This window comes from Lissotriton helveticus, chromosome 7 (assembly GCF_964261635.1).
Source record: "Lissotriton helveticus chromosome 7, aLisHel1.1, whole genome shotgun sequence".
Classification (NCBI taxonomy): Eukaryota; Metazoa; Chordata; class Amphibia; order Caudata; family Salamandridae; genus Lissotriton; species Lissotriton helveticus.
In genome coordinates this window covers 59,293,195-59,437,373 of record NC_136068.1, presented here as the reverse complement: position 1 = coordinate 59,437,373, position 144,179 = coordinate 59,293,195, and the positions used below count along the sequence as shown (strand labels likewise).

General features: G+C 43.6%; 1 protein-coding gene across 3 annotated transcripts; it reads right to left on the bottom strand.

Moving 5' to 3' along the window:
- Nucleotides 1–77,785: 77,785 nt before the first annotated feature.
- On the bottom strand, nucleotides 77,786–124,750 carry LOC144768030 (epidermal differentiation-specific protein-like). 3 transcript variants are annotated; one of them, XM_078651424.1, is made up of 2 exons: nucleotides 124,638–124,750; nucleotides 77,786–81,183 (listed from the first exon to the last, which is right to left on the bottom strand). In XM_078651424.1, the coding sequence occupies exons 1-2, from the start codon at nucleotides 124,659–124,661 to the stop codon at nucleotides 80,137–80,139; spliced, it is 1,071 nt and encodes a 356-aa protein (XP_078507550.1). In that variant the 5' UTR covers nucleotides 124,662–124,750; the 3' UTR covers nucleotides 77,786–80,136. The 3 variants fall into 3 exon arrangements, with proteins under 3 accessions (XP_078507550.1, XP_078507552.1, XP_078507551.1); XM_078651426.1 differs by lacking the exon at nucleotides 124,638–124,750 and adding an exon at nucleotides 118,161–118,218; XM_078651425.1 differs by lacking the exon at nucleotides 124,638–124,750 and adding an exon at nucleotides 117,582–117,664.
- Nucleotides 124,751–144,179: the final 19,429 nt, after the last annotated feature.

Below are 144,179 nucleotides of genomic sequence, written 5' to 3'. Positions count from 1 at the left end.
AGGCACAAAAAGAATGACCTTGCCAGAGAGAGATAGTGTGTACCCGGCCTCAGACTCTTAGCTCATGCTTGTGTGTCCCTCTTTGTCTCTTGCTGCCTTCTGTAGAATGTTACTGGGTGGATATGTCTTGTGCTCCTGCTGAAATGTATAATTGTTACTTCAGTGCTTGGGAAAGCCAGTCCCTTGGCATACATCTTAGGGTGCAGGTCTGAATGGACTCATCTGCAGAGTATAGCTAATAAAATGCCTATTGGTATTCTCTACTGTCTAACTGACTCTTCATTCTTTGGAAGGCTTGGCAGGAGGATGTAAGTAACCCGCATGTCCCTAGAGGGCCCCATAATTCAGTTGGCACCCAAACAGGGACCCTGTGAAGTGTTGCCCCCTCACCCATAATCTGTACGTGCGGCCGGGGTGGTGTCTGGTCAGTTGGGCGGATTAGGGCCCCACGTCCATGAGACCGAACTTGGTTCTCGCAGTTGCCGCACCATTCCGATCGGGAGGATCCTCAGCTAGTGGTCATCGGCTGGGGTCCTGAGAAGGTGAAACCTTGGAGCTGACCATTTGGTCCAAAAAGTCAACAGTGCAGAATAACTTGACTCAACCTAAGTGCACCAGGTGAGTGATTTGATTCTTGGAAAATGGCACCTTGCTTGAACAACACAAGCCTGTGGGTTGTGTCTGGTACAGTGTGTGGACTGTCTTGTCTTGGACTTTGTGGGTCGGCGGACCCTTAAGGGACACAGAACGCTTGTGAAAAGTCTACCGGGTCAACTGGTAATTGGATTTGCTCTTGAAAAGTTCTGGGGCTGAAGCCTGTCTTCTTGTATAGGTACAGTCTCTGGACTGTCTTAGTGCAGTTTTCAGACTGCCTTGCTTGAATGGCGCTAGCCGATGGGCTGTGTCTTGGTAGGTCTTTTGGGCTATCTTGATTTGAACTCGGTGGGTTTGCTGACCCTTTAAAAGACACAGAGAGTTTGTGAACAGTCTACCAGACCAACTGGAAATTTGGCCCATTCTTGAAAGGGTTTGGTACTGTTTGCAAACAATCTGCCAGGTCAACTGGTAATTTGGTCTACTCTTGAAAAAGGCCTAGGGCTAGAGCCTTTCTTCCTGAACTCGGTGCAGTCTCCGGGCTGTCTACTTGTCTTGATGCAGTCTTTGGACTGTTTTGTTCTGATGCAATCTCCAGACTGACTTGTGGTTTGGTTGTGGTGTTTGGGTGCTATGAGGTGTGGACTGATGGTGGTGGTGCTTGAGAAATGCTTGATTGTAAGAGTAGCGACTGTGCTTTTTGTGTGGAGGTAAGGATGCCGTGCCTCAGCATGCTGTGTTGTGAGAGTTTTTTTTTTCCTTTTGTTTGACACATTCTAAGGACCATCTTTGGGAAAAGTACTTGCAATTTCCTTTGACAGTCAAAATGATCATTGTAGCCCCTTCTTGAAAATGTCTGGAATTAGCTTAATTTGGTCTCTTGTTGTCATTGTGTTCTGCAGATGCCCACTGGAAGGATGACACTTTAAATTTTGAAGAATAAAAAAATTATAATACATACATAAATACTAGCAAAAATTTACATTTGTTTTGACATAAGAATAGTGCAACATGAGGAAAATGAAAGGAAGGGATGCGCATTTAAATTGAAAACCGTGTTGTGATGATTCACGGTAATGTATCTTTGTGCTCAACAGACACGTATTCTAAAGGTGCAGTAAGGAGAGGTGAAATGCACACTCGAAATTCCGTAATGCTGAATGTGCTCTGTCTCTCTATGAAAAAGGAGAGGTGGCAGGAGTTATGGAAAGGGAGAAGTGTGTTTGTATTTAGAGCTTTCCAGCTTCAGACACAAACTTGTAAGTGGGTGTGTTTCATTTGGATTTGCCTCCAATAGAACATGTATTTAATTTGGATAAAGTGTTTTAAGCTCTCCGGGCAGTGAGTATTTAGCTGAATAAATAGGATTTTCAAAGTTGAAAGAAATAGCTTGTGAATTCAGTGTGTGGCAGGCATGCCATGACCTTGTCATGCCCTTCTGTGCTATAAGGGGAGAAATTCCCAAGGAGGGGGCTCATCTAGCAGGGAGACTCAGAGCAAAGCAGCAGACAAGAGAAGGTGGGGGCCATGCCCAGCTCCTTGCACAGACAGGCAGGGATGCACAGAGCGGAGCTACTCTCCTGAAGGGCAGAGAGCCAGTAAAAAAATGTTAATTGGGTACCGCTTGAAAGAACAACACAGGAGCTAAAAGATTTGGTTCATGAATTTTGTGAATGTGTTTATTTAGAGTTTCCACAACACTGTGGGATAGAATGTCCTAGAGCCAGTGGCATGAGATTCTTTGTGGATTGGATTAATGTTTTCTAATCAGATTAGTGAGGACGTACAGTAAATATTGGTTTGTTTTCAAGGAAAGCTGATAGATGGTATTCTGAAGGATGAAGGGTACTATAGTGCTGGACAAGGAATGAAGTAGAAACTGTTTAAACAAAAAAAATAGAATGGTATGGAAATGGTATGCACAGAAAAGTTTTCAGAGTAAGTTGCTTGCAGGTAATGAAAGTGAGTTAAAGGGTGTTGTTTCACAAGCAGAACAGGTATGGATGTTGCTCAAATTAATTTAAAGCAGTTGTCCAGAGCAAAGGTGAATTATTTCTAAGAACTGTTGTGATTCTATCTATGACCCTAATTCGATATTCCTGATTCATGACCTTATGTGGTTATAATAAATAATATCCTTATAAAGGCATAAGAATCATATCCATATTTAGTCGTAGCCCATGCAGTCCAAATTAAGCAAGGCTACTTCTCCAGGCTCCTAGAGAGTACAACGAGTTCTCTAAACAAACCAAACCTCCAGCAACCTGGGAATTCCGCATGCTTTTGTTTTGATTTGTCCTAGAACTCCTGTGAGCACTGTAAGAACGGCCAGTTCTTAGTGACATCTTTATTGACGTCTTATGTCCAACCTTACGTCAAACCCGGCACCTTTCAGGTATAAATATACCAACGTTGCCTTAAGCAAACACACAGTGGTTTGGAGCAGAGCGGCTATCTACTTGCCCGAGAGCCAAGCTGATGCGAGAGCCCACGGACGCCGCCGCTCCCCTTTGACGCACTGAGAAAGACGCTGTCTTTTTCTCCAGCCGAGAAAATCCAGCTCCGGTGTTTTCAGCCGCCCTTACGGGTTGCTGGGATATCGAGTCCTGAGAGAGAGATACCAGACCTCCTGCTTTCTATTACCCAGGTATGGGGCTGACTAAACCCTTAAAGAGAATTCTTGATTCAGATTCTTGGCAAAACCAACTTAACTTAAACTGCTACTTACTTACTCCTTCCCACGTATTAGGCTTAGGTCAGGTACACCGGGGTAGGCGTATTTAGAAGCACCAGTTGAGTACGTTAGTCAATGTATATATGTATGTATATATTTTATCCATTTTAAAGTATCATATGGCTAAGAAACCATATCAATGCTTTAACAATATTATTTTATAATACTCCTTTTACTGTACGCACTTTACTTCATGTTAAGTATTGCAATTGTGGCAATTCATTTCTCTTGCATGAGAAAGAAGACTGCTCAATAAATAACACCTTTTATTGAAAACGCCCGTCTCTTTTATCTGCACTCTGGTGAAACTAAGTATGCACGATTGACTGAGTAAAATAGCTGTCTATTGTTTTCACACGACTCTAGAGATACACTCTTATTCTGAGGGAGCAAAGTTGTCCTGTTTATGGTTGTCAGAAGGTAATCCCTTCTTGTCTATCCAGGGAAGTTAAACTCCTCCTTGTTTATTCAAGAAAGTTTCTAGTGACCTCTGAGCTAGCTGGCAAAACTAATTAAGTCTAATATAGTCAGTAGAGACCTAGTCGACCTCAGTCCTAAGTCTACACTGCTGTTTATATTATACCAATGCGCAGAGCCTATTGGGAATATAGGAACTACACTACATGGCGCCCAACGTTTGGTAAGGCGATAATCTAACGCAAGACACTAGAGTAACTCAGTCGTGCTTTTTCACACAGAACCCTTTTTCCCGTAAATACTCCAAAAGACGTCTGGAATATGTAAAAGGTTAAAATCCGCCGGAACTTAGTAGGAAGAGATTCCTATGTATAGGTTTTGGTTTAGTCAACGTTGAAGGATACAGTGTTCCAAAATATTGTGCACCTAATCTTTGTTTCCTTGAAACTTGATCTGCAACAAAAAAACTTTCTGTCAGTAAAATGCCTGACGGAGATGAAGAAAGAGATGCTACAGCGTCTCAACTGTTGTTGGATGACACAACTATCCAACAGAATGACCCGAATCCTATATTCATTCCTGTCAACATAAGAAGAAATATAACTATTAAACTTATAGAAAATGGACTGACATCACGAGGTGGTACAGTCATATTCTTGGTAAAGGGCCCATGAATATCGGCAGACAGAGGTATTCTATTCATGGATACATTTTCCAGCAGCAAATGCTGTGACACACGACTTCCACTATTATAAAATAGAGGAACCTCCGGATGAATACACTCCTTTCGAGGAGGTTGAAATCCCATTAAATTACCAAGAGCACCTGCTCTGGTTTAAAGCCGCCCTAAAACATAAAAATCACATCACCAGGCTCAGTCCACTAGGTAGACCAGGAGCAACGTGGCCGGTTCTTGCCAGCTACACACCTCACCCAGACATTGATAAAATGCCAGACCAGGAACTTTTAGCACAGCTAAAAATACTAATTAAAATACATAGACAATTGGTCCAATATGTAATGCGGACTTCAACAGTCCAACCAGCAATTAACATTCCACAGCTGACCCCTCATCAGGGGAACAAAAACAAAATTACACCACAGAACATACAATCATGTCTTGGTAAAACACCCGCAAAACGGGAACAAATTCCATTCTGGTTAGCACAAAAAATCACTCAAATAGAGGCAGTATTTCCTGATACTACACTTACTGAGAAACACAGAATTCTGACTATCTGTCTTCCAATGGGGATCGCACCACATGTGGAGGACTGTGACACTTGGGGCACAGTCTTTGCTTCCATTTACACAAAAACACACGGTGTTCCGTCCATGACGGTAATACCAGATGTGTTAAGACAGATTCAAAATGAATACGGTCCAGAACCTGCATTAACTCTGGGTATGAAATTACTGAAAGACTTCAAGCAGGTCCCGGCTATATTATTAGCCAACATAAAAGGAGAAGCAGCATCTGTGGTGATCCGCCAGAAATTGAAAGAAACAGATATAGCAGAACATCCTTTTGAACTTGCCAGAATCATAGAAAAATCCTATGAAGAACTAGGAAGAGATAGTTTGGATGGGAAACCAGTAAAACCCCAACTAACTGAAAATCCTGAAAAAACATTTATTAAAAATAATCGAAATACTCCGAAAAAGAGTTGGAATGGTAATAAACAATCAACTCCCAAAGAAAAACGATTCCAGTCCAGAGGAAGGTCTCCTCAACGGAGAGAAAGATATCCGGACTGAGGAAACAAGTCTCCCCAGAGGGAGCCCTCTGAGAAAAGATACAACCTTAGAAATAGGGATAATCTGAAAAAACCTGATAGATATCAAGATATTGATACATGTTCCTCTCGATCTTTTCAGACTTCCTCACAGAAATCGGAAAGAAGAGGACGGTCAGAACACAGGGAAGAGCACGTCAAGTCCAAAGACAAAGAACCTGCTCATCAAAGTAAAAAATTACAATTTCCAAGAAAGAAGGTAGCCAGTATTAAAATAATTAAACATGCACCTCACAAATGAACAATCCTTTGTTTCCTGTCTCCAAGCCAGACAATTCATATCGTCCAGTTTTGGACTACAGACCCTTAAACTCCTGTTGCAAAACATTTGCAGTACAAAACTCACACAGTGCAGCACTAATGAATAACATTGTGCGCAATAAATACAAAACAACATTAGACATCTCTAATGGATTCTTTTGTCAAAACATTGCACCTGAGAGCAGGTATTTGACGGCGTTCTCAATCGTGGGGTCGCAAAAACACTTCTGTCGACTTCCACAGGGATTCAAGAATAGCCCAGGATTATTCTCAGCAAGAGTAACAGAGTTACTACAAATATATGATGATGAGGCATTATCTTATGTCGATGACATCTATCTCACAGATGACGACCTGGATACTCACTTGAAAAGAGTGAACACCATAATACTTGGGTTCGCAAATGAGGGTTACAAATTCAACTTTAAAAAGTCACGAATTGCCCATCTAACTGTTCTATTTTTAGGATATGAATTATCAAGTGAAGGCAAAAGCCTAGCAGACAACTTCTTAGAGAAGTGTGCTGTACTCCAAGCACCAAAAACGCTGAAGAACTTACAATCAATACTAGGTTTCCTGAATTTCGGAAGAACATACATTCTAAATTATGCGGAGAGGGTTAAACCTCTCTATGAATTAATAAAACCTGATTTTAAACCAATAAATTGGACTCAGACACACACAGAAATTTTAAAATCATTGCACACAGACATGTTAGCTAAAACAAAATTGCAAACACGCGAAAACATACGCAACCTTGTAATCCGAGTCATCCCAGGAAGATGCGGATTCACGTACCTGACCTCTAATGAGGGAGAAACGGTACCAATAGCGTACAAATCACACTTGTACACACAAGCTGAAATGAAATTTAGTTCTACTGAAAAAATTCCAATAGCGGTTCATACTGCTGTAGCAAAAGAAAGAGCCCAAGCCCAAGGCAGAAAAATGACTGTTTAACAGCAGAATCGGCCCTTGAGGCATTAACATGCCCACGCAATTTGACTGCCGTGGCATTAGATCCAAAATGGATACAATGGGAAAATTCTCTTGCTACAGAAGACGTGAAATACTATTTTGACCCGGAAATGAAAAAAATAGAAAATCTAGAATACGCAGAAGAATATCCTCTGCCAATCGAAATTCTGCCTGTCGAACAATACACTTGTGTAATCTACATGGACAGATTTGCACAACACTATGATGTAGAGAAAAAATCCTACAACGCAGCGTGCGCAATTGTTAAAGGTCGCAGGCGCAATGGTAAATTCAGACCATTAATTACCAAAACTGAATCACTCAGAAACTGCTCAACTCAGCGAGCTGAAGTAAGATCTTTAAAGATGGCGCTTGAAAATGCCGATCGCGAATTCCCCACACTAATAGTGTGCGATTCTCATTTCTGTGTCAAGTCTTACAGTAATGACATGCAGACCTGGATTTAAAACGATTACAAAGATGACACAGGTGCCACAATAAAGCATAAAAAGCTTTGGGAACAAGTAGTTCTTTTATAGAAAGAACTACGAAAGACTCACATGATACATAAATCTGAGTCATCAACGTGATGGCGTTCACGTTGCAGGGAATTCATTGGCTGACACAGCCACAGCGGAAGCAGGTCAACCCGCTTCCGTAGCCACAAAAAAGCATTCAGAAAAATACATAGACGGGGAAACAATGCTGGCGGTAAAAATGTCTTTGCAAGGCAACTGTGCAGCATTACCTGTGAACTATCCACTCAATTATACATACATAATTGATGCAAACTCCGTTCCTTTTGCTCAAATCCCTGGAGTGGGGGATAGAGTAATTCCAAACACGAACAGGAGAGTCGTTTTAATAGCAGATGCACACATGGGATTGGGTCTAAGGCACCGAGAGATCAAGGAATCTTTGAAAGAATTACAATCAGTGGCCGGGGATGAGCCTGCAACATTACAAATTTGCAATGGGCTGTCCAAACTGCAACAGAGATCGCAGTCGCGAACCGACCGGAGTAATGCCAGGACCCTTCTTTTAGAAAGCATAAGGCTTATCTATACCCAGAAATCCAGTAGGAGAAATGCGTCCCATTTATGTTTAAGACTAGATTCACTTAAAATGTAGACACCAGCGCTCGGCTGACGCCAGAACTGTTATAAAAGATTTGCGAGTCTTTATCGGCACATACACAATTGGCATGCTACATTCTGACCAGGGTCCTGCGTTTAGCTCTAGGGCTTACAAAGAGGCCATGGCCAGCATGGGCATTGCATTGCGGTACTCTTGTCCCTTCCATCCTGAGGGAAATGCGGTAGTGGAAAGAAAAAACCGGGACATAAAGCAATCTATAACGGCGAGGGTATTAGGTTCGGGTGCTGAGTGGGTCCAACATTTAACAAGTGTCCAACGTAGTCTTATTAAACTGCCAAGAAATTCTCTAAAAGGTCTCAGTCCGTACGAACTATTGTTCGGTACTCGAATGTATATTCAGGACCTTGATAGTCACACTTCAGTGGTAGAAGAAAAATGCTTTGATATCAAAGACCGTTTGGTGGACTTAAATGAAACAAGATGAAACCTGAGCAACTTAAAGTTAAAACAACAGCCAACAGCCACTGAAGAAAAACCACCTGTCCCAGCAAGGCCTGTCTGGATTCCAAAGATTGGGGATCTGGTCAGAGAGAAGATCGCGGTAAAGAAGGAATTTGGGCCTTCTTACAGAAAAGCAGTACCTGTCTTAGCTGTCAGCGGAACAAGATCAGTTGTACTACCGCTCCTTGCTGGTAAAAAAAAGAACCGAGTTGTATCCATCGACCTGGTAAAACCACAATCATGTGGCTAATAATAAGTAGTAGGCCCAGTGGACTCCCAAGAAATAGAAGAGTACCAAAATTTGCTACAATACAAGAGGTTCAAACTGAGAGACTAATCACATTTGATAAACCTGCAGTGAATAAAAAAGGACTATGCAACAATGCCATGGAACTTGTTCCTCTTGAAACCCAAATTGCAACAGTTCATCAAGAAACACCAGTCTACAACGATGTAGCCTCAGACTATGCTAGTGAAACAAAGAAAAATCCAAAAGCAAATGAAAATTCAGAAGCAATTCCAACAATTGACAGAACTGCATCTGGCTACTACATCAATTTCGATTACTTTTCTGAAGCTCCAAGTGAGCCTGAAGAAACGCTAGCCACAAAAACATTCAAAGAAAAAGTAACAGAACTCTTTCATCAACTCAAAGAAACTTATCTGATTTTTCCATGGATTGAATTTTGGATTGTGTTAGGTGTACTTTTCCTCCTGCTTTGGCTCATTATGGTTCTTTGTTTGGGAAAATTAATTGAAGGAAAATACAGTACAATGGACACAGCAAGTCAGAACATCAACTTGGTCCTAAAACCTCACAAGTCATCTCACATCGAGAAAAGAGAACTATCATCAGTGAACGTCACAGCCAATCCAATACCCGGCGGGGTAGCATGGGACAGAACTGATTTTGACATTTTTGGCCCGATTGAGCTCTTGAAATATCCACACCAGTTTAAAGTTTCATTAAGTGACTTTGTAAAACCAAGTACTTTCTCTGATGATTGGGACTTTGAAAATATAAATAATATGATGTCAGATTTAGTAATGTCACAAAATTTACAGAACACGATTACTTACAGGGTTCATCAAATTATGAAGAAATGTACTGTTATAATCACTTTGGCCATCACTATTTGCATAAATCTGCACAGCCTAGAAATGCTTTTAATTATAATCAATGGGAACATTGTGCAACACCGCCTAAAAGCAGCTCAAAAACATTTTATGAGAAATTCCCATACTTCTCAGGGTTTAACACAAGTGATGCAGAAACGTTTTATTTTAAAATGTTAAATAAGACAGGAATGAAAACAATGTTGACAAATACTAAATTGATCTATTCTGAAGCATTTTATGAAAAAATGACTACATTTGGTTTTGAATTCTGGAAAAATAACATTGAAACAAAAAACATCCGGGGTACAAAAGAATGGCAGGTCCAAGGTCTAGAAGCATTATTTAGAGCCTGCATGATCCCAGAACAATTAATATTCTTGAATGACACCATTCAACAGACTACCTGTTTTGGCCTAGACAAAATTAAGGACTTAAACAAACCGTCTATTCCAAAGCCCATACCGGATAGTAATAACACTACTGATATGGAGATAGACGTATCCCATATTTTACACCAAAACAGAACACATCCTGATTGGAAAAAATGGTTGATCTGGCCCACAGACACAAATAACTGTCAAGATAGATTCCTGAACAAAATACAGGGGTTCAAAATGACCAGGCCAGACCCAAGATACTCCCAGAGACAACATCCAGGGAAAGTTACAACATACAGTGTAGGGAAGCTATGCCTCGAATGGCTACAGAAATCCACACTGGCTGAAATTAAGCAACACTTGACTTTACTTAAAGACGGTGCTGACTTGCGTGATTTCATATTGGGACCACGCAAACAGCGTCAAAAACGTTTCATAGCGGCCGGTATATACGCTGCGTACAACGAAGCTTGGAAAGTAATGCAAATTGAAACAGCAGAAAAAATATGAGAAATTGATAGTATTAATTTGGAAAAATCACTTTCTGTTGTGGACAATGGGTTAACGAGTCTGTCCTCCAGAACATATTCACTGGACAGTATTGTATCATCTGCTATTGATATAATAGAGCAAGACTTACTAATGTTACAACATGGTCAGTCCCAATTACGTTCTATTGTACAACTTAGCTGGACGTTGCAAAATCTGCGTTCAGGCTACGTGCCATGGCCTTTACTCAATGTAACGTCATTATTTTCTATCTTTAACCTTACTGATAAACAAATCAGTTTCGCACAAAAAGGAGCAGACTATACAATTCTGAGCATTGAAAAACTTGAGAGATTACCATTGACAATGTCAGAGAGACCTGTCATTGAATGGATAATACACGGAATAATCACAATTCCGATAACAACTTTCCAATTTAAATACTGCCAACAATATATACCAGCAGGCCAGTATGAAAGGTTGGGTAAAGGGTACATCAAGTCAACATGGAATTTACCTTATGCACACACATGTTACATTGAAAAGAAAAAGAATGTATTTCTTAGTGGTAAAAATTGTAACAGATCACTAAGCGGTACACTTCTGTGTCAAGGTATTAACTTGCATTGAGCCTGCGAAGGGTCTCCGAATAACCTTTCATGTCACCTGCACGGCACTCCTGCAACACAGATAGAGCCATTCTTTAGACAACTTTCTAACGGGAGCTATATTCTAATAAATGACCACAGCTGTTGGGGCGTGGTGCCAGGGAAAGCCTATCTCGTCAGCGTTAGTTCCATGGTCACTTGCTGTATGCAAGTATTGTATCCAAACAGCACTCCAGATATGGAGGCGGCAATATGGCCTCGTTTGAATATCTCTTCTATTCGAATTGATACTTTAAGCAGAATGAAGTCTATTCTTTTACAGACAACTGTGCTTTTGACATCGTCCAAAGAAACGTATGATCTGCAAGTTGCAACGACAACGGCAGAGATACATACCCTTTTATCAACAAATTGCCCCGTGCATTTTGTAGAAATCTTAAGCCAAATCCTAAACATGTCAGATACCAGTGGCATCGCACATGTATTTAAGACAATTTTTTCGTGACTGTTAACACCCTTTGAAACAGTTCTGGGCATCTTCCCCAATTTTGTCCATTCTGTCTTTGGCCGCCTACCTCTACTTTTGGGACCCGTAGCAGGAATTTTATTTTTGATTCTTCTGCTCCGATATGGCAAGCCACGCCGCAGACAAGACTCCAGCAACGTTGGAGGAAACGATCCTAGCAATACACTACCGGGACCGCATAACTAAAGTCCTCGGATTAGCCCGGCTAAGAGATCTGAATATGACCTGGTTTCTTTCATTCAGACCTACCTGGCAAAATTGCATCTTACCTGTGCTTCGATGTATGCTATGCGGAGAAGAATGCGTGTTGGACATCTGTCTTACACTACCATCAGCAGTACCAATGGATAGAGATACCTTGCTAAGTCCTGTAACGGCTCATGCATCGTGTTGTCCCCAGCGGCTACCTATTCTGATGACGGCTTTTGTTGAGACTTCACCACTACGAGTATGTGGCAGTGGAGTATGAGATGAGAGCAGCATCACCCAGGTACAACCTTCAGTGAGCATTGCTGATCCTGACATCGAAGATAGCAATCATTCTCACGACTGCACTGTCGCAGCATTTTCAAACTTGGTCAAACTTTCACCTGATGCTGTAGACCAATTTTTTGCGAGTCTGTCTGCAATGATGTTCTCCCCTGAACATAAAGAATAACTTTTAAAGCAACGAGCACACAGCATTCCCTGAACTCTGAATTCGGCCTTCAGCTTTGATAAACAAAAGCTACTGAAAACATTTGGAACTATTTTTTCCCTTGAAAACGAAATTATATTTTTTTCCACTTCCAAAATATTTACCTTTTTCAGGCACATGTACTCTGCTTAAAGTAGAACTATTGTTAGAGAACAGAGCTTCTATTTTTAGGAACTCTAGAGACAATATTTAACCTCCGTCTCTAGCTCATGTACAGCAAATTTGTATTATTATGTGACGGAATGGTCTCGACCTTCTCTTCTGTATTAAGAGCCATTTCATGTGTAAATTTTCGCAATTCATTCAGCTGATATATATATGCATTTTTAACTGAATGATACCACTGCTTGAAAAGTGTACAGTACCAATACTCATTTTCGTGTATTTACCATATACCATTTCAAATGCGAATTATGTATTTTGGGGTGGGTTGGAAAACACATGCACCATTATATGTTTAATATTGCTTAGTTTTAAGTAATGAGGGACATTAGATCGTGGAGTGGGTGTTGTGATTCTATCTAGGACCCTAATTCGATATTCCTGATTTATGCCCTTATGTGGTTATAATAAATAATATCCTTATAAAGGCATAAGAATCATATCCATATTTAGTCGTAGCCCATGCAGTCCAAATTAAGCAAGGCTACTTCCCCAGGCTCCTAGAGAGTACAACGAGTTCTCTAAACAAACCACACCTCCAGCAACCTGGGAATTCCCCATGCTTTTGTTTTGATTTGTCCTAGAACTCCTGTGAGCACTGTAAGAACGGCCAGTTCTTAGTGACATCTTTATTGACGTCTTATGTCCAACCTTACGTCAAACCCGGCACCTTTCAGGTATAAATATACCAACGTTGCCTTAAGCAAACACACGGTGGTTTGGAGCAGAGCGGCTATCTACTTGCCCGAGAGCCCAGCTGATGCGAGAGCCCACAGACGCCGCCCCTCCCCTTTGACGCACTGAGAAAGACGCTGTCTTTTTCTGCAGCCGAGAAAATTGAGCTCCGGTGTTTTCAGCTGCCCTTGCGGGTTGCTGGGATATCGAGTCCTGAGAGAGAGATACCAGACCTCCTGCTTTCTATTACCCAGGTACAGAGCTGACTAAACCCTTAAAGAGAATTCTTGATTCAGATTCTTGGCAAAACCAACTTAACTTAAACTGCTACTTACTTACTCCTTCCCACGTATCAGGCTTAGGTCAGGTACACCGGGGTCGGCGTATTTAGAAGCACCAGTTGAGTACGTTAGTCAATGTATATATGTATGTATATATTTTATCCATTTTAAAGTATCATATGGCTAAGAAACCATATCAATGCTTTTACAGTATTATTTTATAATACTCCTTTTACTGTACACACTTTACTTCATGTTAAGTATTGCAATTGTGGCAATTCATTTCTCTTGCATGAGAAAGAAGACTGCTCAATAAATAACACCTTTATTTGAAAACGCCCGTCTCTCTTTTCTCTGCACTCTGGTGAAACTAAGTATGCACGATTGACTGAGTAAAATAACTGTCTATTGTTTTCACACGACTCTAGAGATACACTCTTATTCTGAGGGAGCAAAGTTGTCATGTTTATGGTTGTCAGAAGCTAATCCCTTCTTGTCTATCCAGGGAAGTTAAACTCCTCCTTGTTTATTCGAGAACGTTTCTAGTGACCTCTGAGCAAGCTGGCAAAACTAATTAAGTCTAATATAGTCAGTAGAGACCTAGTCGACCTCAGTCCTACGTCTACACTGCTGTTTATATTATTCCAATGCGCAGAGCCTATTGGGAATATAGGAACTACACTACAGAACAAAATGAGAACACATTTCAACAGGTAGCTGTATTTGAAAAGGAGAGTTTCAAACCCTAACAATTCTGTATTTGCCAAGTCCATTGTGAAAACAGTGGAAGGTCTAGACTTAGTTGTAGGAGTTTTAAACAGAGAAATTACACACTCAGTTTTAGAGAAGGTTGCAGCAGAGATAGGCCCATTTGAGAAAAGTTGCCAATTTGTTGTTTGTGATACAGGCCTAGCAGGAAAACAATTGTTTTGCAAATTAAACAGCACAGATTTCTCTAAACCCGATGATGTTAATTATCAGATTCCTGATTAAGATGTATGTTTTAAAATGGTTTTCAGAAAAGTAAATTTGCAAATGCTGCTTTCTGCTGTTTCTATCCCTGCAGTGACATTCAGGCTGTTCTGGTTGTTGCTGTCAGAGGAGACATGAGGGAATGAAGGTGTCATTTAGATTTTAGTGGACAGGATTTGTGTCTTAAAAAAGGAATATGATTGTTAATTTGCAGATTTGTTTTTATTGTATTTTTGCACTAGCGACTTGGTTGTAGATTTCACAAGCCTTGTTGTATATGATTCCGTATTTGGTTGAGAAAGTTGTTGGTGAGGAGAAGGCTGGTACATTATAATAGTCCCGCTATTTCAATTGTCTTCAAAATTTGTGACTGACCTGTGTGCAGGTCAAAGGAAAATAAAAATGTGGCCCTCTAGTTGTCTTCTGCTCTGGCTATTTTTATGCTTCCTCTGCTGCTCAATATTTTTCTGTTGCTTATCTAAAGTGCATTCTTTGGCAGTATTGCTTATAGAATAGATGATGTGTGTTTGTTTGTAATAACATTGGCTGGTAAGAGATATAGGCTCTTCTGCACCTTTTAGGACCATGCAGAAAGACAGGGCATCTATACAAAGTTTAAAAATACAAGGTAGTTACTTTCTCATCGTTTACACACAGTAAAGTTGCAGGGCAGTACAGTTGCATGGTATTAGACATGGCATCCTTGGCTTCGTTCCCCTGACCATTTTACCTCTACCTTCTATGTTTTGATGCTGTGCTGGTTTTCGTCTTTGCTAGCTTAGATGCTTTGGGTATTTTGCCACTGCAAATCAATGTCACAGTGCGAGTGCTTTCTGTGTAAATTGATATTGTGCTAGGTTCCCCTTGATTAGCATAGTGGTTTTACTAGTAGATCCCTAGTGAAGTACACTGATGGTGCCAGATCTGGTAAATAAATAGCTACTAGTAGGCTTGCAGCGTTGATTGTTGATTGTGCTATCCACATGGGTAGCCCAGAAAAGATCCCTCAGGCCTACCTATGGTAGGCCCAGGGTATACCCCTTGGCAGGCTGCAGTGTTTGTGCAATGCTGGTGCTGGTGTGTGTGACGTGTCCTGGTGGTGAAATGCTGCTGTTTTTCCTTTTTCACTATTTCAGGGCTCTCCTGCTAATAAGCAGGAATGGGGAATTTTTGTAACATTTAACGAGTATATCCTTAGTAGGGATAAGATAGAGAATAGGAATGAGCTCAAAATTTGATCATGTATCTTTAAGTAAGTATGGTTATCAAGTTCTATGTTTGAACACAGCACCTTTAGGATGCAGATTTTTCTTGTCCAACATTTCTGTGCATTTCTGTCTTTTTGTGGATTGATAGTCTTGTTGGTGTACTGTCCTTTTATGGTGTTTTTACTGTGTTACTGTGCGTATTGGTACAAATCCTTTATTCATGGCCTTTGGGATCAGTCTGTCTGCTCGTGCCCAGCTACAAAAGGCAAAAGAATTATCGACAAGAGGTCACCTGCTTATGTCACCTGCTGCTGAAAGGGGGATAGGAGATTAGCTCCTTGGGTAACTAACGTATTAAATGAGGTGCATGGGGTGCATGAGCCTTAACTCTGAATGCCTAACACTTGAAACTGCATTTTTCTTCTTTGGCTCCTGTGCCTGGTACATATATTGCCGTATGCTGTTTGTGTTGTAAGTACACAAGAGGGCTTATTGTGCGCTTTTTGTCTTTTGAGCTCGCCCGTCTAGGAATGGTCATGCTGGTGGCCATTTCCATAAGACAATCAGTTGGACTTGCTTTAGTCACTCATTTTACAGGATGCTGTGAACATGCCCTTGAAAAGACAGAGACACAGCACCTCACCTGGGCATGTCTAATTGGCTATAAAACAACACTATTCGCAAAATTGTTATGATTTGAAAAATGTGTCACCTTGAAGTCGGCCATGTTTCTGCCTCTTCCTACTGTAAATTGATGGAATAGGAATTGAAGTGGAGATGAAAGGACGGGTAGACTAGACCGATGTCCCCTTATCTGACCCTTAAGGGAAACTATATGTTGTGGCTTTCGTTTGAATGCTTAAGTGGCACCACCATCATTGTTCATGTTACCGCAACACTACATACAGTTGTAGAGACATCACAAGGACTTTATCATTTAGTCTGAGTAACTGGGTTGTAACAGATGATGTGGGATAGAATAATGCATTTGCAGAAAATGATTAAAATGAAATAAAAGAATGTTTGCAGTAGACTCTGCTGGGTGGGTACTGAAGTCAAGATGTCTAAGTTGAAAGTAAGGCATATTTTTAGGTTGAGACATTGCTCAGCCAGTGTACTTTATGGAGCATATGATACACAATACTAGGTAGGGTGCTTGCGCACCACACATTTTAGTGGTCAACAGTTTGAAGGCACGTAGCCCTACAGGAGCTTGTTTGGAATAACAAGTTTTCCTGGAGAATTCATGTACTTACATTATCATAATTTCTCAGTTATATATAATCAGCAATTTTGGTTCCAAATGCAATACTTATGTTGGCTCCCTTGGACAAATAATTCTAGAGGTGTCTGCAGACCTGCACAGCAGCGAAGTTCCACAAAGTAAAAGCTGTGTCATGATCTCTATGACTAATTGAACACACGCTTGCTAAGACAAGAAACACAAAGGAGCCCTTGCTTTGAAATTCCCTTTTTGCGGTTCTTCAGATGAATAATATAGGAACATACAGAATAGTAAATTAATTAAGGCTTACCCGCCTACCAGGTGTTGGGAGAGACAACAAACAATTGTATGACGTTTTATCCATGCCAGTTAATTAAAACTCTGCATTCTACCTCCTAATAGGTCCGAGACACCCTGCAGTCATAGAGAGAGGGGCACCGGACGTGCATGGCTGCTTGTTATGGAACATCCATTAATATGATTGGGGCAGAGCAAAGAAGTGCTGGACGAGGCAGTACTACCAAAAAACATCCACAGAGAGGGGGCTATCCAGAAGCCCCAGCCTGTTGGTCCGCATGTGCTTAAGTCCTAGCCCATTGAGCCCAGCCTGTGGACTCGCCTGTGTTTGAGTCTCTGCCCCCTGGTCACCTTGAGTCTGATCCAATTTCTCCGTGATCCCCCTTGTGCCCGGAGTATTGAAGCACCATTTATGCCCCAACGGAAGGACAGTGCACCAAAGGGAAAGTTGTATTAGTAGGGATGGACTTCATGGATGAAGAATAGGGTGCAGGTACCCTGCCTAAGGTACCAGCGATAGAGTAAGGAAAAAGATTGGTGCACTGGCCTGAACCCTGGACAGGATTAGTTGAGGGTGTCCTCCAAGAAGGGAGGGTGCTCTATCCTGAGTGAAGAGATTTTTTTCCCGGAAAGAGATAGATGAGTAGCTCCACCTCTGGTGCTCAAAAGCGCCTACTCCAGATGAACAATAGGAGTCTACCAGTGAGGGCTCTCTGAAAGACACTGGAAAGAAGAGTTTTACCCATCCTGTTTCCTGATCACCAATTCCATTGTGTTACATTTCTCTCCCAATCACCATGCATCCGCTTGGTCACCTAATTAAGGTGCAAGTTGCATCCCAAGTTATTATTGTGCTAATAATAGTGTTAGGAACATCCTACTCCCTGAATCAGAAGCATCCTGTGCACACGCAGGTCCATGCACCACCTGCTTCTCTTGAGAACATGTATTTGTTACTTTGGCTCCTCGCACAGGGGAACACAGGAGGACATACAATGATGATATAAGTGTCTAGATTGGTGTACCTTCGATTCTGTTCTCCAGTGCCAGATATGACATTTATTGATTCCTGTACTGCAAATGAATGTATAGTTGATATGACCGTTTGTTTTTGTATCCAGGAGCTGGGGAGATTAAGGTGGGTGAGAACATATGTCTTCAGTTACAAACCGAACATGACAATCGGCCCGTCTTGAATTCTGTATCATATTGTTCACTTTGCACGTGGATCACAAGTTCATACTTAGCATCTGAGGGGATGGTCTGCAAATGTTGTATTCCTTTTCTGTTTTTCCCAGTGTATTTGTTCTCCAATCTACCTATTGCACATTCCATCAGCTGCAATGTAAGAGTATGTTACATGGAAAACAGGCCCTTGTATGCACTGTTCCCCAGTCTGTTGTGTCTGCTGAGTAGGTACCTTGACTCCTAAGTAAAGGCTATTCATGCAATACAAATAATGAGACCATGCTTCAGAAAGAGATCAAAGGGTTGATGAGCGTTGATGTAGATACTTTTTTTAGGCCAACATGTTTCTTATAGTTTCCCTGCTTTATAACGAGCATTTGAACATTTCTGAGTATTTATATATTGATCATGTAAATAGAGATTTCCCATCCTGATTAGAATTGTAAAGATCCTTACTTGATGGCAAATAAAGCTCCTTAGCATATAATGCTAAAAGGAGATTCTGTTAGTCTGAAAATCCCCTAGCTATGTTATTCTTGCATTGTTCTATGTTAGGTTAGCATTATAAGGCTAAGTTAGTAGCCACTGCCACATTTGTAGGTAACCCACTGAGCTGTCCTAATAGAATTCAGGCTTAAGTTAGCGCCTGTGGCTCCATTTTGTATTTCACAATCCATATTAGACTGTGACTGAACTCGGTTTTATTATATGTACTGCTTGCTTCAGCAGAAAGCTGCTGGGGTGCATTTGCTCCTAAGGTTGGGCCTCGCTGTACTTGTGGATATATTGTTTATACTCCTGCATACCCTTCCCATGAGACGAGCCTACTCCCACTGGCTCAGCTGCAGGCACAAACAGAATGACCTTGCCAAAGAGAGTGTGTACCTGGCCTCAGACTCTGAGCTCATCCTGTAGTGTAGTTCCTATATTCCCAATAGGCTCTGCGCATTGGAATAATATATCCTATAGATGTGACGTAGGACTTATGTCTACTAGGTCGCTATCGAATATATTAGACTTAATTGTGCGTGCCAGCTAGCTCAGAGGTCACTAGAAACGTTCTCGAATTCACAAGAAGGGATTAGTTTATGACAACCGCATAAACATGACAACTTCGTGTCCCCAAGATAAAACATATCTTCAGAGTTGTGGAAACAATAGATAGATATTTTACTCAGTCATTCGTGCATGCTTCGTTTCACCAGAGGTGCAGAGACTGGCATTTTCAATAAAAGTATTTATTGAACAGTCTTCTTTCTCATGCAGAAGAAATGAACTGCTACAATCGTAAGACTGGCTGTAAAGTATAATGCCTACAGCAGAAGGAGTATGATAAAATAATACTGTAAAAGCATGGTATGGTTTCTAAGCCATAACATTTATTTTCAAAGTTTTATATAGCGTGAACAAGATCCTTACAGATATCAGAGCGCTTTACATAAATATGGGATATAAAGACAAAATAATACTTAACAAGGCGTTTTGTGCAAAGAAGAGCAGCAGGTTATCAATAGAGAACAGTGCAAGGTATCAAAGGTGCATAGGTGGTCAGGCCAGTCATTGTAATAAAAAGGAGAAATAATGAGTCTCAAGATTTCCTCAGCCTATATTGATATGAATTTAGCCAAGAGGATCGATTTATCTTCTTTTTTGAAGGATGCCGTAGATGAGATAAGTCTGGTTTCTGGAGGGAGGGCATTCCAGATCCTGGATGCCATCCCTGAGAAGGATCGTTTATATGATTTTTCTTGTGGAATCTTTGTAGTTTCAAAAGGAGAGTTTCTGTGCTTCTTGTGGCTCTTGAGCCACCCGAAATTGTCAATTTCTGAGCGAGGTAACTGGGCGAATTGTGGTGTAAAGCACGCAGTTTTCAGATGTATTCTGGCTTCGTATGGTAGCCAATTCAGGGATTTTAAGTTAGGAGAGATGTGTGAGCGTTTTTTTGATCCAGTGATGAGTCTCGCTGCAGCATTAATAGAGGCTCTTAGGGGTGCGGTTGTCGATAAGGGGAGGCCGCAGAGGGCGACACTTCCATAATCTACCCGAGGAATAACTAGGGCTTGGACTGCAGTCCTGAAGACATTGGCTGGGAGGAGGGTTGCAGCTTCCTCAAGGTATTGACTTGGAAATTAGCTCCCTTCGTTGCATTGCTGATATGATGTTGCATGTTGAGATTGCAGTCGAGAGTTATGCCTAAAGATTTTGCTGAATCCACAATGATAGGTTGAACGTTGAGTGCAGTGAGATGTTTAAGCCAATCCTGAGCGATGGGGACTTTGGCGGGAGGTGCTATTAGGAGGAATTCAATTTTTAGAGCATCAAGTTTGAGATGATTCTCGGCCAGCCATGTCTGTGTGTTCCTAAGCGTTGAGTTGAGTAATTTGATGTATTCAGGGGTTTGTAGTTTAAGGTAGAGTTGGGTATTGTCTGCATACATGTGAAATTGCACATTAGATGCTTGAAGCAGTGCGGTGAGTGGTTCCATGACTAGATTGAACAATGTTGGGGATAGGGCGGATCCTTGTGGGACACCTAGTGTTACTGGAACGGGTGTGGACATAGTGTTGTTAATCTTGAATTTCTGACTCCGGTTATGAAGAAAGGAGGTAAACCACTTGAGTACTGTCCCTGAAAGACCCATTCTGATATTCAACAGATCGAGTAAGTTCTCGTGTTTGACCGTGTCAAAGGCTGATGAGAGGTCGAGTAGGATGAGGAGGCAAGTACCATTCTGATCAAGAATTTGAAGCTCGTCATCAATTATGTGTGTCATAGCTGATTCCGTGCTGTGGCCTGCTCGGAATCCTGATTGGTGTGAGTTGAGGAGGTCAAAGTGCGTGATTTTGGTCCAGAGCGGGAGAAGCAATGGGATAAAATCCTTTACAGCATTTGCAGGGAGAGGGTCAGAGAGATGATTGGAGGGCTTCAGGGTACTGAGGATCTTGCCTATAGTTTCTTCCATGTAAGTATCAAAGGACGACCATGTAGCCTTGTTTTTATTTCAATGGGTGTTTTGCTGAGGGGGCCGGAGTATAGGCTTAGATCAGTGAGGAGATCATTCTTGATGTTATCTGTTTTTAGGTTAAAGAAAGTAGAGAATTCTTCACAGGACGGTAGAGTGCTAGTTGTGTTATGTAGTCGTTGAGGTTCTTCCTTGGATTGAGTTTTGATTAACTCAAATAGTTTTTGGGCCGTTTTTTTTGCTTGGTCTAGTTGGTCGCTAAAGAAACCTGCTTTCGAGCGTTTGATTTTTCTAAAGTAAGCGTTTCTCTTTTTCTTTAGTGTTTTAAGGTGCGTAGCCAAAAGGGCTGATCTCCAATTGCGTTCCCACCAGTCTCATAGCTCGTCTATCTTTGTTAAGCAGCCCGTCGTGCCATGGTTTTGAGTTTTTAGAGGATAGTCTCTTTAACTGAAGGGGGGCAACTTCGTTGACTATCGTGGTCATTGACTTGAGGTAGTGATCGGTTAGAACCTGAACATCGGAGGTGCCAGTAGGGGGTAGGAGAAGATTGTAACTGGGAGAAGGTAAAGAGTTGGGATTGAGTTTCTTCAAGTCTCTTTTCCAGACCTTGAGTTTGGTGGATTGAACCGGGCTGAGTTTCACGTTTTCACTGATAAAAATTGTGATAATGTGGTGGTAAGACCAGTCACAGGGTTGGATTGAGTCGAGTTGGGTGGCGTCACCTTTGGAGATCCAGGATAGAGCCTTTGTCGTGAGTAGGGCTGTTGCAGATTTGGGCAAGGTCTAGAGCGCTGAGGACGTTTTTGAGACTATTGACCACAGAGTTGTTGTGATCATTCCAATGATGGTTGAAATAACCAAGGAATATTTGTGTGTTTTGTTGACCAGAGTTCGTTGTGATCATGCCCATGAGGTGTTCAGTGAAGGTTAGGTTGCCTCCTGGTGGGTGGTAGATAATATGCAGAGAGCATACTGGATTGCCCTCACTGTTGACGTCGAGGCAGATGTGTTCACAGGAGGAGAATATAGGGGAGATGGCTCTAGTTACTGAGAGGTTGCTCCGGTGAATACATTTGATTCCACCTTCTGTCTTGCCAGTCCTATCCAATCTGATGATGTGGTAGTTAGGGGGTACTAGAATTTCAATGAGTGGGGAGGAATATTCTGTTAACCAGGTTTCGGTGAGTATAGTCAGTTCAAGGTCAAGTGCGATAATGAGGTCGGCTAAGTCAGATGCATGTCTAGGGGCAGATCTACAGTTTAGTAGTGTGCATTTGAGCCGCGGGGTGATGAGGGAGGAGGAGGGGTCCAGAGTGAGGGTGATTTTTTTTAGATTATTGGAGACGGTACCTCTATTATTTTGTGTGGGGGACCTGTGAGGGTTGGGGTGGATAGTAGGGATGGGAAGGTGTCTGGTGGCTATGTGGGTCATGGGAGCGGGATCATAAGAGTATAGGAGGGTGTAGTATGTTTATCTAGGGACCTGTATCGATACTCCTATTTCTGACGCTGGTCCGGTTATAAATCACTAATATCCCTACAACGGCACAGAAACCCGTTTCATAAATTTGTCATAGCGCATGCTGTCACATTAAGCAAGCACTATTCCTCCAGCCACCTAGAAAGCACACCGAGTTCTTAAACAAATCCAAGCCTCGAGCAACCTAGGAAATCCCCGCCTGCTATGTTTTGATTTAGTCCGAGAACTCCTGTAAAGCACTGCATGAACGATCAGTTCTTAGTGACATCTTTATTGACGTCTTATGTCCATCCTTGCGTCAAACCCAGCACCTCTCAGGTATAAATATACCAACGCTGCCCTAAGCAGAGACACGGTGGTGATGAACCTGGAGCAGTGACTACTTTCCGGAGAGCGCATCTGATGACAGAGCCAATGGACGCTGCCCCTCCCCTTTTGACGCGCTGAGGAAGACGCTGTCTTTTCTCTTGCCGAGAAATCCAGCTTCCAGCGTTTCCAGCCCACCTTCGCGGGTGACTGGGATACCGAGTCCTGAGAAAGAGATACCAGTCCTCCAGCCTTCTAAATCCCAGGTACTGAACTGACTAAACCCTAGTAGAGAATTCTTGGCAAAACAAACTTAACTTAAACTGCTACTTACTTACTCCCTCCCATGTATTAGGCTTAGGTCAGGTACACCGGGGTAGGCGTAGTTAGAAGCACCAGTTGAGTACGATTAGTCAATGTATATATGTATGTATATCTTTTATCTATTTTGAAGTATCATATGGCTAAGAAACCATATCAATGCTTTTACAGTATTATTTTATAATCCTGCTTTTACTATATGCATTCTACTTAACCCTAAGTATTGCAATTGTAGCGATTCATTTCTCTTGTATGAGAAAAGAGATTGATCAATAAATAACACCTTTTATTGAAAACGCCCGTCTCTTCTTTTCTCTACAATCTGGTGAAACTAAGTATGCACGTATTGACTGAGTAAAATAGCTGTCTTTTGTTTTCACACGACTCTAGAGATATACTCTTGATCAGGGAGAGCAAAGTTGTAATGTTCTATGGTTGTCAGAAACTAAATCCCTTCTTGTCTATCCAGGGAGGTTAAACTCCTCCTCGCCTATTCGAGAAAGTTTCTAGTGAAATCTGAGCTAAATGGCACCCAAAACTTAAGTCTAATATAGTCAGTAGAAGACCTAGTTAACCTCTGTCCTACGTCTATACTACTGAAGATATTATGCCAATGCGCAGAGCCTATTGGGAATATAGGAACTACACTACATGGCGCCCAACGGTTTGGTAAGGCGATAAATCTAACGCAAGACATTAGAGTAACTCAGTCGTGCTTTTTCACACAGACCCTTTCTCCCGTAAATACTCCAAAGACGCCTGGAGTGGGTAAAAGGTTAAAATCCGCGGAACTTAGTAGAAAGAGATTTCTATGTATAGTTTTTGGTTTATTCAACGTTGAAGGATACAGTGTTCCAAAATATTGTGCACCTAATCTTTGTTTCCTTGGAAACCTGATCTGCAACAAAAAAAAACTTCCTGTCAGTAAAATGTCAGACAACGAAGAAGAAAGGGAGGCAGCTAGAATAGCAGCTCAACTCCTAGCGGATGACACAAGTCTCCTGCGGACTGACCCGGACGCAATACTCATCCCGGTCAACATAAGAAAAACTATAACACTTAAACTTATAGAAAATGGACTAACACTAAGAGGTGGTGCAGTCATATTCGTAATTGAGGCACATGAATATCGGCAGACAGAGGTATTCTATTCATGGATAAACTTTCCAGCAGCAAACGCTGTCACAAAAGAATTCCACTATTATAAAATAGAGGAACCTCCGGATACGTACACTCCTTTCGAGGAGGTGGAAATCCCATTAAAATACCAAGAGCACCTGCTCTGGTTTAAAGGTGTCCTAAAACATAATGATCACATCACCAGGCTCGGTCCACTAGGAAGACCAGGAGCAACGTGGCCGGTTCTAGCCGGCTACACACCACATCCAGACTAAGCATGGGCGGATCTAGCGGATCTCGCGTACGCGAAATTGCGGATTTACGGATTCGCAATCCGCGAAGATCCGCGAACTCTAGCGGATTTGCAGATTTTCCCGTTTTTGGCGCGCGTTCAAGCCGATTTTGGGACAAGTTCGCAATTGCGAACTTACTTTTCGGCTCGCAACGGCCGCGACTATGTTGTTTCTACGTCTGGTTTATCATCACAGGTTCCTGGCACCCTCTGTTTCACCACTGCCACCCTCTGGGACACCCATGCCACCCTCTGGTACATCCTCACTGCCACCCATTAGGTTTATTTATCACTGTAGATTATGGTGGTTGAAAAAAGTAAGCACACCTGCCCTTCTTCAACTGCCATCAATTAATTTGTGGGTCATTAATGTGTCAGTAATTTTGAAACTTCCAGTCTGGCTGGCACCTGCTTCCTTCCTTATCTGTAATTTGCTTTTTGTTGCAGTAAAATTTTTTTTCACAGGACCTTTATGGTCTACTTGTAGCTATTCTATGAGCCTGCTGTTTGGGTCATAGCAGGGTCATAGAATAGTTGCAAACTCTGGAGGGGCCCCTCAGGAAGCACTACCTTGAATGTTACTAATGTTAAGTTTGAACTTTTGCACCTGCTCATTGCTTTCAGTTTAGCTAAAATCGTTTTTTCTGCAATTTCGTGCGTTTTTTGGGGCGCGAATCCGTGCGAGATCGATTTCGGAAGCCGCGAATACGTGCGAACACAAAATTGTTTTTTTTGCGACGTGTATGTTCGCGTGATCTTGCGCGTGTTCGCGAGGCGCTTCTAGCTATACGTTTGCCAAGTTACCCTATCGGTCGTACACGGGCGTGGCCATCTTGTTTGCGTGACGTAATTCCGTTTCCGGCCGCTATGTGTAATCTCGCAAAGTGTGCTGCTCGCTAGTACAATTTCGCGCGTGCTCGCGAGGAAAATCTCGCGCGAACTTACCCACGCGGTCGTGAACGGGCACGGCCATCTTGTTTCTCATTCATTGCTATGGTTCTGGGCATGCTTTCTCTATCCTCTCTCAATCTCTGCCATCCTTTGCTTGTTTGAAGTTTATTTGATCTAATTTTACTTATTATCTATCCCTCTATTTTTCTAGCTCTATATTTTTGTGTTTGTTTGCTGCTTTTAGTTACTTTTAAACTACTTTTTTAAACTCTTTTCTTTTCTTCTTCACTATTCTATTTCTTGTTTATCATTTAACTGTATTTCTGCCCAGACCATGGTAAAGGGAGCCGGGAAGCACCCTGAGAAGGGGAAGGGTCCCGCACCCCGTGCCCGGCTCCCGTGCGGGCGTTTGAGGGGGGAGCAAGTGGTGCCGCGGGAGATCTTCAGCGCGGAGGAAGTGGCGGCACTCATCTTCCACATCCAGCGCCGCCTCCCCAAGACGATCCTGGGAGGCGGCAAGATCGCGACTGGCTATGGCATCCGGGAGCGCCGCAAGCGGTGGGAGAAGGTGTGCCTGGCCATGTATAAGCTCTCTGGGGTCCGGCGCACATATAACCAGGCCACCCACCGCTGGACCGATGTCATGGACCGGGAACGGGACTTGCTGGACGCGCTCGGCGTAGAGGTCCCCGGGCTTGGTGAGTAGTAGTAGCTATTCATTTACTACTCTGTTTTATCCGGCTCTGTTATTTGCAAATCTTTGTTCTTTACCAAGAGCAATAATGCTGCCGATTACATTGAGGTAAATTATATTTCAAAATCTTCTATGCATTTCAGGTGCACTGCTCTCCTTCTCAGTAGCCTTGCTTGCTACTATGCTTCTTTGTTTTGTATGTTGTGTTCAGAAGCATTTCATTGGCCTGAGAAATTATGTATGAGTGTAGTGTAAAGATAAGAACTGCGTAATGCTAGACACTAAGGGTCATATTTTCAATTACCGGCGCATCCCTGCAAAGTAGCAGGGATGCGGCAGTAATTGTGTGCCATGCCACCACCACCCATTGGCCCAAAACGTCACAGAAGCCTTACGCATCTGTGCCGTAAAGGCAGCGCATTGCTGGAGTTGCGTGCCAACGATGGCGCAGCTCCAGCAATGCTCTGGGGTACCCTATCTCCCCAATGCTGCATCAAGCCGTACGTCGGCTTCAAGCGCGCAGGGTTTGAGTCATGCATCATTGTCCTAAAAGTGACTGACTGACATCTTGTAGATTTCCCTCAGCCACTTTTAGGATTCGTTCCTGCGCAGGTACGCCCTCCCTTGCGCCGGAACGCCCCCTGATGGCGCAGGGCTTTACAACGTGATGCATCGCCCATATGCCCATATGTGTTTTTTTTTAATATATACGCCGCACCAACACCATGGCGAGTCTTTTGTTCTGCCGCTGCGTCACAAAAGGCACGCAACAATGGAGGAAAATGAGCCGCAAGGGACTTCTAAATCAGCCCCAACAGACTGAAGTCCAGTCCTTCCTTTAGACACATGGCTATAAGAAGAAATAGTGGCGGTGGTGGGTGGATTGATAGTTTGAGTATTCACTGATCTGCAAGCAGGATGGACTTTGTCTGTCACTTCGCGTGCTGCGGACTGCTGCCTGCAGTGCCAGGCCTAGGCAAACCTCTTTAGTAGTCTGTTTATTGAGTTACATAGGAACTTTCTAAGTCAACGTTCCGTAAATCAGGCAATACGAATAACGTAGTATACCACATGAGATAGATCCCGTGGAATAGTGGTCTATCTATTTGCTATTTCTCCAAAATATTTTGTTATTGTTCTTTTGAAATGTTTGATTTGGTTGAAAAATCTCATCCATGTTTTCTGGTCTTTCTTTCTTTCATGTTGTACATCAGCTCCCCCCAAGGGCAAGAGGACACAGGAGGAGGGTGCTGAGGATGCAGGCCAGGATCGGGCAGGCGAGGGCTCCTTTGCTGGCCCAAGTAAGTTTACATTTTAATAAAGAGTACCTATTTTTTCCTAGCGTTCCTCATTCGATTTTTTCTAAATCGTCTTTGATCTTCTTGTAGACTGGATATAAATTCTTATCCTGCCTCGAATATGACTCCCTGTGGTATTACTAGACTATTCTTATTAGTCTGTCTGTGTAGCTAACTAAGATTGGACATTTGGCAATTCCATTGGACTCCCATTCTATTCAGCAATAGCTCTATGCACTGTCTCCTTACTGACTAGATAGTGTGGCAGAGTCATTCAGCTCCCGAAGTCACCGATTATTGATCCCCAATGATCTCTAGATTATCGTACGCAGGACAAGAGAGTACGGAGTCACAGCACAGTCAAGAAGTGTCAGAGGCACTCATGCTTGCAAAAATTCCAAAACCTTTAGCTCATCCACTCTAGTCTGGAGGAACAAAAACCACAGAGTCTATTTAAGTTTAAAAGCTTTATTAAAAGTAAATACATTTATTAAAATCTACTTTGTCATAAAACTATTTAACTGAAAACGGAAAAGTGGTTAGTGCTGACGATTAATTGGACACATTTCTTGTGGTCGAGCCGAGCTCTCACCTGGTTTGAACTTGATCCTGGTCGTGTTCTTATGAGTCAAGCTTCTGTCTGTTAGGAGAAAAAGTGGTGCGTGTTAAAAATCAAAAGCAAGCATTCATCAGTTGTGCATAAAAGTGCAGCAAGACAACAGCCTTCCCTGGAAAATGGGACATTTTTACTTTGGAGTAGACAGTCACAAATTATTACATTGTATTCAGTTTTTTTAACATTTCTCCTAGACCAAATATTATATAGTAGTGAGTGGTGTATTCTAACATTCTTAAATGTACTTTGTAGGTGTAACATCTGGTGACGGGGCCAGCGCGGAGGTGGCTGTGTTGGGCGAGGACTCGGAGGACTCTGGGGAGGAGGCGGTGCAAGAGCCGGCGGACGGTCCTGTGGGGGTTCAAACGGTGGTTGCGGAAACAGGTAAGCTATATATTCCTTACTTATTGAGATTGAAGACTGCATAGTGTGCTTTCTGCACGGGTGTATTACAATTACAAATCAACCAGGTAGTAGCCTCCTCGAAATGTACTTCGACTTAGCTGTGAAGTTTTTGGTGAGAAGAATCCCAATAAGTTCTTAGACGAACGTGATGGATGGGATGAACGAAAAGCGAAAGAAGGGTGTAAGTAAGTGGGACGCGAACTTGTATGATGGCTGGCAAAGAAGAACGATATGTGTTTGCTTGGCCCCCGAGGTGGCTGGGAAGGAAAGAATATGGTATGGTGCATGGCTGGGTCAATGATGAAGCAAGGATGGGTGGAAGGACAGCAGCCTGGGTGGGTGAAACAGAAACTGTATGTGTGCGTATACTTTGACTGAATGGATGCCTGGAGCATGGTATTCTCTGACTCTTAGATAGCACATGTGTATCTAGAGAGAGTAGATGGTCGCCAGATGAAGTAAGTGTTACCTTGAAGAGCATGTACCACCGCACCCGCACGTCCGTTCCAGTGCAGGGAAGGCAAGGAAAAGAAATTGTAAATGTGTCCAATACTACCATGAATAGTAGCAGTACTTTGTATTGCGTCTGCAATCACAGCATATATCTGGTTATTACGGTGGACACTCCGTACCTCTCTTAATAACTTTAGTTTACTTGTAGTACGTCATTCATGTGTGGGTGTATCACTGTTCACTCAATATTAAGCAAAGCACCTAAAGTCATCCCATATGTCATCAAATACGTCCCATGTGAAGTGATAGATAATCAAATTAGTTAGCTTCTTCATTTTCCTTTTCTAGTACTCATTTGCACTGTAGGGTGAAAGGTAAATTAATTAAGCAGTAGCCCTTGTAACAGAGTATTCTCAGTGCCACCCGTAATAGAAAAGTAATAGCTTCACCATCTGCATGTACTGGACCGGTACAGTAACGCAAGTCTGTCTCACTCATCATGGTGTGCAACTTTTTTTCTCGGGTGCAAGTTCACTGTGCTGTCCATGTCATTCTGCCGGCTTGCATAAGATAACGTACCAATTTCCCTAAACAAGAGAGAAGAAGAAGAATAAGACTGGTGTACTGTCATAGTCGACTGTAATGGAAGTCCATAGTGGTCGTAGAATTTGTTCATTAAACTACCACTAATGTTAGAGCAAGGATGCAGAAGTGGGAGGTTACATAGATACTGTCCTCAATAGTTATGTACTGTGCTTTCAATTTGCTACTTGTACTGTGACCCAACTTTCGGCTCAATCACTTTGTGTTATTAATGCTAAGGAGCATTGGTTACAGACTATGTCTTTCTTTCTTCATATAGTTGCTCCTTCCAAATCAACAACACGGAGGGAGCAGGCTAGAATGGCCCGGCAACGGAGGCTGGAGGCCACTGTCGCCGAATATCGGCGGCTGGTGGCCCTGGAGGAGGAGGAGGACACGCAGTCGAGCGGGGCAACAACAACATCCTCGACTGTGACCGCTGCATCCTCCTCCGTGACTAAGCCAGCGGGACCGAGCCGGGCTAACAAAGACAACCGCCACCGCCAAGCAACAGAAATACCAGCTGCCCCCCACAGGAGCTGCAAGGAACGCCAACGCCGCCTACGAGTCCGAATGTCCAACCTGGAGCAGGAGGTCCTGAAGTATAAGAACTTGGTTAAGGGCCTCCGCTCCGAGCTTGCCACCCTCCGCAAGGAGTATGATGCCCATGCCGCAAAATGCACCAGCACCAGCACCCTCCAGTAGTGGAGTGTCCCTTGCCCTTTTTTTATAGACTTTTGGGGGGTGGGATTTGGGAGTTGGGATCGTTTTGGGACGTTTCAAAGACAATCGTTGGGGTTAGGGTGGGTGAGGGAGATTATTTTGTTAGGGCTACATAAATATATTTTTAAACTTTATCTGACCATACCTGTTTTTTACTGCTTTTCAGTCTGGTGGGTGGGGGGCGGGGGTGTAACAGTAACTTTGTTTTCCTGAACAGTCGTAGGACTTTAGTAGTACAACCGTCAATCTCTTGTCTACTCCGAAATAATACTCCATTATACTACCTCCCACCAAACGCTTATCTTACCTGTAATTTGTGTTAGAAATTAGGGCTAGGCCCAGGGCTGGCTCCACGTGAAATGGGGATTAACGTTGTCAATCCTGGGCGGGTGACATTTCCTCATTGCGGTGGTACTAGTGGTGTGACACAGTGGCAGTTGCATGCCTATGGAAAAAAAGAAAACGAAACCTTGTTTGTCCTTACTGTAGCATTACAACGGTTACGGTACGATCGAGAATATAGCAGGTGACAGACAGAACAGTGCCATAATGTAGCCTAACAAATGGTAAAGTATTTGCTTGCAAGTATAACTAGTACTTGCGTTGAATTTATTTGACATTGGCTACTACTACTAGAAGATATAGTACTGAAGCTGAGTAAGTCTAGAAGATATCCTCGTATTCCTTCACCAGCCTGTTGCTATGACCTTATCCTCCCCAGCAAGTGTGTGGAATTATTGATGTCATTTTAGTCAGACATCAAGCAAAACAACACAGCCCGGGGGAAGAGGGTTAGGGTTTGTAAAATGGATGGGAATGGGGGTTTCTTTTTGGGTAGGTTTTGTTGAGAGAAGAAAAAAAAAGCAGAGCATGGACAAACAATAATTGAAGATAAAGACAATCTTTGGTTACAAAGTAAAGCTAAGCACATGCAGTCACACTCATAGAATAAAACAATGGATACTGTATCTGTATTGCGTATGTTGTTGGAGTTGTCCTTGAATTTGGTAAGTAAGTTGCATGCAGCAAACAATTCCTCTTATTGGCGGCACTCCTCCATTCCAGCTGACGCTTCGTCCATCAATGTTGGTGACCACTGACAGAAGACACCCTGTCCACTGCCTGCCTGGCGGATGTTGACTGAAACCCGGCCTGTAATTATTGAACGGAAAACAGGAAGTGCTATTACAATACCACTGATAAATAAATAAAAGGTATGTACGCTGTGTGGTTCAAAATGTGACACTTTGATTTCCCTAATAGACAGTACAATATTTTTGAAATTGCGTGCTCTGTCTGAGTCACCTTTTTAAGGATAAATAAGTATGGCCAAAATATTATAGCGGATCTTTCCCCTCAAGGTAGGTGTACTGTAAACTGTGTTTTAGAACAAAATTTGACCTTCCCAGCAATGCTCCCACCAAGACCCTTACTAAAGCCAGTCGCAAAAATGTAGAAGAACCCCAATCAGATCTCCAAAAACGATGCCTAGCAGAAAAATGGTTACAAAACGTACTTTGAAAGTAACAGTAGGCCCAAATACAGACCGTGGATTGTATTCAAACCACTTGCAAGCAAGCAAAAGTATCCATAGCCAGCATCGCTCCAACAGTGCTCTACAACACCAGAACTGCGTTGCAATAGAACCCCCCGAAACACATGCAATCCTGCTGCTAGGGCTAACCCTAACAAACCCTAACTTACAAAAAGTGCCAAAACTGGTGTTTCCTTCAGGATTTTGTCCAAAACACTTCTATCCGGTATTAGACCTTCCCAGGAATGCCCCAGGCAAGACCCGCCAACCCACCCGGAAAAAAACACCCGACAACACCCCCAAACAGCGAAAAAGCTAAATCTCATACTTACAATATCTCTCGGCCTTCGGTCCAAACGCGGCGCTGTGCAGCTAGGTCATCATCATCATCAATCATCATAACTCCTGTTTTCCACCACGGATTTCCTGAAAAGCAAATGTAATCAAGATTAGATTGTCGCAGCAGTGCTTCGACAGAGACCCCGGCCGCAACCCACCCACGAACAGCAGGAAGCCCCCCAAAACGCTACATTGAGCAAGATGACAGGAGAAATAGCAAAAAAAGGCTGTTCCTTCAGGATTTTGTCCAAAACACTTCTATCCGGTATTAGACCTTCCCAGGAATGCCCCAGGCAAGACCCGCCAACCCACCCGGAAAAAACCACCCGACAACACCCCCAAACAGCGAAAAAGCTAAATCTCATACTTACAATATCTCTCGGCCTTCGGTCCAAACGCGGCGCTGTGCAGCTAGGTCATCATCATCATCAATCATCATAACTCCTGTTTTCCACCACGGATTTCCTGAAAAGCAAATGCAATCAAGATTAGACTGTCGCAGCAGTGCTCCCAGACACCAAAAATTACCCACAAACACCCGGAACCCCGCCAAAGAGCACCTCAAAGGCAAGCAAGTCAGCAAAAACGGCAAGAAATTTCCACCTCATATTTGGTCCAAAACACTTTTGTCCATTATTAGAGCTTCACAGCAATGGGCCCAAATCCGTCAACTCACCCGCAAAGAAGTACAACACCCCCACAAGTGCTGAGTCTTTCTTCATTGGGCGTAATCCAGCACTCTGCTTTGAGGGAAATCGCAGTCTGGAGGAGGAGGATAGAGGAGCATGTTCTTCAGAACTTGTGAACCTGAGGAATGTAGACTGCGGCACCTTCAAATCAATAAGCAAACAAGTGAAGACAGTTCTGATGATGGTCTTGTTTTTGGGATTAGGTGATTAAAGTTTGAATTAAATTAACTGTGCAAAACAAAGAAAGAGAGACACAAAGCACACAGGAATAAAAGTGAATAAGGACGAAAAAGAAAGTTCTTGATTGATTGTCTCATTTTCAGGGCTCGGTGTCAGGGAATAAGAACAAGATTTCGTCATCATACTCTGCGAATTCAGGCTGGATGAGGTCAGTGCCACCGAACAGAGAACAAATCCCCTCATCTACGTTGCCGTCCTCCTCGTCTTCATGCGGCGTGCTTTCTCGTACTTTGTAATCTGGTGGTATGAGGTGCTGATTCATCTTGATCATTGTCAGCCGCTCCACATTTTTGGGCGAGAGGCGGCTCCGTTTGGGAGTTACAATGCCACCAGCAGCACTGAAAACACGTTCAGAAGATACACTTGCGAGTGGGCAAGACAAATAGTTTATAGCCAGGTTGGAGAGCTGTGGCCACAATTGTTTTTTGCCATGCCAATACTGCAATGGCTCCTCATTAAGAAAGACCTCTGTTGAGTCATTCAGATAGTCCTGCACCATCGACTCAAGGTCATCAACGGTTCCTCCACTTTGCTTACTTTTTGCTGTGGCTGTGAAATTTTTTCGAGAACCATACCCAAGCAAACTTAGCCAATCCTCTACAGCAGCCACTGTTTTTGTTGTGTGTGGTGCAGATGATCCAGTTGCCGGTGTCTTTAATGGCTGAGAGGTCACTTGTGCCCCAGCCACAGGTGCAGAAGTGGATTCTTGTAACTGGGGATGGCCTGCTGATGCTGATGCTGATGTACTGGCTTCTCCTTCAATAACCTGCCGTTCTTTTTCAAACCTCTTGGCTGACCAGGCTAACCAATGTTTGTACTTTTGAACATCTGCATCAGCAAAAGGAAAGAATGCTTCGTCTGCCAGCGCCTTTTTGTAGCGTGGATCCAGAATAGTAGCACAAATGTAATGCTGTTCTGAGTTGATCATTTTAAGACGTTCATCACCACGTAGGCGCTCTAATAATTTCTGAGACAAAATAAAATGGTCTTTTTTTTCTTCATCTTTTTCAAACTCAGAAGACACCGCCATCAGTTGGTGCTCCAGCATGCACAACAATGGGATAGCTTTTCCCAAATTACAGTCCTCCTGGCTGACTGCACGCGTGAAGAACTCAAAAGGACGAAGCATGTCTGTCAGGCTTTTAACTATGTCCCATTGCGCCGCACTCATCCGCAGGTCCTCCTTCTGAGATGTACCCTCTGTGAAGAAATAGTGATCGAGTACCGTATACTGCTCATACAGACGCTCAAGCATGTAGAAGGTTGAGTTCCAACGTGTTGCACCTCCTGGATGAGTGCTTTCACTGGCATTCCACGTTGAAGTAGCAGTCTCCGCAGATGCTTCCGGGCCTTAAAAGAATGGCTGAAATGGTTGCACATTTTGCGGCAGGTGGCCATTACCTCGAACGCTGGACTCTGTTTATCACTCAAGAATTTTTGAACTACCAGGTTGATACAGTGCGCCAAACACGGCACTCTAAAATGGTCACCCTTCAACATGGCCTTAACTACATTGGCGCCATTATCCGTGGAAACATAACCAATCTTGCGTTTTAGGGGGGATAGCATTTGCAAGACCTTTTTGTTAAACTCTTCCAAAAGGTTTTCTGCTGTGTGACTTTTCTCCAAGCCAAACATGGCTAGTGTTGCATGTTTCCGAGCAGCTTTGAAAACTTTGTCCGGGTCAACACCTGCGTTTAGCTTTGCTTTAACACCTGAAAAAGAGACCCAGTGTGCAGTGATGCACGTGTAATCAGCGCCTGCGCCACTGGTCCACATGTCTGTTGTCAGATGTATTGTGTGAACAGCACTCTTCTGCAAAGCTGCCCCAATCGCCTCCAGCACATCTTCATGTAGTGCTGGAACCGCAACTCTGGCAAAATAGAACCGGCTCGGAACCTTCCATTTAGGGCAGAGCGTTGCCACTAATTCAAGAAAACCTACCGCTTCTACAAAAGAAAAAGGTAGAAGGTCCACAGCTAGCATTTTAGCCAGCTTAGTGTTATACAGACGCGTCAGTGGGTGGTTGCGTTCATATGGCACGTCTGAAGTAAGCATTGTTCTAATGTTGCCCTGGACCAAGCATTTATGGACTGATAATGACTTCGTTGACCCAATTTTGCTCGCTGGTAAACTTTTGTGCGTTGGTGTCTCACTCGCTCCAACACTCTTAGTGTGCCTCACATTGGGTGTGCTGCTGACAGGGGTACTGGGTGTAAGGGAAGTGTTTGACACGTCTTCTTCCTGCTCGTCATCATCAGATGAAACATCAACGTTTCCTTGAATTTGGCCTTTCTTGATCGCATCTAGGTGCGCAAACCATATGACAGTGTGCTTTCTCTCAAGATGACCTCTCTGGCCGCCGGTACCATAGTTGGTACCTGACTTACCACGACTAACTGCAAGCTTACAAAGGGTACAAATGGCAAACTTTGGATTTTTGGGACAAACAGTAAAGAAGTCCCAAACTGGGGACTTGAAGTATCTGTGGGACCTGGAGGAGGCGGCGATACTGGTGGTGGTGGTCATGAAGCTAATGCCAGATGAAGTGGAGGATCTGGATTGCCCAACTTTTGTACGTTTTGCACTTTCACCGCCACTAATTAAGGTCGAGGTTGACGGAGGTCTCTTCTTGCCAGAAAGAAATATGGAAGCGGGACGAGTTGGTGTACTACTTAACTCCAATGATTGTGGTGTTTCCACTGCCTCCTCATCGACAACATCATCATCATCATCATCACGCTCAGCAGCTCTTCGGGCTAGGGTCAAAATGTCTGTTTGCTGCATGCCCGCTGGGGCTGCAGTGACCTTTATGATGACTGGGTCGTCGTTGGCAGAGTCTTCATCAGCAGCAGTATCCGCCACTTCTTGTTGAGCCTCATCACACTCCATAACTCTGAGACTTTGGACGAGCTTCCTTTTACGCTTAACTACCTTTGTTGGATCATGGTGTGCCTCACTCTCAGACGGCTGTGGTGCTGGTTCCCAAGTTTGATCCGTATCATCAGAAGGAGGTGTGCTTGAAGAGGATGTAGACACCACCCTTGATCTCTTCCTTGCTAGGGGTGTGGAAGACAATGAAGGATCATCAGGAGGAGTGGCTTCCTCAAATGATACCTCGCCTTGATTGTCGATTTCCTGATGTGCCCCTACTTCGGGAGGAACAACTATTGTGGGCACTTGTGACCCTCCATGCACCTCTGCTTGCGCATCTCCTTGCGCTGCCTCTCCTTCCACATGTACTTGGGCTTGTACTTGCACATGTGATTGTTGTTGCGGCTGTGGTTGTTCAACACTCGTCAGATGAGCTACAACAACCTGTGTTGATTGAGGGACATTGCTGCTGCTTTCTTGCGATGAGCCAACATCACTGGTCGATGGTGATTGAAGAACTATACTGGCTGCCTCTCCAGCACTCAAGGGCTTGGACTTAAGTTGGCGTGGTGGTGGTGGTGGCACTGAGCCCAATGGAGCGGGGGTGCTGCTGCCAGCTTGGTCCCCAGCAGATCCCGCTGCTGCTGCAGGCATACTTTTTTTTTACTCCCAAAAAAAGGGGCGGGCGGCACACCAGTGTCCTTGGTAACTTGCTTCTTCTGCTCCTTACTGGCACCTTTCTTGCTAGAGGAGCTACGGGTTACTTTTTTTGGGGCCATCTTCTTCAGAGCAGGTCAGCAGGCAGCAGTTGCACGAGTTGCAGAGGGTTCTGTGTCCAGACGTGACGTCGCGTGACGTTATGCTGCACACACACACCGCTGCAGGACTTCTTCCTGGCACTGGTGGTTCTCTTGAGTCTTCTTGTGCACCTAAAAGCAATGGAAGACAGAGGAACATCAGTTCAGTTATACACCCCATAAAATCGACAAAACACAGAAAAATGAGCACAATCCCATGCCATCCATGATGTTTACATTGAAGACACCCCACAGAAAGACTAGGGACATGCAAGTATGCAACACTCACTACCCCTGGGCATAATGGATGAAAAGTAGGCAAAATAAGTGCATGCCTCAGACACTGCCTCTCTTCAAAATGGCCCCTTACACCCCAAGCACATGTTGCCTGTACCAGCCAGCACTCAAGATGGCCACCACCACCACCCACATGGCCAGTCCACATCAACAGTACACCCCCAAAAAACAGAAAAACAGCCAGAAATCACCACAATCCAATGCCATCCATGATGTTTACATTAAAGAGAGTGAGACCACACCACAGGCACACTCAGTCCATGCATCACCACCCCTGGGCAAAAGGCCACACCAGCAGCCCCCCAAAAACGCCAAAAAACAATAAAATAAGCACAATCCCAGCCCATCCATGGCCTCAATTATGTTTAAATTCAAGAAGACACCCCACAGAAAGACTAGGCCCATGCAACACTCACCACCCCTGGGCCAAAGGGCCCCACCAGCAGGCCCAAAAAAACGACAAAAAACAATAAAATCAGCACAATCCCAGCCCATCCATGGCCTCAATGGTGTTTAAATTCAAGAAGACACCCCTCAGAAACACTAGGCCCATGCAACACTCACTACCCCTGGGCATAATGGATAAAAAGTAGGCAAAATAAGTGCAGGCCTCAGACACTGCCTCTCCTCAAAATGGCCCCTTACACCCCAAGCACATGTTGCCTGTACCAGCCAGCACTCAAGATGGCCACCACCACCACCCACATGGCCAGTCCACATCAACAGTACACCCCCAAAAAACAGAAAAACAGCCAGAAATCACCACAATCCAATGCCATCCATGATGTTTACATTAAAGAGAGTGAGACCACACCACAGGCACACTCAGTCCATGCACCACCACCCCTGGGCAAAAGGCCACACCAGCAGCCCCCCAAAAACGACAAAAAACAATAAAATAAGCACAATCCCAGCCCATCCATGGCCTCAATTATGTTTAAATTCAAGAAGACACCCCACAGAAAGACTAGGCCCATGCAACACTCACCACCCCTGGGCAAAGGGCCCCACCAGCAGGCCAAAAAAAACGACAAAAAACAATAAAATCAGCACAATCCCAGCCCATCCATGGCCTCAATGGTGTTTAAATTCAAGAAGACACCCCTCAGAAACACTAGGCCCATGCAACACTCACTACCCCTGGGCATAATGGATGAAAAGTAGGCAAAATAAGTGCAGGCCTCAGACACTGCCTCTCCTCAAAATGGCCCCTTACACCCCAAGCACATGTTGCCTGTACCAGCCAGCACTCAAGATGGCCACCACCACCACCCACATGGCCAGTCCACATCAACAGTACACCCCCAAAAAACAGAAAAACAGCCAGAAATCACCACAATCCAATGCCATCCATGATGTTTACATTACAGAGAGTGAGACCACACCACAGGCACACTCAGTCCATGCACCACCACCCCTGGGCAAAAGGCCACACCAGCAGCCCCCCAAAAACGACAAAAAACAATAAAATAAACACAATCCCAGCCCATCCATGGCCTCAATTATGTTTAAATTCAAGAAGACACCCCACAGAAAGACTAGGCCCATGCAACACTCTCCACCCCTGGGCAAAGGGCTCCACCAGCAGACCCAAAAAAACGACAAAAAACAATAAAATCAGCACAATCCCAGCCCATCCATGGCCTCAATGGTGTTTAAATTCAAGAAGACACCCCTCAGAAACACTAGGCCCATGCAACACTCACTACCCCTGGGCATAATGGATGAAAAGTAGGCAAAATAAGTGCAGGCCTCAGACACTGCCTCTCCTCAAAATGGCCCCTTACACCCCAAGCACATGTTGCCTGTACCAGCCAGCACTCAAGATGGCCACCACCACCACCCACATGGCCAGTCCACATCAACAGTACACCCCCAAAAAACAGAAAAACAGCCAGAAATCACCACAATCCAATGCCATCCATGATGTTTACATTACAGAGAGTGAGACCACACCACAGGCACACTCAGTCCATGCACCACCACCCCTGGGCAAAAGGCCACACCAGCAGCCCCCCAAAAACGACAAAAAACAATAAAATAAGCACAATCCCAGCCCATCCATGGCCTCAATTATGTTTAAATTCAAGAAGACACCCCACAGAAAGACTAGGCCCATGCAACACTCTCCACCCCTGGGCAAAGGGCTCCACCAGCAGACCCAAAAAAACGACAAAAAACAATAAAATCAGCACAATCCCAGCCCATCCATGGCCTCAATGGTGTTTAAATTCAAGAAGACACCCCTCAGAAACACTAGGCCCATGCAACACTCACTACCCCTGGGCATAATGGATGAAAAGTAGGCAAAATAAGTGCAGGCCTCAGACACTGCCTCTCCTCAAAATGGCCCCTTACACCCCAAGCACATGTTGCCTGTACCAGCCAGCACTCAAGATGGCCACCACCACCACCCACATGGCCAGTCCACATCAACAGTACACCCCCAAAAAACAGAAAAACAGCCAGAAATCACCACAATCCAATGCCATCCATGATGTTTACATTACAGAGAGTGAGACCACACCACAGGCACACTCAGTCCATGCACCACCACCCCTGGGCAAAAGGCCACACCAGCAGCCCCCCAAAAACGACAAAAAACAATAAAATAAGCACAATCCCAGCCCATCCATGGCCTCAATTATGTTTAAATTCAAGAAGACACCCCACAGAAAGACTAGGCCCATGCAACACTCACCACCCCTGGGCAAAGGGCCCCACCAGCAGGCCCAAAAAAAGGACAACAATCAGCACAATCCCAGCCCATCCATGGCCTCAATGGTGTTTAAATTCAACAAAACAGTTGTATCATGCACCCCTAACCAACCCTGGTCCTACTGGATACTGTGGCTACCCACAATATAATTTATTTAATGTTCTGAAAAAGTTCCAAAATTTTACTTGCAGCAACTGTAATGCCCCAAACAAACTTACTTGTGAAAGTTGATTTCTAATCCAAAAGTGATCCAAAGACAGTCAAAAAGGCCTCAAATCCAAATATCCAGCAGCACCCACAAAAAGTAATCCTTCCAGCTCCAGATCCAAATGAAAGTGACCAGGAGATGGACAAAGCACTGGGAGGAGCCTGCTGGACAGGAACAGGAAGTTGGAGACTGTGGGGCACTTCCTTCCTCCCCCCCCCCAAAATGGACTCCTTGCAAAAAAAAGGCCATGCAAATGTCAACCTGAGGAGTGATTCTGATAAAAATCATAATTTTCTGAAGGTTTATCCTGTTTGCTGGTGATTTTCTTGTGCGAAATTGCAAAATCTCTATTTCGCAAGTGCGAGATTGTTCCTTTCCGCCGCAACTACGTGTTCGCAATTGCGAACTCTCGCGAGGTGTGCTGTGCAAGGTGGCAAGCCGCGATTATGTATTCGCGGGCGCCAAACTCCCGCGGGAACACGCAGCAAGATCTAAAATGGCGCGTCACTCGCAAAGAAAAACAACTCGGCAAACGCTAAATGACGGAAAGTGAACGCCGTGCACCACGCCGCGCGCCGCAACCAAGCAAAAAATCCGCCGCGAGCGGATTCACGGATTTTCGACAAATTCGCGAGCGTTCGCGGATTGCGAATTTGCCGAAAATCCGAAAAATCCGCGAGCGGAGCGGATTTTACGCCCATGCTTAATCCAGACATTGAAAAGATGTCAATACCAGAACTTTTAGCACAGCTAAAACAACTGAATAAAATTCATAGACCATTAGTTCGATATGTAATGCGGACTTCAACAATCCAACAGCTATTAACATTCCACAGCTGACCCCTCATCATAACACCACAGAACATACAGTCATGTCTGGGTAAAGTACCCGCAAAACGGGAACAAATTCCATTCTGGTTAGCACAAAAAATCACTCAAATAGAGGCAGTATTTCCGGATACTACACCTGTTGAGAAACACAGAATTCTGACTATCTGTCTTCCAATGGGGATCGCACCTCATGTGGAGGACTGTGACACTTGGGGCACAGTCTTTGCTTCCATTTACACAAAAACACATGGTGTTCCGTCCATGGAGGTAATACCAGATGTACTAAGACAGACTCAAAATGAATTTGGTCCAGAACCTGCTTTAACTCTGGGTATGAAATTACTGAAAGACTTTATTATTATCTATACTACTATTATAAAGGAAGAACTTTAAACCTTTGAGGCGGGTAAACTCGGGAACCACAGCACCAATCCATTCACCCGATACATCGTTGAAATTTGAAGGGATGATCAGATTGACATAGGCTATATAAATAAAAAAAATATACGTTATTTAAAAAATTTACGAGAAAAAAAAGTAGTCCCATTGAAGTAGCACCGGCCGCGACGTGCGTGCTGACGTCAGTGCTGTGCCTCTGCGCCGTAATTATTAATGACGTGTTGTAGGTTCCTGCAGAGACCGGGAGCTCCATTTGAATGTATGCAGTACTCATGGCGCAAGAAGAATGTGTTGAACACGTTAATGATTTGTAGATCCAGTCATGTTGCTCTTACCTGACCCAACACTACAAGAATTGGAGTAGAGCACATGAGTTTTGCTTCAAGGAAAAGACGTGCTTCGCTGTTCTTTTTCCAAAACTCGGGTAAGGTTCGTCAGTGCTGTGCCTCTGCTGTGCCTCTGCGCCGTAATTATTAATGAGGTGTTGTTGGTTCCTGCAGTGACCGGGAGCTCCGTTTGAATGTATGCAGTACTCATGGCGCAAGAATAATGTGTAGGACACGTTAATGATTTGTAGATCCAGTCATCTAACCACTCATTGCTCTTACATGACCCAACACTACAAGAATGGGAGTAGAGCACATGAGTTTTGCTTCTAGGAAAAGACCTGCTTCGCTGTTCTTTTTCCAAAACTCGGGTAAGGTTCGTAGCTAGGCCTCACTCTGCACACCACTTTTCGCGTTTTGGAGGGGTCTGAGGAGAGTCTTCCTGTGCAAGTGCTTATAATCATGGTCACTGCACTCATGCTATTATCGTGTCGTTTGCCACATTTGCCACATTATCCATCAACTGCTGCATAATTTGAAGATTTTAACAAAAAGAATGTTTTGGTTGTAGCTCACACCGATCAACAGTGACTAAAAGTGTGGTTACAATTTGCAGTGCAATGGAAGGCCCCTCACAAAGTTTGACTGGTCACCTTTCTCTTGAATATTGCTATATCAGGGTGTTATACTTTTATTAATGAAGTAAAACCGACGCGCAGACAGTGTTAAGAATTGTAATAACGAAGTAATACTATCACAAAATGCGATGCATTATGCTGCATAGTTTGCCTTTTATTGCCATCAAATTAAGTCAACTCTGAGGCATGATCGTCCCCGCCACATAGTTCAATTAACCCAGATTATAATTAACTGGTTCTGCCCTGGGCCTAATGAATTAGTACCCCTCAGGCAGCTGTGCGCATGTTTAAATGTATGAACATTTATGTCCCACTTGCTCCCCGGACATTTTGATTTCCAGCAGCAATCGGGGCAAAGAAAACATTTTCATGGACGAAATTCACTGTCCAGGTGTACACTATAGCACTGTGTGATCTTCATAATGCCCGTCTGTAGCAGCAGAGGTGTTACCGCTCTTTCCTGTCACTTTTCTGTGTGTGGGGGTTATACTGCAAACCACAGACTCTAACATGCAGTCACAGCTGTTGCTCGCCCCCCTGCCGCAACTGAGCAGGAAGGACTAATCTTCTCAGACCACTGAGCAGTGATGGGAGATTAGCCCACAACACAATTACACCGAGAGGAAAGCCAGTGGCGTAGTGCAAAATGATTGCCCCCCCCCCTACAGAATGTGATATGGTACACCCGAGTCTCCCATATCGATATCGAGATCGTCATTAGTCTTTGGGCTGCATGGGGCCACCCATTGAAGAATTTTGGGCACACTGGTAGTGACAGTCGCTCATTCCCAAAGCATTATTATATATGGCACTGAGTTGAGGGCCCTTGGAGAATCTGCTCAAACTCTTACAGGAGATTGTAGGAGAGAAAATAATGCCAACTTATTTTTATTTAGCTATCCATACCACCATTTTGTCATTTTAAAGTGCTGTTATCAATGAGTTCTTCTTGTCACAGATTTGATGGTTCTCAGTTGACTGTCCTCGGAAGGATGGAAGGTTGTGTTGGCCTTGGTAGGATTCAAACGTATGGCCTGTAGTCTGGAACAGGCATTAACAGTGATTATTTAACTAATAGAGACACATTTCCTACTAAATGAGGTAGAAAACAGAGGAAGGGGAAGCAACATTTCAAAGAATACTGGCGTGGAAATCTATACTACTATTATAAAGGAAGAAATTTAAACCTTTGAGGCGGGTAAACTCAGGAACCACAGCGCCAATCCACACATCCGATACATCGTTGAAATTGTCAGGGTGTGCAGATGGACATAGGCTATATAAATTAAAAAAATATACGTTATTTAAAAAATTTACGAGAAAAAAAAAGTAGTCCCATGGAAGTAGCGCCGGCCGCGACGTGCGTACTGACATCAAGAGCGCGGGAAGGAGCGACGTCCAGGAGCGCGAGGAGGAGCGGCGGACATGAGCGCGGAGAGGAGCAGCGGACAGGCGGGGAGGAGCGCTGAGGAGCGGCGGACAGGCTGGGAGGAGCGGCGGATAGGCGGGGAGGGCAGGGGAGGAGCGGCGAGCAGCTGCGGACCGGTGAACTCAGGAGCGCGGGGAGGTGCGGCGGATGAGGTAAGGCTCCGGGAGACCCATGGACAATGTCGGGGCGGGTGGGGGCCCTGAAGCCAAGGTCGGGACGGGCTGCTACTCCGGGGGACCCACGGACAATGTCGGGGCGGGCGGGGGCCGGGCGGGGGCCGGGGTGGGCGGGGGCCCTGAAGCCTGATTGCTCCCGGACAAAGTCGGGACGGGCTGCTAGTCAAACATAAAAGGGGAAGCAGCATCTGTGGCGATCCGCCAGAAGTTGAAAGAAACAGATATAGCAGAACAACCATTTGAACTTGCCAGAATCATAGAAAAATCCTATGAAGAACTAGGAAGAGATAGTTTGGGTGGGAAACCAGTAAAACCCCAACTAACTGAAAATCCTGAAAAGATATTTATTAAAAGTAATCTAAACACTCCAAAAAAGAGCTGGGATGGAAATAAACAATCCACTCCCAAAGAAAAAAGATTCCAGTCCAGAGGAAGGTCTCCTCGGCGGAGAGAAAGATCCCTGGACCAAGGACACAAGTCTCCCCAGAGGTAGCCCTCTGAGAAAAGATATAACCTTAGAAATAGGGATAATCTAAAGAAACCTGATAGATATCAAGATATTGATACACGTCCCTCTCGATCTTTTCAGACTTTCTCGCAGAAATCAGAAAGAAGAGGACGGTCAGAACACAGGGAAGAGCACGTCAAGTCCAAAGACAAGGAACCTGCTCATCAAAGTAAAAAGTTACAATTTCCAAAGAAGAAGGTTGCCAGTATTAAAGTAATCAAACATGCCGAGGATACTGAGGACACAGCTGAAAAACGGAGAGTGGGCTCAGACAATGCTAGACAGCGCAGCAGAAGTGAGCATAGCTCGCAGGATCCTGATGAATCATCTGGAGACAGTGGACACGAATGAATACATTCAGGTGGAAACTGCAGATACCAGAGTTAGCAAACCTCATAAAATATACGAAATAACATTACGTACAGAGGGAGATAAGACTAGGAAAATAAGGGGTCTATTTTGGGATAACCTCTCCAAAGGCTATGACATCCTTTTAGCTGAAAAAGACTGGCCACCGGAGTTTGTCAGGGAGTGCCCTCATGGCGAAGAAATGATTATGCCTGCCTTCTCAAATCACATTCCAATTCATAAAAAATATACACTTGCAAGAAAGTGGGCAGTAGCCCAGGCTCCTGCATTATATAAAAACCATGTGGGATGGGATGAGGACTCTTTTCCTCACAAAATCCAGTTAAAATCTCAACCGACTGCACAGAGGCAGTACCCAATTAAGCAAGAAGCTAAAAAACAGGTCAGGGAGATCTTAGATCAACTTGAATACCAAGGGGTGATTGAAACATGCACCTCACAAATGAACAATCCTTTGTTTCCTGTCTCCAAGCCAGACGATTCATATCGTCTAGTTTTGGACTACAGACATCTAAACTCATGTTGCAAAACATTTGCAGTACAAAACTCACACAGTGCAGCACTAATGAATAACATAGTGCGCAAAAAATACAAAACAACATTAGACATTTCTAATGGATTCTTTTGTCAAAATATAGCACCTGAAAGCAGATATTTGACCGCTTTCTCAATAAATGGCTCGCAGGAAAATTTCTGTCGTTTGCCACAGGGGTTCAAGAACAGCCCAGGATTATTCTCAGCAAGAGTAACAGAGTTACTTCAAAGGTATGATGATGAGGCATTATCTTATGTCAATGACATCTATCTAACAGATGATGACTTGGATACTCACTTGAAAAGAGTGAACACCATAATACTTGGGTTCGCAGCAGAGGGTTACAAATTCAACTTCAAAAAGTCAAGAATTGCCCATCTAACTGTCCTGTTTTTAGGATATGAATTATCAAGTGAAGGCAAAAGCCTGGCTGACAATTTCTTAGAGAAATGCGCTGTAATCCAAGCACCAAGAACGCTGAAAAACTTACAATCAATTCTAGGTTTCCTGAATTTCGGATGAACTTACATTATAAAATATGCAGAGAGGGTTAAACCTCTCTATGACCTAATAAAACCAGATTTTAAAACAATCAATTGGACTCAAAAACACACAGAGATTTTGAGATCATTGCAAACAGACATGTTAGCTAAAACAAAATTGCAAACACGCGATAACACACGCAACCTTGTGATTCGGGTCATCCCAGGAAGATGCGGATTCACATACCTAACCTCTAATGAGGGAGAAACGGTACCAATAGCATACAAATCACATTTGTACACAGAAGCTGTAAAAACATTCAGTATTAAGGAAAGCATTGTACATGCTGTTCAAACAGCTATAGCAAAAGAAAGAGTCCAGGCCCAAGGCAGACGGATTACTGTGTTAACAGCAGAATCAGTCTTTGAGGCATTAACAAGCCCATGTAATTAATCTACTGTGGCACTAAATCCAAAATGGATACAATGGGAAAATTCTCTTGCTACAGACAAAGTGAAATACTATTTTGACCCGGAAATGAAAAAATTAAAAAATCTAGAATATGAAAGAGAATATCCTCTGCCAATCGACATTCGGCCCATACGACAGTACGCCTGTGTAATATATACAGACGGACATGCACAACCCTCAGTTTGGGGAAAACATGCCTATAACGCCACATGCGAAATTGTTAAATACGTGTGGCGCGGAGGTAAATTGAGACCTCTGGTAACGAAAACACATTCAGTGGAAAATAATTCAGAACAACAAACTGAAATAATAGCGTTGAAAATGGCGCTAGATAATGCGGATCGCGAATTCCCGAAACTAATAGTGTGCGATTCATATTACTGCGTCAAATCATACAATAACGACTTGCAGAAATGGGTTCAAAACGGTTACAAAGATGACACAGGTGCCACAATAAAGCAAAAATCGCTTTGGGAACAAGTAGTTCTTTTACAGAAAGAACTACCAAAGACTCACGTGATACATTCACTGAGTCATGAACGTGATGGCGTTCACATTTCAGGGAATTCATTGGCTGATACAGCCACAGCGGAAGCAACAAAGCCGGCTTCCGTAGCTACAAAAAAGCGTTCGGAAAAATATATTGACGGGGAAACAATGCTGGCGGTGAAAACGTCATCAAAAGGCGACTGCTCAGCGCTACCCATCAACTATTCACTCAATTATACATACATGCGCTTTACAAATGTGGATTATTATTATTATTATTATTATTACAAATGTGGATTATTCTTACATAATCGATGCAAACTCCGTTCCTTTTGCTCAAATCCCTGGAGTGGGGGATAGAGTAATTCCAAACACGAACAGGAGAAACTTGTTAATAGCAGACGCACATATGGGTGAAGGTCTATGGCATCGAAGGATCTTGGAATCTCTGAAAGATTTACAATCAATATACTGGTGGCCGGGAATGAGCCTGCAAAACTACAAATTTGCATTTTACTGTCAAAACTGCAACAGAGACCGCAGTGGCAAAATGCCCGGATTAGTACCAATGCCCCTCTTTTAGATATCATAAGAATAACAATGAAAAATACCCAGGAAAAATGCGTCCCTTTAATAATTATTTGAGAGTAGCTTCACTTAAAATGTAGACCCCAGCTCTCGGCTGACGCCAGAACTGTTATAAAAAGATTCGCGAGTCTAAAACGGCATATACGCAATGGGCATGCTACATTCTGACCAGTGTCCTGCTTCTAAGCTCGAGCTTGGGGGGAGGCAATGGCCAGCATGGGCATTGCATTGCGGGACTCTTATCACTTCCTTCCTGAGGGAATTGGGATGGTGGAAAGAAAAAACCGAGGCATAGAGCAATCTATAACGGCAAAAGTATTAGGTTCGGGGGCTGGGTGGGTCAAACATTTAATAAGTGTCCAAAGTAGTCTTAATAATCTGCCAAGAAATTCTCTAAAAGGTCTCAGTCCGTATGAACTATTGTTCGGGACTAGAATGCTAATCCAGGACCTCGATAGTCAAACTTCAGTGGTGAAAGAAAAATGCTTTGATATCAAAGATCGTTTGGCTATTTTACAGGACTTAAATGAAACAAGAAAAAACCTGAGCAACATAAAGTTGAAACAACAGCCAACAGCCACTGAAGAGAAACCACCTGTCCCAGCAAGGCCTGTCTGGATTCCAAAGATTGGGGATCTGGTCAGAGAGAAAATCGCGGTGAAGAAGGAATTTGGGCCTTCTCACAGAAAAGCAGTACCTGTCTTAGCTATCAACGGAACAAGATCAGTTGTACTACCGCCCCTTGCTGGTAAAAAGGAGAACAGAGTTGTATCCATCGACCTGGTTAAACCACAATCATGTGGCCAATAATAAGTAGTAGGCCAAGTGGACTCCCAAGAAGTAGCAGAACACCAAAGTTTGCTACAAACTCAGAGGTTCAAACTGAGAGACTAATCACATTTGATAAACCTACAGTGAATCAACAAGGACTATGCAACAAAGCCATGGAACTTAAACCTCTTGAAACCCAAATCGCAATAATGCATCAAGAAACACCAGTCTACAATGATGTAACCACTGACTATGCTAATGAAACAAAGAAAATTCCAAAAGCAAAAAGAAATCCAGAAGCAATTGAAACAATTGACAGAACTGCATCAGGCTACTTCATCAACTTCGATGACTTTTCTGAGGATCCGAGCGAACCTGAGGAACAGCCGACAACATCAAAGACTTTTAAAGACAAAGCAAAAGAACTCTTTCATCAACTACAAGAAACCTATCTGATTTCTCCATGGATTGAATTTTGGGTGGCACAAGGTGTATTTGTCCTCATACTTTGGCTCATCATGGTACTATGCTTGGGACATTTCATTGAGGGAAAATATGTTACAATGGACGCAGCAAGTCAGAAAATCAACTTGGTCCTAAAACCACACAAGTCTTCACACATCGAGAAAAGAGAACTTTCTTCAGTAAACTTCACAGCCAAGCCTATACCCGGTGGGGTAGCATGGGACAAAACTGATTACGACATATATGGTCCGGTCGAATTCTTGAAGTATCCACACCAATTTAAGGTTTCTTTAAGTGACTTTGTAAAACCAAGCACATTTTCTGATGATCGGGACCTTGAAAGTATTAATGATATGGTGTCAGACCTAGTTATGTCAGCTAAATTTACAGAACATGATTATTTACAGGGTTCATCTAATTATGACCAGATATACTGTTACAACCACTATGGTAACCATTATCTGCATAAATCTGCTCAACCTAGAAATGTTTTTAATTATAATCAATGGGAACATTGTGCAACTCCGCCAAAAGGCAGTTCAAAAACATTTTGTGATACATTTTCCTACTTCTCAGGGTTTAACACAAGCAATGCAGAAACATTTTATTTTAGAATGTTAAATAAGACAGGAATGAAAAGCATGCTTACAAATACAAAATTAATCTATTCAGAATTTTTTTTTGAAAAAATGAATACATTCGGCTTTGATTTCTGGAACAATAATATTGAAACGAAAACAATCTGGGGTACAAAAGATTGGCAGGTCCAGGGTATAGAATCATTATTTAGAGCCTGCATGATTATATTTTTGAATGACACAATTCAACAGACAACATGTCTAAGCCTAGCCAAAATTAAAGATTTAAACAAACCGTCTATTCCAAAGCCAACACATGAAAGTAATAGCACTACAGATGTTGAGATAGACGTATCCCATATTTTAAACCAAAACAGAACACATCCTGATTGGAAAAAATGGTTGATCTGGCCCACAGATACAAATAACTGTCAAGATAGATTCCTGAATAAAATACAGGGGTTCACATTGACCAGGCCAGACCCAAGATACTCCCAGAGACAACATCCAGGGATTGTAACGACATACAGTGTAGGAAAACTCTGCCTCGAATGGCTACAGACATCCACACTGGTTGGAATTAAGCAACACCTGGCTTTACTTAAAGAAGGTGCTGACTTGCGTAATTTCATTATGGGACCACGCAAACAGCGTCAAAAACGTTTCATAGCGGCCTCTATATATGCAGCTTACAACGAAGCTTAGAAAGAAACTCAAATTGAGACAGCAGAGAAAATACGGGAAATTGACCGTGTTAATTTGGAAAAATCACTTTCTGTTGTGGACAATGGGTTAATGACTCTGTCTTCCAGAATATATTCACTGGACAGTATTGTATCATCTGCAATCGATATAATAGAGCAGGACTTACTAATGTTACAACATGGTCAGTCTCAATTGCGTTCTATTGTACAGCTTGGCTGGACGTTACAAAATCTGCGTTCAGGCTATGTGCCTTGGCGTTTAATCAACACAACGTCATTATTCACTATCTTTAACCTTACTGATACACAAATCAGCTTGGCACAAAAGGGAGCAGAATATACAATTCTGAGCATTGAAAAACTTGAGAGATTACCATTGACAATGTCAGAACGACCTGTCATTGAATGGATAATACACAGAATCATAGCTATTCCGATAACGACTTTCCAATTTCGATACTGCCAAAAGTATATACAGGCAGGCCAGTATGAAAGGTTGGGTGAAGGATACATTAAGTCAACATGGAACCTACCTTATACACACACATGTTATAGTAAAAAAGGACAGAGTGTATTCCTTAGTGGAAATAATTGTGAAAAATCACTAAGTGGTATACTTCTGTGTCAGGGCATCAATTTGCATGGGGCCTGTGAGTGGACTTCAAATAACCTTTCATGTCACCAGCTCGGCACACCTGCAACTCGAATAGAGCCATTCTTTAGACGGCTTTCTAACGGGAGCTACATTCTAATTGTGGATCACAGATGTTGTGGCTTGCTGCCAGGAAAACCTTATCTGATAAGCGTGAGTTCCATGGTCACTTGCTGTGAGCGAGTATTGTTTCCAAATGACACTCCAGACAGGGAGGGGAAAATTTGGCCAAGTTTGAATATCTCTTCTATTCGAATTGATACTTTAAGCAGAATGAAGACTGTGCTTCTACAGACGCCAGTACACTTGACGTCATCAAAAGAAACGTATGATCTCCAAGTTGCAAGGACAACGGCAGAGATACATGCATTATTATCAACAAATTGCCCCCTACACTTTGCAGAAATGCTAAACGAAATCTTAAACATTTCTGATACGAATGGTATCGCGAGTGTATTTAAGCCAATTTTTTCGGGACTACTGACACCATTCAAAGCAGTCCTGGGTATTTTTCCTAATTTTGTCCATTCTGTCTTTGGCGGACTTCCACTCCTGTTGGGACTCGTAGCAGGCATCTTATTTTTGCTACTCCTGCTTCGTTATGGCAAGCCATGTCACAGGTAAGACTCTAGCAACAATGGAAGAAACGATCCTAGCTATACGCTATCGGGACCGCATAACTAAAGTCCTTGGATTAGCACGGCTACGAGATCTGAATATGACCTGGTTTCTTTCATTCAGACCCATATGGCAGAACTGTGTCTTACCTGTGTTAAGATGTATGCTATGCGGCGAAGAATGCGTGTTGGACACCTGTCTTACACTACAATCAGAAGTACCATTGGATACAGATACTTTGTTGGGTCCAGTAAAGGCTCATGCATCGTGTTGTCCCCAGCAGTTACCTATCCTGATGACGGCATTCGTGGAAACTTCACCACTGCGATTAAAGGGTAGTGAAGTACAAGATGAGAGCAGCATCAGCCAGGTACGACCTTCTGTAAGCAATACTGATCGAAACATCTTTGAAAGCGATCATGCGCACGACTGCATGGTAGCGACATTCTCCAACTTGGTTGAACTTTCACCTGAGGCGGTGAACTGTTTTTTTGAAAGTCTGTCTGAAATGATGTTTTCCCCAGAACAAAAGGAATAACTTTAAGCAAACGAGCACACAGCTTTCCCTGAACTCTGAATTTGGCCTTCAGCTTTGAAAAACAAAGCTACCGGGACTATTTGGAATTTTTTTTCTTCTACTTCCCTTGAAAACGAAAACTAATTTCTCGATTCCAAAATATATATATATTTTTTGGCACTCATCTTCTGCTTAAAGTAGAACTATTCTTAGAGAACAGAGCTTCTATTTTTAGGAACTCTAGAGACAATACATTACCTCAGCCTCTAGCATATTTACAAATAACTGTATTTACATGTGATGGAGTGGTCTCGCACTTTTCTTCTGTATTAAGAGCCATTTCATGTGTTATTTTTGCAAATCATTCATGCTGATATAAATGTGCATCTTTTTTGAATGATTACACTGCTTGAAAGTATACAGTACCTATACTCATTTTCGTGTATTTCGCATATGCCATTTTTCAAATGCAAATAATATATTTTGGGGTGGTTCGGTATACACATGCACTATTAGTTATGTTTACTACTGCTTAGGTTAGTAACTATGGACATGAATGCGTGGAGTGGGTGTAGTATGTTTATCTAGGGACCTGTATCGATACTCCTATTTCTGACCCTTGTCCGGTTATAAATCACTAATATCCCTACAACGGCACAGAAACCCGTTTCATAAATTAGTCATAGCGCATGCTGTCACATTAAGCAAGCACTATTCCTCCAGCCCCCTAGAAAGCACACCGAGTTCTTAAACAAATCCAAGCCTCGAGCAACCTGGGAAATCCCCGCCTGCTATGTTTTGATTTAGTCCGAGAACTCCTGTAAAGCACTGCAAGAACGATCAGTTCTTAGTGACATCTTTATTGACGTCTAAAGTCCATCCTTACGTCAAACCCAGCACCTCTCAGGTATAAATATACCAACGCTGCCCTAAGCAGAGACACAGTGGTGATGAACCTGGAGCAGTGACTACTTTCCGGAGAGCCCAGCTGATGCGAGAGCCCACGGACGCTGCCCCTCCCCTTTTGACGCGCTGAGGAAGACGCTGTCTTTTCTCTTGCCGAGAAATCCAGCTTCCAGCGTTTCCAGCCCACCTTCGCGGGTGACTGGGATACCGAATCCTGAGAAAGAGATACCAGTCCTCCAGCCTTCTAAATCCCAGGTACTGAACTGACTAAACCCTAGTAGAGAATTCTTGAGTCAGATTCATGGCAAAACAAACTTAACTTAAACTGCTACTTACTTACTCCCTCCCATGTATTAGGCTTAGGTCAGGTACACCGGGGTAGGCATAGTTAGAAGCACCAGTTGAGTACGATTAGTCAATGTATATATGTATGTATATCTTTTATCCATTTTAAAGTATCATATGGCTAAGAAACCATATCAATGCTTTTACAGTATTATTTTATAATCCTGCTTTTACTATATGCATTCTACTTAACCCTAAGTATTGCAATTGTAGCGATTCATTTCTCTTGTATGAGAAAAGAGACTGATCAATAAATAACACCTTTTATTGAAAACGCCCGTCTCTTCTTTTCTCTACAATCTGGTGAAACTAAGTATGCACGTATTGACTTGAGTAAAATAGCTGTCTTTTGTTTTCACACGACTCTAGAGATATACTCTTGATCAGGGAGAGCAAAGTTGTCATGTTCTATGGTTGTCAGAAACTAAATCCCTTCTTGTCTATCCAGGGAGGTTAAACTCCTCCTCGCCTATTCGAGAAAGTTTCTAGTGAACTCTGAGCTAGCTGGCACACAAAACTTAAGTCTAATATAGTCAGTAGAAGACCTAGTTAACCTCTGTCCTACGTCTATACTACTGAAGATATTATTCCAATGCGCAGAGCCTATTGGGAATATAGGAACTACACTACAAGGGAACGTATGTCGTACCTCGAAAGTGGATTGATGCTTCGCAGAGGGCGGGTGGAAGAATTACGTGCGGGAATTGAGGTCCAGTAAGGAGTGTTGTGTTTGTGTGAGAGTGTAGGATGAGTGAGGGGCTTGCAGGATAAGAGGGTACTGGGGGTAAGAGGTGCCTGAGTTTATGTGAAAACAGCTCTTTGAAAGTATGTAGATCATCTTTAATTTGGAGAAGGTCGGACATAATCTTGTCCAAAGTGGTGTTTGGAACGGTAGTAGTGGGGGTGGTAGAACGTGGTATAAGTTGGGGAGATTTGGCTCGGTTCGGTGTGAGATCTGATGAGGGCGTGGGGAGAGTAAGGAGAAGTAATGAGTAGAGTGTTGGGTATGTATTAGGCATGGGTGTAGAGGAAGTTGGGGTGGTTGGCTGTGGAAGAGGAGGTGTGATAGGCGTGTCTGCAGTGGGTGCTGAGTGACTACAATACTGGGGTTGGGGCGGAAGGATGTGTCGTTATGAGGCATTGCCAAGGTAGGGGGAAGGATGGTGATGGAGGAGAGGGGACTAGATGTGGGAGGGGCGGGATGGTGATGGAGGAGGGGGGACTAGGTGTGGGAGGGGATATGGTCGTTCCAGGGGAAATAAAAGATTGAATAGGGGGTGAGTTTGTAGTTACATTAGTGTAAGTAGGAAGTAAGTAAGGATTAGGTGAAGAGAGGAGACGTGTGTTGTAGGGTGGGGTAGAAGGGTTGAGGGAGGCGTGCGGCTTGGAGCACCTAGATGGCAAGGGGGTAGGGGGTGGGAGGGTGGGAATAATGGGTAGGCATTGTACTGTCTTGGGTGCTAGGAGTGGGATTCAGTTGGGAGGGAGTAGGTGGATTGGAGACATGCTCTTTAATAATGGGAAATATGTTATCGAATAGGTTAAGACTTCGATCCGTGGACTGGGTGAGAACAGTACCGTTGTTGTAAATAGTGATGGTTGCTGTCGCTTGGAAGAGTTGTGATGGTGCAATGGAAATCACTAGACCATGTGCTGACTTCCTCGTGGAGGAAACTGTGAGTAAGGTTAGGAAGGCTTTCCTCCATTGCGCTCTGCGTTTAGTGTAGAAAATGATATCGGTGGTCGTGACTCCATTGTGTAGTGAAAAATAAGGGTCTGCAAAAGGGGTTTTGGGGGGGGTAACTGATTTTGTAGGTGTGGGTGCCTGTGAGTTTCATGGTGTGAATTGTGGTGTAGGTGGGGGGGGGGTGTAGTACTGTAGTCTAGGACGCCCAGCTGGCTGAGGACCGTGTTGAGTAAGGGTTACTGTATTTGCGAATGGGAAGTGGGTGAGTCAATCTAAACAACGGGCATTCTTAATTATAGGCAGGGACGGAACAAGCCAAAAACGGGGGGGAATGCTCTGAGTGTCTGATCTGATGAGTGTGGGAGGGGAAGTCAGAAGCTGAAGAGAATGTGATTTGGGTACCTGAAGAGGGACTAGTCTAAGATGGCCAACTCCATAGGAATAATAGAGAATGGCTATATAGTCCTCTGTACGTTTCCATGAATTGTGAGAGGGGGAGTTGTCCTGTTTCACTTTCTCTTTCTCTCGTGGGGATGAGGAGATAAGAAGTCCTGTTACCATTATGATGATTAGGTCATGGGTTGTGAGAGGGGGAGTTGTCCTGTTTCACTTTCTCTTTCTCTCATGGTGATGAGGAGATAAGTCCTGTTTCCATTCAGATGATTAGATCATGAGGGTGGGGAGTCAAGTCCTATATCGGTTTTGATGATCCCAGTAAGACAATGTTGTTACCCGGACTTAGTGATGGTCAGTGGATGGTTAAGGTAATTTACTAATTGTAATTTATGACCACAGCCATTTTGAGCCATGGTTCTCCTGGAAAATTATTAAATATGAGAGATGGAGACGAAGGAAAAAAAATAAAAATAAGGAGAGGCAAAAAAGAATAAAGCCAACAGTACCTTTGCGAGGAGAACTATGTCGTCTCGAGGGTCGATTAAAGTGTAACAAGCACAAGTTGCATCAAGAGTCCCATTGGAAATTAAAGTGCTGCTGCCGAGATTGGGCGCAATATGCATCAGTCTTTGTGCTATAAGTTCAGAAATGAGGGCCCAAAAGAATGTGAAGTCAGCGCAATTATATTCATCTTTTCCTGAAGGGGCGGAGCAGCGTAGGAAGAACGCTGTCCTCCCGTCTTTCCAGCGTCGTCAGATAGTCTCTGCTCCCGACGTCCACAACCACCGAGGGCCCAGTCGCGATGGTCCCACCGCTAAAATACGCCTACCCCGATGTACCTAACCTAAGCCTAGTACGAGGGAAGAAGTCCGTGTGGTGTAGCATAGGTTTAGTATTCTTTTTTGCCAAGAATCTATCCAAGATTTCTCTTAGGGTCTAAACAACTCCCTACCTTGATTTAGAATGAAGGAGGTCTTGTATCTCTCTGCCTCCGGACTCGATTTCCCAACACCCCGCAAGAGGAGCTTGAAAACACTGGAGCTGGATTTCTCGGCAAGTGAAAAGACAGCGTCTCTCTCAGTGCGTCTGCTGGAGGGTCGGCTTCCTTCGGCACTTGCTGTAGCGAGATGCATCGGGCATGTAGATAGTCGAACTGCTCCAAACCACGGTGTGTTTGCTTGGGCAAGTGTGGGCGTATTTATACCTTGAAGGTGCCGAGTTTGACGTAAAGGTGGACATCATAACATCATCAAAGAGTCTCAGTTCTTTGAAAACTCCATGAGTTCCTGGATAAATCAATATTCAAGCAAGGGGAAGTCCCCAACTGCGGAAGCCGAGTTTTCCAAGAAACCGTTGTGGATTTTCAGAACTAGTGGAAGTAGCCATGCCGTATTTGAACTGTATGGGCTATGTCTAAATATGGTTATGATTTCTATGCCTATATAAGGATAAGGTGATTTATACCTATATAAGGGCACGAATCGGGAAAATTACCCTAGGGTCCTGAAATACTATACAACAATCCTTGTGTGCCCCTCTTTGTCTATTGCTGCCTTCTGTGGAAAGTTACTGGTTGGGTGTGTCTTGTGCTCCTGCTGAAATGTACAATCATTATTTCTGTGTCTAGGCAATTCAGACCGTTGGTAGACATCTTAGGGTGCAGATCTGAATGGGCTCCTCTGAAGAGTATAGCTAATACAATGCCTATTATCTCTACTGTCTGACCGACTCTTCCTTTTTGGGAAGGCATAGCAGGAGGTTGTAAGTAACCCACATGGCCCTAGAGGGCCCCGTCCTTCAAGGGGAAAGACATCAGACAAAACAATGCAGGAGGGAGGGGATAGGGATATGCACATGGAGAGCAGTAGGCAGGGGGCAGGGAAGGAACAGCACACTGACCATGGAGGCCAGGTGGGTTGGGCACTGGAAGCACAACATACCATTGAGGGCCACAGGTTAACTATAATGGCATACACAGATGCAATGGAGGAAAGGTGAGAGGGGCTGTGGCAGCACAGAAGAGCATGGATGGCAAGTGGGAGGGTTAGTAGCAGCACAAATGCCATGGTGTGCAAGAGGGAGAGGTCAGGGCCATGCACAAAAAGACCATGGAGGACAGAAAGGAGGGGTAGGGGAGCAATAAAAAGAGGTGCATCGCTGGTTTCTCGCAGCGATGCGTCACTTTTCATAAATGAGGCCCTTACTACCTTGCCTAGTAAAACCATCAAAGAGAGTAGTCAAAGCTTTATGGGGACAAAGTTAATAACATCTATGATCGATTTGAGGCCACCACTTGTTATGAGCTAAGTGAGGAACTAGCTAATATCAGCTCAGGTCAAAATGTTTTTTCATGTTTCACTCCGGTATCAAGTGAGCAGGTAGAAAAGCTAATTTTGGAAGCTAAATCAGGATCCCCATTGGATAACTGCCCCCCCCCCCTTAGTGCCAAGAAGCATAGCCAACAAAGTATGTTCCAATCTTACGGACTTTTTAACACCATGTTTAAATCTGGAGTTTCCCCCACTTTATGGAAGGATGCATCTGTCCTCCCTTTGATAAAAAAACACCTAATTTGGCCGCGTCTAATCCAAGCAAATATCGACCCATCACTAGGCTGTCTCCGCCTACCAATATAGTTGAGAAAATTATGAACCTCCAGGTTGCTCAATTCATACATGACAATGACTTACTTGATTCCTCTCAATTTGGATTCAGCCCGGAACATAGTATGGAAACTGCATTAATCAAGGCTACAGAGAAGATTAGGGCTGTGATGGACAAAGGTGGGGCTGCTGTCCTAATTCTCTTTGATTTATCAGCAGCATATGATACTGTAGACAATAACCTGTTGAAATTAAGCCACAAAACTAGTTGCAAAAGATTCTGCACTCTCCCTGCTATCCTGCTTTTTGACATACAGAAGACAATCAGTTGCACTAGATCATTTTAAATCTGCACCTTATGTGTTGCTTTGTGGGGTTCCACAGGGTTCATCTTTAAGTCTGTCACTTTTTAACATTGATGTGTTGAAACTAGCTCCCTTGATTCTGGGTTTAGTTTGACATCCTATGCAGGCGACACACATATTTTGGTGGCTGCTGATAAAAATGAACCTTCCTCCTCATGTCGGTTTCAACACGGTATGCTAGAAAATTAACAGCTGGATGAGCAAGCATTGTCTGAAGCTTATCTTGGACAAAACCAAGATAGTGATCTTTGGCAATATCCAATCTACATGAGATGCCTCATGGTGGCCTGCAGAGTTTTGGGGAATTGCCTAAACCGGTATTGAATGCTAAAATAGGAGTTGTACTTGATAACAAATTGTCCCATTCACATCAAATAAATGCTAAAAAAGCTCAGTGCTCAGAGACCTTTGGTGATTAGCATTTTATAAATGCAATTATAAAAGCAATTATTATATTGTTTCTGCCTCCTTTTATTTAATTAAGATAATAAAGAAGATCCTTCCTTATATCCCGATTAACTCCGGGAGGACGGTTGTGACTTCACCAGTATTATCTAAGTTGAATTTCTGCAACGTGTTTGTATCAAAACATGCAAAGTCAACACATAAAAAAGTTGCAGATGATACACAATGCAGACACAAGAATCCTAGTGAATCTGCCCAAATACCAATCAGTCTCCAAAGAAATTCGGAAGCTTTATTGGCTTCCGGTCACGAGCCGCGTTAGGTTCAAAACCTTGTGCTTGTCTTACAAAGCACTGAAGAGCAAAGGCCCTACATACTTAAAAAAATATTTTCAAGTGGTACCAGCCTTATAGACCGCTTCAATCTAATGATGCCAGGTTCATGACTGTGCCCAGGTTTCGTACTTCCAATTGGGGTGGCCGAAGCCTGAGTTATGGAACCACAAGACTTTGGAATTCTCTCCTGATGTACATTAGATCTGCACATTTTTTATCATCTTTTAGAAAGAGTCTTAAACCCTTTTTTCCCAGAATTAGGGTGTGATCTAGTTGTGTTTGTATTTAATCTCAGCGCCAAGACACCTCAGGATATTCGCACACTTAACAAGTGTCAATAACATAACATTACAAGTACCCACTCACCCATACTGCCACACTCACATTCACTCATTCACCCATCCATCACTCATATACCCACATCACTCAACTATACTGTCTATTGCAATGCCCAGTTACTCACTCATATACCACTGACGCATCCACTCACTCACCCACACAGCCATACACACTCTCACTCACCCATAAGCCCCCATACACACACTCACTAACCCATATAGCCACTGACTCACCAACTCAATCATTCATACGGACAGCCACATCCCCCTCACTCTCCTAAACAGACACTCAGCCACTCATATAGGTACTCCGACAACTAATAAATCACCTATACAGCCACTCAGTTAGTCACTCACATACCCATACAGCCACATAGACACCAACTGACTAACTGATAAAAACATTCACACAACCAGTCACTCACCCACACATTCACTGAGACACATATTCACTCACTTATACAGTCAGTCATGCATCCACTGGATCATCCATACAGGCACTCATACACCCACTGTTTCCCCAATACACCTTGATATAGATATTTAACACTCATAAACATTTTCAAACATTTAAAATTCACTGCATAATGTCATGAGGGATGTCATTTGAGATGTCATGAGTGATGACATCAGTGAAGTCACTGACCATGTCATGAGTGATTTTATATGTCCGAATGAGGTCGCACACTGCTCGTCCCATCAGCGTGTGACCCCGGAGCATGATGGTCGATGTAGTCAGTATCAGCGGGTGCGCTTCTACCCGAGTGTTGAATCTTGAGGGTGTTCACTGGTGTGCTTGCCATCCCTGGACACGTGTTTCGAGTTCATTATCGTTCATCAGCAGGGATTAGGCGTGTGCACGGGGTTGCTGCGTGGGCTGCCGAAAATATTCGTAGGTCCAGATACCTCTTAAGGCGCGCAGGTGCGTTATCTCGAGGTCGTCACCTCCACTGGCTCAAGGGAGCCTGTATAAATAGTATGTCCGAATGAGGTCGCACACTGCTCGTCCCATGAATGATTTTATATGTGAGGTCAAAAGCAGGGCATTTCGAGGGTGCGAGTAATATATATTACCTACTGGCGCTCACTAGTAGGTAGTTAGGACCTAGTTTAAGTAGGAAAAGCATTTTTTTGACCACTCTTCATGAAATGTTCCCCAAAAAGTGTCAAAGTAGGTTCTGGTGGTCATGGAAAGTTCGTGGTTGATCTGTGTAGTGGAGACCAAGAAATAGGGACATTAAAAACAGGTGCTTTACTAATGTTAATTCCCTTAGTAATGTGTTGCCAAACCTACAGCCCTAACCGCTGGACGGAATTACACCAAATTTGGCAGAAAGGTGTATGTTTTTACACAGATTGCGCTTTTTGTTATTTGGTGCAAATCTGTTCAATAGTTTTAGAGAAATGTAAGCTGTAAAACTATTGATATACGAGATCTTTCGTGGAGTTTTTGCGATGAATCGCGAATGCGCGTGCCAACAGGAATGCTCTGATTGGCTGGACGCAACCTGAACAGCTACCATTTTGTCATCCGGGAATTGTTCCTGGGGCTGAAAAATTGTGGGAGAGCTAACATAAGGGGTCAGGGTGGTGATACTCTTCCCCCATATTTGAGAAATGGGTGTGAATATGACACAAGTTATGTGTCCAAAATAGTTTTTTCTCATTGCACACAATATTTACGATGTGACCATCAGCAGGGCCCACTGTGTAACATTGTGGGGTCATCTAGAATATTGCGATGTCCTTTCTAATATTGGTGGAAATGTAAAAAAATATATCACTGCATTTTTATAGAGATATGAGAATGGGATACATGTTTTTATAGAGTTATTTAGATAGTGAATTATCTAGTGTGATGCTTAGAATGAATTATATATTTATAATTTATGAATGTGTGGGTGAATATTGAATTCTTGCTTCTGCTGTCCGCTGTTGTAACGTAACTGTGGGGATCATGATGCCCAACGTTATCGAATTCTCCAGCCTCATCTCGTAAACGGAAAATAGGTTTTAGAGGTTTGATGGCAATCTGATGAAAGCAGCCCCCCCTCCTAGAGTTTGAAGTGTACAGTAATAAACCCCTAATGTGTAAAATACTGTAATATGCGTGTATATAAGTGTTTTTCACTTTAGGGAAAGGCGCGATTGTCGTGGTTATCGGCGACATTGGGACATCTTGAATAACTGTGAAAATGGAACATAGGTATTAAAGATGGATTTTAAAGCAACTTAGTACCAAAAAATGAGTTTAAACATGTGTTTAAAGAATCATATATATAGCAATACATGTAGCGCAATGTTTAGAATGGATTTTTGGATGTGCTGGTGTCTGTTGAATGTCTGTTTTTGTTTTCCGTTCTTGCGACGTATCTCTGACCATCGCGACATTGTAGCAGAGATCCCTAAAAACTAAAAAAATGCATCTTTTGTAAGAAAATTCATAACATTTTGGGTACTAGTGTGGCTCTGTCAAGAGCCTTTGTGTTGATTGTGTTTATAGGACAGCTGCACATAAACTGGATGCAGAGTTTCAGGTTACTTATAAAAAGCCTGTTGTCTTCATCTGTAAAGTGCACTCCATCATTTCAATAATTCAATGCATATCAAAACATAGATTGTTGTTATAGCTACAGCTCATGCAATGATCTCTAAGGAATGCTAAAACAGTTTTATTAACAGGTTTCCTGGCTTTCTCAATCTGTGAACAGAATTGATTTGACCACTTCCATTTCTGTCTTTGGCATATATTAGAGTACACCAAGACAGTGTGAGGGAAAAGTGACATCAGTTCTGCAAAGGTTGTTTTTATTAGGATTTCCGGCCTTACCCCAGTCAGTGTGCCTAGGTCATTGCCACCACAATGCTGAATCATGAGGCGAGGAGCTTGGGAATCCACAACGGATTTAATCAAAGCCAGCAACTGATGAAACTTTAACCCTCCATGGCAAAGCCAAGTAATCTGCACATTTGGCGAACCCAAGTCCTTGTCAATACCTCTCTTTTTTGTAGCCTCTTTAGCCCAATAGATATAGCTGTGGCCCACAATCCATAGTCTAAGCATTTTGAAGTGAAGGAGCAATAGCAGTCAGGAGAAGGCTGGAGCTGAATGAGGTAGATTTCCGAATGAAAATATAAAAAATGGAAGTGTTATTTATTTAATAAAAAACATTTTGATTTGATTTAATGCTGCCAGCATGACAGTGAATGAAATCAGGTACTATGTTGGATGTCTTAGCAAGAAGTTATTTTATTGACTGTTGTTTACAAGAAGCAATGTAATACAGACATGGATATGCTTTTTAAAATCTGTTGAGTAAACTACACCTGCTGTATCTCATTTGAAAGTAGCATGTTCCTTCTAGAATGTGCTATGAACTTGTTACCTACTGGTTCCACTGAGTTAGTACGTACACTCAGCTAAGAGTGAATTGGAGGGGAAGAGTGTTAAAGAGAAGACCATTTTTTACAGTTGAGCAGTTATGGCACAATTCAACTAACAGCAAACTTCCATTTCCAACTGAGGACTATGCAATAAACTGTAGTACAGCATTTGAATTAAGAAAACTGAAGCTAAATATTGGTTTGGACTCCTGCTTTTCTGTTATTACAATGAGATGATCGCAAAAAAATAAAGAACACCCAGAGACAGGAACCTTGTTTTGAAATAGAGGGAAAGCGTTAACAGATGCTAACCATTCAGTAGTGGAGATGCAATGACATGATTTAATTTGCTGCCTTTCTCATGATCATGGAGTGGAAAGTTGTCTTTTTTTTTTTTTAAACACATTTTAATGATTGCCATAATGTCTTATTCAATTGTTACAAACATTTTTCTTTGATGTTTCTTGTCGTTATATAGCTGACATATTTTAGCGGGATTATTGCGCTAAGTACATACAATTACAACATGTTTTCACTTTATCACAGTAACTTTTCATATGATGCTATAAGGAGAAAGATGCATCATTTGGAATAGGGCTATCAATGTAACTACTAACAACTACCCACTTTCCCCGCTCCCCCCACCCACATCCTGGCCTATCATGTCTGTGAACTGGCTCAGCGATTACATTTGTTGAATATCGCTTAGTGTTCCATTTTGCTTTGTGCAGGTATGTGTATCCTCCCTGTGACCCCTAGCTACACTGTCCATGGCGGTTTGATTTACTAGTTACTGTGAGTCTGGGGTGGCATGATGTGAATTGAGGTCTATTGCTTTAAAACTCTCCAGTATGACATCCCACTCCATAGATATTGGGTATTTACACAGCCCCCAAGCCTCATCTCGTCTGATTGCTACATTTTCTACACCACTCCTTCATACCACCTCATCATGCCATGTGGATAATGCACGGGGCTTCAAAGATTTCCACCTCATTGTTATAGCTCATATTGCTAATATAAAAGCAAGGTCTAAAAGCGAAGCAGGATTTTCTGGGTGCCTGTGCGTTTACTGAGCCCTTACAAGCATTCTTCTATGGTGTCTCCAATCTGCAGATGTGTGACCTCTCTCACAGTGCCACGCACCGCCTCCCAGAATCCTCTAAGGTGAGGACATGCCCACAGCATGTGTATGAAACCTGCCTCCTCAATCTTACAGCGGGGACAACATAGTTGTGTACATGTTTACATTCGGTGTCGATAGGGTGGGGTTAAGTATAACCTCTGTGGAACCATACTTTGTATGAGTTTAAATTTCGGGTCACTCTTTTTGGGTGTTCCAAAATATTTGCCCACTCTAGATATGTCTCATCCCATAGTATCCGACCATTTCGTTCTCAAGTCATTGAGGGGGACTGCTGCATACCTATATACAGCCATTTTATAAGGTGCCGCCCCTCTCCCATGTGGTATAATGTGCGGACTAATTCATACGTTGAGGGACCCAACTTCTTCACATAATACAACACCATTGTGTGCGTGAAGTTGTCATGATCAAGGAGAGTGTTGTCGCTAAACAGGGCTCCCACTGTGTCTATTCCCACTTCAGCCCAGGCCTGCAGCCTATGCTTTGCGCGTCTTCCATCAGGAATTGGTACCCCCAGCAATGGGATGTTTCCAGCATAGGGGATGGAGCAGGACGTGTATTGCAGCGCTTTTTTCCAACACTGAAGTGCCGTTTTGAGGAGTGGCGGCGTATGTGGAGGTGTTTGCTTTTTGGTAAATACCAACGTGTGGAGCTTCCGATGATGAATGTCCTGCATTGTGTACCCTATTTCCTGCAGGTTCCTACCCGCAGTCCAGTAAGACAGCCACTGTAGCTGACTAGCGTAATAGTATGCTCTGAAGTCTGGCACCCCAGTCTCCCTTTATGCGGTTCCAGTTGTCATTTTTTAAGGCTCACCCTCTGACGTCCAATCCTCCCAGAGTAAATCCAGCAGTATTGTGTCTAGGGTACAAAATATGGATGGAGGTACAAGTATTGGCAAGTTAGTAAAGTAATACAACAATCAGGGAAGGACCACCACTTTCGATATAGTAACCTGTCCCATTACGGATAGTGGTAGTGACGTCCAGATTGCCACTTTCGACCGTATTGCTCGCATTGCTTTCATCAGATTGCCGTCAAGCAGGTCTGCGTGCGACCTGTATATATGTATACCTAAGTATTTAAATGTATTGTGTGCCACCGGTTTAGTGTATTTACCAAATCCAATTTCATCTGGGCGATCACCTTCATGCAAGAAGAAGGTCTTTAATTTTCCCTCATTAATGGCAAGACCAGAAACACGTTTGAAGCTTAAAAAGATACTGGGGAGGGGCTCCCACATATCTGTGAAGTCCCGTATATATACAATGATGTCATCCGCATAGGCTGATATCAGGTGTGTTGCATTTCCCATCGGAATCCTCAAGTGGTCAGCCTCCGCCGTAATTTAAGTGCCAGTGGCGCTATGGCGAGCACAAATATTAGGGGGGACAGGGGGAAACCCTGTCTCATACCTTTGTGCAATGTGTATTCTTGTGATATGTGACTGCCGGTGCGTGCTCTCGCATTAGGGGCTGTGTACAACAGCCAAAGCCACCGGAGGTATTTAAGGGGCAACCCAAATCTCTCCAGGGCTTTAAACATATAATCCCATGAGATAGTGTCAAAGGATTGGCGCAGATCCAGTGCGATGCAGCCAGCATCGACATATTCCTCTGGGTTAGTAGCCATGATGTGGTGTAATCGTCTGATATTTACCGACGTACTGCGCGCCGGTAGAAAGCCTCATTGGTCCCAGTGCATTAATGTATGTAATTGAGGAAGGAGGCTGTTTGCTAGAATCTTAATTAAGATCTTATATTCTGATGCCAAGAGAGACAATGGGCGATAGCCCGAGATATCTGAGTCATCTCTGCCTGGCTTGGGGAGGGATACCTCCAGCACCTGCATGGTAGTGTACAGGAGGTGTCCCATTCCAGCGCTCTGTTGTATAACTCCTCCAGTTTAGGGATTAAGGCCTCTAAGTAGGAGTCGAAGAATTCTATTGGCATGCCATCCGGACCTTGTCTTGTATTTTGTGGGAGCTCTTTGATGTCCGCTTTTAGTTCCATTTTTGTAATCGGAGCTATTAGGCTTTTCTGTGCATCAGCATTTAGCTGCGGGCAAGGTAATCCCTCTAGAAATGTGTCAATAAGTGTAGTGTTAATGGTTTTGGGTTCACTGTACAAGGTGCTGTAGTATTTTCAGAATGCTTTGTTTATGTCCTGCTGTGAGCAAGCCCTTCCCTGGGATGTTAACATTCTGGATTGCAGGAAGTTGCGGATCATCCCGCAATATTCTAACTAATAATGTTACGGATTTATCAGCCTCCATGTTTTTCAATTGTGTGTATGCTCCGTGATCTATTACCCTGAGAGTTTCTAGTAATTCGGCATGGTGTATGGGGGCTTCCGGTAATGGAACCTGTTTGGCAGGATTACCCACTGCTTTCTGCTCCAACTCATTTATTGCATTCCCCACTTTGATAAGATTCTTTGCATTTCCTGTCTGGCCCCTACAGTGGTGTCAATTGCAAAACCCCTTATTACCACCTTAAGCGCATTCCACTCTATCAAAGCTGAGGATGCAGGGTTCCAGTTTTCTAAAAAATAGTTTGTGATAGTTGTAGATAATGTACTGCAAAAAGGGGTGTCCTCTAGCATCTGGGGCCACAATTTCCATGTGTGGACTGGAGTGGGTACTCTTCCCCAAGCAACAAAGATTTCCAGGGGATTGTGGTCTGGGAAGCTCTTTCCAAATATGTGGCATGAGTCATTTGTGCATGGATATGAAGGGAGCATAGCTTTCTATTGATGCATGTGTTTAATTGATGGACTGGTGAGTAGAAGGAGTATTCCTTACTTGCTGAATTTTTCATTCTCCATACATCCCCCAGTGCCCACCCGTCAGCTCAGTTACAGAGGGCCTAATGTTTCCTTATAGTTCCTGCTCCATTTAGGGGCAGGTGTGACCTATCTAGCGATATATCCATCACTGTGTTGCAATCACCTCCCAGGAACCATGGGTATATGTCCCATTCAGCCAGCACCATGTTCATTCTACTGAAGAATTTATCATGGTCAAAGTTTGGGGCATAAATATTACCTCACACCACTGGCGAGCCATCCAATGTCCCACATAGCAGTATATATATATCTTGTTCATCAGAGTGCAGTTCCAGTCCAGTAAACGGAACCCCAACCTAATCCATGTGGTCACCCCCCTTGCAAAGGTCGAGCAATTAGTAGAGAATACCTGCCCCCTCCATTTCTTTCTAACCTTTCCGGCTTCTGACTCAGTGAGGTGTGACTCTTGCGGGAACACTATCTGCGCCTTGTATCTAAGTAGTTGTGCATGTACCCTGTGCCTCTTGTGCACCGATCCTAGCCCCCACATATTCCAAGTGATTAAGTTATAGGAGCCAAGCGTATTTGATTTGTGATTGTGTGCAACAGTAGTGTGAATGCTGTGCTCCCTAGCTTGGAATTAATCCCTTGTTGTAGGATAGAACCCCAAAATTCCCTTTGCACTATGAATACACGGCTAAGCCATTGAACTATGCTGGACAGAAAACGTAACCATACAAATATTCCTGCATCTATACGGTGCATACGTTTTGTGGGGGTGGTCGCTGCCACCTGTCATGTTTCTTAAAGACAAGTATTAGCTTTAAGAGCTCTACAGAACCAGGGGAATATCTCATTACTCTCTTCTTATGGGACGCCGTCAGCGCTGTATGAAAGAAAGGATATATTAGTCCATAAAATCAAATATTGGGCACCAACTGCTGCATTGCCTTGGTAACTGTCAACTACCATGTTCCTTACATTCAGTTACTGGCTCCGCAAGATCTATAAAGCTTGGGAGATATTACCTTGACCTTCGTTAATGGTTATCATCTTAATAGCAAATCGTCCGCTGTTTGAGGTGTCACCGAGGGGGACAATGTGATTCTTCGCTCTAAGTCAGATTGTATGGTGCTGTCCTCTGACCTGTCAGTTGCAATCTGAAGACTATCTTCCCTGAAGGAGTTTGCGGCAGCCAATGCCTCCTATCTGGTAACCTGGGCTTGCTCATATGTGGGGCTAAAGGTATGCAGCTTTTGCACTCCTTTGACAGTGCGGCGTGATCTACGGCCTTGAGATTGTTTAGGGCTGTTGGGCTGATTGTGAGATGTGGCTCTGGATCTTCCGGGCTGTTGAAGAAATACGTTTTTTGCTCTTGGATGATCTTTAGGTGGGCAGGGAATAGAAGTGCATATTTTAGATTCAGGGCATGCAATTTCTTTTTTACTTTTTGGAAGAGGACCTTTGGCGCTGTACCATTATTGTATAATCAGGATACAATGATATCCAATCATTTTCAAATTGAACCTGTGTTTGCTCGCGTGCCTTCTGAAGTAGCATGTCCGGATCCCTGCAGTTTAGTGTCTTGGCTATTAAGGGCCACGGCGGTGCTCCAATTTTTGGTTTACCAGTAGGTATCTGGTAGGCTTTCTCCACGCAAAAGGACGATAAGCCTTCCAGAACTATATGTTCTCGAAACCATTGCTGCATGAAGCTGGCAGCCTTGAGGCCATCTCTGCATTCTGGAAGTTTGATGCCTTCTGCATCATCGATCCTGTCCTGCAGGTCATTGACTTGCTGCCACAACTGTTGTATTTGCATCGGATGCTCCTTACCTTGAGGCTCGATCTCATTCAGGGTTTGCCCATGTAATTTCACTGTGTCTTCTAGTTTGGCATGGTCGGCCTTGAGTGGGGTGAATCCCGCCATGAGCGATCCGATCTTCAGTTTGATGGCTTTTTGGGAGTCCCTGACTGCCTATAATATTAAGTCCAGTTTATCTTGGGGTGCCTCTACGTTAGTGGTGCGGAGGGAGTTTGGTGATGATGGCCACCTAGAGTTATCCGGGTCCTCTGTGGAGTCATTAGTAGTGGCTGTTGTCTCCAGGTTTTTCCCTTTGGGTTGTCCCATTGTGTGTACCTGCATTCTTTCAAATTATGAGTATTCACATGTGTGGGTGGCGATGAGATATGCGACTGTTGTGTTTCAAGATATGCACGCATTTCCTCTGGGGAGTGACCCGGGCTATTAGGGTGTGGTATACTCTAATCAGATAAGTCTTTGCTATGCACAGTCAGGGCTTCTGCAATGGTACTTAATTATCCTGTATAGCTTTAAGTCAGGCCGTGCTGCACTCATCACCCTCACACGTGTGAGCGCAGTCCGGGGTCACATACAGTATGATCAGCCTTTGGTGAGCTGTGGCGTGGGTGTCACTCCAGCTAGGTACAGACTGGTTCTAGACCTTCACCACCAGCCCCAAGTTTGGAGTCCCACTCCCTACTACGTTATTCACAACAGTAGCTGTTTGTGTGGGCTTTAGCATTCGCCATGTCCAGATGGTACTGCTAGTATGCGGCTGCAGTCAGGTTCTTGATTTCTTCACGCGACTTTAGGTTATCTATAGCCCTTTCAGGATCCAGGCATGGTATTGTGGGGGCCTCAGGCTGTGTGTCCATTTCCTCCAGGCACTCTCCCACCTCGGGTCCGGAATCAGGCAGGGTGGTAGGGGAGAGTGGTAGTGCAGGCCAGCCAGCACAGCCACAGCACCCGAGGCTCCCTGCTGACCGGTAACCCCCATCAGCACTCCTGCCTGGCGGTGATCACAGGTTCATACCTTGACCTGGGATGCCTCACCTCACAGACACAGTAGAGGCCAGTGAGCCAGTTCCAGCCCCACAGTGTCCCCGATCGCATACGTACAGCTCCACTCTCCCGACAGGCCTGCCACTTTAATTGAGCTCTCTGCACAGGCAGATTACCTGCTGCTCTTCTAACACAGTGTGCTAGGAGTCAGTCCATCAGGGACGGGGTTCCGCCCACTTCAGCCACGTATTTGCCGCCGCCTTGGGTAATGACAGGCTCTATTCGTTGCCAGCGAGCTCACACCAACCTGCTCCTGCATTGGTCCCCGGGGAACAGCTATCTGTAGGCCCTCAGAGATTGCGGAGCATCCACCTCAGGGCATGAACACCCTTGTTCTCTGCAGCGCTGCTCCTCCGGTGTCGGGCAGCTGGTGGCGGCAGCGTGAGATCAGCCGCTTCCCCCACTCTTAACTGCGGGTACACAGCATCACAGAGGCGGTCGACAGGCACACACTGCTAGCACAAGTCACCCCTCGCCAGCTAGGCCGCACCGCCAGGCAGGCCCCGCCTCGAGGGTTCCCCCCGTCGATGTCAGTTTTCAGCTTGAAATTCGGACAATGCCTCCATCCGAATATACAGCAGCAGTGGTGCGATGAACTATAGCTTGATGCAGCACACTTCACAATGGTGTGACAGGATTATGCTTCTCGGAGTCCGGAGCCTCTTCAATCTGCGTCCGCCATGTCAGGTGGTTAGCCACGCCCCCCGAAAGTTGCCATTTTATATGTGCTTTCTAAGAGAGTGGCGTACCAGTCTACTGCTTAGCTTTTACAAATTTTAACAGGCTTCAAAACTATCCAGAAAGAGCTAAAACAACAATATAATCTGCAAAGTCAATTCACTGGTATGTATATAACTTTTTAATGATATAACAAATCTGCATTAGAAAGGAAGATGTATCTGGGAGTTTGATTAAAAAGAGTATCACAGTGATGTGAAATAAAAAATATCAGATGAACTGTATCCAGCAGAGGGTATGTGTTTAAGATCTTAGTACTGTTGAAAGTTACCATGAGTACTGCCTTGACAAATGACAGTATTTTAAATGTCTAAGCATCATGTGCAGAACAGACAGATCTATGTTATTTACATTCTGTGAACTGTAGTACATTTAGTCAGATTATTAACTAGGAGTAGTGTAGTCATGAATAAAACATAAGAAAATGTGCTGTGCCTGTTTATAAATTATGAAGTAGTAATACATGTTAGGAATGGATTAGGAAGTGTTTGTAAATGTTGTTTTTAACTTATATGGTGAATCTGCGTATGCTTAGATGGTAAGATACTTTTTCTGGTTGCAGATAGATATATATACAATGAGGCTGTAGATTTTACTTAAAGATGCAGACAACTATATATTTTTGGAAAGATGGCCTGAAGGTGTATATCTATTATGAAATCACATATATGTTTACATGGTGGTCCATGTTCTACATGCCCTGTTTGAAATTGGGAAGGGTTAATAGTGCAGAATGTCTATTGAGAGGTTTGTATAGTAGCTTCACTTGGCATGTAACTTTTCTTTGAGAAATGCTGAATATTTGTTTTAAAGACACAGAATATGTGCAAAAGGATGTAGGTATGCCTTAAAGAAATGGTTTTGTGCTTTCAAAAGGTGAGATTTAGTTTTTTCAGTTTAAGAAATGTACAGATGCTCGTGCACGCTGAGTAACAGAGCAATGTGTGCTCGTAAAGAGGCGTGGATGCAATTACATATAAAGTGGGATATCTAGACTTATTTAGTCACCCATGTAATACACATGAACACTTCCGATCACACAGGTACTAATTAAGTACTCATTGAACTACGCAGTCAACACCTATGCTTTCATCCAATCACCACCCAGATAGTAGCAACACTGTTATGTGAATACACAGGAACTAACTATACAGATGTAGAACCATTGATGTAGTTCCTACATACTCAGGGAATAATGAAAGCACTACTTATATTCTGAGGGAAGTCTGCCCACCACCGTAACGGTATACAGACCTGCCCGCTAGGGGTGTGGCGGTCCTGCCGTGCAAAATAGGATTTGACCGCCACCCTGGCAGCAGCCCCCGCAATGCACAATATGCATGTTGTGCATTTGCATGCACAACGTGGCAGGCACCGCGCGGTGCCTGTACCTTGTGCATGCAAATGCCAAGTTCACCCCCTAAACCCCAACCCCTAGGGTCCTGCAACGGACCCCCAAAAGTAAACTCCGCCTGACTTTCCATGGCGGAGACTCCGCAATGGAAAGCTCTGCACTGCTGGGCCTCCTAATATGGATGGCGGGGTCTTGCAGACACCGCCACCATATTGTAGCCCTTTCCACCCAGTCGCATATCCGACTGCCAGAAAACCGCAGGACAGTCTTTCTGTCTTCCGGGGTCCCCTCCGCCATCGTAATATGCGGGGGAAAATGGTAGGCAGGCAGTGGAAAATGGTGGGCGGATCGCCACCGCCATAAGGGCGGTGTTGATCCGCCCACCATACTAATGACCCCCTAAGTTTTGTGTTTTGGTTTGGGATTAGTACATTGAAGTCAGTGCTTGTAGTTATGTAGGTAGTTTGATTTGTAGATTTAAAACGGCAACACAACATTAAACTGTTTTTTTATTATTCAGACAGAATGCCTACATAAGCTCAGAGGGAAAAGGAACAGAAGCAACTACAGTATCTATGCAGAACTGAGACACAAAAGGGGCAAAATGAAGAAAAAGTGGTGAAAGAAAAAAGACCTACTTATAAGAGAACAAAGTCATTTCTCAGAAATGTATGTGGACATTTCCAAAGATTACATAATAATCAAAATAAAATTCAAACTATGAGAAAGAATAACAGTAGATAAAATCAATATAACAAGAATAGAAAATAATGTAACCAAGATAAACACATCTTAACCAGGAGACAGAAACAGTTTAAGGAAATTAGAGCCAGACAGTGACAGCTCCTCAGCTGAAACAGAAAGAACAAGTTGATGAGGCTGCTTTTGCTTTGAAGAGGAAGCTTTTCATTTTGATTATAAATAGATGAAGTCTATTGATAAAATGGTGATGTGCATGAGGAGACCAAACCAGGAAAAAAGACTAGTAAATAGAAGTGACTCTTGTACAGTTTTTAGTGGAGAATGCATTCATAGTTCTAGGACAGAGTCTTTCTTAAATGAAAAATCTATCTCCAGAATAATAGATCAGTTAATGCTATTGATTACAGAGGACGATGTTATGAAATGAAGAATGACACTCCTATCGCAAAAGAGGTGATGGTATCTACAAATATATAACAACTCATTGGAGAACAGGTACAAGGAAGGCGGAGTCAGGCGCCTGTACAGAAATGGAATTGCAGTAGTGTTTGTAGCATCCGACAGCAGTATATCGATATACTAAGGATATTTCTACATATCGTTCCAAGGTGAAGTTTAAAACACAAAATAAGTTCTTTACAAGGTTTGGATCCTTGCAAGATTAGTAGGCATGCAAATTTGAAGGAACACTTACTAGCTTGTTTATCAAATGAAGTGTGCCATAACACCTTTCATCATTTTAGGATGTTAGTTGTACACGACTCAACAATGCAAACTTTAGTTAGGAGGCTGTATTATGTGAAAACCCCTGCTTTATGTTTAGGAGAAATGAACAGAGCACTTTTGTATGGTACTATGGCAGATGTAGAAAATATTTTTGATGATGTGCAGTTTAGCTTCTTTGGTCCTTAGCAGGATTCTAGGAAAATTGTTGTTAAGAGAAGGAGTTGTAGAACAGGACACAGATATTACAGTTGAAAGTTTTGAAGAAGAGATTGCAAAATGTAACAAAAAAGAGAGTATGTTTGTATATGTTTTCCACACACTCACTAGAAGATTTAAACTTAGACTGTTGACTTGTGTTTAAAAAGTGAAAAAGTAAATATTGATAACTGGAAAATATTTGCTTTGCATTTAGTTTTAGAGGAATGATTTGACACATCTATATGGGATGTTTTATGTAAGTGGTGTAACACTAAATTAGAAGATAATAATTTGAACAACAAATAGATATTAGATACCCATTTTATAAGATAATAATATGCCTGCTTGTGTATAAAAACTTTGAAGGGCCAAAAATATAAAATAAATCAACATTTATGATTGGATGTATGACATTACAACGCATGCTTTTACCACGCATGCTTTTACATCGCGGTTTTTACAACGCATACCATTACAAAGCATAGCGCTTTGGGGTGCTGGATAGTGAATAGTTTAATTTACTATTCCAACTCCAGTCCCCGTGGATAGTAGGGAAGGTGTTGGATAGTAAATTAAATCTATTCCCTATCCTAGAGCGCCCCCCAGCGCAATGTGTTGTAATGGTTTGCATTGTAAAAGTCGCGATGTAAAAGCACTGCGTGGTAAAAGTTGCGTTGTAAAGGATGTTTCCCTTTATAATTCTTTGCAGCATTAGATGGGCTCTTATAGACTGCTCTCCAGCTCTCACTACAACTCCACAATCCATGCAGTTTGATGCCATTTGGGACAACTGTGGAACCAAATCTGGAAGTTGGAATTCTCTGCCCGAGTGTTGTTGTGGCTGATGTTGAAGTTCAGGGTCCTTCAGCCTTGTGTTGCCTTCCTGCTTTTACACACTTTGGTATGTTTTTAAATGGTAAAACATGGACGTAGTCCCAGAATTTGTTTTCTTATTTGTGTCCCTCGACAATGTCTTGTGACAAATTGTGCATTGTGCAAATCTCCTCTTAAAGAATGTTCAAGATAGATAGATAAATGGGTGTGTTCTTCTTATTGTTTTAGTTGAAGAGTGTATTATCCAATGATATTCAGTGACATGATCTTCTATTTTGTTTTTCAATTTTTTTTGTGGTTTTGTAAAGTAGTAACAATAACTTGTTGGTTTTATGGTTGGAGACGTTTTCTCTGTTAGGTTTTAAGATGATGCCATCCCATATGAATATTTTTTGTTCATCCCTCTAGAGTGGGTATTTTCACAGGGTTACACTACATTTGGAGCAGTTGTTCATTCCTGTCGAGTTTGGTAAGAATGGGTAGTTTGATGGGTGTTTTGTAGTTATGTTTTATTTGTGAGTTCAGATGCTGAAAGTAATTTTTTTAATTCTTGTTTTTATTACATGTGTTGTTAAAATAAAGTTAAACAATGATGTTACTAAACACCTAGACTCAAACTTTGTGCAAAATATGTTTATATATCTGTTTTATATTTTATACAATTGTATGTGTGACTACTGATGCCATTGTGACTTCCGGTGTTGCTGTGAAGAAGGAAAATGCATTTTTGATGTAGTTATTTTGCTAAATGAATACTAAGGGGAAAATTAAGTTAGTATTTTACTAAATAGCTACTCTGAAACTTTATATAACATATGTCTATATATGTGTTTTACACTTTGTCAAAAGCACCCGTATTCGCATTGTGTCCTTAGCAATTGCACTCATAGAATCACACTGGCACTACCTGTGCAATCATAAATGACGTCCTTTCTCCACTACTCTGCAAATGTGCTTTGTGGCACACATCAGTAGTTGGGGAATGAAGACCCCTCGGAAATTGAGGGTCGTTGGGTATCAGACCTTCAAGTGAACTCTTACCACGACTTGCACAGGAACAGATTGTAGCCTTTTTCCCAACTCCACCTCCAAAGTGCTGAGAGTCCGTTAAATAAAACCTGACTCACAATAACCTCAAAGGGGGAAGGGGGATATGGAGAAAATAACAAACAGAGAAGAGACTGTTCCAGAATGTTCTTGCTTGGCTTCCTGGTTCTCGTCTATCGTCTGACGAAATCTCCCGGAATCCTAATGCATGGAAAGATATAACATAAACAATCTTCCCTTTCCTAGCAACTTAATTATTTATTTATTTTTTAACTAGTGCCTTCTAGATCTTACCATACAATCCAGAACTATTGCTACTCTTCTTTTTGTTTTAACTTCGTTCTCTCTAGAATTTACCTGTGGAAACAGTTACATGTATGTTAACCTCTAGTTTCTCTTCTTGATAAGTCTTTCTATTCTAATGCTGTTCCTACTGTTACCTTCTAGTGAGAATTGTAGCTTGACCTCTGTATTCTAGTATCTCCTAGTACAACTAATTCTCCTTCTTGGTCTTGCAGGTTACGACGGAAGGAAAGAGTACTACTAACAGGTAAGTTCAGTCTTTTTCCTTATGCTTCTCTTTTCACCAGTATAGTTTTCCATTTAACTCTAACTCAAACTGTGTAAGTTCAAAACTCGTGCCCTCAGTCACTTATCTGTATCTTCTTATCTTCGTTTCTTTTCAGGATACTGCTTGCGCTGACTCCAGAAACTCCAAAAGATGCTGAGAGGGAAGGGGGCTCTGGTAAACCTCTACTCCGTGGCCTTGAATAGGGAACTGGGTACAGGGGAAGGAAACGGATTTAAGTGAGGGAAAAAATAGGAAGCGGTCTAAAAATATACAGACCCAGGGCGGAGAATTAACAGTACGCAAGAAAAACGGGAAGGAAAGGGGAAAGGGAAAAATACACAACGAACTAGAAAGGAGCAGATACAAGACGTTGCTGTCTCCTCAAGAACTCTGGTGAAGTGCGCACTTCGATTAGAGGTCGCGCTTCACCAGCTGTCAGGGATCGCCAGTAGATGAACAACTAGACCGCCGGCTCGTCTTCCGAGTCGGCGGCCATCTTGGAATTCCGTCCGCGAGTCAAGACACTCCAGCGGCGGCTCTGAGGTGAACCAATTGTCCCAAACATACAAATCGAGTGTTTTCTTCTGGTCATAATTCGGAGAAGCCTGACATTGGGGGCCAACTACCCCCCTGTTACATGCAGCAAGTCCTACTCAGTGAGTTTCATAAGAGGTGTTTGGAGGCCACTCCCCCTTTCTCCACCACTCTGCAAATGCATCTACCGGCAAACTACTTTTTGGGAGTATAAAGTTCTCTTGAATGCTAAGCGACCTTGGAGACTAAGAAGCCCTCTTGTTACTTTATGTACGTATTACACAGCATGATTTCTGAGAGCTGGTCAGAGGCCCTGCCCCCCATCCCCACTTTCTGCTAACACCATTAATAAATATATATTATGTGATCAAGTCCCTGCGTGGGACGAAACGCGTCATGGCTGCCGCTGCATCGCGAAAGGAATACCAATAAATCTTTGCAGATAATTGAGACTTGGTGGTTCGCGCTCTTTCTTTCGCATATATATATATTCCTAAAAGTTGCCCAGAGATGGAGCCGCACTCCGTATTAGGTAGGTAACAACCTTTATTGAAGAAACAAACTGCTTCCCATTCCGTAATTGTCCCTGACCTTATGCGTTTCTGGGAAAACATTCCTTTTCCTCAGAGGCCAAACACAAGCAGCTCCATTACATGCACCTGCACTGTTCCCTGTATGTTGCTTCCCTAATTAATTATTAGCCTCTGGTGTGCCACTTAATAATAATAATAATAATAATCCACATTTGTAAAGCGCACAATCACCCGTAAGGGTCTCTAGGTGCTGGGGGCCGTCAGGAAGATTAAGCAAGCTATTTCCCAGAGTCACATGGTGCTGGGCTAACCTGCCGCCGGAGCCGGGGATCGAACCCTGATCCCCAGATTCCAGCGTCAGTCGCCCTGGCCGCGGCGCCACACCTCTCCCCCACTTAATAATCCTTTCGTAAAAGTTACTTCAATCAGGCAGGCAGCCTTAAGGTCACTATGTAACTGTCTTAAGCCAGAACAAACACTTGGGTATATCAGGTCCACATTTCCTTGATTAAACCATCTTCGGCTGGTCTTGAGTAAGCAAAGGATTTTAGTTACTTAAGCCACTAATAACCAGCTATTAAAACAGACTCCTAATTCCGAATTTCGGAGATTGCTTTATAAATCATGAAATAAAACGTACTCAAAATGTTGCAAATGTTTAGATATATTTGGTCTGTGTTTCTTTTGTGTGAGTAAATAAGCGCAGGTGTGCATTTACGTATGCATAGTGGTATTTTGTGACAGTGTGTTAGTTTGCACCATAATTTTTCATGTCTTTGTATATAGGTTTTGAAATTTCTCTGTTTGTGTTTCTCAGCTTTGTTGCCACTTGTTTTTATGGGTATGTTTCCATGTGTCAGATTCAGTGTGTATGTGTGTGTGTATAGGTGTGTATGTGTATTGATTTGTGTGATTCTGCATGTTCTGTTTATTGTCTGTGTAAGTGTGTGTTTGGGGAGCTGTTTGTCTCTCTCTGATTTGACTACAATGGTCCCTTGTTATAGTAGGGTCAGGGTAATGCAAAGACTTGGAAGCTTCACACAATGAGAGCGCACAAGAGACCGTGGGCCAGATGTGCGACAATTCATTGCGGTCCCAAACTAGGGTTTGCTACTCGCTATTAGGAAGGGGCGTGCCAAGTGCGTCCGTTTCTAACAGTGACTCACACTTCAATGTACGATTGTTTCGCGACCGCGTTAGAAATCACTTACAGTATCTGAGACACTGTTGTAAATTGCATTTTGCAAGTAGCACAGCAACACAATTTGTGAGTCGCAAAATGTAAGTGACGTACCTCTGGCCCTGTGCTCCTTAAACCACCCTTGCTAACAAGGATCAGTGCTGTTATGTTGACAATGAAGGTTTCCAGTTAAAAAAATACACATGCATCCTGGAACTGCTTATAATTGAGATTTATTTTTAATACAGCAAGGAAAAAGAATCCAAGTAAACACTGGTCATTAGCATGTTTCGCAAGCTAGAGACAAGCAAACAGCCGTAAAGTACTGCTAATTACTACATGAATGATTTTTATATTGGCAGACTAATTCAAATCAGTGATTTCTGTTGTTTGATCACATTTGAAGATGGTGAACATTCTCTATGTACCAGCTTAAGATGCAATATTATTAGAGGACATATCTAAGAAAAAGTCTCAAATGAATGTGGTGTTAGAGTTCCACATAAATGCATCTGAAGTAATCGATGCTGCAGCACATTACTGATCTAAATGATGCTTGCACCTTCAGTCACTAATTGGGACCTTGTGGCATCAATGAGTATAGCGGGGTTCTCTAATACGCTTCATAAGTTTACTTTTTTACCCCTCCCAACCAAACATTTGAAGCCAGTGGATATGTGTTTTTTAAAATGTTTCCTGCTCCTACAGAAGAAAGTATTGACAACTCTGGTCCCTCCCCCAGGCCTTTCTTTATACTGTAAATGCTTTTCACCACATATGAGCTCTATACTTGGATTATCAGGGACTGGTTCAGTGCACTGGTTTGAACTTTGCTATAAAAGTGGATTCTTCCTGCAAACATCTCATTGATTAATCACTAACTTTTGACCTCTGACAATCTGTCTTCAGTTGAACTAGAGTTTCTGCAATTAAAATCATAAAGAGGTGAGATTCACTCACTACACTAACTTGCTGTGTCCAATGTAGGGCAGGAACTTATCACAGATAGGCCTCTGCATCATTTTTATTCTAGAAGCATAATCTTGGGTAGACCTCGATAAGTGAGCTATCTGTATCATGAGTGATATGGTGTTATTCGGCATAATGGAATAAAAAAGTGTTAATAATGTAGTGACACTCAGTTGCCATCAGAGCCTGATGCAGTAGTAAACATTCATGACCAGGTAGAGAGCAGCAGAAGCTGAAGCATCATATTCCATTGAAGTATTGTCACTCAGTGGCCTGTCTCAATATGGCCTCTCCTAAAGATCTGAAGCAACCAATAGATATATGCATTGGAAGTCACAGCATGGCATTGGCTGGGATTAGGAAAGGCACATCCATCCATTGGTGCCTGAGTAACAACTAGTGGCCAGTCTGAGTATGGCATTGCTTCTTAACCATAGGGAGATAGTATTTCCACTATGCAGCAGTCAGTGCCTGTGGCCACTTTCAAGTAGGACATTGGTTGACATTATGGCAGGGGTTAGAGTTTCTCACTACACTACAGGTGGAACCTCTTTTATGGTTTGGAGTAGCGGTGGCATCACAGGATGACCTTCTACACAGAGGGGGATAGAAAGGTTAAAAGCTGGTCCGTCCTCATGACTAAACACTAAATCGCAAGCAAAAGGGACCCAGAGGTAAAGTGCCAGGAGTGTCGAGTTTACTACTTGTTTTTTGTGTGAACACCCCTTTTTTTCAGAGAAAAGTATTTTCTCCCACATTTTGTGGCATGCTCCATCCTAAGAATTTTTATGATACCCCAGGGCAAGTGTTTTTGGACTGGGAGCACTAGATATCATATGTGGGGTCGGATACATATACTTAAGTCTTAAAATTGTCTTCTTTCCATCCCTTATAGATTTTTATAATCGGTGACATAGGAAAGATTTAAAAGTCACATAACTGATGCTTTGAGATCTATCATATTTCTGTGCATTCAGAAAACCCAGGGCCTGATTTAGATCTCACTGGACAGTTTACTCTCTTACAATGGTGAGGGATATCCCGCCTGCCGAAATACAAGTCACATTATCTCCTATAGGATTTCTATTTCTGCAGATGGGATATATGTCATTGTTGTGATAGAGTATCTCGTCCACCGAGACCTAAATAGCACCCTAAATGCCAACATATTTCAGCCATTCATACTGCCCATTTAGGGTCAATGAATTTCTTCAGAATGCAAGGATACCAATATATAGCTCTCAATTAAGAAACCAATTAGAATACTGAATTAATATAAGTTTAACACCCACTCACAAGAAAATATCGCCTATTAAGGCATTCCACTTGTAGTTGATGCATATACTTTAAAGAAGGGATCCTAGAAATAGGGATTTGTAAAACAATTAAATTTTCTGTGATTCAAACAGTAAACTTTGCTCTAGACTCAGTTTACCGCTGGCCCTCTTTTGTTTCTGATTCCATCATGCCTGAAGCTATTTCTTAAAAATGTGTTAAGGAAAATGGCAGCTACAAAAGGATCCTTCACAGGCCTCTCATCCAAGGACAGTGAATCACTGTCAAAAAGTGGGCACTAGTGAGATGGCCATGTGGATCCCATTAAGATTTAGTGATTGGTTGAGAGCGTGCCTCCATGTAGATATTTGTCCCATTCTTGCATCGGTATGTTCCAGTTTCGGTCACAGTCTTAGTTCCCTGGACAGTTTTCACCTCCACTGGTACTGAGATTGTGACCTCCTTGCGCATGAAGTTGACGGTTGCTTTTGTGAATGGCTTGATCCTCACCGGCATGCTCAAATCTGCCTTTTGCTTCACGGTAACTGACTCAGTTTCACCTTTCTTCACTGTAAAGGTGTTGGACAGCTCTGTCTCAATGGAGGCCAGCCCCTTCAAGGTAAATGAGGCACCAACCTTAATTGATGTTGCGTTACTGAATTCAAAACTATGGGAGACAACCTTATCCAACTGTTTGGTGGAAGTGACAGTGAACTGCTGCTCACTCTCTGAATCATTTGAGTATTCCCAGTAATCAATCTGGATCTTTGTTTCACCCTCTGTCTTCTGCTTGTCCCACAGAATTGTGGCTGTCACTGAGGACTTTCCAGGGCACAGAGGACGCACATGGGAGACTTGGTCATTCAAACCAACATCATAGTAACTCGCAAGAGCTTCACCAGCCCTTGCTACAATCGACCATCCAGATCTGTTTGGATGTGCATACAGAAGCCACGCTCCTCTCTGGACTCTGTGGGAAGAAATCTTATCATTCATGCTTCCATTATATAGATTGGCCTCTTGATTCAGAACCATCGATGAACCCAAGAAATTGGGATGCTCATAGACTGTGATCTGGGGATCGTTCAGATCATCAGTGATCAGCCTCAGAGAAGATGCCCTGTCATTCATTTCAGCCCATGAATATTCTCCCTCCTCTAGGGCAATGCACCATCCTTGATAGTTTGGATGGTCGTACATTATCCAGGGCTGCCCCACCACTTTCACAGATGTGATGCAGTCTTCAAAGCTGTGGTCTGCCAGACGTGGAACATCATTAGTAAAGGTCTTATAGAGTCCCTTGAAGTCGGGGTGTTCGTAGACAGTGATTGTGTTCATGGTCTTCGGCAATAGGGTTTCCAACAAGTTTCTCTGTAAGAAAAAACAAAAGTCACTCAGTGAGGGAACATCATCAAGGCTTAGTGCAAACTGGTTCATCCCTTCTCAGAGGAAAGGTTTCATGATCCAGGCATTCGACTGTCTGTTTTGGAAAATGGCTGTCCAGAATAAGGGCTTCTTTTTCCAATATTTCAAAGCCCAAAAAGCAAAGATGCTGGCTCCTGTATGTTTTTAGTGTTTAGTTAGAGCCTATACAACACATTTACAAAGGAGATAGGAGACTAAAGAGGTATACAGACTACATTATGGCCAAAGTCAAGATCAAGGATATTGTTAATATTGGTGAATGTGATGTCATTGCATGCCATGATACATACATGCATAACAACAACAATACCAGTAAATGCAATGTCAAGGTATACCACAATGTATGCGTGCATAGCAATGTCAATACCAGTAAAAATAATGTTAATGTACGCTATGATAAATTTTCACATAATAACGAGAATGTAGGTAAATATGATATCAATGACTGTCATGTTATATGTACATGTAATAATGAACGTGTATCAATTCTGTCAAGTTTAGCCGAGAAGACATCCCAATCAATCCTGAATCAGAGATACATGGTAAGACAGGCCCTGCAACCCAAACTCAGGACTAATAATTGTTAGGTCACTGGTGGGGTTACACTTAGCCCAAAGACAAAAGAGCAAACAGAGATAACCGTGATCATTCCACAGATAGCCAGATACACCTCTAACAGGTCCGAGGAGATTGGACTCAATAAAAAACGTTTGGCCAAAGGTGTGCATTAGCAAAATACCACAACATCAGGTACCACATGTAGTTAGGAACACTCAGCCAATCAGAACACAGCATGCACACCACACACACTGATCACACTCTCCTCATGCCCGACATCTGGAAACATACACACTAGCTCATACTAGCTCTCCACGAAGTCACCTGCATCCCCCTTAGAAGATGGTTGTATTTATGGTTCATGACTAGACCCAGATCTACATGCTTTACAAGAATGTGTAATCATTTTATTGTAGCTCAAGAACTGTATATATTACTCGCCAAAACTTCTGTACATGGAGATTGTCTTCAGACACAACTCTGATGATGCTCTCCCGACTGCATCATTTAATTAAAACCGATTTCTTCCTGTTTAGGAAATGCCTCTTGTCTTTTCATTTTTTCAAGGTAAATTCATATCTGGGCATTGATATAACCTGATCAGAGTATCTTAACCAAATTTTCAATCTAAGTCTAATTATGTTTTCTAAACTAAGAAGACTTCATTCACCCACAAACTTCTCTTAAGATGCGTACGGTTGAATGAAAAATGGGGCAGTACTATTTTACGACTGCTCCTATTTTCATCAGGTCTAACTCAATAGATTTTCTGCTCAGGAAACACATTAAGAGCATCTCAATAAGTGCATATCAATGAAACATATAAATATGAAAGTTACAAATAGTAGTGTAATTAAGAAAAAAATATTTGTAAATATGAATGTAAAAAATATAAAACCATGTAGAAAGAACAATACATAAACAATTGAAACATCACTTGAACATTATCTATAATATGATATTACACTTAACATATATCAAAGAAACACATATCAAATTATATTAAAAATATAATAAATGCAAAATTAATAAGAATAAATTATGAATGAAAAATTCACAAATTATTTATTTGTTCGAATCATAAATCTTTTAGAAACAAAAAAATAAAAATATATAATACAAAAATATTAACTCTCCAAATTAAAGAAGAGCGTGGCCTGACAAGACATCCGATCGGACAAGTTGAAACCGTGCTCTGTTGCCCCAAGAAAATATCCATCCTAATTTTGCCTTTTTGAGCCCTGGAATAATCGTTGGCTGATGTGCAGAGCCCCAGCTGTACAAAGTGTTCTCAGCTGAGAGGCATGAAATCCTTACAGCGACAACACAGACACTGGGCAGTGATGAGGCCTATTAGGAGCTGCGTCTGAGCCTAGAGTTCACGCTGGGGCCTCCAAGAGCTATGCTCTGACTGTAGCTGAGCACTATTGCAGCCTGTGACCATATGTAGGCAGCAGTCGTAAAGGTGTGGGGAGCTTGTTCCCCTTATGGAGCAGTGGCCTGGAGTGCTGGCTTTTGCGGTTGCCGTACTGGACCGATACAGAGAGAGTTGCCAGGGCGGTACCCCGGCAGGTGGACAGTCCACCCTTGGTGGACAGACTGGTTGCAGCCCTGTGATGGAGGGCCTTTCCCCTAAACACTTGTTAACTAAACTGGCTGGTCTCTGGATCAACAGGTGTAACATGTTGTGTTCCCTCTGGGAGAGCTATGGCACAGGAGAATGGCCTGCCCAGGCAGGGATTGAGGTGGGAGTCAGACAATTTTAGATACCTGGGAATCATGGTGGCACACACCTTGGAGGGGCAGTGCCACTATAACATTGAGAAGATGCTGGGGGGGCCTGACACGGTACACCTGGTTTTGGAACACGCTGCTGCTTACAGTAGGAGGGTGGATTGCTGTGGTGAAAATGGTCTTCCTACCCAGATGCCTCTATATAATCCTGAACTCACTGCATACGCTTACATGGGACATCTTCAAGGCATTGCATAGCCTATTGATATCTTTAGTATGGGTAGGAAAAAGAAGCAGAGTTGCACTACTGCTGTTCAAATTGACTTAGTGGAGGGTGCCATGGGGCTGCCTGGCAACATGCGGCATTATGCAGCTAAGCTGCAAATTGCTGTGCTATGGGCAGTGGAAGGGGATAACTGGGAGATGTGACTGTTGAGGGCCACATGTGGAGACACTTCGCTAACGGAGCTGCTTATGAGCATCTCCAGAGTAGCTGGAAACATTTCATATATAATCTGACAAACAGCTGAGATTTGGGAGAGGGTGACATGCGGAGTGTTGAAGAGACCACCCTTTACACAAGATTTGGGCATTTGGATAGTGCTGCAGTGTTGAGATATTAGTGGGGACATGTCAACTGAATGTTGGAGGGTGGGAGGCTGTGCAACACTGAGAAAGTTGTATCCTGGGAAACAATTCCTTACTTTTGCGAAGGCCTGTGAGGCTTTCTCTTTGGGGAGTGGCCAGTTTCTGCTAAAATTGCAAGCACCGTGCAAGGAAATTTGGGCAGGGTTCCAGGAGATGCCCCAACAGATGGAGACACTGCAGATGGTGCTGACTGTGGGCTCTGCCTGCCACTTAGCCTCTATGTTTCACAAAGCACTAAAAAAAGGATATGGTCAACATTAGCCCCAAGGCCAAAAGGCTTGGATGGGTGAGTTGGTGGGCCCTTTGACAGACGAAAAGTGGCAGACGACATGTGTGCTAGTTAAAAAGCCCTAGTGTAATGCTAGTTGCACGTTGGCACATTTTAAATATGTTCACCGACCATGCCTGACTCCCATTAAGCTAAGTAAAATGAACAAGGGCAAGATTGCAGCTTTCCTGAAGAGAGGGGTGGATGAAGTCTCCTTCATGCATATGGCTTGGCTATGTGCAACAGTGTGAGCTTTCTGAATGGCAACAGTGATAACATTGAAGACCTTGACAGGGATTACGCAGGAGACACCTCAGTGCAGTGCTTCCTGGGTATAATAAAGCAACCCAGGGGGAAAAAGATGCATTGGAAACTATTACAACTCACACTGGTCCTTACCAAATGATGTACAGCTATGGCATGGTTAGGGTGATAGAACTACCTCACTAACATTATGATACAGGGACACTGTAGAAAGGGTATTAACAGAAAAGATACATATGGGAGTGCTATGTGGGATGAAAAACTGCAAGAGAATCTGGAGGCATGGGCATCGCTATTGGCAGCATTTCAGCAAACTGAGAGGAACATGCAGCACCAGGGTCACAAACACAGACCCCCCAGGTGGCACACAACACACTGAAACAGGGATGGGTGGTGCAGAATTAACGGTCCCAAAAGGGCGGCCGTGATAGAGAGGGGGGATAATTGGGATCATGGACATTAAAGGGGTCACTGGTATGATCACAGTCACTGGAACTGAATGTAACATATGTAAAACATGGCGAGGGAAGGGATATGACTCTAAATTGACACAAAATATTGGACTATCAGACGAGTGAATACTGAGATGTTGATGTTGATTTATTGCTTAAGGTTCACAACTGTATACAACAGTGAAATTGGTGAATAAAAAAACATTTTAAAAAACTATCCAAAGTAATATAGAAAGTGCTGGACTTTGAAGGAGTCTTATTTACTATTCCAACTCCAGTATATGCAACAGTAGAATTAGTATTAGACTTTTCAGGCATCACGCTTACTATTCCCACTCAAAAATAAGCATCATTGGGGAAAGTGCCAGATTTTGAAGGTGTAATATTTAGTATACTCACACCAACGTAAGCAAAACAGGGACAGTTTTGGAGTTTGCAATGGCTAGATTTTCTAATTCCACTCTAATCTCAGCAACAGTGGGGATTTTGGACAGGTCAGACTTACTGCTGGACAGTTGGACAGTTCCCATTGGAGTATGGAGGGACAAGTCTGATTTGCATATGGCCGCTCAGAACTGTGGTAGCACAGTGTACAGCTTAACAATGGACTGGAATGGCCGAATAATTATCAGTGTCTTAGATTAATTCCTGCATTACATCCATCACTTTTTTGTATACTTTGATGTGTGTCCCTAAATTGGACGATATGCCCAGACATGGGTCCTCCTGTGTGCAATGTGTCACTGGAATCAGGTTATACTTGGTGGAGGAATCCTAACTAGAGTGAAACAGGTCCTGGGCTGCTTGTATTCCAGTACAGGAAAGGACCTGGTATGGCAGTTTCGGCCGGACAGTTCCCATTAGAGCTGGGTCAAGACTGATTGCATATGGCTGGTCCAAAACTGAATTATGTGCAAAATAACAATGGACTGGGAAATGACTCGAGTAATACCACCACAAGTTGGCCCAGGTACACAACCTTGCTCTGCCCTATCCGGCATTTAGTAGCCTTGATAGTGAGGCCTGCTCTCTGCAGAGCCTCCAAACATACTTCAGATGGACCAGGTGATCCTCCCAAGTGGAGCTAAAGGCAGCTATATCATCAAGATATGCTGCACTATAGGCTTCCAGGCCTGTATTCACTAGACTTTGGAATCTGGCAGGTGCATTGTTCAAACCAAAGGTCATCACAATAAATTGATAATGCCCACTAGGGGTTGAAAATCCTGTTTTTGGCTTGGCATCCTCAGCTAATCTGATTTGCCAATAGCCAGCAGTGAAGTCAAATGTGCTGAAGAACTTGGCTGAGGCCAAAGTGTCAGTGGGTTTATCTGCCCTAGGAATAGGGTGAGCTTCAGTCCTAGTGACTGCATTGAGCCCCCTGTAGTCCACACAAAACCACATTCCTCTCTTACCAACCTGGGTGTGAGGTTTTGGTACCAAGACCACTGGACTAGCCCAAGGGTTATTTGAGGGCTCAATTACTCCCAACTGCAACATCTTTTAGATCTCAGTCCTGATGCAGTCTCTGACATGGTCAGGCCGCCTGTAAATCTTATTTGTAACAGGTAGACTTTTATCTGTGTCCACTTTATGGGTACACCAGGTGGTCTGAATAGGAGTCAGAGAGAACATGTGTCCGTATTGATTTAGGACCGTCCTACAATCAATTTATTGCTGGTCAGTGAGGCTGCCTACCAAGACTACACCATCAACTGACCCATCATAAGAGTTCTGTGAGAGGAGGTCAGGGAGTGGATTGCTCTCTTCCTCCTGTCCCTCACTAGTTGCCATGAGCAAGCCCATGTCAGCTTTATCAATGTATGGTTCAAGCCTGTTCACATAAAATATCCTGTGGGGCCTTCAGGGAGTACCAAGGTCCACCAAGTAGGTGACCTCTCCCTTTTGCTCAGGAATGGTATGGGGTCCACTCCACTTATCCTAAGAGCTGCCTAGGGGACACAGGCTCCAACACCCAAACCTTCTGCCCTGGCCGATAAACAGTCAGTGCAGCCTTTTGGTCATGCCAAGATTGTTGTAGTTTTTGACTTGCCTCAAGGTTTTAACTTGCCTTATTCATGTCCTCAGCTATCCTCGAGTGGAGAAGAACTACATAGCCCACTATGTTTTGATTGGGAGGTTTGAGAGGTAACTCCCATCCCTCCTTCACCAAACACAAGGGACCCCTAACTGGATGCCAAACAAAAGTTAAAAAGGGATGTAGCCAACCCTCTTTTGTGGGACCTCTCTGTAGGCAAAGAGAAGGCAAGGCAACAGGACATCACAGTTTCACCTAAGCTTTTCTGGGAGGCCCATGATCATGCCCTTGAGGGTTTTGTTGAACCTTTCACCCAACCCATTGCTTTGTGGGTGATAGGGTGTGGCGAACTTGTAGTTCACTCCACACTCGATCCACATTGCAGTGATGTAACTTGACATTAAGTTGGTGCCTCTGTCAGTTAAGACCTCCTTAGGTAAACCCACTCTGGAAAGATTCCCAGGGGGGCCTTGGCTACCACAGGAGCTGTGGTGGTTCTAAGGGGTATAGCCTTTCGATAACTAGTGGCATGGTCCACCACCACTAGAATATAACTGTGTCCATATTCAGTTGGAGAGTTCATGGGACCAATTATATCAATTCTAACCCTCTCAAGGGGAACCCCCACCACAGATAGTGATATGAGGGGGTCCTTTGTGGTACCAAATGACTTACCACTGGCTAGACAGGTGGTACAAGAGCGATAAATCTTATTTGTGTCTTCTGCCATGTGAGGCCACTGAAAGTGAGGGACAAGCCTGTCCCAAATCCTACTTTGGCCTAGGTGACCTGCTAAGGGAATGCCATGTGCTAGGGCGAGCAGGAAGCCACTTAACTTCAGAGGCATGATCAACCTCCTGCTGGCACCAGGCTTGGGGTCTCTACCCTCTGAGTATAGGGGTTCCTCATCCCAATAGATTTTGTGATATCCACTGACACTCTCAGCAGCCTCAGCAGCAGATTGCTGTCTGAGAAGTTCAAGAGAGGGAAAGGATTGCTGCTCCAAACTCAAGTCTACCCTGGAAGGGCCCCTGTCTCCAAAAACCTCAACCTGACAAAGTTCCAGTTCCTCTGACACAGTTCCTTCACAGGGATTGAGATCATCTCCTTCAAGAGATTAATCCTCACACTGAGTCTGAGGTGAAGACACAGCCTTATCCCTCCTGCTCCTTCTCTTGGAAGGCCCTTGGTCCATTGTTCCAGGATCCAAGGTCTGTTACATGGTAGCCAGCTTGGCCTGTGAGTTGGTCACAGCAAACACATCTGCAGTGATGCCCAGCATTGCTGCATGGGTCCTTAATTCTACTTCAACTCAAGCCGAAGTTTCCAAATCATTGCCCAACAAACACTCCATTGGAAGGTCTGAGCTCACCACAACTTTCTTAGCTGCAGTTACCCCTCCCCAGCTGAAATTAACAACTGCCAAGGGATGATCAGTCCTGACAGTGTTAGCATTTGTCACTTGGTACATATTTCTACAAGTATCCGAACACTGAGTCTGAGGTGAAGATTGTGATAGCGGGGGCACCGCTTGATCAGGTACCTATTAAAGTAGCTAAGTCAAAGATGGAGGCAGAAGAAAATATAGCCAATAAAGCTGCTAAGATCTTTCTAGCAAACAGAGAGCGGTGCCACGAGTTTAGTGAATCTGTGGGTCATACTCTAGCGGTCCGTACTAGACAGAAGGTAGCTACAGGGGAAGTGAGGGAAATTAAGGATGCTGCTGGGAGACTCTTCACAGATCCTGATGGGATACGTGAAGTCTTTAGGCAGTTCTACATTGCATTATATGATGAGGTGCAAGCTAAAGACCCCTCTGAAATACGTGCATACTTGCAGGATATTCTGGTGTCTATTGTACCTGAGGAGGAAGGCAAGAGATTAGACGCACCCCTGGAGCCAGAAGAGATTATGGCCGCCTTACTAAGTCTTCCCTCTGGTAAGCCTGCAGGGCCAGATCAAATTCCAATTGAATTTTTAAAACCTTCTGAGATATACTCAGTCAGGAATTGATTACCACAATACAGCAGGCACAGTCAGGGGTATCTATGCCAAGCTCCTGGGCAGGGGCAGATATTGTGATCATTTTAAAGAAGGGTAAGCCACCCAGAGAACCCGGCTCATACAGGACAATCACACTTATGAACGCGGACACGAAGATTTTTTCTAAGGCATTGGCACTTAGGTTTGCTACCATGATAGATACTCTGGTGAGCATCAATCAGCACAGTTTTATCCCAGGGAGAGGTACCACACACCACACACAGAAGGTTATCACCATATTTGATGCTTCAGAAGTCTCAGGAGATGCGATGGCAGTGATGCTGCTAGACGCTGAGAAGGCTTTTGATGGGGTCTCCTGGGACTATCTGTGGTTTATTTTAAGAAGAGCCGGCATTGGGGAGGGGTTTGTCAAAGCAATACAAGTTTTGTATACAGCCCCGATAGCTCGTATACGAGTAAATGCGGGATATACATTGCCACTTCAGATTAAGCGGGGAACAAGACAGGGATGTCCATGCTCTCCACTTCTATTTGCCATGTATATGGACCCACTGATACGTAGAAAGGAGATGAATGACAGTATCCCCCCATTGGATACTCATAGGGGGCATTGCAAAATGTTGGCATATGCTGATGACGTGGCGATTGTAACCCCAGATCTCACAGAGGCTATAAGACAGGTGGAGATTGAAGCCCTGCATTTTGGCCGCTCGCCAGGAGGAGTTTGTCTGTGCCATAATTCTGCCCGTGCTACTGGAGTAGCAGCTACCTGTTTTAGCCCTGTGTTTTCTGCCGGTGTAAGGAGTTTGCAGCGCGAGGCCGCAGAGGAGGTGAGAGGCGCGGCCCCGGGACTGCGAGGAACAGCCTCTAACATCCTCAGCTGTGTCCTCTTCCCGGGGGAGCCGCGCCCCCTCCCAGTGCCCGCCCCCACCGGAGTGCTCTTCACTCCTCGCGGCCCCCGCTTCGCGGGAGCCGCTCGCCAGGAGGAGTTTGTCTGTGCCATAATTCTGCCCGTGCTACTGGAGTAGCAGCTACCTGTTTTAGCCCTGTGTTTTCTGCCGGTGTAAGGAGTTTGCAGCGCGAGGCCACAGAGGAGGTGAGAGGCACGGCCCCGGGACTGCGAGGAACAGCCTCTAACATCCTCAGCTGTGTCCTCTTCCCGGGGGAGCCGCGCCCCCTCCCAGTGCCCGCCCCCACCGAAGTGCTCTTCACTCCTCGCGGCCCCCGCTTCGCGGGAGCCGCTCGCCAGGAGGAGTTTGTCTGTGCCATAATTCTGCCCGTGCTACTGGAGTAGCAGCTACCTGTTTTAGCCCTGTGTTTTCTGCCGGTGTAAGGAGTTTGCAGCGCGAGGCCGCAGAGGAGGTGAGAGGCGCGGCCCCGGGACTGCGAGGAACAGCCTCTAACATCCTCAGCTGTGTCCTCTTCCCGGGGGAGCCGCGCCCCCTCCCAGTGCCCGCCCCCACCGGAGTGCTCTTCACTCCTCGCGGCCCCCGCTTCGCGGGTGCCGCTCGCCAGGAGGAGTTTGTCTGTGCCATAATTCTGCCCGTGCTACTGGAGTAGCAGCTACCTGTTTTAGCCCTGTGTTTTCTGCCGGTGTAAGGAGTTTGCAGCGCGAGGCCGCAGAGGAGGTGAGAGGCGCGGCCCCGAGACTGCGAGGAACAGCCTCTAACATCCTCAGCTGTGTCCTCTTCCCGGGGGAGCCGCGCCCCCTCCCAGTGCCCGCCCCCCCTCCACCCGGGAGTACATTAGCAAGAACAGCGACGCGCAACGCGGGACGCGCGCGGGGCCAAGCGCGGAGCTAAGCCCGGGCCAAGGGCGGGCCCGTTTAAGCCCGTTCAAGAACGTGAGGAGACCGGGCCGGGCCATCCCTCTAGGTCCTCACTCCCACATCATTTGATTCTATTCTGCAGACTGTAATACCTCCCAATCCTTCCATTGAAAATGAACACTAGGAGTCATAAATCGAAGAAATTAAAAAAGGGAGGGATAGGAGAACAACTTTTAGGTCCGATGGATGATTTTCTCACCAGGGCCAATACTTTAATTGATCATAGTATTAGTTTGATAGAGCGAAGAGTCTCCACAGATCTCGCGAATGCGAGACGCTCCTCTATGGGCTCATTGGCTACAGCAAGAACTCCAGAGGCAGAGAATGCCGTAGTCGAGTCACCACAAAGAACTAAAAGGCTCAGTCTTCCGAATAACGTAGATCTCTCTGCCTCTCAACTCTCTCTTTCATCCACTAACCCTGACCTAGAAAGAACACCTGAACTCTTACGCGAGTATACACCAGAAGAAGTAAGACAAGCAAGAGGGAGGAGGGAGGGGGCTGTTAAGAAGAGGAAGGACAAGGGAATAGCAGACGTAGTCCACGTAACCGAAGCATCTGAGATAACTGACTTAATTACGCCCCCAAACCTGGGGTCTTCGCCCCCAAGAGTGGCGGATACTATTAATCACCAGGTGTTAGTACACCATTCGTCACCTAATAATAATACAAACGCTATTGCCCCAAGCCCACCCGTAACAATTACCCATAGCATTGAACCAGCCACTTCTGACCTGATAATTAACATTTCCTCAGCAATAAAATCTTTATTACAACCTCTTGAAGGAAGATTAATAAACATTGAGACCCAAATGTTAATAATTATCAATTCTTTGCAATCTAATTTAACATCTGAAATTCAAAAAAAGGGAACAAATAACCATCCTGTTTCCTCCTTACAAAGCAAGAAACCTACTCAAACTTGCTTTATAACTAAACCACTACCGGTTGCAAAAGATCCTGTAGTAGGGAAACCGCTTCCGGTAACAACAATTTCAACCCCAAACACCAACATGCCTCCAAAAACTCCTGCCACAAATCCAACAAAAGTAGCCACGCCAGCCCCTATAACGCCAGCAGTCACAATTATTCCTCAGAGTAAACTTTCTGTGGCAAACAAAGGTACCACGAGAGGAGTCCCTGAAGCCAGATCTCATAAGCATCTACCACCTGAAGCATCGCCATTCGTGGTTGTAATGACGGGGGTACCAGAACTAGTAGGGGAGACAATAGAGCCAAACTGGTCCTTAAAGAATAAGGTCCAGTATTGGCTGAATATAAATCGCCCTTCTCCTCCCAACTGTATAAGTAGGATAGCCACAGTCAGTAGGACCCCATGGGTGGGACACACAAAAAAATCAACACAGGGCGATTGCATTGTTATCACTTTTGAGGACCCCAAAGTCGTTGAACATATATGCTCTTGGGATCAAAATAATCCAACTGGGGGGATAGACACGAAGAGTCTCTCCTTTTTTTACCCCAAAAAGCATTATAATAGTTATTCCAACGAACAAAACAACTTGTGGCGTAAAGCAGTCCCACAGCCCTGGGACTTCACTAGCGCTAGATTTAAAAACCCCATACAGCAGAACGGCCAAGAGCCTCCCTGGTGGTCGACTGACCAAAATTACCATCAACAGGACGGCCCATGGCAGGTAATGGGACCCCGTAACAACAACAGAAGAAGAGATTGGGAACAATGGGGTGCTCCACCACAGCGGCAGTTTAGACCCAGATACGGAGACATATCATACTGGGAAAATTGGCAGGGCATTCCAACAATGAATCGGTATACCAGTCTGGAGATGGTCGATTGACCACCACCAGATTCCACCAATGATAAATTAATCATATCTCCTCGGGTCCCGCAAAGGAAAATGACTACAGAACAAGATAACAGCCCATGTTCATTATCGGTCATTTTCTGGAACATAGCAGGACTCCGCCCCAAAATAGAAGATGGTTCAGCAGCCAAATTCTTAGAAAACGGCAAAATAATATGTCTCCAGGAAACATGGGCCACAAAAGAGCTACACATTGCAGGTTATAAAACCTTCTTTTCCCCAGCCCTCCCAAGCATCACGGGCAGACCCAAGGGGGGCCTGACCACTTATATAGCGAATACTATCCCTAACTTAAAACTCCTTAACAGCGAGAATACATCAAACTATCAATTACTATCAATTGCACTTGGCAAAGAAACTATCGTCATCCTAGTAAACCTCTATAATAACTTAGAAGAGGACAAGTTTATCGAAATTCTTTTGACAATCCAGGAAAAAATCGCCAGATCTATGAAATTATATAGGAAAAAAGCTACCGTCCACTTATTATGGGGAGGCGATTTCAACATACATCCCTGCCCACATTTGACTAATCATAACTGTGGGATAGTGGACGAACAGGATAATCCTCTCGCTCACTTCACCCATGATGGAAAAGGGGAAGCGATGAATAACCTTCTTACAGACCTGGAACTGTCTATAATAAACGAGCAAAACCCGGATGACAACACTCTCTGTCCCACATATCTAGGGAGGGGACACAAGACCACGTTCGACTACGTCCTCTCAACGGAAGGGATGAGACAGCTTATCAGGGACTTTATTCTATTGCCAAACAGTCTAAGTGACCACTCAGCCCTTAGAGTGGATTTGGACCTCATAAATCACCCAACACAGATAACGATAATCGCGCACACTCTTTCTCAAAATCGACTAGAGGTGGGCAAAGTAAATGGTTTTACGGTGAAATGGGGCAAAATTGATCCAATCCAGCTAAGCAGCAATATAATAAAGACTCTATACCCCTACATAATAAAATGCCTAGATCTGGACTCTGATGATAGCATCGTTCTTGCAAATTTCAAGACCATCTTGGATAAAATCAAACTACTGCTGACCAGGGAAAATAAATCAAACAACCCAACAATTCCAGGCTGGTTTAATCATGAATGTACTACCACACTAAACAAGCTAAAAGAGGCCCTCAGACAATCAACAAGAGACAAACAATTGATCAAACATTTGAGACTCCAGTATAAAAAGGCCAGGAAACAAAGAAAACAGGAGTTGAAACAGTCCCTATGGAACGATTTACATAAAAGTACACTAACAAAAAACAGTGAATCTTTCTGGCGGATTGTGAAAACTCCTTTTCTTTCTGACTCTAGCAGACCTCAGATTGACGTAGCGATAGAAGAGGAAACTTGGGGAAATCATTTCTCCCACATATTCAAATCAACATCACTAATTGAAGAAACAGTTCATTCTCATCCTCCTGTCGACTTTCCAATAAATCTGCAGTTCGATATCTCCGAAGTTCTGAAAGCGCTGAACTTAAGCAAAGGGGGCAAGGCCCCAAAGCCAGACGGGGTCCCCGTTGATCTTTTTAAACAACATCTGGATCTTTGGGCACCTATACTCACCAGAGTATGCATTGCAACAGCGAGACTGGGCTTAATGGAGTCTTGGTCCAACTCCATTATGGTACCTATTTTTAAAAAAGGGGACCGACAAGATGTTAAATGTTATCGGCCGATCTCTTTATTGGACTCCACAGGAAAAGTAGTTGGCAGAGTAATTCTGGATCAACTCCAGCAATGGGCTGATGACAGTAAGATCTTATCGGACCTTCAATTTGGTTTTAGAGAAGGGTTTGGAACGGTGGAACAGGCTCTCAACCTAAGTTTAATTATATCCAAGTATATTCACGCAAAGCAGGGGACAATGTACATGGTATACGTGGACTTGTCCTCTGCTTTCGATTGCGTTTCTCATTCAAAACTATGGACTCTTCTGCAAAACATGGGGGTAGATCCCCTACTATTGGACTTTCTAAGGGAATTATACACGGATGCCTCTGCGCGAGTGCGCTACGGGTTAAAGGGAGAGCTTACTGCGTCATTCAAGGTAGAGCAGGGTGTCAGGCAGGGGTGTGTCTTGGCCCCCTTCCTTTTTTCCCTATATACAAATGGGCTGGAAGAGAAGATGCTGAGAGGGGGGCAAGACCTCCCAAGACTAAGACAACGTATGATCCCGGCACTGCTATACGCGGATGACGCGGTAATCTTGGCTCGTAACCCCATAGAACTCCAGAAATCCCTAAATAAATATGCTGATTTTATGGGTGCACTAGATTTACACATAAATGTGAAAAAAACGTTTACAATGGTGGCCGGCGGAGGGAAAAAACAAATTAAGAACATTACCCTAAATAATCAAAACCTCGAAAGAACCCCACAGTATCCTTATTTGGGAATAATGATCGACGAGAAACTAAACTGGAAAGCGGCTATTGAGTCGAGGAAACATTCTTTCAGGAGAGCTAATACTGCCCTGATCAGTTTCTCACAAAGACTTGGAAAGAAATCACCAATGGAGATGTTACAAATCTATTCTGCAAAATGTCTGGCCACTGCCTTATATGGGGCCGGCGTCTGGGGTCATGCTGACGTTGGATCTCTCCAAATAGCTGAGAACTCGTTTATAAGATTTCTTCTATCTGCCCCCAAGTGTTCATCAACCTATGCATGCCACATGGAACTAGGAATCCCCTATATTGAGGATCTAATAAAAGTCCAGCCACTGCTATTATGGAGGCGCATATGGATATCCGATAAGAACATGCTGACCAAGGCCATTTTAGAGGATTCAATGGGCCTGGACTATGCACACAGGATAGCTTGGCTTACTTATGTTAAACGATTTTTTACGGATATGGGCCTAGAAAGATTTTATACTACTCCACAAGCTTTGATTGAGATAAGCAAGAAAGAACTGAAACAGAAAGCAATGAGCCATTTAGAGTTACTCAGAATCACCTTGCTATCAAATAAACAATCTGTACAACATGCAAATATGGTGCAGCTTACCCCACGAATTCAGCCCTATCTTGCATTAGAGATTAACTCATATGAAAGGATGCTTCTGACCAGGCTCAGATTTAATTTGTTTCATAGACTGGTAGCCTTCCCGCAAACGAACACCTGGGATAGAAAATTGATTTTATGTCCTTGTGATGAGACCTCGGAACAAACTTGTATACATACGATACTGTTTTGTAAATATCACCTCCCTCATAGGAAAATCTGGCTATTTCCATTACTAAAAGCTTGGGGTTTCAGACAATGCCGTCCGGCCATGATATCCTTGCAGATGTTGGACTCTGAGCGCACCTGTTACCATATATTGAACTTTTTAAAATGTATTATCAGGCACCGAAGGAATCTGTAAAAACCTTAATGTGTGATCTATTTTTATGCTGTATAATTTTACACCGTTGCTTTTATGGTTTTTAATGACAAAAACCGAATAAAGAAATTATTATTATTATTATTATTTTGGCCAGGCCTCAGGATACGCCTTGAATACCTCCAAGACACAAATAATTAAGAATAGGAATGTGGAATGCTGTGACTCTCGTGTTGCTCAATCAGGAGTATATCTAGGGGTAACGATCTCCTCGGAGCTAGATAGTTTAGTTGAAGTAAATATAAGACCAATAGTCACCAAAGCCAAGAAGGATCTGGACAGACTCCACAATCTACACCTCTCCATTGTAGGGTGTACTAATATTGTTAAGATGATTCTCCTCCCAAAGTTTCTTTATATTTTCAGGGCAATCCCGTTGTTCTTCGAAGCAAAGTGGTTTAATATCTTAAACACATGATACATAGGTTTGTTTGGGCACATGGTAAGACTAGAAGAGCACTGAGGTTCATGGCACTTCCTAGGGAGAGAGGAGGGTGGGCTTTACCTGACTTAAAACTGTACTATTGGGCAGCTGCCCTACAATATATGACAGGCTTACTGGGGGGAGCGGAGGTGGAAGGGCAGGATGAGTTAGGAACAATAGCCATATATGCTCTTGTCCTGGGTGCTGAGGCGGAGAATGCCTTTTTGAAATATACCAATCCTAGCTACTTCAAAAGGACTAGATTTAAAACGGTGATTGCAGCGCAAAATATCTGGAAGGCCTTTGCAAAAAAGTTTGGCTTAGGGAGATTCAATGCGTATACCAGATTGATCAATAATTCCACACTTCCTTGGGATATATTTTCTGATGCTGTGTTTGCAGAATGGGGGAGACAGGGAATAATAAAGATCGGAGATATTATGGGGCACAGGGAATGATGTACTTTTCTGATATCCGGACAGTGTATGGTTTAGACTCAAGACATTTTTTAAAATTTTTCCAAATTAGAAGTTTCATGGTAGCAAAAAAGGGAGGGCCGGCGGGGTTTGGAAAGAACTCCATTTTGGAAATTATTCACAGTGGAGTAGACTGTACAATAAAAAGATTTTATGCCAAATTGATAGAATATAAGCAAGATGACCTGGAGAAATATGAAGAAAAATGGGCGCATAAATTAGGTATAGGGAAGGAAGGCTTCCACCTGTCACTAGATCTGGGGCAGAAAATTCTGTGCTCAGCGGCCCTCCAGGCACAACATTATAAGACACTATACTCATTATACTACACGCCTGCAAGGATTGCGCAATGGGGAGGGACAACTGGTATTAACTGCCCCAGATGTGACAGCCTTGAGGCTAATATAGTACACATATTTGCTACATGCACTCATTTACAAACAACACGAGATGATATTGAGTTATTTCTCCAAAGGTCATTAAGAATAGAAATCACTTTAACACCGTCAATAATCATGATTGGAGTGAATGATGTTGATAGACAGGCAGAATACGGCTACTTCATCTTTGTAGCTATGGCAGTTTTGCGGCTATGCATCGCATCGGCATGGCTTGATCGTCTTCCACCGACCTTTCACCAATGGCTAGCTAAACTATTATCGACTTATAACCTAGAGAAAGCAATTTATGGAAGGAGGGGGAAAAGGGGAAGGAAACTATGTTTACAAATTTGGGAACCCCTTACGAAGATGAAAGGAAGAAGATCCTAGGTAGTGGTTTTTTTGTTGGTTTGTTTTTTGTTATTGTTATATATGGCCTTGTTTTATGTATGTGAAGATACATGTGCAGATATGTACCCCGGTCCAATTACTACTGTATTATTTTGTTTTTATGTTGTTGTTTATATTTTGTGTTCTTTATTAATTCTGTATTCTACTAATGAATTGTTGGGCCCTGTACATAAAATGGGGAAAATACCTCAATACATTTTTTTTTTAAAAGAGTCTGAGGTGAAGACACAGACTTATCCCTCCTGCTTCTTCTCTTGGAAGGCCCTTGGTCCATTGTTCCAGGATCCAAGGTCTGTTCCATGGTAGCCAGCTTGGCCTGTGAGTTGGTCACAGCAAACACACCTGCAGTGATGCCCAGCATTGCTGCATGAGTCCTTAATTCTACTTCAACTCAAGCAGAAGTATCCAAATCATTGCCCAACAAACACTCCTTGGAAGGTCTGAGCTCACCACAACTTTCTAAGTGCCAGGTACCCCTCCCCAGCTGAAATTAACAACTGCCAAGGGATGATCAGTCCTGACATTGTTAGCATTGGTCACTTGGTACATATTTCTACCCGTATGATTTGGTCAGGGCTCACACGATTCTCTATCGCAATAGAGATACTTGCACCTATGTCCCTTTATGCCATGGCCTCCTTACCATTAATCAATGGCTATTGTCTGAATTTGCCCAGGTTACTGGGACTGACAAATAAGGTGGCAAGATCCCTGCCACCATCAAAGACTAGTATAGCCTGAGCTGGAGTTCTGACTAGGCCAGAACCCATCACAGAGCCCAAGGTAAACCCTACTAATCCCTTTTCCCTGTACCACCACCAGTACTTGTGCTAGGGGGCGCAGTTGCCTTATGGGGGGACAATGGTGGTAGGGGGATTTTCCTTGGCTTTTTGACAATCAGCATCTCTTGTTCAATGTGTCTTCTGTTTACAGAGATACCACCAGAGTTTCTTTTTTTGCTTTAACTTTGTTGGATTGTGACTCCCCCCCCCAGATGCAGGTTATAGGGGTCCTGAGGAAGAATTTTGATCTTTATGCTTATCACCAACCTTATATGGAGTTTTAGCATCTTGCTTATTTTGGTCACCATCATTGTTCTGGTTTTTCTGGTTCTGACCCACTTATCTGCATTCTTACCCAATTCTTGGGGAGACGTCAGCTCAGAGTCTACCAAGTACTGATGCAACAGCTGATTTTGGCAATTATTAAGGATCTGCTCCCTCATAATCAAATTGTACAATCTTTTAAAATCCTTCACTTTGCTGCCAAGCAACCAGCCTTCCAGCGCCTTAATGGCACTATCAACAAAGTCTACCCAATCCTGATTCTACATCTTCTGGGTGTCTCTAAACTTAATCCTGTTCTGTTTAGTGGTTAGTGGTTAAGCCAAACCCATCAATGAGCACACTCTTTGAGATTGAATAGTTGTCAGTATCCTCTTCTCTAACAGTGAGGAGCTTATCTCTACCTTTGTCAGTAAAGAAGAGCCACAGGATGGCTGGCCACCGCTCTTGAGAGACCCTCAGAACTTAACAGGCCCTCTCTAAAGCAGTTATGCATTTATGGATGTCATCTTCAACATGGTAGGGATGGCCAATTTTGCTCAGGTTCCTATTGTCTAATGAATGTTCTTTAGCTCTAGGGACACTGTTGCTGCTACCATGGGACTATAGTCCCAACTTTTTTCTAGGTCACTGGCCTTCTAGGGACTCTTTGTTCACAGCCAATAGCTGTTGCCTGAGCCTAAGCCTAGCTTTCTCAAGTTCCAGAAACTGGTACTCCCTGTCATAAGAGTGGTCCCTCTTGCCAGATACAGAAATCCCTACAGACTGTCCTGAGTAATTTGACTCAGCAGAGGGAGATCTTGTTGAACTCCTTGGTAAACTTTACACTCTTCCAGGACGGATGAAGAGGGGGCCTTCTGGGCCTTCTCCATCACATCCCTGAAGATCTGAGTTATCCAGGTGGGACCCATCTTGGTCCTCCTAGCCTGGGTTTGAGTCTAGTTCATAAAAGGTGTCACCTCCTGACGTTTCCTCTATCCCTGTGACACCCACTCTCTCTTGTTCATCTGACCAAAGGGTCTTCCTAAGGTCTTCGAGAAGTAACATCTCTATTAGATATTGAGTGTTGGCACTTCTCCCTGTCTTCAGCTCTCTTGAGGCACACTGGGCTTTCAATTATTGGAAGGAAATCTCACTGTATCTAGAGGGCAGAGAGCCACTGGCATCTCCTTTAGAAGGCATACTAAGTGTGGTGAGGTGTTGCATCTACTTAACCTAGTAGGAACTAAACTCTCTGAGGTTGGACAAACGGTGTGCTAAACCCTTGACTTAGCCAACCCTAAGTTTAGTACAGCTTACCTATTCTAAGCTAATATTATATGTACCTAGAGCTTAGTGGATTTCAGTTAATCAATACCAAGATTTATCTGGTAAAACAATGCAGGCTTGAATCCCAACCGCTGCAGACCAATGTGAAAAGTTGGCCTGGTATCTGCTGTCCACTAATTAAAGTGGGCACCCTGTACCAGTCCAAACAACCCTTAATGTGATTTAAGAGCTCACAGGTAACCTTGGAAATCTATCCAAGTGGCAGCGGTTGAGAGCAGCCTTCAGGCTTAGTCTTGAAGGAATGTTAAGCAGGTTGTTTTACTAGAATGCAATCTTGTATTGGTTAACCCCTTTGCTGCTGGCCTGTTTCCGCCGCTGTGCGGTAAACAAATGAACAGGGCGGGGCCGTGACGAACCCCAGCCGTCATTCGCACACGAGCACCGCGGAGCGTGACGGCTGGTGTTCGTCACCAGCATGCAAGGGGTTAAATGAAAGGAGAACCACTCAGTAGTTATAAAAACATGTATTTATTATTATAACACACTATAAATACTTCATAGTATCTGCTACATGCAGATAAATACAAAGCACACAATACTGTAGCACAGAAACAATCGTAAGTAGCACTAATACACAGTGGGCTCCAGAGAGAGACTAAACCATATTCTAAAATAGTGGTATAGGAACCACAACTCGAGTCAAGACAATGTCTAGAGGATGTAGAATCGTCAGGACCCCAAGGAACCACCCAAGGTGAGTACGTAGGGACCCCCACGGAAGATTTGTGCAGTTTGGGAACCTGACCCCGGGCGCCGTATAATTCTATGGGAGATTCACGGTTGCAGTTTTAAAGTTAAACAACCCTTCCCAGTGGATTATGAGGAAGCTCTTTGGATTATAGGGGGTTGAAGAGCCACCCCACCCGTGGATACCATAGTACCAGAGATACCTATCCTGGGGAAGCTGGGTGCATAGGGCTGCAGTGGTGTCGGAAGCCGCCGTCGATCTCAATGGAGGACTTTAAGCACATGCCACTGCGGGACATAAGAAAAGTGTCCATTGGAATCCAAAGGTGGATCCTTGTCGAAGAGTACCTGAAAGCAGAGAGGACAGAGTCTGGGTCACTCAGATGTGACTAGGGGCTCATTAGACGAATGTCCACCGATGTTGGGTGCTTCCGGTGGGTTAAGGGGCTTCTTGACTCAGCAGCTACCGGGACCAAGAGATGTCGAGGACAACCAGGAGCCAGATACAAGCTGTCCCTCAAAGGATGTCGAGTGCTGAGGGGTCGGTGTCCGGCTGGAGCACCAACAAGCCTTGCCAGCGGCAACCCATGAAGATGGTCAAAAAAGGGTATGGTTCAAGCCAACAAGGCCCAGGAAACTCACCAAACACAAGAACGTTGGGACGAGCCTAGAGCAACCAGCAGAGCCCAAGGAAAGCACTGTTGACCCTCAAGAAGACCCACAGGCCGGAGGCACAGGCGTCGCAAGGGAACCTCATGCAGATTTACGAACCAACAGCCCACAGAGCACTCAGTGTGAGGAGGCCAAAGTTCTTTGGTGGAAATAGTGCCAGAGGACGGGGCTACTCGGCGCCCAGTGCACTTGATTTGAGAACACCAACAAGCATATTCACTTGTAAAAGTATAAGGTGCACAGGGGTATGTGTATTGCAGCCCCCACACAGGATTCTGACCTCAGACTTGGTGAGAGGCCAGCTCAGACCTTGAGGGACATGGAACCCACCTCCTGTTTTGCTGGATCCTCCGGAGCCTGCATAAGCTCAGGATCAGCAGACCTGTCAGTTGGTGCCTGCTAGTGCAGGGGAGTAAATCCTTAACTCCAAGGGAGATATCTTTGGTTGTCCTTGATGCTCCATAGGTCCTTCATAGAGCCTCTATGGTGCATGAGCACAGACGATGTTTCAGACTGAGAGGTAGACAAAGTCAGGCCCTAAAAGAAGTCTAGAGTGTCCAGACGGTCGAAGGTCAGTGTTTTTTGGTTCAGGATCTTGTCCAACAGGGTCCTACAGCCAGGTCATCACTTTTGTACCCACGGTAGAGGGTTGGACTGATTCACAGGACCCTCCCAGGGGAGGGTCAGGACAGTGGGGAAGTTACTCCCATGTCCTTTCTCCAGTTTCATGCCTGAGCAGGAGCCAAAGGCACCCAGGACTCATTTGAAGTAGACTATGCACAGGGACACTAAATGTGCCCCTCATGCAGACTTTTGGTCGCTGGAAAGTGCACTCACCCAGGCCTAAGTGACTAAATCATATCTGGGAGGTTGTCACACCTCCCTGTTGCAGGATGCCTATTGTTCTGCCTTCACCTGCTCAATCTTGGCTCAACAGCAGGAGGGCAGAAATGTGTCTCTGGTCGGCAGCAACCCTTTCGGGCTTCCCGAGACTAGTAAGGTTGGTACTGGGAACATCAGGGACCTCACAAAGCTCGTTTTCTGAGGGGTGGAATCATACCTAAATAACAATGGAGCCAGTAGGTCGAGTGGTGCTGAGATATAAGGATTAACACTGGCTGGATTGCACAGAGAAATAAATGAATATGGTGACTCAAAAGTCAAACAAGACTATCAACAAGTGCTGATTAAGTCCTATCAGCCCACCTGATGGCGGAGCCTCATCATGTAGGACTTCCAAACCTCGGTCTATGTGTGATCGCCCAGTTGTATTTTAGCAATGCATCACTGGACCAAGGTCTGGTCACCGCAGTTATTCAAACAGAAGGTAAGGCTGATATGTGCAGTGCAAAAATTAAATCAAGTGAAGTGTACTAAAATGGCTGTCAAAGCAAACAAGAACCTTTAATAGTGTTTGCCTGGACGTCAGGTTAAAAGATAGTGAGGGGACAGTGTGAAAAAATCACTGTCTAAACTTGCTTGGTAGAAATCCAAAAAGATCTATGTAGGGCCAACATGTTTCTGCCTTGATGTGAAAAATCACTGGCATTCGTCAGGGCCAAGCTCTTCTATGCTACTGCAAAAACCACTACCGTATGTGCTAGAATAGTGAAAGCAAAAATCAGTAGACCATTGTAAAAATAAAATAAGAGTGGTCACTTAAGACCATCCTACCGCATCTTCTTAATATTGCTCTTGATGCAATCGGTCTTTCCTGTGTAAAAATAAAACGGGAAAGAACCATGTAGACAATATTTATACATAATCCTCAATGTTACATATTACATATGTGCTACGTGAGGTTCCATGACTGTGCAAAACCAGTGCCAATTCACCTAAACTCAAACTGGACCATCACTAATTTATGATAGCCACATTCACGGTGCATTGCGTCACCAACAGATAATCTGTATGCAAAAGTTTTTTTGAAACTTACCCATCAGTGTGTGGGAAGTAAGCCTCACCTCACCCGGCAACTGCTCGGACGAATAAGGCACCGCTCTAAACATACAAAGACAATCTCTTTAGTAGATAATTGCTTTAAGGATAAGACCTTAGTGTATAGTTAAAAACCCAACTCTTTTCTAATCTGTCTAAGACACTTCCCCACCAGTGTACCAGATGGCAGCATCAAACGACTTAGAAATGTACCCCATTAAAAGGATACAAGATAGGTGCTCCATGGTGGCAGAAAAGGGCACCAACTCTTGTCCACAACAGCCACTGTGTAGTATTGCTGTTACAAACCAGTGGCACAGTACCCCACACACTATACTCTACACACTATTCTCCATACCTTGGATAAATGTCAAAGTGCCAGCCCATAACCCTGACATCCCCTCGATATTCAAAATTCAAAAGCCCTGGTCCAGTCTTACCTGTCCGTCGGTTCCTCACGGCGGAATCACGAGCCGAAGGGGAGGCACCGACGGGCAGGAAGACCGTTTATTTATACTGCTGTTGAGTGGCTTATTGTTTTCAGCTGATTCCATTAGCTGTTGATCTGCGCATGTGCAATACGGAGACGCTATACACCGCGCATGCGCATGTCCGGCTGGTGGTGTGTCGCCTCACGCATGTCCACTACACAGTGTTACTGTGCAGCCAATGCGCACGCGTACCACCCCCGCACTAGCGCTACTTCCAGAGCAGGAAAACCCGACCCTGGCGCTGATCCCCGCGCATGTGCAGTAACGGAACATTTGTAAGTGTTCTCCGCATGTTAATACTAATGCGGACCCCGGCGCTGATCCCCGCGCATGCGCGGTGAAGGAACACTTGAAAGTGTCCTCCGCATGTAAATACTCATGCCTGCAAAGAGCGCCGCGGCTCAAATGTCTTAAAATTAATCCTTTTTTGGCAGGCCCATCTCCGATTACCACAAGGCAGCGGGGTGGTAGATGTAAACCCCCCGATTTTAATGCTCCCTAGTTTATTATGATTTAAGCAACACGGCTTATCAACTCGGTGGCTGTGTAATACAACCAGGGAATAGATAGTTCTAAGCCAAACCACTGAAAATTAACTCGGGCTATATCTCGGCGGCAATGTAGATTATATAGTCATAATTAGTCCCTTCACCACCAGAACATTCACTATATCAATCAAAAGATCAGATAAGTGGAAGGTGAGTGATAGTGGACATTAACATTGCATCCTAAGTTTGGATTGAGTGACGAACCCTCTTTACGATGTGAAAGGTTACCAGTACTCTGATGTAATGCATTATCAGAACACGGGATCGAGGTTTAAGTCCCACAGTGTTCCGTATTCTAAGCAGCTAATTTATAAAGCGCCCTGTGGACGGAGTAATTACCACCAAATGTGGGTGCCTCAATCCACATTGGTTAATACCCCATATAGTGACAACAAAGAGCACCCAAATGACAAATGTTACACTCAGATAGACAACCACGGGATGTTGTCATTCAGCCCATTCACGTCAGATTTCAATCTAAAAATCCATCGTTGCTCCTTGACAAAAAGAAAGTGGGAGACATCAGCGATGTGTGACGGGATGTAAGGCTGTTCCAGCACGACCCAGACCAAATCCTCAGCCTTGTGTTTTGCTTCCAAAAAATGGTTGGTAAGGCCTGTTGATTGCTTCTTGCATCGGATTGTGCTTTTATGCTCGCTGATGCGAGACTTGATCATCCTGGTTGTGTGGCCCACGTACTGCTTCTTACAAGGACAGGTGATCAGATATATTAATTTTTCTGAATTGCAGTTTGTATGTCTTGTGAGCCTCCATGGTCTGCAAGTCCCAATATCTATCGTCAAGGTCTTACGTGTCTGCGGACAGGCAGCACAATTACCACAGGGGTAATGGCCTTGTACTGGGTTGCTGTTCCAGAGAGTGTTGGTGGTTTGTTTCATCTCGCTACGTGGTCTTGTATGAACCAAATTGTCACGAATAGATGGTCCTCTCTTGAATGCAAACAACGGGCGAGGTATAACAACTGCTGCTGTGTTGAGAATTTTCCAGTGCTTGAGTATGGTTTTCTTCACTTGATTTGAGGATGTGGTGAAAGTTTGTACCATAGTCATCTGTTCTTTTGTAGCCTGTAGCGTCTTATGTTGCAGGAGTGCCTCCCGATTATTGTTGAAGGCTCTTTTCCGTGCTAGGCGTACAAGCTGGTTTGGATACTTCCGTTCTCTCAGGTTGAGTGCCAGTTCTTCAGCATGATGTTTGTATAAGCTGTTAGACGAACAGTTCCGTCTAACCCTGAGAAATTGGCCTACCGGCAAGTTCTCACGGAGCGATTGAGGGTGGAAGCTCTGGAATGACAACAGCGAGTTGCGTGCCATTGGTTTCTTAAAGAGTTCACTTTGTAGGCCTCCTTCTGCTGGAAAAATCTGGAGGTCGAGATACGCCAGTTTGTCTTTACTGGACTCCATAGTGAACTTTAGAAACTGGTTCCTGGAATTTAACCATGTATGAAAAGACGACACCTCCGTGAACGTCCCTCTCCAAATCACCAAGATGTCGTCGATGTATCTTTTCCACAGTACCACCTGATGGATAAAGGGGTTACTGTGGTTCAATACATGATCAAGTTCGAATTGGTGCATGTACAAGTTTGGCAATGATGGAGAACTTTTTCCAGTATCAAAACGATCTGTACCTCCAGGTCTCAGGGACCTCAATGGGGAGCGTCTTTGCGCCTAGCTTGGCAAACTTGTACATGCACCAATTCGAACTTGATCATGTATTGAACCACAGTAACCCCTTTATCCATCAGGTTGGAGAGGGACGTTCACGGAGGTGTCGTCTTTTCATACATGGTTAAATTCCAGGAACCAGTTTCTAAAGTTCACTATGGAGTCCAGTAAAGACAAACTGGCGTATCTCGACCTCCAGATTTTTCCAGCAGAAGGAGGCCTACAAAGTGAACTCTTTAAGAAACCAATGGCACGCAACTCGCTGTTGTCATTCCAGAGCTTCCACCCTCAATCGCTCCGTGAGAACTTGCCGGTAGGCCAATTTCTCAGGGTTAGACGGAACTGTTCGTCTAACAGCTTATACAAACATCATGCTGAAGAACTGGCACTCAACCTGAGAGAACGGAAGTATCCAAACCAGCTTGTACGCCTAGCACGGAAAAGAGCCTTCAACAATAATCGGGAGGCACTCCTGCAACATAAGACGCCACAGGCTACAAAAGAACAGATGACTATGGTACAAACTTTCACCACATCCTCAAATCAAGTGAAGAAAACCATACTCAAGCACTGGAAAATTCTCAACACAGCAGCAGTTGTTATACCTCGCCCGTTGTTTGCATTCAAGAGAGGACCATCTATTCGTGACAATTTGGTTCATACAAGACCACGTAGCGAGATGAAACAAACCACCAACACTCTCTGGAACAGCAACCCAGTACAAGGCCATTACCCCTGTGGTAATTGTGCTGCCTGTCCGCAGACACGTAAGACCTTGACGATAGATATTGGGACTTGCAGACCATGGAGGCTCACAAGACATACAAACTGCAATTCAGAAAAATTAATATATCTGATCACCTGTCCTTGTAAGAAGCAGTACGTGGGCCACACAACCAGGATGATCAAGTCTCGCATCAGCGAGCATAAAAGCACAATCCGATGCAAGAAGCAATCAACAGGCCTTACCAACCATTTTTTGGAAGCAAAACACAAAGCTGAGGATTTGGTCTGGGTCGTGCTGGAACAGCCTTACATCCCGTCACACATCGCTGATGTCTCCCACTTTCTTTTTGTCAAGGAGCAACGATGGATTTTTAGATTGAAATCTGACGTGAATGGGCTGAATGACAACATCCCGTGGTTGTCTATCTGAGTGTAACATTTGTCATTTGGGTGCTCTTTGTTGTCACTATATGGGGTATTAACCAATGTGGATTGAGGCACCCACATTTGGTGGTAATTACTCCGTCCACAGGGCGCTTTATAAATTAGCTGCTTAGAATACGGAACACTGTGGGACTTAAACCTCGATCCCGTGTTCTGATAATGCATTACATCAGAGTACTGGTAACCTTTCACATCGTAAAGAGGGTTCGTCACTCAATCCATACTTAGGATGCAATGTTAATGTCCACTATCACTCACCTTCCACTTATCTGATCTTTTGATTGATATAGTGAATGTTCTGGTGGTGAAGGGACTAATTATGACTATATAATCTACATTGCCGCCGAGATATAGCCCGAGTTAATTTTCAGTGGTTTGGCTTAGAACTATCTATTCCCTGGTTGTATTACACAGCCACCGAGTTGATAAGCCATGTTGCTTAAATCATAATAAACTAGGGAGCATTAAAATCGGGGGGTTTACATCTACCACCCCGCTGCCTTGTGGTAATCGGAGATGGGCCTGCCAAAAAAGGATTAATTTTAAGACATTTGAGCCGCGGCGCTCTTTGCAGGCATGAGTATTTACATGCGGAGGACACTTTCAAGTGTTCCTTCACCGCGCATGCGCGGGGATCAGCGCCGGGGTCCGCATTAGTATTAACATGCGGAGAACACTTACAAATGTTCCGTTACCGCACATGCGCGGGGATCAGCGCCAGGGTCGGGTTTTCCGGCTCTGGAAGTAGCGCTAGTGCGGGGGTGGTACGCGTGCGCATTGGCTGCACAGTAACACTGTGTAGTGGACATGCGTGAGGCGACACACCACCAGCCGGACATGCGCATGCGCGGTGTATAGCGTCTCCGTATTGCACATGCGCAGATCAACAGCTAATGGAATCAGCTGAAAACAATAAGCCACTCAACAGCAGTATAAATAAACGGTCTTCCTGCCCGTCGGTGCCTCCCCTTCGGCTCGTGATTCCGCCGTGAGGAACCGACGGACAGGTAAGACTGGACCAGGGCTTTTGAATTTTGAATATCGAGGGGATGTCAGGGTTATGGGCTGGCACTTTGACATTTATCCAAGGTATGGAGAATAGTGTGTAGAGTATAGTGTGTGGGGTACTGTGCCACTGGTTTGTAACAGCAATACTACACAGTGGCTGTTGTGGACAAGAGTTGGTGCCCTTTTCTGCCACCATGGAGCACCTATCTTGTATCCTTTTAATGGGGTACATTTCTAAGTCGTTTGATGCTGCCATCTGGTACACTGGTGGGGAAGTGTCTTAGACAGATTAGAAAAGAGTTGGGTTTTTAACTATACACTAAGGTCTTATCCTTAAAGCAATTATCTACTAAAGAGATTGTCTTTGTATGTTTAGAGCGGTGCCTTATTCGTCCGAGCAGTTGCCGGGTGAGGTGAGGCTTACTTCCCACACACTGATGGGTAAGTTTCAAAAAAACTTTTGCATACAGATTATCTGTTGGTGACGCAATGCACCGTGAATGTGGCTATCATAAATTAGTGATGGTCCAGTTTGAGTTTAGGTGAATTGGCACTGGTTTTGCACAGTCATGGAACCTCACGTAGCACATATGTAATATGTAACATTGAGGATTATGTATAAATATTGTCTACATGGTTCTTTCCCGTTTTATTTTTACACAGGAAAGACCGATTGCATCAAGAGCAATATTAAGAAGATGCGGTAGGATGGTCTTAAGTGACCACTCTTATTTTATTTTTACAATGGTCTACTGATTTTTGCTTTCACTATTCTAGCACATACAGTAGTGGTTTTTGCAGTAGCATAGAAGAGCTTGGCCCTGACGAATGCCAGTGATTTTTCACATCAAGGCAGAAACATGTTGGCCCTACATAGATCTTTTTGGATTTCTACCAAGCAAGTTTAGACAGTGATTTTTTCACACTGTCCCCTCACTATCTTTTAACCTGACGTCCAGGCAAACACTATTAAAGGTTCTTGTTTGCTTTGACAGCCATTTTAGTACACTTCACTTGATTTAATTTTTGCACTGCACATATCAGCCTTACCTTCTGTTTGAATAACTGCGGTGACCAGACCTTGGTCCAGTGATGCATTGCTAAAATACAACTGGGCGATCACACATAGACCGAGGTTTGGAAGTCCTACATGATGAGGCTCCGCCATCAGGTGGGCTGATAGGACTTAATCAGCACTTGTTGATAGTCTTGTTTGACTTTTGAGTCACCATATTCATTTATTTCTCTGTGCAATCCAGCCAGTGTTAATCCTTATATCTCAGCACCACTCGACCTACTGGCTCCATTGTTATTTATGTAGCTACACAGGGGGTATTAGCCTGTTTGGTTCGTTAAACACCTCCCTCGGACCCTCCCTTACGATTTGTCATGATATAGTGGAATCATACCTCCCACAACGGTTGCCAGTGTGGGGTAATGATTTCACAATGTTTGACACCAAATACGATAGGCCTACTTTTAGCCGTTTTTGAGTTGGTCGTCCCGTGATCGCATAATGCCACTCTATATGTCGGAAATGACTGTAGCACTAACAACCAGGGAAAGTGGACTCCGTGGGCTGCAGGGCTGTCCTGCTCATGCAGTGGCACCCTCTCACTTAGAAGCAACCACCCTGCCTTCAGGAATGTCAAGGTCTGCTAAAGGGGTGACTTATAGGTTTTTCAAGTATAGTAATGCTTAGGTATAGTAAACCTATATCTTACGTAAGTGGTGCATGCACCAACTTACACAGGCTGCAATGGCAGGGCTGTTACGCCATTTTGCATGGCCTGTCATGGGTGGCATAATACATGCTTCAACCCATAGGAGGCCTCTGGGGTACCTATGCCCATGGTACATGGTACCATATACTAGGGACTGACAAGGGTACCCGAGTATCCAATCTAGAGTGTACTAAAGTACATTACATTACATTTTAGGGAGAAAGCAGATAGATTGGGGTCCTGATTAGCAGGATCCCAGTCAGACTAGTCAAAAACAGTGTAACGTGAAGCAAAAAGTGGGGGTAACCATAAAAAGTAGATTCTACTTTCCTACATATTTGCATTTGGAAATATCATCAGACTCAATTTTACATGTGCACAATGATTGTAAAAAGAGATATTTAGGTAAATATGTATCTGCATATTTAGGAGAACTTTATGAGCTGAATTACGTGCCTTTACTGAAAAAGGAAGACTTCATGTTGACTCAGTGGTCTACATTAGCAAAGGTGTGTGTATCTTTTATCAATGTCATTGATTTAAGCACTTTGGGGCATATTATCAAGGACCTGTGTTAAAATTATCGCTGTTTTATCGGCAGGAAAGTGCGATAATGGGCTTGATAATACACCCTTGTTAATTCCCATAGAAGCCCATGTTAACATCAGAACATGGGCTTCTATGGGAATTAACAAGGGCGTATTATCAAGCCCATTATCGCAGTATTATCGGCAGTTTCCTGACGATAAAACGGCGATAATTTGAACACCGGTCCTTGATAATATGCCCCTTTGTTATGTGTATTGTCGTGTAGAACATGTCTCTTTTTTGTCTAGGTTCACAGGATATTGTTAAATTGATGATATGTATATAGTATATTTATTACATCTTTCCTGCTTCTTACACTATTCTGTCTGCGATGCTTTACTTGAGGTCACGGGGCTCAATGTCAAAGGGACATGTTAATGTCAGGATTACACCCACAGCCTACCCTGGGCCGTGGAGGCAGCAAAACAATCACCCTGCACAGACCAAACTCTTAGCCTGACTCACAATAAACATTGGGGGGGGGGGGTTCTACCTCATACACCTCCAATTAAGATACGTCCCACAGTGCAGACAGTTGAGGCTGAGCAGAAACTGAGTCTTAACATCTAAAACTACACCCCAGACACCTGTGGGTGATTATTCAGAGTGTTGTGAGAAATTATTGACCTGTTCAGCTCAGCTATAGGTGATTGTGTTATACTTGTTTGTGGTTGGACATTATTATGCCCTCCCAGTGGACTTAGGGAAACTTAAGATGGAAACATAAGAGTTTGAAACTTTAAGTTAGAAAGGCACATAGTTTGTGGGGTGACTCATTTTCCATTACACCCTTCTTTAAGGCGGGCCCCTTAATATAGAGGTTTCCAGGCATTGTGTTTCTCAAGTGCGATCAGTGTGTCACACTGTGTCTGAGTTTCACTCCCTTTAGCACTTCCTGCAGTATGTATCAACTGCTTACTATCACTATATGAGTAACTGTGTTCCTGAATTGGAATTAAATATTGTCTTAGCTCTATTGGCTATCAATGGCAAATGTCAGAATTTCACCGCACAAAATACTATGTGGCAATAATTGGAGGGTATGTAAGTCTTGATGTAGGCCTCTCCATCACTGCAGCTTATCCCAGACACTTTGTCTCTCTTCCAGCACTTCGGCTTGTTTCTTGCGCAGACTGTCAACTACTGCCAGTTACTTGATAAAGTTTGGATCTCCTGCATTACTTCGGGGTGTGTCTTGTGAAAACCGTGGACTGTGGTGTAGTCTCTTGTAGTGCCAACCTGATTTTTAGGGCTTAGATGGTCTACAGCAGAGCTTCACAAACTTTCAGAAATAGGAGGTTGTAGGGAACTCAAACAGGCTAAGGGCCTTATTTACATCTCGGCAGAAGGAATACTCCATCACTTGTATCTTGTCCGCAGTATTATGATCTCTATAGGATATAATGGGATGGTAATACAGGTGATGGGATATCCAACACATTTGTGACAGAGTATTCCCCTCTGCAAAGATCGAAATCAGGCCCTAAATTTCCCAGGTACCCTACATCCATGTATGTGCACAGTCAGCAGCCCTACCAGGTACCACGCATTTGGGGTTAGGCCAGCTGTCTCCAACCAATAGATCCGAGCTACTGGTAGCTCACAGACACCTTGCAAGTAGCTCGTGTCCTGGTATCTCCTTTCACCCTAGTATAGCCAGCCTATATTATTTGGTTCAGTTTCCGGCCTCTTTGTAGCCTTTGTCCAGCCTCAAATAAACCAGCAGCTCTGATTCTCCTAATTGAGCTGAGCTAGGGCAGGACTGGCAGAGGCAGTCAATGTCATTGCTGAAAGCCTGACTATGGCATGCGCCGTATTAGACAGCCGAACGGAAATCGCGTGCCTCCCTTCTGCAGCTGGGCACCGTGCTTCGACACTGCACAACCTGTGTGGCTAGTAAGGCAAAGCTGCAGCCTTGACACTAGAGCCTTGATATAAGGCCCAGGGGCCTCATTTATGAAAAGTGACGCATCGCTGCGTGAAAACAGCGATGCGTCACTTTTCACTGCGCCCTCCTTGCGACACCAATGAGGCGTCATATTTACAGTAGGACGCATCATGTCGCAAGGAGTTACAGATACGTCAGTATTTCTGACGTATCTGTAGTCACAAAAGTGACGCATTGCTGGAGTGTGTCACAAAAGTGACGCAACTCCAGCGATGTGTCCTTTCACATGGGGCAAGCCTGCTGTGAGGCAGGCGTAAGAAATTGACGCATTTGTGTCCTAAAAGTGGCGCAGTGAAATCTCACAGTGGCGTAAAAAATCTCATAGATTTCACAAAATCTCATAGATTTCACTGCGTCACTTCTACGACCCTTTCTTGCATCAATACGCCCCCCTTGCATACATTATACCTGGCGCAGGTATAATGTGGCGCAGGGGTTTACAAAGTGACGCGTCTACCTAGATGCATCACTTTGTAAATATGGCACAACAAGGCACATTTTTTACGCCACTGGTGCGTCACAAAAAGTGACGCACCAGCGGCGTAAAAGTGACGCACGGCCTCATAAATGAGGCCCCAGGTTTTGTGGTTGGCTACTGTGCCAGTGGTCTGGCGCAGCAGCACACTCGGTGAAAGGCCCAGGGCTGCTTAAATATCCAAATTGAGAGGTAGGCTATTGTTAAAATAAAAAGGTACTTTAGTTTGAAAAGAAATACAAAACTGTGAATTAATCTCATCAATGTTACCAGACCAAGTTGAACAGGCTGACTTTTCTCTTTTTTTGTTTCAACTTTTATTTCCGCTCTGGAAATGTAAATTGATTTGTGCCTGTTTCTGGCATGTGTTAATTCTTGCTCTATAAAGGAAAGAAAGGAGTGAGTTTGCAAATAAAAGTACTTCTGTTTATGAAGTCACTGGAAGCTGATGAGAAAGACATGTTTTTATTTATTAAAATGCCCACATGAAAATTTGTCCATTTTAGCTGTGCATGTTTAAGTATGAACTATCTCTTCAACTTCAGAGGTTATCATTATATAATTCACAGTTGTATTGAAGCTGCCTTGAACAGGCCGACTTATCTTTCTTGACTCAGTTTTTTTCCATGTTGGATGTCAGCTGAATCAAGAACAAAAAGCCAACATCTTCATGGCAAGTTCAACACCATAGGCGCCCACAGAAATGTTTTTTGGTGGGAGGGGCATCATTAAAAATGTTTCAAGATTGTGCTACTGGTGTTTTACCAGAAGTGTGATCTTGAAATCTTTTTAAAGAGCAAGTGACAAATCCAGGATCGTGGGGAGGGGGGCAAGCTCCCCCCTTTTTCCCCCCTTGCGGATGCCAATGTTCATTACAACTGTGAATTATATAATAATAAGCTCTGAAGTTGAACAGAGAGTTTATTTATTTAATTTTATATTCTTGTATATTTTGTTATATTATGTATGTATTATTATTTTGTTATATTATGTATGTATTATTGTTATAATAACTATTAAACCAGCACAACACAAAAGAACAAAGGGGCATATTACCAAGAATAAGCGAAAATTATCGCTAAGCTTGGTTAGAGGCAATAATTTTATCGCCGTGCTTCGCCTATTTTTATCGCTTAGAAACCTTGCAATTATCAAGGTTTATCTCCTAAGCGATAAATATCGGCCGAAATTCATGAATATCGCTGTAAAGTCAGCGATATTCATGCATTACTGAGCTCTTAGCCATATTATCCACCTACCATTGGATAACATGGCTAAAAACTGCTCTGGGCAGGCGTTAGGTTTTGGAGATAATCGCGCTTAGCGCCATTATTTCCAAAAGTAGGTAATAGGAGATAGCGATGTTAGCGACTGTTTACAGTCGCTAACATCTTGGCACGCCCACTTTGCATGTCATTAGCTGGTGTTAGCGACAGCTAGGTAATAGGGCGATAAAATTATCGCCGCTTTAGCGGGAAAAAATTCCCGCTAAAGCGGCGATAAGGCCCTTGGTAATATGCCCCAAAGTTTCATGTGGGCATTTCAATAATAAGGACGTTTCTATCTCATCAGTTTCATTGAGTTCAAAACAGCACTACTTTTATTGCAAACTCACTCCGCTCTCTCCATACTATAAAGTATGGCGACAACACAAATCTAAAGTCATTCTTATCAATATTTCTACGGCCCCTAATGTATTTTGTTCAAACCACAGTACTGGCTCCATAAACGTTAGGCTTAAAGTCAGTGAAGTGGTATGTGGATGGGTCTCTAGGAACAATGTATATGTTGCACAGCCTTTAGTAGCTCACAATGATTTTTAGTGATCAAAAGTGGCTCTCACTATAGAAAAGGTTGGAGAACCCTGGATTGGACTATCACTTTTAGTGCTGGTATTCACATCACTGCACTGAAATGCTAATGTCATGCAGCATCATAGCACCTTTATGCGAGACCAAGATCTGCAGTGCTATAGGGTTAATAAACACATGAACCAATGTGCTTGCTATTCTGCTCGAGGCTCTTATTATGAACTAGACCCAGAACTAGGAGGGATGTCTTGTTACTATGGAAATTGGCTGGGCTCAACTAATTTTCTTTACTTTTACTGAAGTCAGTAGAAGTTTCTCACATTTCATTTCATTCAATCATAAAGTAAAGTAGCAAAGTATTGAATACATGTTAATGCAAACAGCAGCCCTCTTGGTTGTAGCACAGAGCAATTATCACACGTGGGACTATTATAATTACCACTATGTACAAAGGAGGTACATCGCTGTCAACATACTGAGAGCACCAAACTCAGAAAAAAGAAATGTATATACAGATGTGGAGATAGAATGAGAAATAGTGTGTGTATGTATGAGTGTATGCTTGTGTATGAGTGAGAGAGAGAAAGAGTCAGTACATTGTCAAGGGGAAGATCCAAGAAAGTACATGCAGAAATAGAGAGTGAAAAGACCGGTGAAAAGGAATGATGTGTAGAAGTTCAGAAAGACATCAGGAGAAAAGTGTCAGAGAGAGAGACTGCAGATGAAAGGGGGTGAAGGGAAAAGCAGAGTGATGGAGGCTCTCTGAAGGCCACTACCCCTTCCACGCCCAGATCTTTGGACTGGGGTGAATGTGTGACATTGATCCACATTCTGTCCATCATTGTTGTGTTTGCAATTACCGCTCTAAGTGTACTGGGGATGCTCAGACGTGAGTCCCAGGCACTCCACACCACTGGAATCAAGCTAGCCGGGCTGATGAGAGGTGTTACCTCAAAACCGGGCCGGTCCTCGGATGCTTGTTTCCGTTCTGGGAAGGACATGGCTTTTGTAGTTCGGACTGGACTGTTCCCATGGGGCACAGGGTCAGCGCTGATTTGCATATCGCCATTGTCTAATCCAGGGTGGTGTGGAGTGGAAAAACGATGGATTTGGGCCCAGATCTTTGGACTGGGGTGAATGTGTGACATTGATCCACATTCTGTCCATCATTGTTGTGTTTGCAACTACCCCTTCCACAGCCCTAGTAATATTGAGTTCATAGTTCATAATCTCCAAACTGAAACTTGTTCTATTTTGTTTATTTTGAAGAAAATAATTGTTATCACTCATGGAGATGATTATTCTAGCATTGGTAAGACCAGTAGGCCAGGCTTGTTTTAAGTGTATGTTTATTGTTGTATAATATGTCTGGACAATATGAAGAGACAATGCACTGAGAGATACTGAAATACAGGTCATTATTTTATCTACTCAATAGAAAGTTTCACTCGAAGTGTCACACTTTTGACAGTCGACTATCTCTCATGTGCCGACAAAAGCCATAGAAATGTCACAACAAAGCAATCTGAGAACTTGGCAGCTATGAGTCAGATCATGCTTTTGTGGCATCTCAGGGACTCCTAAGTTTCCCCCCTTGAAGAGCAGTACACATCCCTCTCCAATGCACACAAGATGCTCGGCTTGTTCTGCATCTGCCTCTTCATGGCCCCTTGTCTTCTGAACAGGATTCTTTTAATATTGTTCCTGAGCAGTCAAGCAGTTATCTAAGTCAAGGAAGTATCCGGCTGCCTCTCCTGGCAGTTCAAAGCTATGTTCCTAGGTTTTTGCTCCTGAACCAACCATGGGAGTTTGAGGTGGATACCTTAAACCTGGTGAACAGACCCCTTAATCTGGTAGGGTACATTTGCCACACTAGTTGGACATTTCTCCTCTGTCTGTATTTGTATGTTCCAATGGTCATTTCGGAAACTGATTCTAGGTAGTTATTTAGTTTTGCTTGATGAAGTGGCTATTTATTCGGCCACCAATCAATAGGAAATATTCTCTACTATTTACTCGGAAGCCGACAAAATAGTATAAAATGTAAGCTATTTAGCCAGCGGGCTGCTAAATATCAGAACATCATTCTTTATCTTTATTTTTTCATGCTCTTCATACAGGAAGATATTTCCCGCGTCCAGCAGACAATGCCTAACACCTAAATAGGTGTCGGCACCACCTTTGTGAGTGATTCAACTTGAATATACATGGTCTCTTAAAAATGAATGTAGCAATCTCGCTCTGACAGAACGGATGTAAATGGTTGTGGAGGCAGTGAATTAACTCGAATTTGGAAATAAAGTCTTATTGGGAACTAAACTTGAAAATAAAGCAGAATCACTGTGGAGTACACATTTCTTGTTGACACAGTACTTTGAAAATTAACTAAATACTTATAGTACAGAGATCTAAACAGACCAGAAGGGATTCTTGTTACATCCTTTTGAAGACATTGGAGTAATGTACCTCTAGATCTTGCCCTGAAGAAGTCCAGTGAGGTTGGGACAAAACGTGTAGGCTGTACCTTGTTATTTATATGCACTGTTCTGAAGAATCATCAATAAAAGAAAAGAATAAGGATATACAATTTTCAAGAGAAGAAAGTTGTTGGCTTTCGTATAAAAGATACTTCTATCTTGTCTTCTTGAATATGCATTTTGCCTCATGAGATAAAAAGCTTGTGATAAACATTGGTATTAAGTACAGAAACAGTGCTCCTCTTCCTTTAATGATTTGCTTCATTCTTTAACTGGCCACAGACAAAATAGTGGAGATCAAATACTATTAGACGTGCGTCCAGATAAATAGTGTGTAGGAGGTCTTTATTTAACCAAACATGAAGAAAAACTCCAGGCATGACCAGGTATGTGTCTATCTTATCAAAGGAGTGGTGGTAAGACTATGAAGCATTCAAATGTAAGCGCATTTACAAAAATTTACAAAACTACATGAATAAGTTGTTTTCACAGTAAAAGGCAGTAAATCAATTTTGTAAAACATCTTTTATCTTCACATAATATCAAAATAAGTAAGGAAAATTCAAACCTGTTTCAGGAGATTCAGGATTTGGCACACAGATATTTTGTGCTGCACTCTAGTACTATTTGTGTATTTGAAAATAATGATGAGTATAACTGTAAAGTATAGTACATACATGTTTTCTTCACTCATGAAAATAAAACAAATTTAACATTCACAGATTGCCTTTTGAAGATTTGTGAGGCTGGGCTCATTTTCATCCTCTTATGGAAGGGGTTGTTTCAGTTTTGGGCTTCCTTTTAATGGGGATTGCAGTAGCTTAGTATTTTAGAGCTGGCAACATAACAGCAGCCGACAAGCAGCAGCAAACAGGCAGTGGAGAAACACAGCTGATATCTGGGCCACAGAAGAAGAGAAAACGACATAAGGCTTTTGTTGCTAGCTGACACAGTGCTTTGGGGCACATGGAGGAGTTAAGTTGGATAAGACTCAGTAATGGGCTTCTCGGGAAAGGGGAAGTGAAAGCAGGAGACGGGTAAGCAAATTTAGGAGGAATGTGTCTACTCACTCAATGACCAGCTGAAAAACACAGTTATTTACACTATTCACATACCAGAGTGGGTTTCAGATATAGACCCTCATTGGTTCCATGCCATTAGTGGCCCTTCAGACATGTGACATTTCAGGTGCCCACCTAATGTATTTTGCAAATGGTAGTTTGTTATTAACATGCTAAGCATTGTTTTAAGTGGGCCAGGCCCACTCTCTAGTGGGCCCTCATTTCTTGACATTATTGCTTCCGCAAATAAAATCTGGATAACAAAAATAAAAATCAGAGTGACAGATTCAGAGATCATTGTGCAGGGGACTGGGGCAAAAAAACAAAAGGATGATGACCAGTAGGTGGTCTACCAGATGAACTAGATACCAGAGCCATGAGGACCAGGGCAAGAAGTACCAGGACCATGGTGATGAAGCCCAGAGGGGATGAGAAACAAATGTACGAGGATGACCAGGACCTCCAGGACAATGCCCAAAGGAACAGAAAGACCTGGGCTTTGCAGAACAAAAGCCCTGGGATCAGCAAGACAAGAAGGGCTTGACATGTTTGGGTGCACTGACCAGGATCAGAGGGATGAGGAGAACCAGGAACATTAGACCTATGTGGACAGATCGAGAAGGACCACTACCAGGAGAATATTGGAAAGGGCCACCAGAAGCAAGAAGTCCAGGGCCACAGAGATCACATCAAGGAGGGCCAAGGGACCACAAGTAAAAATACCAGGAACAGAAAGACCAGAACCAGGAAGGACTATGTTTAGCAGGACCTTAATGCCAGAGATCAGCAGAATGTGGAGAAATAGAACAGGACCAGAAAGCATAGGGCCAATGGTATTAGGATCAGAAGGTCAATGAGAATCAAAGTCTGAAGGACCCTAAACAAGGAAGACAAGGACTACATAGACTAGGATGACCCGCAACATGACAACCAGAAGGAACAAGGTCAAGGCGTCAATGACAAGGAATATTGAATCCAGGAGGACCATTGTTAAGAGGACAATGACAGAGGAGACCAGGGTCACATGGACAAGAATAAGGTGGAACAGGGAAATTAGGACAGTAGTGGGATTAGAAGGACTTGTCTGAAGCAGGAGGACCGGGGTACTAAGAGGACTAGAGTAACCATTGGCCGTGGGACCAGTAGCAGATGACCAGACAAAGGAGTGCCATGACTACACAGAAAGGGGAACTAAGATAAGAAGCATTAGAAACAGGCACATTAGTGTGTCTAAAGAACAGGTTCAGAAGAGCCAGATGGACTAAAGTTAGGGTGAGGTGTATGAAGAGAGACAGGACTGGAGGCTGTGAAATTGGAGAACTAGAATCTAGAGGACTATAGAAGGAGTACATGCAAATGACAAATAGACAGACAAGGGCCGGAAAAGCTAGTAAAAGGGTGCTCTGGACCCACAGAACTAACAATTGTTTGGGAGATCAGTGGTGAGAGGGTAAGTTATAGCAGAACCATAATAATAAGGAACAGGAGGATCAGAGCAAGGAGGAAGGGGACCACAATGGGGAGGACATTGAAAATCTGTATTGGAGCATATTGGCCATTATAACCAGGAGACCCAGTTAATCAGGATAGGGATCATTAATACCAGGGGGACCAGGAAAAATGGCACAAGGATGGTCAGCACAAGGGGGGATATGAGCCCATAAGATCCAGGAAACAGGGCTAGGAGGGCTGTGAAAATCAGGACCTATGGGGCAAGGTTGAGAAGGAGACCAAGTGGAACAGATCAATCATTTTGAGGAGCAGGATAAGTGTGAGGACAATCCGATCAAAAAAGACCTGCCAGAGCAGGGAAGACTCAGGGGACATGACAAGAGTGGCCAGAAGGACAAGGATGAAAATGACAAGACTGAGGAGGACCCGAACTAAGATCAACCACCAAAGTGACAGCAAAAGTTTTGAACATTGCAAATATGACATCCAATAGACGAGAAATGAAAAAAAACTGTACTCTAAGGGTATAGAACTCAGTCTTTAGGAAATAGATTTTTCCTAGGCTTTGGCAAATTGTTATGTATGTCAGAGCAATCAAAGTAATTTTGGTAATCTCACGTTACTCTTATGACCTGAAATTACACAATTATGCAGTTTGCGTAATTTACAGTGATTTGTAGCAAGAAATGCCCTCCGCAAGAACGCAGGAACAGAGTGCAAGCCGCTGGTGACTGCTGTGTCATGTTCTATTACATTTTGCATTATTTTCTTAGTTCGAAATGCAAGGTTACTCTCCTCTCGCGTAGTTTAGCTGGAATTTCACTTAATTATGCCACACCCTGGGTGTCACTACAACAATGACCTAATATTAGCATTATTACAGTTTTCTGTATTGCCAATTTTGAGCAGGACATCTCAGTGCTTTTATTTGGAAGGCTAGAGGTTTCTCAAAATAGTAATTGCACTCAGCTCTCTTGTGATTTATAGGCTACACACTATCAACCACCACAACATTTAAGTCTGCTTTTTAGCTGACAAACACCAAGTACTTTGAAGTCAGAGGCAATAATCACTATGCAAATCTTGCAATAGAAAGTAGCACAATCTCCTTTTGTTTTCCAACTATTCCTGCACCCAAGAATCACTGGTGAGACCTGTATGGACTGGCCATGGTTGTTTTGCTGATTCCAAGCCAGGCAGCCCTCTCCATCTGTTCTCATAATCTCAGAGACTAACAGCAACATCAGAAGAAGAGGATACTTGAGTTTCACTAGAGCAGGTACAAACCTAATGTGACAAAAAGAATACAATTGCAGCTTTGTCCTCATCCTCATCCTTCAACTACAATTGGTATTAGGGAGGTACGCTTAAGAAGCATTATATCTAGGGTAGCATTTCTACCATGCTATAAGGCAGTCTGCTGCAGGAGGGCCACCAAGTTGTTCACCATGCACTCGGATTCAAATATATCCCCAATATCAGTAAACCACATGCACTGAGCTTACATAAATGATGGAGGCAAGAGACCAGAGTTTTGGGATCAAAAGCCAATCCCACCACAGTAATTTGTGCAAAAAGGCATGTGACCAAGCAATATTGGTTATTGATACGCAGTAACTGGAAGATGTCAGTGTAAAGCCTGGGTTGATGGGCCAGTAGTCAGCCTCAATTTCGGGTTTCATTTAGTCATCGAAGCCCCACCAAACCAATCAGAAAAGCAAAAGGTTGAAGCACTTGTAGAACACACTCACAATTGTCCAGCTGACCCAGAGGGAATGCAGGGATAGTAGGTATAACATTTATTAATGTAAATCCATTTAAATATTCAGTAACATAATCACACAATTTTTCTGCCTCAAACTCTCATGATGAGAACATTTTGAATATTTCTATAAGTTTCCCCATTGTATTCTTTGTTAATACCACAGGCATCACAACACTGGCTTAAGGATGAAATCATCATTTCATTTCTGTATATGAGATACAAACACCTGCAGGTCAGAAGATTGGAGGCATTTTATTTACATACAGAAAATATAAGAGCTGCTAAATTTCCATCCTCAGCGCATCTATGGTACTGTACTTGTTGGGAAACATCCTTTACAACGAAACTTTTACAACGCAGTGCTTTTACAACGCATGTTTTACAACGAAAACCATTACAACGCATTGCGTTGGGGGGCGCTCTAGGATAGGGAATAGATTTAATTTACTATCCAACACCTTCCCTAGTGTCCACGGGGACTGGAGTTGGAATAGTAAATTAAACTATTCACTATCCAGCACCCCAAAGCGCTATGTGTTGTAAAGGTTTGCGTTGTAAAAACTGCGTTGTAACAGCATGCGTGGTAAAAGCATGCGTTGTAACTTCATACATCCGTACTTGTTGACTCTGTAGCCTATTACTACTAATTCAAAGGCCTAATCAGAATTCTAATGTCTAAATGAGAGGCTTAAGTGACTATATTTATGGGATTATTGTTTGTGTTCCTCACCTTAGTCCTTCGTGCCTTCCTTGCCGGCCTAGAGCAGGGACAATTTCCATCACTGGTTTCCATTTGCAGTTCTCACATCGCTAAAGGGGGAATGGCAACCACCAGGGGTGATGAACAGAGGAAGGCTTCCTTCCCTCTTACCTGCACACCTGTGCAGCTATAAGCTGTATTTCTCCATGCCTGGTCACCTCACATTGTGTTGGAGCGTAAGAACTGTTTCTTAGGTGATGGGGGTTCTGGGCAGTCTTTCTGGTGGAAGTTGAGGTTCCTGAAGGCAGCGGTTAGATTTCCAGGTGTGTGTACTAGAGTATGTTTTGAAATTTGCTACTTGTGTGACAGGACTACACAGCTTACAAACTGGGCATGCAGGTAGGGGAATCTAGAAGTGGACAGAAAGAAGATTAATTTTACCAGTGAAGAAAGGAGCCAGCTTGGGGGAGCAGGCATCTAAAAAGGACAGAGTGGAAACAGGAAAGAGTATGAGGAAGGAGATAACAAAGGAGGCCAAGGACAGGTATATGGTAACATTGTGGACTGAAAGACAGAGAGAGGTGCAATAATAATGTGGATGGGTAAGTACAGTCAAGGGTGTTAAAGGGCGGGTTGATTTTCAGTATCTGCAGGGTATAGTGAGGTGGTTTAAATATGATGTGTATTACCAGAGCTAGGGACGTCACTTGTGCTGCCTTCCCCAAGTCTTCGCTATCTTTAGCTATAAACCTGCTGTGATCGGGTGTATTTCTAAATACACTATGTCATGAATATGAATAGGGCTTCTGGTTTTAAGGTATTCATTTTTTTAACATTTCTGTCTGTATATATCCGTATTTTGTTTCCTCTATCTTATTGGTATTTATTCATATTCATTTTGTGTTTTGAGAATAAATGGAGCAGTAGAATTGTATATTTACATGTTTATATAACTCTTGGATTTGCATTCATGCATGAATGTCTGTCACGTTTGAGCAAATTAAACAGCCATGTATAACAAAACACTACACTCACAAGGTACTTATTAGAGTTATATTGCAAATATATATTAACATAAGCCTGTATTTAAGGAAATCTCATCCTATGCTTTTTAATTCTCAATGCTGTCTATCTGCTCAGCTGTTGCCTGGAATTCATGAAAGACAGCATGGAGAGTCTTTCGCAAGAAGCACAATGGGCCAGATGCATCAAGCATCCATTTTGCGATTCCTTATTAGCAAAAAATAGGGAATCGCTAATAAGGAATAGCAAAATGGAATGCATCAAGCAATCACTACAAAAATAACGATTCCTTAAAATTCCTTAATTGCGAGTCGCAATTAATGAATACCTCCCCATTCATTCCTATGGGCCCAGAGGCCCATAGGAATGAATGGGAAGACAATCTCAATTTGCGAATCGCAATTAGCGATTCGCAAATTGAGATTGCGAGTTCAAGGGTGCAGGGGTGTCCAAAGGACACCCTGTTGCACCCCTGATTTTGATCTGTGCACATATGTTGCGCACATCGATGCCCTTAGGGCATGTGTGTGCGCAACATGAAACTTTGAAATATGCACAAAAGTGCATTTTTCAAAGTTTTTGCAAATTACCATGAAGTTGTACTTCGTGGTAGTTTGCGTGCCCTAATAGCGAATTCGCTATTTTTGAAACTTTCATGCATTGCAGTTAAGGAATCTCAATTTGAGATTCCTTAAATGTAAACAATCGCAATTTAGCAAATTCTCTATTTGCGATTTTTGCATTTGGGATGATGCATCCCAAATGCAAAAATACCGGTCGCAAAGGGGCAGATTCTCAGAATCTGCCCCTTTGCGACCGGTTTTTAGCTTGATGCATCTGGCCCCATATTCAGTATTTTTCCACTCTTTAAAATAAATACAGCCAGGAAACACATTGTTTTCTGTCTGCATTTATTTGTAAAAGATCAGTAAAAAACAGAAAACCAGAAGCTTTAATTATGAAATGAAAATTACATTTTTCCTCTTGTGTTGTCTTTGAGAGATCACAATGACTTAGGGCCAAAGTCCAGCTGCCTGCACTCACCTGTGGTGCTCTTGAGGTTGTCATCCACTAGCTTGTGTTCTCTCTGCAGTAATAACCACTTCAGGTGCCTGGCCTTTAAGGCTCTTGCTGATGATGTCAGCAGGCTCCACTCTAGACGTGGGGCATGAGAAAAGCAAACATGATGCATAGAAATCACTCACAGAAGCACATGATGTTTAAAGTTACTGAATGTGAATGAACACCTGTCCCACTCTCCCCCTTGTGATGTGCATGAGTTGTTTAGTAAAATAGACACAAATCTCAATAGTCATGTCTCCCACAGAATGTCATTACCTTTGCATCCGCGAAAGCAGCATCAAACTCTACTGTCTATAGCTAATTCTAAACCTTACTTTACACCCTAAACCTAAAGTAAAGCACTTCATCTAAAGCAAACCCTAACCAGCTTTGAATGCTTTACATTGTCTGTGCTTTGTTATATCTGAATTTTAGTGTTGTACATTCTCTATGCTTTAAATTAAGTACTTTGAAATATAACTGATGTTAAAACACTTGTAAAATGTATTTGAATTCTGGTTTGCAGAAACTTCGTTGTGTCAGCACTGGATAACCAGGAAAGGAAAGCAGTTGGGACCAGGATCAAAGGCTGCAGGAGAAACAGAGATAGGACGACTAAGTACATCAATACCAGAAAAACTGTACACAAATCCAGGAGGGCTGTAAAAGTCAGGGCCTAGGGAACCATGGCATTAAGTGATATTTTGTGATATTTGTGAGGTTATTTGTAGAGCGCGACGTTCGCTCCGGAGGGAGCATCTTGGCGCTAAAGATCCTGAGTGGCCAATCCTGCGGTTGAAGAAGGGATTAGATGGCCGCTTTAGAGTGGTCATCGGAGAGGTTGAAAATCCAGGTCTTTAAGAGCTTTCTGAAGGGTTTTTCCAGCGTTTGTTGTCTGAGAGTTTTGGGCAGGTTGTTCCATGCTTTCGTGGCCAAAGAGCTTAAGGTTTTGCCACCCTTAGTCTTTAGGTTATATTTGGCCGGGATGATAAGATTATCAAGAGACGAGCGTAGGGAACGACTAGGGGTGTAGTGGGGAAAGCGGCTGGAGAGGTATTTCGGACCGGTTTTGCTGAAGGCACGAAAGGCAGTGATCAGAATTTTAAAAAGAATTCTCTTATGGAGAGGCAGCCAGTGTAGTGAACGGAGGGCGGCGGAGATAGAGGATCTGCGCGGTAGCCTAAGTACTAGTCGTGCGGCGGAGTGAAGCACACTTTCAAGTTTTGATAGTGTGTTCTTTTTTGCCCCTGCAAGAAGGCCGTTGCAGTAATCTAGGCGGGAAATTATAAGCGCTACTGCAACGGTTTTCCTGGCATCGATAGGAAGGAAGTTGAAGAATTTTCTGAGAGATTTGATTATTCCAAAGCATTTTCCAGCTACCGTTCTAGCGTGTAGGTCAAAGGAGAGGTCAGAGTCGAAGATAACGCCGAGATTTCTGGCGGATGTAACAGTCTGGGGGGGGATAGCTGAATCGTCTGGCCACCAGAGGGCTGGGTTGAAGGAGACGTTTCTTCCAATTGGAAGGATCTCAGTTTTGTTGGAATTGCATTTTAAGTGGTTGCGATCCATCCAGCGGAAGATTTCAGTTAGACAGAATTTGAGGTTGAGCTCGGCGTCGGTGGAATTGTCATCTAGTGGCACGATGAGCTGTGTGTCATCGGCGTACGAGGTGACTGGTATGCCGAAGGAATCGATCAGGGACAAGAGGGGAATGAGATAAATATTAAAAAGAAGGGGACTCAGGATGGACCCCTGCGGTACACCTGATGAGACCATCTTCTCTTTCGAGTGAAAGGGACCTAGGGCGACAGTTTGTGAACGGTCGGTAAGGAAAGACTTAATCCAGGTTAAGACAGTGTCGGTGACGCCAATGTCCCTCAGTCTACTGATGAGGATGGAGTGGGATATGGTATCAAACGCCGCCGTTAAGTCAAGGAGGATGAGAATAGAATTTTTCCTCTGATCTTGTAACAGTCTGATAGTGTCTGATAGCTCTATTAGTGCAGTTTCAGTCGAGTGTTTTGGACGGAAGCCCGATTGTTTAGGGTGTAGAATGTTGTTTTCTTCCAAGTGGCGTTTTAACTCTCTGTAGACTAGTTGCTCCGTTATTTTTCCCAGAGCAGGGAGTAGTGAAATTGGGCGGATGTTGGTCAGGTCTGTCGGGGACTTGTTGGCCTTTTTCATTAGGGGTTTAACAATTCCCCTCTTCCAGCGACTGGGGACATGTCCTGTGAGGAGTGAAGAATTGATTATTTTGGATATCGTCGGGTTCAATACCTCAATTAGTTGGTGAAGTATTTTCGGGGGACAGGGATCCGAAGGAACTAAGTGGGGCAGATAAATCAGAATCTGGGGTACCAGGGAGAGGAGGATCGCAGGCATATATGCAAGCCAGAGCCAGGATGGCATAAGGGGACTGTACAAGGGTGTTCAGGATGACCAGGGCCAAAAGAACCAGACTCCAGGGGACCTGAACAAGGAAAACTAATTCAGGGGGCTGGGACCAGCAAGTGCAGTATCCGGAAGGTCAAGAGGAAAAAGAACAGAGCTATGAGCACCAGAAAAACCCAAATTAGGAGGACACTTATGAGGAGAGCCAGGCCTTGGAAGAACAGGACGCAAGAGACCAGATGGGCCAAGAGGACCAGCAGGATCAGGACCGGAAGGCACAGGGTGAGCAGGACTAGGACTAGGTCACCAGAGCCAAGAGAGCCAGAAAAGAATGGGGAGAACAAAAGTCCAGGTCCAGTAGCATCAGAATTAGAAGGTCCAAGAGGGTCAAACTCAGGATGACCCTATACTAGGATTGCAAGGATTAGGTAGGCCACACTGTGACAACTAAGAGGGCAAAAGAAACAAATATAAGGAACCTAGACCCAGTAGGACCACTATTAAGAGTACCAGGGCAGTGGTCACCAGGACCAGAAGCCCAGATCTGATTGGCTAATTGAGTACCACAACAAAAATGGTCAAGGATACCAGGAGCAGAAGGACTATGAACCAGTAGACCAGGAGGAACTTTGTAAACCCGGGAAACAGTTTGAATTCAGTGGGGAGGTAGTACTTAGTGCAGATTTAAATTGGGGACAGATTTACAAAAAAATGATGCATCTCTGCCTCATAGCAGAGATGCAACAGTTTCCTTGTGCTGTGCAAAAAAACCAGTGCGCCACCATGGATGTGTTGCATTTACTATGCAGCACACCAAGGCACAAGGATTGACAGATGCATTGTGCATCTGTTGGCACAAAGGTCACGTATTGCTGGTGTCATGTCGCAAGCACGACGCAACTCCAGCAATGCTCTTGGAGGCCTATTCTTATTATGCTGCATCACTCCTTACCCCTGCTTCAAGCAGGCATAAGGTTTTGACGCAGTGGCATCCTAGACGTGGTGCAGTGAAATCTTGTAGATTTTACTGCGTCCCTTTTACGGGGCTTCCCCACATTGAAAAGCCCACCCTGCATACATTAGGATGCAGATATAATGTGGCGCAGGGCTTTACAACGTGGCGCATTTCCCTAGATGCGTCAAGTTCTAAATGTGCTGCAAAATGGTGCATTGTTTAGGGTGTCACTGCATCTCAAAAGTGACGCAAAGGCGATGCAAAAGTGTTGCCAGGGGCTTGTAAATCTGACCCTGGGTGTCTTCTTGAAAAGTGAGGCTTAAATAAGTGAGGATCTTTAAAATGGGCAATGGAGAGGGGAAATTATTGGATGGGACTTTGGAGTCTGGAAATTCTGGAAGAAAAGCATGAAGCCTGAGGGAAACCTGAAAGGGTAGTGGGCTTCGAGCCAGTTTGGACTCTGAGACAATGAAAAAAACCACAAAATTTGATGGGACAAATGCTGGAAATTTGTCTAAACACTGGCAATCTTTTGGAGTATCATTCCAACCCATTGTTCTTCTGCTCACCATGCCACCTCAGTTTGGACCCAGCCATATGCAAATCAGCCTTGACACTGCTCCTCATGAGAAAAGTTCAGCCCGAAAGGCCTTGCCAGGTCCTCACCAAACAGACAAGCATACAGCCTAGGATCAGTGTTGCCGTTATAGGATATCATCATCCTGGTATAGCTTGGTCCAAGTGGGACAGTGAGCATGGGACCCACAGCTGGGGATTCCCTTTGCACTTAGGGTGGTACATCAAACACACAAAAGGTGATGCAAGGAATGCTTGCAATTTGTCCAGCCATTGGCAATCACTCAGCATAGCATCCTAATCCATTGTTCTTTTGCACTAACTCATTATGTATTGCTCTTGCAGGCATCCTCTAATTTGTCATAGCAATACTTACACGTAATCTGCTATGTTGACAAATTGAATTGTTCCTCCACAAATAAATACACAGCAACTTTCTAGCCACTTATCTCTGTTTTCCTGCCCACTTTTTGAGAATACATCAAAATTCATTTTTGGACTCTGTAGTGAGTGCACCGACAATAAATCCAAACATAAGTTGGCTTCTCTGTAGAAACTGCATTAAACTTTACTATTTCCCATGCAAAGTTATCTGTACTCCAGAGCTGAGTCGTCCTTGATAAGTGAAACAACAATTTGCATGTCATCAGCATAAGATCCTGATGACAGGCCAAAGATTTTACAAGTGTAGTACAGGATAAACATCGTTGGCCTCAACAATGAACCATGTGGCACTCCACAGGGGAGAGAGTGAGATCTTGATGTGAACTCTCGTACAGTCACTACTTGTTTTCGTAAGGCTGCGCATAGGGTCAACCAACAGCACATGGTTCAAATAAAGAGCTTTAATGGCAGACTAAAGGTTCTGTACCTTACACCAGTTCCCCAAGTTCAAAGGTCATGCACACTAAAACCCCGGCATCAGCTGTTACGTGATGCCACTGTGTCCCAGATCCCGAAAATCCAGCTACAAGTGGGTGTGCACCAGGCAAAGAAGTTCAAGATATCCTTGTAGTTTGTAAAGTCTTTTATTTTTAATTAGTATTTTCCAAACGTAAATGACACATTAGCCTCAGCCAACATGCTTCGTTCTCTCACTGGGAACTTCATCACAGACTGTCCAACTTGAACGTTATTGCTGATCTTCCCTTTCGGGCATTACATAGCCCTTGGAATTTCCCAGTGTATCCAGCGTATTATACTGAAGGGATGTATGACGTTACAACGCATACTTTTACAACGACTACCATTACAACACATTTTTTACAACGCAAAAACTTTTACAACGCACACCATTACAACGCAATATTTTACAACGCAAGTACCTTTACAACGCATACCATTACAACGTAAATATTGGTAAGTATATAATATTTTTTTTAATATAAATTATTTTAAATTATTGAAATATAATTAAATTTTATTTAATTTTATTTAATTAATTTAATTTAAATATAATTTTAATTTATTTTTACAAATTAACCCTGTACCCCAAAAACCCAAAACTGACCCTGAACCCTAAAAATATTTTTTTTAATTTAAATTAATTTAAATTATTAAAATATAATTAATTTTTATTTAATTACATTTATTTAATTTAATTTAAATATAATTTTATTTTATTTTTACAAATTAACCCTGTACCCCAAAAACCCAAAACTGTCCCTGAACCCTAAAAATACCCCTTTACCCAAAACGGACCCTAAACCCTAAAAATACCCCTTTACCCAAAAACTAAAAACTGACCCTCAACCCTAAAAATACCCCTTTACCCAAAAACTGAAAACTGACCCTGAACCCTAAAAATACCCCTTTACCCAAAAACTGAAAACTGACCCTGAACCCTAAAAATACCCCTTTACCCAAAAACTGAAAACTGACCCTGAACCCTAAAAATACCCCTTTACCCAAAAACTAAAAACTGACCCTGAACCCTAAAAATACCCCTTTACCCAAAAACTGAAAACTGACCCTGAACCCTAAAAATACCCCTTTATCCAAAAACCCAAACATATAATATTTTAAAAATAATTATATACTTACCAATACTTACGTTGTAATGGTATGCGTTGTAAAGGTACTTGCGTTGTAAAATCCTGCGTTGTAATGGTATGCGTTGTAAAAGTTTTTGCGTTGTAAAAGTTTCGTTGTAATGGTAGTTCGCGGTAAAAGTTGCGTTGTAATGGTTGTTTCCCCACTGAAGCACTCACACTGGACCACATCGACTTCTTGGTATTGTACTTTTGCCCCGCTTGACTTAAACCCTGATGAAGTTCTCATTGAGAGAACGAAACGCGTTGGCTGAGCCAAATGTGTCATTAACTTTTCGAAAATACTAATTGAAACTAAAGACTTTACAAACTACAAGGATATCTTGGACTTCTTTTCCTGGCGCACACCCACTTGTAGATGCAACAGCACATGGTTGACCGTACCGAAGGCTGCTGACAAATCTAACAAAACTAGAGCTGCATGTCTTCCAAGGTCTAATGTTGCACTGGTGTCCTTCCTTGCCACAACCAGCGCTGATTCAGTGCTGTAGCCTTGTCAAAATCCAAGCTGGGTATCATCCAAAAGATGATTGGAGTCCATAAATGAGGCCACCTGGTCGTTCAACACTCTCTCCACTAGCTTCGCAGGATAGGGAAGCACAGAGATCAGGTGAAAGTTATGTAAATCCACCCTTTAGCTTTTTTTTCAGTAGAGGAAGAACTTAGGGTTATTTCCAGAGGGAGAAAAAAACCTGACCTTAAACATGGAGAAGAAACTTCTGGTTAGAAACTTTGCCACTGTTACCAGAACTACATGTACTATTTTATGAATACAGGGATGCTGAGGGGAGCCGGATTTAATTTTGGGGATAATCTTGACAAATTGCTCTACTCTGAGGGGAAGGGAACAAAAAAAGAGTAGATTGTAGATGTGACAAGCAGAAAGGTATGGAAATATTGCTCATTAGGGAGTGTTTGGGTTGTAATTCAGTTCTATTTAGAAAGCAAATTATAAATGCAAAGCTTTAAAAGCAGATTGTTCAGTGAATTTATGGATGGAATGCCCTTTCCTGACGGGCTTCATAAGGAACATCACAGCTCGTCTGTGCAGCTGGTGCGCCAAAGGCAGCAACATCTGTTACATGGCACAGCTCCCTTGTACGTAATAAATACTGGCAGAATAACAGGCAACAGAAATGGGAGAAATAAACCATAAAATAAGTTAAAAACACCTAAAAGCGACAAGCCCTTACACAATGAAGACGCCTATGATAACAGAGCTAGACAACTGTGAAATTCTGCCACCTTGCTTGCCTACAAGGAAATAAAATATGGCACCAACCTTGGCTTACCAGCTTGGATGTGCTGTGATATTCCTTTTAACCCCTTGGCCGCGGCGGTAATTCCGCCGCGGCGCTGGGGGAGAGGGGGGCCGCGCGGCGTCGACATGCTGGTGACGGAACCATTCCGTCACCAGCCACGGGTGGGCTGTGCTAATGATGGAGTCGTTCCATCACGGCCCGCCCGCCTAATAGAACGCGCCACACAGGCGCAAAATCAACACCGCGCAGGCGCGGCTGCCGGGCCGTGACGGGACCACTCCGTCATTAGCACAGCCCACCCATGGCTGGTGACGGAGTGGTTCCGTCACCAGCATAGAAGGGGTTAAAGGCCGTCATGAAGGGGCATGTCCGGGAGTGTGACAGCACCGCACGAATGGTACAATCAAAAACATGTAAGGAGCAAAACAACATGCAAACTGAATCCAGCAATCTCTGTAACCAGACGCAGGCTCCCCTGTACCTAATAACTACTGGAAAAATAAAAGTGAAGCGAACAAAAATAGGGTTAAGAAGCAGTAAAATAAGTTAAAAACACCTAAAACGGGTGAGCCCTTACACTATGATAACGGAGCCAGGCAATTCCGAAAAGACGGCACCTGCGCGCCTACAAGAAAATAACATAAGGCACCAACCAACCTCAACCTATAAGGCTCTTCATTATAACATTCCAGTCTACCTGGATAAAAAATTTAAGTTATCAGTTGGGAGTAACTGCTTAAGAAGCTCCATGTTTCTATTAATAAAGCCACAGAAGTTCAACAACAAAAAACATATAAACACTCCTTTTCTGCTCTTGCCCCTAGAATATGGAATGCATTTGCTCCTGAAACTAGATCTAATCCTTCAACTACCTCCTTCAAGAAATAATTAAAAAAGCTGCTGCTGAATAGATATATATTTTGTTTCTTGCCTGTTCTTTTTTGTTTTTTGCGCTACTACTTATAGGCTATGTGTAAAACATATTGCTAACTATTCTAGTTTGTTTATGACCTGTTTTTCTGTGTTTAACTTGTTTTGCTATTTGTACAGTGCTCTGATACACGTAGAGATAATGTTAACCCTATATGAAATTACTTACGTACATAAAATAAATGTATAGGTGAATAATTGGAAATGCCAAGGATTTTATTGATGTCCCTCTCAGTGTGTCACTGTCTATCTAGCTGTATCCAAGGTGCATACATAAGTAGCTTGTAGGCACTGTAACTAAATGTATGAGTGCCTACATTACTGTGTGTGCAAATTAAAAACTATCAAATTATATAGTGTAATAAATCACCCACATCTACTTCCAAACACATTCATTCATTCGAGCATAAGGTCTCGTCCAATATATTTATTCCTGTTATGCTGCTGACTCTGGCTTTCCTTAATACCCTCCTTTTTAGGTTCAGCGTGAGCCAGCGCGCAGGCGCTGCTCTGCAACGAGCTGTGGTAGTTGAGTACAGAGAGAAGCTTTGCCCACTCCCCCGCCCTTATTTTTCATTCGCTTGTGTGTTTGTCCTTTGTAAATGCTGGCTTCTGATTCATTATGAGGCTTGTTAGTCCCTCCTTAGTACAGCCATGTTGTCATTTGTATCCTCACACGGCTACTGGCCCCTTTACATGGTTGTTACATGGGGCATGTACTATTTCCTTTGTTCACACATAGCGTCACATAGCTTTGTCCGTGCCTTCTCCTCTCCTGTCTGAACAACAACCCACCCTCCCGTTATCTGTGCCTTCTCAAAAGCCCCTCCCTACCGACGCACGTGCCGCTAATGCTTGTTTGTTATGAAGCAGATCTGCCCATCAAGCTCTATACCGCTATCATCCCACAATATAACATTCAAATAAAATGAAAATAAGTGTGCATGTGTGTATGTGTGTGTGTTTTTACCTAGATGCTTATAGACATTTTCTATATAAATATATAAATCAAGCTCAATTAAAACCAGACATTCTGTAAGCCGGTTCGCCTATGGCAGTCTATTTTATTAACATCATCCTGTCAGCATAAAATGGCGAGCTGAAAAGCACCTTATGGTCCCACGCCGTCTCAGTCTGCACAAGGCGCAGAGCCCTGCTCCTCTGACGAGGCTATGAAAGTGGTTCCAACCACCAGCCCCCACACAGAGCGCCGCTGCCTTCACACACCCCGCTCCGGACAGGACAGTGTTTGAGAAACTATCAGCCAGATGCATCAACAGATGGAATTGCGATTCCTAAATAGCGATTTTTAAGGAATCGCTATTTAGGAATCGCAAAAGCCTACGCATGTAGGAATCGCTATAAAAATAGCGATTCCTACACTTTCCTTAATTGGGACTCGCAAATTGTGAATCGCAAATAAGTAATACCTTCCCATTCATTCCTATGGGCCTAGAGGCCCATAGGAATGAATGGGAAGACATTCTCAATTTGCGATTAGCAATTAGCGAATCGCAAATTGAGAATGCAATTTCAAGGGTTCAGGGGTGTCCAAAGGACACCCTGTTGCACCCCTGAAATCTGCATATGGGTATATCTTGCACACACACATGCCCAAAGGGCATGTGTGTGTGTGTAAAATGGAACTTTGAAAAATGCACTTCAGTGCATTTTTCAATGGTTTTGCAAATTACCATTAAGTTCAACTTCATGGTAATGTGCTACTCATATTTGCGAAATCGCTATTTTTTTTTGCTTGATGCATTGCATTTAAGGAATCTCAATTTGGGATTCCTTAAATGCAATCGCAATTTAAGGAATCTCAATTTAGAGATTCCTTAAATTGCGATTTTTGTATTTGGAATGATGCATCCCAAATGCAAAAATACCTGTCGCAAAGGGGCAGATTCTGAGAATCTGCCCGTTTGCGACCGTTTTTTAGGTTGATGCATCTGGCTGTATGTTCGAAATCAGCCGAGTAGAAGCGCTCAACAGACCGCGGGGGAAAGCAGGTGACGCTAAACGAAATATTGAAAGCCGTAATGGCGACAGCAGCAATAAGCGTGTCTACCTTTTATCGAGGTCCTCCGGCAAATTCGCATCTTGGGCAGCGGGAAACCAGAATAATATAAGGTGAAATATAAATAATCCATCATCGCAATATAATTTCTGCAAAACATATGCGAGTGAACATATATACAGTCACCAAGCACCACAACGTTCAATAAGGACACCCGAATGTGTGGTGTCAAGGAAGTACGTGTATGATTAGTGTCCTGTACTTTGTAGTGCAGAGAAATTCCGATAGAAGCTGCATTGTTTTAGAAGCAATGCTTGAATGAATGCAGACCGGCTGAAATAGTTGGCAGATATATTAATATATAATAAATTTACGAAAGACAAAATTAGATAATATTTGTCTGTTCGCTTCCCTCACGGTTCATAAATGCACAGTATGTAGTATTAGGCATTACTGTCACTTGTCACTCAGGGTAATGGTTTTTCGTAATGTGCAAGATGTACCTCTTACCTGCTTTGAGTTCCTGTTTCGAACAAAAACTCATTTTTTTGGTTTGCAACATGAATCTAGTTTTGGCACAATAACAGTTGTTGGTAAAATGGTATAGCTGTTTAAGTATTCAAGGCTTTCATGTAAACAAAATCGTTTTCCTTTCAGTGCGTGCAGCACATTACACATTTTATGGGAATGAAGAACTCTCTTGACAGCGAGGATCTAATGTTAAAACACCAAGTTATAAAATGCATCCACCACAACCGTGGTGCACGCAAATGCGCAGCAGAGAGGCCGAGCCCTTACAGCAAGTGGCTCATACACCACCCATGTACCATTTTACATCCACATCTTTTTGTAAAGCGCACAATCACCCGTAAGGGTCTCTAGGCGCTGGGGGCCGTCGGGAAGATTAAGCAAGCTATTGCCCAGAGTCACATGGTGCTGGGCTAATCTGCCGCCCGGTACCGGGGATCGAACCGTGATCCCCAGATTTCGGAGTCTGTCGCCTTAGCCGCGGCGCCACAGCTGTTACATCGTCCCATTAACCTTGCTAATACTTGACTATATAATACCGTGTCTATTGTGTGCGAAGGTGATGTGGGCACTATAGAAAATACCTCAACTGATAAGTGAATAGAGGCAAACTGACCAGCAGCTTCCGGGTACCAGCACCTCCTTCCTTTCACAATCAGTGACAGCCAATTTCAGCAAGGCCAGTAACACTCAAGAAATGACCCATACACCTCTGGGCAGGTACCTTCCGATCGAGGACAAATTCAATCATCGTGCACACCAGAAAATCAGAAGTCTCTAGGTGCCGAGATGAAAGGTAATGTTGTAATCTAAATCAATGGTCCTCGTTAAGGGTCAACAAAATGCCAAAAGGCTGGGTCGGTAAACCTTGAATTTAAACAAGTCTCTGGGCAAGCACTAAGCCAACTGCGTTATCTTACTTGATTCTGCTTACCGTGATAATGAATACTTTTAATAGCACATAGTCCACCAGGCAGGTGACTTCACAGCACTGTCAGTCACATGTCACTGCAATCCAACTTAATTGGGCACTCCTTGCACCTATGAAGTTTGAAAGACTGAGTGAACCCCGCCTTAGTATGAACCCATTAACCTTCCATGTCACATCGAGGCATCTGCCAACCTCACCTGTCTTGAAAGCATTTTTACAACCAAATCAATCTCACAATGCTGTAGTATTGGCAAGTTACTTATGTAGTGACCTGAGAAAGGGGGCACTAGGACCCTGTACCCGACTTGTGGGAAGAGGACAGGAACCGGACACCACTTCCGGTCAGGGGAGTGGGGAGGGCTTTTAGGAACAACGAAGGCAAGAAGACGGACATACATGTCGGCAGCAGCAGCAACCATAAGCAATAAAGAATATTGTGAAACTGACCTGACTCTGGTGTGTTTCCTGGGGCAGAGAACACGACAAATGGTGACGAAGGTGGGATTTCAAGAAGACATCGGACGCTTGTGCCCGGGTCCTTCGTGATGGAGCCAGGAGCCCACCATGGTCCACCTTTGGAGAACAGAAGAAGAATTGCCGCAACATCAGGAGTCACCCCGGTCGCAGGGAGAAACGGAGCCAGGAGCCCACCCTGGTCCGAGTGCAGAGAAACGAACCAACGATGTGGTAGCCAACCCCGGCCGCAGTGAAGAAGCGGTAAGAGGCCCCCGACCGCCTGACAGCAAGCGGTGCACCCATCTGTGCGCGTGAGCAACGCACATATATTGAAAGTGGTGCACCCGACTGTGTCTGTGCCCCAGCCGCCCGACGCATCCTGAAAGACTTAAGTATCCTGCGTAAATTCAAAGCAAATATCGCATGAACACAGCAGCCATTTTGGGGTCAGATGGGAGCAGCGAATAGGCGTTCAGGAAGGCCCGGTGGCCATTATAAGGTCAGGCGAAGACACAAGAAATCTAGATCTTGCGAGACTGTGGAGGACATTTTGAGGTCAGGCAGGCTCAGCCAATCAGCTTCGAGGAAGACCATACGGCCATTTTAAAGTCAGGCAGATATCAAAAGCCATACAATGGGGGGAATCAAAAGGAAAAGACAAACTAAAAAAGGAAATACAACAAAAGAAAAGGATAAAGAGCAAAATATAAAGAGACAAAATAGAGATGGAAATTATACTATCATAGTGCTAATAAGAAAAGAAATTACACACAAACAAGACCTGCACCAGAGGTGCACGTCAAGAAAATGGTTGAACCAGCAAGTGACAAGAACAGTACACAAGCAACATTTTGCAGGCCACTTCCATTCAGCTTATCGGAACTACAGATAGGTATCAGATGGGAAAGATGGATTCGACAGTTCGAATGATACAGGCACGCCACAGACATCGTAGAAGCCAAACACACAGATCTATTTTTAAACTTTGTAGCGGATGAAGTGGAAGACCTGCTAATAACATTTCCCCAAGATCAAACAGCAACATATAAGGGACTGATAAAGTGTCTCACAGACAAGTTTGACCCGCAAAGAAACATTGATTTCAAAAGGTACACCTTCAACACCATGTGTCAAATAGCAGAGGAGTCCCTCTACGACTTTGCAACAAGACTGCGAAAACCGGTCACATATTGCAAATTCGATAGTTTGACAGGCAATTCGGCTGCGCATTATTGAAGGCTGTCAATCTGTGGAATTCCGCACACAAATTCTGAAGGAACCAAACTCGGTTGAGTAAATACTGACCATGGCCCGGGCAGAAGCGAGAGCAACAACACATGCAAGACAGATGGAACTGGGAAAACAAAGAAGAATGGAGCAAACAAACAGCATTACTGGAAACAACAGTAAAAAAGGAAACAATGCGCCACTGCCAAGAAATGTGCATGAAAGAGCATGTGTTTGATGTAGACTCGAGTTTCCACATGTCGGCGCATGCCCGGCAATGGGTCAGAAATGCAATAAGTGCAACAGAGAGAATCATTTTGCAAGCGCCTGCATAGGTGCACAGTTTAAAAGTGAGCGAGGAAGAGTAGCAAGACCACGAAGGGTAACAAGCAGGTATGCCAGGCACATAGAAATGGCAAATCGCAGCTCCTCAGCTGAATAAGACGGAACAGCAGTGCCTGAGAACATGAAACGACTATATCTGATGTCTGATGCCCCTGCGAAAGACAGAGGGCCAGAGGACATTCATCTCATAGAGAAACATCAGATAAAGAAAACAGCGACAGTGGACTGTGAAGTAGGACGACACAGCACACGCTTTGTGCTAGATAGTGGGGCCACTTGCAACATAATGTGCATGTTAGAGTATGAAAGATTAAAGTAAGACCACCACTATCACCGTCCACTGTTGATGTATTCACCTGGGGCTCGAAGAATCCTGTGGTCAACATGGGGACGTTCACAGAGACACTCATGTACAAAGACAGGTCATGCAAAGAAGAAATACATGTGCTATGGGGAGACATTCCAGCACCATGTCCGCTAAGCAACGTCACGGCGCAGGCCATGGGTCTCATGGCAATGACATACCACTTGTCAGAGAAACTGAGCATTCTGCAAGACTATCCGGCAATACTACAAGGCCTAGGCAAACTAAAAGGAAGGCAAATAACACTGCACATCAATGAGGCAATCAAACCTGTGGCTCAGCATCACCGACTAGTGCCTATACACCTGCAGCCACAGGTAGAAGAGGAAATTTAAAGCCTGCTGAGCCAAGACATAATAGAGCCTGCAGGCAGGCCGACCCCATGGGTGTCTCCAATAGTGGCAGTTCCAAAAAAGAACACATCCAAGATTTGCATATGTGTAGACATGAGAATTCCAAATACAGTGATTCAAAGGGAAAGACACCCTGGGCCACACCTCAATGACATGATCAACTGTCTCACTGGCGCATGCCGGTTCTCAAAGCTGGACCTTGTAAAGGTTATCATCAACTGGAGCTTGACCCACAATCAAGGTACATTAACACATTCTCCACACACATGGACCTGTTTCGCTACAAACGACTGAGCTTTGTCATCTCATCAGCAGCAGAAATATTTCAGGAGACCATAAGGCCAGTAAAGAACAGTTTAAACTACAGTGACAACATTTTGGTGTTTGGTCAGCCAGATGAAGAGCATGACAGAGCTTTGCGGAAAGTATGCCTGCATCTGGAAAAAGCAGGCCTAACACTGAATGAAGACAAGTGCGAACTGGGGAGAATTGAACTGGTATTCTTCGGATATATCGTCTCCAAAAAGGGAATGAGACCGGACTCCAGCAAGGTAGAGATGTTGGAAAAGGCGAGTCCTGGGGCTTGCCAACTATTGTGCTTGCTTAATCCATAAATGACTTTGCCATGGTGAGCACACCGCTTTGAGAACTAACAAAACAGGGTCAGAAATTCATCTGGACACAAGAAAGCAATAGGGCATTTGAGGCCATCAGACATGCTGTAATAGCTGTGGATCCTCTTGACTATTTCGATCAACTGCTATGCACGGAGCCGACTGTGGACGCCAGCCCAGTCGGATTAGGAGCAATTTTAGCACAACATCTGCCAGGAAGGGACTCTCCACGAAAGACTGTTGCATATGCAAGCAAAAGTCAGTCTGACATTGAGAGGGCATACTCACAGCCAGAAAAAGAAAGCCTAGCGGTGGTATGGCATGTGAACACTACCACATGTTCATCTACGGGAAACCACTCACCATCGTAACTGACCATCAGGCCCTGGTGACAATATATGACAATCCAAATCCAAAGACACAGACTCGCATTGAGCAATGGGGTATAAGACGGACTATGACTTCAAGATCCTGCACAAGGTGGGAAAAGAACACAACCTGGCTGATTACATGTCACGGCAGCCCTTACCACAGGCACCTGAGAACACATCAATAGCAAAAGAGTATCTAAACTTTGTGCTAAAACAGAACACTCTGGCATCAATAATGATAGCAAAACTAGAGCTTGAAACAGAGAGGGATGCCACGTTGCAAGTGGTGAAAGTGGTGCCAAGACAGCAGAGAGGGAGACACGTCAATGACAACAGCACCATGGAAGAAGGAGTCAACAAGGAGGAGATGTTAGCATTCAAAAAGATCCATGAAGAACTATCAGAGACTGTAAACGGAATAATTAGAGGAACAAGAATTGTCATGCCAAGTGCACTACGTAGTCAAACTGTAAACTTGGCACACAAATCACACAGAGGCATGGTGGCGACAAAGAAATTGCTCCAGGAGAAAGTATGGTTCCCTGGCCTATACAAAATAGTGGCGGACACTATCCTAAATTGCCATATCTGCCAAACAACAGGGCAGCCAGCAAAGCCTGAACCATTACAAACTGTGGAACTGCCAAGGGCAGTGTTGACAATGTTGGCAGCAGACTTCTATGGACCTCTAGACATGGGCAACTACTTGCTCATGATCATTGACGAATATTCAAGCGCAACACTGCCAATACTGGATGACATATTTGCAGCCTGGGGCTCCCCACAAACATTAAAAACCGACAATGGTCCTCCATTCTCAGGGGAGGAGTTTCGAAAAGCACTCTGTCAAGTACTAAGATATTATCAAAACACCCCTCACAGCTCCACTGGACGATCCCCTGCTGAACTAGTGCTTGAAAGAGCAAGCAGGACGAGGCTACCACAACTAGAAGCAACAGCTTCACCAGCAGCATTGCTGTCAGTGACTACGAGGCCAAAGAGAAAATGAAAGGGTATGCCGACACCAGGCAACATGCCACTCCATCGCACCTCAAGCAAGTGGTGGTGCATCAGCAGCAACTGAGAAAATCAGACAGTCTGTTCTCAAAGGAACCGTTAACAGTGACACATGTCAAGGAGCCTATCATAACAGTGGCAGCAGGCCCCTACCGAATAACAAGGAACAGCTCTCACTTCAAGGGACTAAAGATCGTGGATGAAGACGGAAAGGACACAGCAGCAGTGAACACAGACACAGATGAGAGACATGAAGCTATGGACAACAAAGGAAGAAGATCAGACCACGGTGAGGGACAAGAAGAGAGATCGCAGAAAGACAAGGAAGGACCTTGTCCAAGAAGAAAGAGCAAAAGACCAAACAGACTGATTGAAGGAATGTATTGATGGGGACAACGAAATGTCTCTCGCTCTCTTTCTCTCTCTCTCATTCTCTCTCTCTGTCTGTCTCTCTCTCTATCTATCTCTCTCTACCTCTATCTCTCTCACCAATTTCTCTTGTCATTTTCTTGCAACAAAAGGGGAGATGTAGTGACCTGGGAAAGGGGGCACTAGGACCCTGTACCCAACTGGTGGGGAGGGGACAGGAACCAGACACCACTTCCGGTCAGGGGAGTGGGGAGGGCTTTCAGGAACAACGAGGTCAAGAAGATGGACGTACATGTGGGCAGCAGCAGCAACCATAATCAATAAAGAATATAGTGAAACTGACCTGACTCTGGCATGTTTCCTGGGGCAGAGAACACAACAACTTAGACAGCCCACCGCCTTCGCTGACGAAAGCATATTTGTGAAACTTGCAGCGGCTCTGTCACTTGCGGAACAGGCGCCACTCCATAAATATACAGGTGTTATTTTATTGTTAGACTATTGCAGATGACTTTGAACTCTATTTGTCTATGTCAGTGTTCTTTCAAAATTCTTGCTTGCTAAAGGCAATCATTCTTCTTTGTCTCTCCTTTTTTTTGTTTCTTCCCACTACAAAACCACAACACACTGGTAAAAGACATTGTCGTTTACTACGCCAATAGCTCCAACTCTCACAAATGCAAAACCAATTTGCATTGCAAATGCTTGTTGTATTCCCTTTTACTGTTCTGTGTAACTTACATATTTTATTGCACCTTACATACATTCATAACTTTTTGTAAACATATAGGGGCAGATTCACAAGGACTAGATCATCCCTGCATATCAGCAGGGATGCACCAGTAAAGATGCGACACGCAGGAATACCCTTGCGCCACCACGGATGCATCGCATTTACAATGCAGCAGTACCGTGGCGCAAGGATAGCCAGATGCGTGTCGCATCTTCTCGCGTAAGGGCACCGCATTGCCGGAGTCATGTCGCAAGCAAATATTTGAATATACATGTTGAAGAGAGTTTAACACATCATATATGTTTTGCACTTTCAGAAGGAAGTACCTTGGCTTCCCCTAAATTGTGCGTCAAACCTTTGAACCTTTAAATTTGGAACAACTGCATCAAGACTGGGTGTAAGCTGACCCCTGTCTTTTATCATGGGTGTACCTTTCACTCCAAAGACCTCATTCCAACATGTTGATGAAGGTGAGTACCCACTTCAGAGTTTGTAGTTGTCTCCCTTCAAAGAGTAAAGACTATACCCCAAGGTTGATGCACAAACGTCACTACGACATATGCCAAATGAAATAAGAAGTGAGTTGTCCAACATGGCCAGAGCCCATGTTCTGTGCTACAGATCTTGCTGTGAAGAGGCTGGAAAGTCTCAATTTGCTGACACTGGGAGCCTGTTAGGTCTAGCCACTAAATCCTGCATTTCCCTTTCAAGCAAGGACAAGATACTTTACAGCTCACGTACTTCACTTTCACCACCATATTGAGAGGCATACTTTTCAGCTTGAGAGCTGTGTAATGCATGGATGCCTGACAATGTATCACTATTTTACCCTGTCATCTTCTACAACCTAACAGTCATGTAAGATTCATGTGTCCAACAGCGAATTGTCACTGTCCACTGTGATCTTATGCACCTTGATGTTCATCTAAGATCATGTGCCCATCAAGGCACCCTCTTAAATCTATCGCAGTACTGCCACCAGACAGCTGACTGACTCTGTGTCTTGCAGAGTAGTTCTGATCAGCTGTCTAAATTAAGATTTTCAATCAGGTAACTGAACCTGAATCAAGTAGCAAACTGTGCTAGGCAAATGCTGTACTCCAGGTGTTGTACTTAGCAAGAGTACCAGACATATCTTTGCACTTGTAACCCTCTCTTCATGTGGTCACATGGGGAGCATAGAAACGTTTGGGAAGTTTCCTCTTACTGTAGGGTCACATTTATTTATGTTTTGCTTTTTTGGCTGAACTCCATTTTTTCTGGCTATATGAGTCTATCTTTACCACTTTTTCATTTTTAGCACTTTATCCCAGCTTACCACTGGTGAAATGCTTGTGCTCCTCCTTAGAACATGGTAGAATAGGTATATTCTTCATTGCGATCTTTAACTTACCTATAAAACCATAGTATGTGGTACCTAAAGTGTACCCAGGTCCTGTGAGTTAAATGTCACCAGTGGGCTGCAGCACACACTGTGCCACCCACTGCAAAAATAAACATTTTCTTAAAGTCCTAAAACCTCCTTTTAAATATCAAAAGAGCACTCCTAAGTAGGCCCTACTGCTCATTAAGGCAGGGAGCATGGTTTTGAAGAGTTGTAAATGTAAAGATTCAACCAATCAATCAATCAGGGAACTTTAAGCGTGCTACTCATCCGTGAGGGTCTCAAGGTGCTGAGGGGGAAGGGGGGGTTGGCGCAGATCTGTTTAGCGGAAGAGCCAGGTCTTGAGGGTCTTCCTGAAGGTGTTTAGGGAGGGGGCACGTCTGATGTCTGCCGGTAGCTGGTTCCAGGTCTTGGCTGCAATGTGAGAGAAGGATCTTCCATCGGCTCTGGCTCTGTGGATGCGCTAGGTTTCAGCCAAAGCGAGGTTTGAAGATCGGAGGTTTCTTTTGGGTACTTGAAAGTTGATTCTGTCGTTGAGGTATTTGGGTCCGATGTTATGTAGGCATTTGTAGGCGTGAGTAAGGATTTTGAAAGGGACTCTTTTCTCCACAGGGAGTCAGTGGAGACTTCGTATATGTTGGCTGATG

Bases quoted from the DNA above. Each gene is read 5' to 3' on its own strand.
- LOC144768030 (XM_078651424.1), bottom strand. From the start codon at position 124,661: ATGACAACCTCAAGAGCACCACAG. The intron at 81,184-124,637 runs GTGAGTGCAGGC...TTTTTCTTACAG, and splicing joins CAACCTCAAGAGCACCACAG to AGAAACTTGTTGGAAACCCT.